The following is a 129643-nucleotide window of genomic DNA, read 5'->3' as shown; positions in this document are numbered from 1 at the left end:
TCTTTTGCAACTAAATAAATCAACATTCTCTTATTTAATATGTCTAACAAAAAAAAAATGTTGTTATTTATTAGGCATATTTTTATTATTTAACTCTATATTTTAGTAAAAAAAAAAAGCTAAACTCGTTTCCACAAAAGAAAGGTACTTTTTGGCGCATATCAAAATATGAACTGTGGGCCGTCAAATCCTCTTCACATAATTGCCGGCATATGGAACTTTGGTGGGGCTTGCGCAGTCAATAACCTGGTTTAATAGGGGGGCAGTTCTTTTCTCTCGTGGAAACGAGTATTAACATAGTACATAACAATAATACTCTAAAAAACCGTTCATAATCTCAAATATTGTGATATAATATAGATCCATGTCCTTGGCACCCCCCATTTCGAATTTCGAGTCTGAACCCGGGGCGATTGATTGTGCTTCGTTAGTGCTTTTTATCCCGTCGTTAGTGCTTTATCCGTTCTGAAGTTATTCGCATTTTGTACAGGGGGGTGCTGGGGACATGCCTGCACCCCCCTTTCGAATTTCAGACCCAAATAAATTTTATTCGTTTGTACTTCGTTAGTGCACGTTAGTGCTTCTTATACAGTCGTTAGTACTCCATCCCTTAAAATTGTATTTGAATTTCCTACAGGGGGGTGCTAAGGATATGCTGATTTAGATTTCGAATTTTGGGTCCAAAAATGTTTTATTCGTTTATGCTTTGTTAGTACTTCACTGTGCTATTCGGCCGGTCGTTAGAGCTCTACTCATTCAAAAGTTATTGACATATCGTATGGGGGGGGGGGGGGGGTGCTAGTGACGTACTAATTCGAGTCCAGCCCCCAAAGTTTTGTCTGAAACTCTTCAACGCATTGAGGTGAAAATGATCCTTGGATGCATTGCAGTTAAATCTCGTAGTTTTTGGATTAAATTACTTAAATCTGAGTTTTATATATTACGTAAAAAAAAATGTTACTAAAATTTCAGATTTATGCTAATTTCTGTCAAAAACTTTAATAGATTTAAGTATATAACTTAAATTTGTCCATGCGTATATGATTTACCGATACGGAACAATATCGTAGACAACTGATCGATATAACTGAATATCTGGTTTTAAAAATTTTCAAAAAACTACGTAGGTACCTATAATTTTATAATTCTTTTGTTGCAAATATTTAATAAGCAATTTGTAAGCAATTTGTTTGAAGTGTTATGCTTGTTTGCAAAAATATGCTTTTAAAATAAATGGTTCACGTTATTTGTAAATATTTAAATGTTATTTGTTAGGTATTTAACCAATTACGATTCTACGACCCAATGCTATATAAATATTATTGCGATACAGAACCAAGATCTTTTATCAATTCTATGTGTTCTAGAACACCAATCCCTGGATTATTCTAGCATTAGGTGAAATATTGTTATTACAATAAGTTTCCAATTGGTATTTTTTGTATATGGTTCGATAATATAAAAATTGAGAGGAAATTGAATACAAATAAGCCTATCGCTAGGACATACATGGTATGTGAATATTGCTCGAAAAAAGGGCATACCATAGATAAATGTTATAAATAGAAAAATGGAGATAGACGTAGTAAAGGAGAAAGCTCCAATTCGGGAAACGGCTATCGACTACAGGAATAAAAGGTCTCTCTGTGGTTAAGGATTAAAGGAAAATATATGATATAAAGCAAATTACGGTCGCCATGGAAAATCAGCACATTAAAAGTAGGTCAGTAAATTGTATAAATGAAACGTTGGAAGTTTTAGTGTAGGTAGCAGCGTAAATATAATTCGTTTATCCAAATTAACGGTGGATACGAAGTTAGTACCAGATGAAACCATTTCCTTAAGAGAAATAAGTAATACGCTAGAAACCACCATAGGTATAGTAGAAATACAATAGAAATAGGTACGGAAATATTTGAAAATATACCATTTTATATAGTAGACCATTTTTCCAGTTACAAAACACTACGATAAATATGCCATATGGATGTAGCGCGCACACGTTAAGATTAGGAAATCATATACGAATACCTCCGTGAGTAGAATATATAATGGAAGTAGGTGTTGACACTGGGACGGTTAGGGATAATGAGGTAATAACTATTCATCAAGGAGAGCTACAAGAACAAGTATTCATGGGAAACGTAATAAACATAGTAAAGGACGGGCACGTGCTACTGAACGTCATACATTTATCTGATGAGGAAAAAATAATACGACCGGTTCGATTAAGTCAATTAAATTACGAAATTTATAAAGAAGAATCGATAATGTATATTAACACTACCGAAAGTGAAACCTTGCAAAATTATTCTGAAAGGGTACAACAATTAAAAAAGGAATTACGTACCGAACACTTAAATTCGGAGGAACGCGAAAGTATTGAGCAAGTGTGTATAGATTTTACGGACATATTTTATTTGGAGGGGAACAAGTTAACCCACACGATGCCCATAGAACATGAGATAAGAACTCCGGAGGGGGGACCACCCATATATCAGAGACAATATAGGCTACCACATAGTCAAAGAAATGAAATAACTAAACAAATAAGACAAATGGAAAGCGATGGTATAATCGAACCAAGCAGTAGTCCTTGAAATAGTCCTATACCATTAGTCCTGAAAAAAAATAGACGTATCAGGAAAGCCAAAATTTCGTTTAGTAGCAGATTTTCAGAAATTAAACAATATTACGGTGGGGGATAAAATGCCACTACCACAAATACAGGACGTGTTAGATCGATTGGGTAGGTCCAAATACTTCTCTATTATCGATTTAGCCCAAGGTTTCCATCAAATTTCGTTAAACAAAGAGTCATGGGTTAAAACAGCCTTTAGTAGCGACATCGGGCATTGGCAATATACGAAACTACCAATGGGTTTAAAAAATAGTCCTCTCACATTTCAACGATAAATGAATAACGTTCTATGTAATTTAATCGGTTTAAAATGTTTAGTATATTATTTAGACGATATTATAGATTTTTCCACTAACTTATATGAGCACGACAAACGAATTAGAGAGGTGTTTACTTGTTTACGAACACACAATATAAAATTACAACCAATAAACTATAAAGTGCGAATTCTTAAGAAAAGAAGTAATATAATTAGGGCATAAATTAACCAAGAAAGGGGTACAGCCCGACGAACGAAAAATTGATTATTATTACGTGTGATGCTAGTAGTTACGCGGTAGGATGCGTACTAAGCCAAGGCGTTATACCGGCCGATCTACCTATCGCATACGCGTCACGTACACTCAATAAAGCCGAAATAAATTGTTCAACAACCGAAAAAGAACTAGTAGCTATTAGTTTGGTGTTAAACAATTCCAACCATACGTTTATGGACGAAAATTTACAATAGTCACCGACCATAAGCCATTAACATGGTTATTTAGTGTCAAAGACCCAGGCAGTAGGTTACTCAGATGGCGAATAAAATTAGATGAGTTCGATTATGAAATTCAATATAAAAGTGGTAAAACTAATTTAAACGCAGATTCATTATGTAGGATAAAAGAAATAAATCTAATCGAAGCTACTACCACGTACGACATATTTTGGGAAGAATTCAACTCCAAAATAATTATAAATAGGTACTCGAATAGAAGAAATAAACGAACAACTAATCTGTTTAGTAACCAAAGAAAAGGAAAACGATGTTCCTACATACGAAAATATATATAATGCACTAATAAAGTCAAGGCAGGTATGAGAAACTAGTAGGATAGATAAACTAACAATGTTCAAAAATGAGGTGAATTATACTAAGGATAAATTGAATTGGTCACAAGTAAGAGCCATATGTAGATACATATTCAAGGGCACGCACGTAAACGTACTAATATATTCCGAAAACATAATGAGTAGTCAGGATAAAATAGATGTAATTAAATTATATCACGACTCACTTTTGGGAGGTCATTTGGGAGTTTCTAAAACATTAAAAAGAATAAGAACGCGAATACAGTTGAAGGGAATGAGAAATGACGTACCAACAGTATAGAAAAATGCAAATCATGTCAAAAATATAAAAGCTCTAGGAAAATTAAGTTACCAATGGCAATTACTACGACGTCAATGAAGCCTTTTCAAAAGATTTAATGAACTACATAGAACTAGCGAGTATAACAATGTCTCCCGAAACACAACCATTACGTATGGGGTCCGCGGGGTTACCATGTGAAGTCGAGTTATTCATGAAACCGACGATAATTCCGAGAACCTGCGCAATAAAATATTTAGAATTATCACGTAGCATTTACCATAAGTTGAAATATCATAATAAATGGATTTATATAATAAACACGTTGGACGATGTAGCTGTCACCTGTGATCAGTGGGACAACGCTAAGAATATACAATTAAGGGGCGTAGGTATAATAACTCTAAGTGAACAATGCAGGGCACACACACCACAAGTAGTATTAACACCTAACCGGCATCTGAAGTCCGTTCAGTATACCGACTTCATTCCTCCGGTGGACTTACCAACCAGTGTGAAGATTCCACTACTACCCAGTGCTAAGTTTGAAAGTTTACTTATCCACCAAAATCCGGTAGTTAAATTAAACGATATTAGTGATTTTTCCAAAACAATCGAGGAGTTAGAGAGCGCGGTACAAGAGGAAAAAGATTAGCGTATACTGAAATCAACCAGTGGTATGCAAACTAAAATAATTATTATATTAAGTATAATATTAGGTTTGATAATAACGTATAAGTTATTCAAAATATATACTAACCATAGATACCATAATCATAGGATAATAGTGCCTAGAGTAGAAGTAACTTCTTTATAAAATATTCTGTAGGAAAACATGGTCACTTTAAGAGAGTTGGTGCAGATCATGGAACAATTAAAAGGAAAGTATGATTTCATTTGTTACATAAAAGCAAGGCTACACGTAGAAAGGATGTACGTGTAGGTACCTTTTATACGCACCTATATAAGAGGGACCCTAACGAAAGGCTCATCACTCTATAGTTGGCAGGCTACTAGTTGACGGTATCCATGCTGATTATTCATGTCTTAAATTATACAAGTTCAATAATTTGAAACTATTCTAAATTGATTTTTGTTTTATATTTAATAAACTTATATTATAAGTTCGAATAAGAGTTATTTGTTCGACTTCGAAGCCTATCAACAGTGTCTCTCATCCGGTTCACAACACACCAAATAGGTATACCTAACCTATAGGTACGTAAAAAATATTAAATTTGTTCCCGGACTTAAAAAAAAATCTATTTATACCATTATACCTACCTATCAACATATGAGTATATATACCTATATTGTACAATAATATAGTTTACTCAATGTTATCATTAATATTATGAAGCAATAAGTACGAACCATATACAAAAAATACCAATTAGAAACTTTTGTAATAACAATATTTCACCTAATGTTAGAATAATCCAGGGATTGTTCTAGAACACATAGAAAAGATAAAAGATACCTATCTTGGTTCTGTATCGCAATAATATTTATATAGTATTGGGTCGTAGAATCGTAATTGGTTAAATACCTAACAAATAACATTTAAATATTCACAAATAACGCAAACCATTTGTTCTAAAAGCATATTTTTTTCAAACAAGCATAACACTTCAAACAAATTGCTTATTAAATATTTGCAACAAAAGAATTATAATATTCGTATGTGGTAGTGTTTTGGTAAGGGGTATTATAGGCGTATATAGGTACCTACGTAGTTTTTTGAAAATTTTTAAAACTAGATATTCAGTTTTATCGATCAGTAGTCTACGATATTATTCCGTATCGGTAAATCATATACGCATGGACAAGTTTAAGTTATATACTTATATCTATTAAAGTTTTTGACAGAAATTAGCATAAATCTGAAATTTTAATAACATTTTTTTTACGTAATATATAAAACTCAGATTTAAGTAATTTAATCCAAAAACTACGAGATTTAACTGCAATCCAAGGATCATTTTCACCTCAATGCGTTGAAGAGTTTCAGACAAAACTTTGGGGGCTGGACTCGAATTAGTACGTCACTAGCACCCCCCCGTACGATATGTCAATAACTTTTGAAGGAGTAGAGCTCTAACGACCGGCCGAATAGCACAGTGAAGTACTAACGAAGCCTAAACAAATAAAACATTTTTGGACCCAAAATTCGAAATCTAAATTAGCACGCCTCAGCACCGCGGATGGAGCACTAACGACGGTATACGAAGCACTAAGGTGCACTAACGAAGCACAAATGAATAAAATTTCTCTGGACCAGAAATTTGAAATGGGGGGTGCAGGCATGTCCCCGGCACCCCCCTGTACGAAATGCGAATAACTTTGGAACGGATAAAGCACTAACGACGGGATAAAAAGCACTAACGAGCAAGTACGAAGCACAAACAGTCGCCCAGGGTTCAGACTCGCAATTCGCAATGGGGGGTGCCAAGGACATGTGTATTATATATTGTGATCTAACAATACACACAATACAATATATTTAACTGTACAATATAATATTGTTCATGGTCATTTGTCATTGGAATTTTAATCTGATAAGGAAATCTAATGAAGTATATAAATTATTATTCAAAAATTCAAAATGAAAGAAAAAAATAATCAATACAATTTAGGTAATAGTTAACCGCAGGGTCGCGCTAAGTATAAAGAAAAGAGTGCCTTAAAATGAAAACCTGTCACCTGTGGTTACCTGTGTGTGTCGGTATAGTACACACCGCCAAAGTGAATACTTAAATGAATATTTAACTTCTAAATAAAAAAAAAGTGAGTAAGTGGATGTCACTCTGCTGTAAAGTAGGTTACAAGTGGGTAACTGTAATGGATAGTGTTAAATTTGAATTCAATGATATAATATCATTGTATAAGAAAAACGATTCTGAGCGAAAATGGTCAGTCAGCCTATGATATAACTAAGTATATTTGATGATATTATTGAGAATAAAGTAATTTATATATTTACCTATTTACGTGGAATCTTGTTTTAAATTTTCAATACTTAGCTACAAAAGTTGAACATTTTATAAATTTTTAATTATAAAATAATTATTAAATTTTAAATTTAAACTCTCATAAAAAAAAATTGTGCCTATGTATTTATAATATTGTTTAAATTATTTTCAAAATGTTATCGTGTATAGAAAATGCTAATATAAACATTCAGTTGGCATTCCAAAATGCCAAAAATAATGCATGAAAATTGTACTTAACTGTAATTCGACCCTCTTCCCCCCTCAAAAAAAATAAAACCTTGGTTACGTGCCTGCTTGCAAGGTCTTACAGGGGTGGACTAGGATGGCGGGATATCGGGAATTTTTCCGATAGGCCGCTGCTCAAATAATTTGTTATTATTATATATTTATAGTTAATTTGGTATAAATATCAATTATAAATATTTTTTATTTTCGTATCATAATGCACGAGTTCAAATAATTGTTTATATTAGGGTGTTTACAATTTTAGATTTCGGTTCAGCTGATCTCAATTTTAGTATCTAACCCCTTCGGCATCAATGCATTACCAGAAATTATTATTTATAACTAAGCTGTGAATTTATGAATTTTCTAAAACATTGCTTCCAAAGTGAAACAATTTTTTCATACATTGACTAATTGAAAAATTAAATTTTTATTCAACATTTTTTTAAAACTATTTAGAGCATTTTTTTGTGGTTTTAGAACATTTTTTTTTGGTTTGAAATCATTTTTCGTACATTTTATAAGAATATAATGTCCATTTCAGAGAACAAATACGATATGACGACGAGTAAAGAGAAGTGGGGAATATAAGAAGAGTTAAACGGGTCCGGAGTCACATAAGAAGTATTTACTTCAAAAAGAAAATAGCGTCTTAAAATACAAACATAGGCAAACTACATAATAAATTGCTGGACCAAAATGATTTACGAAATAAATTTCTTAAGAAAGCCTAGCAAATTTGCAGTAAAATAATGAAGTTGTAAGGTTACCCTTACGGTCGGACACTAAAAGCTTTTTATTGTTGTTGTTGTTGTTATGCGTTGTTCGTCCACCCTAGGACTTCCGGGTGACGGTCCTCATAATATTCCCAGCGGCCCGGCGATACACTATCTGATACCTATGAAAACCAATAAACCAAAAAAAAAAAAAAAAACATTGTAAAACCAATATGTTCCCGAAATAATAAGGTATCAACAAGGTGGAAATAACTAAATCCACCTTGGGTATCAAATAAAAATTAGTGATATCCCAACAAAAACACTTCGCCATTCTCTGTGTAAAAAAACGGCTCTAAAAGTTGTGATATCATTTTTAAGGTAGCTAACACCCTAAGGGCTAGTTCACATGAGAGGCGTTAAACGCGCATTTGGCTAACGCGCGTTTACAATTACTATTAATTGCTATTAACTGTACACATGGTAACGCGCGTTCAACGCAGCGACAACGCAAAAAACCTGTCAACGCGCGTCTGCGCAAGTTGACGCGCATTTGAACATTGTACAGTTTTGCATTGACGTGTTCAGTTGCAACGCGCGTTTTGAAGCGATAGGTTCTTGTTTTCGATATTTTCAGTTGTTTTTTCGAAAAAGTTTTCTCCAAAATCAAAAATGGATAGTGAAGAATTTGATACTGATTTATTCATCGACAAAATTGAAAAAAGACCACCAATGTGGGATATGACAAGTAGTGAATATTCAAATGAAATCAGCAAAAGAATGCCTTGGGAAGAAATTGTTCTCATTTTTAGTGACCAAAGTGACACCGAAGTAAGAAAAAAATTCCATGTTAAGTATTATTAACTATTTTGTATTTTATAATTTAAATTCAATTAAATATATAATATAGACATAATTTATTTTGTTTCATATTGTTTTTTGAAAAAAAATTCTATACATAAATTAATTATTTAAAACTATATTATTTAAAAAAAAAATACATATTGTTTGTTTTCAAAATTAAGTTTAATATACATTGTTGTACATCTATTTACTACTAAAAATTAATATAACTATTAAAATATTTTGTACCTATGTATAAATTTATATCATACGGTTTTGCCATTCGACACTTCCTTCATTAGTAAAATAATCCATAAATTTGGCTCGAACATTATCTGCTACTCGTATAGCGCGTCCAGTTGTAGCTCCAGTTAAACTTGACAGGGGTGCTGTAAAAAATGTATCTTCATAACTGCAGCCATCTCGTGTTCTTACATAATTGTGGAGTACGCAAATTGCTTTCACAATATATTCTGCAAAATCGATGTCCACGTCTAGTGGACGATGTAATATACGCCATTTATTACTAATAATACCAAAAGTACACTCAATGTATCTTCGTGCTAAAGTTAAGCGAAAGTTAAAAATTTTTTTTTCGTACGATAATAACTTTCCACCGTATGGTCTCATTAAGTTCTCCGACATACCGAAAGCTTCATCAGCTACTATGACGTATGGCAATATGGTTTCCTCTGAGTTGTTAATAGGACTTGGATCAGGAATATTCAACGTGTTTTCAGTTAGTTTTGAATATAAAGTGGATTCTTTGAAAATTCCTGAGTCACTATTCTTACTATAAGCACCAATGTCCACCCAAGTAAAACAATAGTTAGCATCGCATAATGCCAATAAAACAAGCGAAAAAAAATGTTTATAATTATAATAAAGCGAACCAGAATTTTGTGGTTGTATACGTATGTGTTTCCCGTCTAGTGCTCCAATGCAGTTTGAAAATTTTGCATTTATTTCAAATCTTTTAGAAATTTCTATCCACTTATCCTTAACGGGTTCCGGCATGACCATATTTTTCAATTTTCTCCAAATCACTTCACAAACTCGACGAATAATACCAGACGCAGTAGACTTTCCAATCTTATATTCATAATGTAACTCACTAATAGAACACTCACTTGCTAAGTATCTGTAAAATCCATAAAATTATTTTTTAAATTTATGATATTTTTATCCATTACAGGGGCAACATTACAAAAAAAATGGAAAAATCTTCGTGATAACTATGTAAGGGAATCAAAGAAATGTAAAACTGTTAAATCAGGATCGGGAGCATCTAAAAAATCTACATATATACATTTTGAGAGATTAAGATTTTTGCAAAAGTCGATTGAAAAAAATATTACTGAAAGTAGTTTCTGCGCAAACGACGAAAATTCAAAAAGATCTGCCGATACAAATGATGAAAATGAGGCTTTCAAATCTCCTAATAACATCCAATATAGAAGCACAAAAAAATTAAAACTTAGCCCAGCTGACGAGCATTTTGCTAATTTATTAGAAAGAAGTATAGCTCAAAAGCAAGTTCCAGAAAAACACGAAGATGATGAAGACAAACTATTTTGTTTGTCCTTATTGAAAAATATCAAAAAAGTACCAGAAACTAAACGTCTGAAACTCAAAATTGATATATATAATTTAATACTACAAAATCAAATAATATCACCACCTAGTAGATATCACTCTCCAATGTTTAATCACCAGTACATGCTAAGTAACATTGTATACCCAAACTATGATACTACTACATCATATGACACACCCGCACGCAGACATCATCAAGATTATACTACTATCGAGAAAAACAATTATCAACATCAATTGACTTCATTATCTTCACCTTCTCCAACACCATCAAATGTCAGTGAAGTTTCTCAAGAATCAATTATGAAATTATTTGAAGAAAATTATTAACAAGTTTGTAGTATAAAGTATTAAATACAATTTTTAATACTAATTAAGTAAGAATCATTAATAAATAAGTTTTCATTTTTAAAAATGTTTTAGTTTCAAAGTATATTTCAAGTTAAAGTAATTTGTAATGTTTGTAAAATAAAAATTAAAGTACATACCTCAGAGTTATTATAAGTTTTTCTTCAGGTGAAATGCAATACCTAATTGCACTTTCATCAGCAGTAAGTTTTCCCTTTATTAGTTCCAACAAGTCATCAAAAGACTGAATTGACATCCTGAAGTAGTTGAAAAATTTAGGTTCATAATTCCTAAGAATCGGATAAAGCGTAATGTACAAACTAGAGGTAAGTCTATTTTGTAAAATAGGATGAACCTAATATTTTCGTGCTTTTTGTCTACGACACTGTCTTCTTCGATACAGTATCCATAAACAAATCGCATCTGCAACATCCATCTTCGACAGAATACAGGACTATACTACGGTATAAGCGCGCGCTTAGCGCGTAAATTCAGTAAACATGTGAACAGCGGTAACAATGTCGACGCGCGTTTAACGCCTCTCATGTGAACGAACCCTAACACGTTCGGGCTACCGGCAACTGTTGTACTTGGATATTCATTCAGTTGATAAGATCACAAAGTTTATAATTTCAACATGTGTATTACATAACATGTGTATAGACATGGACGACCACACAGGGGCGGCTCCAGAAACATGGTTAAGAAGGGGGGGGGGCGCAAGTTATAATTTTCAGAAAATGTCGATGATATTATTTTGTTATTTTGTTTTTAACAGTATAAAATTGTTTAAAAATATAAATTTGGGAGGGGGAGCGGCCTCTAGCCCTCCCACTGGAGCCGCCCCTGCGACCACATTGACATAGATGAAGAAGACAATGGAAGGTTATAGGTTGAGGCTGAAGACAATATGTATGGAACAGACATAGGCACATAGCGCTAAAAAGAAATGGTGAACTTCAACTAGATATTATGAAAAATAACTTACAATACTAATAATATATTATTATGTACCTATACATTTTTTTTTTAATAAGAATAATTCAAGTGATAGTGTAGGAGTAGTAAGTAACAAATTAATAAAATAAGAATAAAAACCATATTTTCTGATAAAACATTTCACAAATAAAATCTAATAAGTTTAAATTAAAAATAATATATGAGATCTAACTTTGTTCAGTTTTTTTACAAATAGTAGTAATAAATATTAAATAACATTAAGACATATTAAAAGATTTATGGTTAAAAAAACTAAAAACCTCAGTCTTGGTTATAAGCCATAAATAATGTATACAATTGTTATATTGTTATATTGTTATATTGTGTATATTGTGTATTTAAATAAAATCTGTTGAAAGTGAAGCTTGACGGACTAATGACTTTAGTATTAGTATAAATGAATAATAACACGACAATATGATTATGTATAAGTATAATATATTATAACGTACAACTGGACAATTTAACTGTGACTATACACACATACAGTATACGCACTGTACGACGGTGCCTACGCAAATGAGTGTTACTTGCCCTATATATATTCACAACCGAGGTCATATTACATCCGTATAGAGAGTGGGTCGTATACTCGTATAACTAGATACTAAATTGTACACACGTGTCAAGGTTGACTACTAATATTAATTGTATATTTCAACACCCTCCCCAAATTAATAATTTCTTTAATTGTAGTTACTCCTATGGCTGACCGTAGTTTCTCGAATCGTTCCAATACCAAAGGCTTGGTTAGGATGTCCGCATTCTGGTCCTCTGTTCCCATGTACTGTAGTTTAAATTGCCCATCTTCATATTTTTCCCGAATGAAATAGTATCGCACGTCTATGTGTTTTGTCATCTTATGAAACTCCGGATTCTGAACTAAACGTTTAGCACTTTGATTATCAATGTATAATACCGGTTGTTTATCACCTGTTGTTGATAAGCTTATTATCAAACGTGGAATCCACATGATCTCTTTGACAGCTTCACTGGCCGAATTACGAGTATATTCAGCCTCTATCGATGACAGTGACACACAATGTTGTCTCTGCGATGTCCATGAAATTATGCTTGATTCATATCTGAACAGATATCCTGACGTCGAACGTCGTGTCTGAATGTCACCTGCGTAATCTGTATCGCTAAATATTTCTAATGACAATTGTGTATTATTATTAAAATACAAGCCATACTTAAATGTTCGTTTGACATATCGTATAACCCGTTTAATCAAGTTCTAATGAGCTTCAGTTGGTTTTTCTAAATAACGTCTAACAAAGCTCACTGTATATGCTATATCTGGTCTTGTTACCTGTGATAAGAACAGTAAGCTTCCTACTGCCTGCCTATAAGGAATATCTTCACTTAATATCGCCGTATCTTCCTTTTGTTCAAGTGTATGTGATTTTTCTATCGGAATTGAAAGTTCCTTGGCGTCCAGCATATTAAATTTATTAATTATGCTACATGCATAATTTGTCTAATGTACAAATAATGACCCAGTTTCCGTTATGTCTACCTGCATACCTAGAAAATATTCTAAATTTCCCTTTTTAACCTCAAAATCTTTTTCCAAGTTCATTAAAAGTTTCACTATTGTATCTTCATTATCTGCAACGATTAAACCATCGTCAACAAATATTGCAAGAATAATTTGGCTGTTATCAGCTTTAAATACACACGCATCCGCTTCGGTAGATTGTAAACCAAATGCATTCAAAAAGTTCTTAAAGCGTATATTCCAACATCTTGGACTTTGTTTCAAGCTATATAAACTTCGATGAAACTTACATACTTTATTCGATCCATCTTCGTCACCTGGTGGTTGTACCATGTATATTTCTTCCTGTAGTTCTCCGTACAGAAATGTTGTCTTGATGTCGAATTATCGTAATATTAATTTTTCCACAGCTGCTACTGCGAATATCGCCCTTATTGATTCGTATCTGACAACGTCAGTTTAATACTTGGTTTAGAATACCCATACATTACGCAATGCAACCTTGTCCTGAGGAAAATTAAGTAGTGACCAGGTGTTGTTTTCGTGTAATGACGTTATTTCATCGTGCATAGCGTGTTACCATTCGTTTTTATGTGGGCCAGTAATAGCTTCGTCACGATTTAGTGGCTGGTCCAAATTGGCGATGAACGACGACACATTGTACCTGATCGGCGCTTTTAACGTGTTCCGATCACGCAATACTATACCATTCCTGTTGTCGACCATCGTCGATTCGACCTTGACTGGATTGTCTTTGATCTGAGTCGGTGTATCTGTGAATTACAATTTGTCTGTAATTATATTTTCAAATTTATTACATTCGTTCTCAAATATGTCTGTAGACACTGAAATTAAAGAAAAAAACTAAAAAAATTGAAAACTGACAATCCCTGTAAACATCTCAAAAAGAGTCAAAATATTTTCAAAATTTTATGGTGTATAGGAAATGAAAATATAAATATTAAGTACATTTTTTATGTATCTATAGTTATTAGTTTTTGAATTACAACAAAATAACAAAATCGTTACATGAGAAATCCAATAAATATCCAATCTTGTAAAAATATGAACTGCAAACGCTCATAAATATTTAATTTGATTTGCTTGTAGGCATTTTTTGTTGTTGTGGATAGACAATGTTATGAGAAATATTTTATTAAATTTTCTAATCTCAAATTTAAATAAAAAATTTTTTATGAATTTATATCTCAAAATAATTTGCACTTTTTCGTGAATTTTACGTATTTTTTTCAATATTTCAACTTTAAATGCTTGTAAAAAAAAAAATTGAGAATGAATTATTAATTTTTTTCTTCTGCCTTTGAAACAATATACTTGGAGCCTTCTATTAAATTTTTAAGACCATTCTCTCGGTGGACGTAGTCGATCAATAACGTAGTTAGACGGGAAGTCTTAGGGAGTAAGAGAGGGTATTTTTCTTTGTACGGTATCTGTGCATGTTTCAAACGACCCCAAACTCTGAGCAACTTATCATCATCCAAGAAAGGTGCCAACTTCCTTAGACGCACTGAACAGGATTTTCCCGTTTCTAAACTGCAGAACTCGTCGTAAAAGGCTACTTGCTGGATCCATCGGACCTGAGCTTTAACAGCCTTTTCAATTTCTGCGGCAGTGGGTGGCGTAGTGAGCATCGAAATACGTTTATTTGACAAATAATTTCGTACACGTAACCAGTAGGCAGTGAGTCGCAAAATCTTAGGGAAGTTATCCGATTGGTACAGTAATGAACATTATTCAGTTTTCACTCGGACCACTAGAGTGATTGGATTTTCTTCTTCTGAGGCCATAAATGTTCAGGTTGTCGTAGAAATTTGGGACCATTCCACCAAAGACTATGGGATGCCAAACGATTTGGGCTTAATCCTCGCGATGCGCAATTTGCGGGGTTGACACTAGTCGGTACGTGCCGCCAATTGCCGACATCGGTATTTTGTTGGATTTTTGCCACGCGATTTGCCACAAAAGTCTTCAATTTGGAGGTCGGAGATCGAATCTATGCTAGGGCTACCGTGGAGTCCGTCCATGCAGTAACATTCGATATGTTCAAAGTTGCAACATTAGGTCGGACGTTCGCCAATAGTCGTGCTAAAAGCCAGGCTCCACACAACTCCAATCTCGGAATGGACAGTTTCGTGGCCGGAGATACCTTTGATTTTCCCATTAACAGCTGACACTGGAACTCAGTGCCTGAATCGACTCGTAGGTATACTGCAGCCGCATAAGCCGCCTCAGAGCTGTCACTGAATCTATGTAACTCATAAGTCGCATTTAATCTGGTCACTCTTTTTGGAATTCGCAATGTGGCAAGAGCTGGTAATTCCTCATGGTATTTTGTCCATAATGAGGCCTGTTCAGGTATAGGTTGATCCAAACCTACCTCGGCTATCCACAGATACTTCATTTGTCGCTTAAGATCCGTTGTAACCGGTGCTAAAAAGCCGAGCGGGTCATAAATTCTGGCGATTTCCGCTAATATGGCTCGCTTACTGAATTTTATCGGGTTAGGTTGATAACTTAATAGGCCTGTTGCTGGTTCCCAATTTAATCCAAGCACTTTGGTATAATCCGAACCCTGTTCATTAAATGACTTTGACGTAGTTTGTTGGTGTTCCTCTGGGATTTTTCCTAGAAACTTCGCAGAATTACTAGCCCACTTGCGTAGCTCAAATTGGCCTTTTGCGAATATTGTGATAAGTTTCTGCTGCAATACGCAGGCTTCTTTTTCTGTATTTGTCCCTGTCGTGACGCCATCTACGTACAAATCACGTTGAATAATTGTTTTTTTTGCTTGGTGAGTTGCAGCTTTGTCCTGTGCAATTGGTGGAATGTACGAATAGCCAGAAACAGAGAAGACTTCTGACCGAAAATAACAATATTCATCTCATATTCTTGGATGGGTTCATTCAGGTTGAATCGGTATAAAAGCCGCTGGTATAGTCGATGAGCTTCAGTGACGATTATCTGTCTAAACATCTGTTTTACATCGGTAGTAAATAGAACTGCATGAAGGAGGAATCTAAGAACGATGCTCGGTAGGTCTTGTTGCAGTTTAGGTCCACAGTGGAGATTATCATTTAATGACTGCAACACACCTCCTCGGCTGTCAAACCCAGTGGCTGTCGATATTTATACCTAACTCTATCCAGTTAAGGAGTAGTTGGTTGGCTATTCCCACTTCACAAACCGGTCCTTAGATCCGGGTTGTTGAATTGGTATAAATAAAGTTTTCTGAGTTATATTTTACAGGTCCTAGAAACTTATGACCTGCGTTCATAAACTAACACAATTAACACGATATAGCAACGAATACAATGTTTTATTCAAAACTAAAATAATTATAGTATTATAACCAATAAAATACACTATCACCTGAGTAACCCTGTTCTTAAGGGTAGTATATTGAAGATAACAGGAGTAGCGGAGTACGAGTTGAACAATACTGAATTATTATAATTTAACTATTAGGTACGTTATTATATACTTAAAGTTAATCAATTAATTATGTTTAATAATATTATAAATATGACTATAGTAGACTGATGTATAGTCTCTATTTCACGGTTCAAAACTCGACTGGCTGCTATGCCAATAATATATATGCTCGTACTCTACGTTCCTGTTTTCTGTTTACCTAAGCAAATTCGCCGAGTGCGACATAAATGACGAGTCAGTAAACTGCGAATCGTTACATGACCTACCCGAAGATGTTATCGCCGATGCATCAAAGACAATACGCATTTTTGTTGTGGAACTTTCAGGACGTATAACTGCTTGATGGGGAATGTAATATGAAGCCAATATAAAATTTTGATAAGAACATGGTAAAGTTGTTCATACTAGGATCATCCGCGGTATCTACTATTAATTCCCATTGAGCACGAAGTTGAGAGTCCAAAATAAATGTAGCAAGATTGGGTCCCATTGATCCACGGAGTAATTTTGGTTTGCGAGCGCTCCAACCGACTCCGTGATCGTGTTCAGCATCTGGCGGATAGATTTAGCATCACCGAACATTGCTTTTGGCATCGTCCAAAGTTGGTTCAAGTGACTCTGTGCAATTATCCGACGGTTTGCATAGCGTTTGTCCAAAACTGTTAGCACTAGAGTGTAGTTATCGTCGCTTAGCATCAAATTGGATATAAACGCTAACGGCTCGCCTTCCAGGTAACTTTTTAAATAGCTGAACTTAAGAACAGGTGGCAGGTTAGTATTGTTGTGAACTGCAATGTCAAACAAATTTCTAAAGCTGGTATATTGTTTCGGATCTCCTCCAAACCTCGGTATTGATAGCTTTTCCAGTGGTATCACATCGCGTCTATCTCGGTTTTGAGATGTACTGATAAAGGTTTCGTCGGCATTCGGATGTTGAAGTAAAACTGGTATATGCTCATCTGCCGCAATCATCACTTCAAAATACACTTCGTCAAACTTATCACAAATGTCCTCAGGTGAACTGATATCTACTTCGGACTTTTGGTCTTTTTCCGGTTTTCCGAGTTGTTTTATTACAATCGAAAGCTGTTCCTCGAATTCCTCCTTAATCCGCGGAACGCTGGCATACATCATTCGAAACTTGGTTTTGTCCGACCTAGTGACCGGTGTCTTGTTTAGCGAATCTCCAGCGTCTCGTAACGCATGATTCGTTTCTGAATGTCCGAGAGGCGAATTTTAGCTTCTTCAAAAACACCCATGACGCTATATTCCCCTCCACAAAAACGTACGCGCAATTCAAGCCAGTAGGTACAACCAAAAATATACCAAAATAACAAAGCAGTTAATATATTTTATTTTTTTTTTGTTATTTGAGATTTGCGTCACCCTGTATATACGGTATATAACTCTCCAGAAATAAGCTACTTTTTAACCTTGACCGAGTTCTTGCGAAGACGACACCTCTTATCTACTACGCTATAACGGTCGTCGCGGCAGCGTCGTACGCCTACCGGTCAAAGTCCAAATTCTATACTATGCAACGCTTCGTTAATTATAATAATGCAAATAACCGACCTTTTATTATATTTACTATAGTACACATAAATCACTGTAATTATATTAATATTTAATTATTGGTGATTTTTCGGTAAAAGACCGCTAGTAATATTTTCATTTAGAATAATATATTATATATATCCTAGGCTCGAAGGACCAATGTTGTGGTGTATAGTGGACTGTAATTGGAATGTACAAATTAGGTTAGGTACTTCTGAGTAGAAGCGTATCAAAGAAAAACAATATGCGAATTGTTATAAATCAAAGCCGGGTTGCGGTCTACTATTTTACAAAAATAACGTAAAGGATAGAGGGCACAATAGGTGCTGGCCAGCTAATGGGAATACTTAAGATAAAACATACAATAATAATAAATAAATAAATAAATACAAAATAGGTATAGATATAAAAATCGTGACGGCGGCTGCAGTCCCGGTTGACGGTTGATGGTGAACAGGTAAAGGTAGAAGGTGAGTAGGTGACGGATGACGGTAGACGGTGACAATAACGGTAGACGGTAGATGGGTGAACGAATTTTCACACATAAAAAGGGTTTCGACTACGACGGAACTCACGCACCAAAAATGACGACGGCGTCCTACGTCGGCAGTTCTGTCACTGAAGAAGAAAACAAAACTGGTCTGTGTGGGTATACGGTGGACACTGGACAGGTCCGCTTATCACCGATAAGGTCCGTCGGGACGGGGGTATCGGTGCATAAATGTAACGGTGGGAAAAATGACGGCAGCTTTTATATAACGATATCTCAAACAGTTGCAACTTATTCATTCTATTAGATGAACTATACTTTTAATTACCATGAGTCTCTTTTAGACTAACATCAAGTCTCTCGTAGCTGATAAATCCCTTGAACCAGTTGTTCCTACCAAATCATATCACCTCCTAATACCTAACCTCCTAGGTAAAACTCACCCCCTCCAACCACTAAACAAAAAATAAAATCCTACCCATTAACGTGGGTAGACCAATTTTTTTAAATAAATCACCTTTATAAACCTTCCATCCACTAGTAGAGGAAAAAGCCTGGCATAGTTAACGGCTCAGCCATCCCTCTCAATGCAAAGCAGATTAGTCAGTCTTCATCAAATCTTCAAACAGTCAACACTTTCAACACACCAAACAGTAACAAGACTCTGAAGACCATCCAAACCACCGACTCCGCAAGCCGAAACCTTGTCACCCTACGGCGTTCAAGCACGAGTAGCAGTGAATATTGACGATCTACGGCGAGCCTACGAAATTCCAGCGACCGGCGGCGACCACCAGCAGTGCGGGTACACGGTAACTAATACCGTGCCGACGCCGATCATCGCCGTACGACGATACTGTTCCACGACAGTAACGGCGCCACGCCGCAACCAGCACGCGCCAACCAGGACTGACCTAGTATATCGGCGAAAATTACCTATCTTTAAATATTAATAAATGTAAGTTCATGCTTTCAAGTATTATTTAATAAAAAATCCTATCCAATTTCAATATTAAGTATTTGATTCTCAAATAGAACTTGTCTCAGACTTTAAATACCAAGGGATAACTTTTGATATCAAATTTAATTTCTCCTTACGCTCAGAAATGATAAGAAATAAGGCTATGCGCAATTTAGGTTTCAAAGCGTACTTGTGTTATTTATTCAAACCATCTCCCAATAAAAATACTTTATTGCTCTCTAGTTCGTTCCAATTTAGAATACTGCTCCTTTGTCTCGTTAAATAATACATAAAACAAAACAGTTTGTTAGAATCAGTTCAAAATAACTTTTTACAATTCATCTCGTTTAAGTTTAATGTCCATGCTCATAGACCATTGTTATACCAGTTTATTTGTATACCTCTTATACCACTTAAAGACCATAGTTTACTGCTGCACTCAAAATATTTGTACAAATTATTAACTGATACTCTCAACTGCCCAGAAATGCTGTATCTGATTTGTTTGAGAATAAATAGCCTTCATATTGCAAACTCCTTACCGTGTTATCCAATTTCTTCAAACAAAAAATATATTTTAGATTCCCCAGCTAACATTTTATTGAACGCAGGAAATACCTGCATTTTTGATTATATTTTATATTTTTATCTTTCACTTTGTTGTATTTAAATTAAGCTAAAACTATTATAATTTTGTTTAGTATTTTTAACTTACACTTTGTTATGTTTTAATTAAGTTAAAAACTATTACAATTGTGTGATCTATATTATAATACTGTTAACTATATTTTGTAACACAACTTCTTTTTTATGTAATAGTCGATATACCTATTAAATAAAATAATATAATAGTAATATACTACGTTGATACGCCATTACCTAGCTAGCGTCAAAATATTCATATTACATACTGTCTAAGTCACATTATTTTATTATGCAATTGATTAGAAAATATCCATGAAATGATTTTATATGGAACATAGGAAGAAATATAATAGAAAGAAATTAACAACACATGTTTATTCCATAAATGTGATGAAAATCATTAATATCTTTGATTAATTGATTGAATTTAAATGTTATTCTTTTAATATACATTTATGTATATAATATAATATATATATGTCCCAGACTACAAGACGCATGTGTTATCGTTAATTTATTGTATAATATCACGGAGTCTCACTATATATAGGTATAATAACCGTTGGGTCTACTAGATTATTGTATGCCGAACTAGTCACGTTTCATCGCTTGTTCCGTGCATTGCTACCAGGTCTTCGGTAAAGTAAATTTTATATTATCATATTATTTATATTTTACTTCAATGTACGATACACAAAGTTTTCATTGTTACCTAAATATACCAACATAAATGGCGGATACACCGGGCAAACAATCTCGATACGTCTCGCACTAGAAGCTGAACAGCATATGGTAGAGAAATAAAGAACCTTTTGAGCATATTATGTTCAACCTTGAAGACTATTCTATTATAAGATTATACTTGTGTTAATTGGCAAAATATAAATTTAAAATATTTACTTATTTTTCTAATCATATTTAGTGTTAATTTATTTTCAGGTGAGGTTATAACTTATGAAAGCATAAAATCTTTAAATATGTCGCTAGCAACTTCCCCTGGGTATTTTCTAAAATGATCCTAGTGCATTGGGTTACACTTCCCTTCACTTTAAAATATTGTTTTACACACGCCAATAACTTTTATTTCTATTATAGTGGGTTTCTACCCACTGCATATTGTATTAAATATATATATATATATTTGACTTCAGTGGTCATAAGGTTAAAGCAAATTATTCAAGCACATCAATGAAACGTAAAAAAAAAAAAAACACTTGTTGTTTTAATATATTAATCCCTTTTATTCGTCGTCGTCACATAAATAATTTAAATAAATACATTTCATAAATACATACATATTATTATAGTTTAATTATTTGATTTACCGATGAAAAACAAAATAATGCGCATATACAGCAGCATACGCCACTTTTACGATATAGGTACACGAGCAGCGCATAATACAAATATGGTCGGCGATCGTCTAAATAATCTTCCGTTATACAATATTATAATAATGTGAAGAAAAAAAAAAATTAAACAAAATACTCAAAATTGAATGTTTAATATTATAAAATATATAATAATATAGTCGCTAGATTGGGTTGTGTAAACGCAAAAATATAATATCATAATAGTAATAATAATAAGACTACTTGGATACTTTAAAGTTCTCAGCTATCTTTATGAGCTGGAGAGGGTGGCAACATAAATAAAAAATAAATATCATATTGGTCCAAACGCGATACAAGTGTCTACGATAAATATTATATAACAACGATACATTACTACTGAAAAATTATACTAGTTAATTATAATAAAAATGAAAAGTGAGTAGTCACAATCGTACTTGAATTCAATAATATATTATCATGTACAATTAGAATATAATAATATTAAATTGGTGGGGCTGGGGAGGGGACAGAGCGTACGCAATAATGAAATCCAAATGGTGTCTATATAGAAGCCAAACGAAGGGATGGGTAAAAGGCAAGAGTACACCAAAATATAAATTATACATAAAAAAAAATATTTTATACTAAAAACAAAAAGTAATAATCTGTTAACAACTGGGACAAAAAAAGATAAAAAAAAAAACGTGGTCATAAGAATAAACAAATAAAAAAAACACGTGAAACTAAAAATTATAAACTACACAATATTAGTATAGAACGTAAAATATGTCGATCACGACGGACGACGTACGATTATTATATTATAGGAGTGTGTGCCGTGTACAACGAAAATATTTCCTATTGGCGAACGGAAAACGAACGCTGAATGGACACGGAACAGAGAGGGAAAATTGTTTATGACGACTGATGTGCAAACTACTTCTTACTCCTTCTCCTTTTGGCTGCACCGGCTGCAGGCTCTGCAGGATCATCGTCCAAGAACTCGAGCCGGGTGCCGCTGTCGAAGAACCGCACAAACGCAGCCGGTGGTGCTTTTGGGCCGTCTCCGGTGCGGTTATCGTTGTAATCGATCGTCATATGTGGTGGTGGACGGTCGGGACTGAACCTTTTGTGGGACCTGATCATGGCAGCGGTCGTCATGCCGTTGCCGATCGCGGGGTCATTAGTACGGTAACGGAATTCGCCACAGTCTTTGAACACAAAAAACGGTTCGATGTCTCCTTCGTCCAAGTCGTCTGGCACGTCCTCTTGGTCGTCGGTGTTGTTGTTGCGCCGCCGCTGGCTGTACACGACCCGCTTACCGTGGAACTCTATGTGTTTGCTCTCACCAATGTCCGTGGGGGGCACGTAAGTCTCTAAAGACGAGTAATCCCCGTTGTTGGGTACCGGTTCGCCGGTCGATCGCAAGAAATGGACACGGGTGTGCTCGGCTAGGTCGACTTCGCCGTGCGTGCGGTACGTGCAGAACCTACACGATCGTTTCCACGACCGCTTTGACGCAGCTCCCGACGAGTTCATCGCCACGTGATGATGCGTGGTGTGTCGATCCAGTTGTGACCGAATATCACACTCGAACGGGCATTGTGCGCACCGGAATAGGGATGTAGTCGTCTCGCCAACTAAATTTCCGGTGGCTCCGTAGGCGGCGTTCAGCTCGTACGCAGTCTGCTGGTCCGATATCTCATTAGTGAAAGTCGTGTCCTGCGGCTGTAGTTTCACAGGTGGCGGTAGGATCAGTTTGGTCTGACGCTGTGGCTTCCTGTCTTCCGCAGTAGGTCGCCGACGAACCCGTTGCGCATTCGACGCCTCCTCCTGTTCCTTGATCATCTTCGCCCTGTCAGCCGCCTGCTCAATGTTCTTCCGGATCTCTGCGTCCTGCGCGTGCTTCCGCTGGTGTTGCACGTAATTAGCCGTGTATCGCACCGCATAGTCACACTTATCACACTGGTACTTGTCCCGGGCTCCATGCAGGGTCAGGTGTACGGCGAACTGGTCACGCTTGTCGAACGCTGACGGGCACTTTGGGCACTTGTACCGCTTAGTTCGGATGACACCGTTTTTTACTGTTGTTGCATAAAAGAAATTCGGGTTGCCCAACATGGCGGACCCGAACTCGGGATCGATCTGAAACTCTTCTTGTCCGTCGTTGTCGTCGGTCGCGTTTTCCGGCTGCGAACCTGATGTTGCTGGCATTGCTGATAAAATTACGGGCAAGGGAATTTTCTTTCCTTTGGCCTTCAACTTTGACAGAGCTCTCAATTTTTTTGATGTCTTAGTTTTAACTTTTTCCCTGGCGGGAAGATCTCGGTGTACGGTTTCATGCCGGACCAAGTTGCCATAAGTGCTCACTGCATAATCACAACGCCTGCATCGGTAACGCCCCGGACCACTATGTAATGTTTTATGGTACTGCAATGCTGTAGATTTGAAGAACTTGCCTGGGCACATAGTGCACATAAATTGCCGTATATAACTTGCTTTAGTATTCTTAACGGGTTTTATGGTGGCATCACTGGTGGCCTTTTGAGTGTCAAGTTTAATGGTGGCTACACTGGTAGTGTTAATTGAATTACCCACTGGGATCTTAGGCGCAGGAAGTAATGGTGGCGGAGTTGACTTTGAATTTGAATTTGTGGTTTTAAGCACAGGTAGTAGTGCTGGTGGTGGTGGCTTTACACTGGCAGTTTTCATGGCAACACCAACAACCATAGAGCGACGTCGTCGTTTACTAGTGTCATCGGCATACTCGATGGGCAGTGGTTGCACTGCGGTGGCGACGTTGGACTCGGAATACCGCATACGTTTGGTCCGCCTTTGACGTTGGCTGTCAGGCTCGGGTGAAAGTGTTTTTGAATCATTATAATTTGGTAATTCAGGTGGAGACTGAAGTTGAGGTGGTGAACCGTCACTCACCGATGCAGGATACTCAGAAGGTTGAGGATATTTAGAGTTAACCGGATATCCAGAAGCGATCAGTTCGGTAGTACGCTGTGCATACTCGTCACAATGAACGATCTCGTGCGCGGCTACATGACTTTTGGCCCGAGCTACAAATGAACAGCAGTCACAAGCGTTTTTCCAACCTCGGAACCTATGGAATCGAATGTGGAACCTAAGGTCGGTGATAAAAAAGTACCGAGCCGGGCAATATGGGCAAAATTTAAGCTCAGGTTCATCAATTTCTGTGTACTTTGTGACGTCTTCTTGACTTTCATTATCGCTAGACGTATCGGATAACACTTCATTACCGGAATGAGATATCCCGCTGTTGATGGCAGTGTTCTTGTCCAGCAGCAAGCTGTGTTCCAGCTCCATCACGTATTCTAGGGCCCGAATCTGAATCGTGTCCACAACGGTGACATCATAAAAGCCTACTGTTGAGCAGCTATAACTGGTTGAGTGTACCTTGACATGTGATGCCAAGACTCCCGCGTTGTTGCATACATAAGTACACCGTTTGCACGGGTGTAGTGGGGATGGTGGAACTGAACAGCCTGATAGACGCTGCTGCATTTGCCTGTGATTCTGATGATCCGGATGGTCAGAGTGCATCCGCTCGTGCTCAACTGTGTTGTGCCGCCGGCGATTAGTGTGAGGACAGTACCGACACTTGAATACTTTCGTAAAAGGCGGGACGTTTTCCTTTCTATAATGCCATACCATAGGCGGTCCGGCGGTGGTCTCTTCTACATCTGTCACAGTGGTTGTCTTGTTTTCCAGTTTGTCATCTGCATTCTTTGCAATCATGTCTCTTTGTCCAGCCCGAACTACGGAATCTTCTGGATATCTAAGTTCTGGTTCTTCGATCACGTGCCCGTGTCGATAATGATGGTACAGAATAGCTGCTTTAGTGACATTGAACACGCATTCTGTACAGTTATATAGCGCTCCCCGTTCGACGTGCAGCTGCCTATGTGCTAGTAAGTCTCTTCTATTGGTTGAATAGTACCAACACTCGTTGCATTCGAACACCTCAATTTCCGTGCGCGATACAGTTGTGGCATCTCCTTCCGACATCGTTGACGCTGTAGGTGCGAGAATTTCCTGCAATTTTAAAAACATTGAGTTACAGATACAATATTAATATTTGTATTGAACTTATTGTTTATTTACGGGTCGAAGGGAGGAGGGAACTAAACTTACTTTGATTATTTTAACTGATGTAGGTTTTGTTACTTCTTCTGCTCTGACTATTATTTCTTCGTCTTCATCCCGTTCTTCACCTCCATCGTATTCGCAACTAACCATATTGTTGACTATTTTTTCATCAGCGGCATTACTACTATAGCTGCTTTTCTCAGAGCTCTTGCTTGGTGTCGATGGTGTTTCAATGGTTGATCCTCCATCGTTATCAACAAAATCAGGTTTGCACTCTACCGCCTCAACCACGACAATGTTTTCGTCAGTGGTATCGAACATCACTTCCATGTTGGTCGTCGTGTTCGTGTCATCACTTCCGTTATCGAACATTGTCATATTAGCTGTCACGTCATCACTACTACCGTTTTCGTCGATTCCATGCATTCCCTCCTCTTCGTCATCGTTAATTGAATTTGAAGCCGATTCATCTCGTTGCTCGGTCCCGTAATTTACATCAGTAGCATTAACATCGGTATTTACACTTCCATCGTCCATTTCGTGCGCAAACATCATATGGTCCAACATAGCTCTATGTTAAAAATGAATAACATTAATATTTATTAAACATTGAAGTTCAGATTTTAAAACCGTAAAAACTCACTTTTTTTCTTCCGACCAAAATGGACAGTACTCACACCTATATTTGGTTTCTTCGGGAATATGGGTGCATTGCATGTGTTCTTTCAGTTGGCCCGGACTAGCAGCTGTCACGTCACATAGCGGACAAGACAAAAAATTTTCATCATCTGAACAAAAAACTTTCATGTTATCAACGTAAACTGCAGTTTATCATGTATAGCATGAATTTTAAAAAAAACGTGATAGTTTAAATAACTTATTTAACTCGACCTAACAAAAAAATAGATAAATAAATATAATACTCACCATAAAGCATTAACGACTTAGGGTTGGTGGACAACAGCAACAACTTGTCGGATGTGGTCCCAGTTGTGGGAATCTTTGTTTTCCTACGGTCGGTGGTCGGAGAATTTTGCTCTGCATTTTCTTTTATTCCTGACGATTTTTTTGTTTGGATCTAAATTATATACAACGGAATTAATTATTAATTTATTATAATGCGACGCTCAAGTCGATCACATCTAAGCACAATAGATAACTTGTCATAAATTATTGATGAGAGTACACTCTGCACATCACATCACATGCATAAATATCGAGTTGAGTGATTGTAATTACTGCACAGTGTTATTATACGCGCAATTAATTCAAATTAATTTTCAGTGGGTGAGCTAGCTAAGAGCATATTATGTATATTAGATAACATATATAATATAATATGAATGATGTATACATATGAAAAAAACACTATCTCCACAGATAAGACCAAAAAATAACCGTTGTTAAGTCTGCAAGTTGTTTGACACTTTAGGATTATGTAATATGTACGTATTTTTTAAATTGTATATTTTACATGAATATTCATCAATCAGATGTTAACAAAAGCGCTGAATCCAAATATTATATCAGTTTTAATGAAGAGTAAAAATCAGCACTTAATTAAAGATATTAAAGGGTTTTAAATTTGAGTTTTCCAATACAAATCTCATTTAATTGTTTTGTTTATCATTTGACACGTTTCAAAGAAAAATAACCAATGAGTGATTGAAATATATTTCAGTTGTTGACAACGTCAAAGAGACAAAATCAGAAAACTAGAAGAAATTAGCCAGGTGATAAGCAGTACAATTAAAAGAAATTTGTTGCACATACATGTATTTATGTATTAAGTTTATTGACTAAAGAAGAGCATACTTGGCTGGAATTTAGATATCACTATACTTTGATAAGCAGACTTTTTTGGGTCTAGGATTTAGCCTTTTTTTCACTGTTAGATTTTATTATAATTAAAAGTGTTATTACATTTTCAACTACAAAATAATTTGTAATTTTCATAACTGTGCAAATTTCTTAGAATTTGATCTCAAACGCTTAAATAAAAATGTTACGATGCATTTACGATATTTTTTAATAGCTGTATGAATGTTTGAGAAACTTTGTAATACATTTTTAATCTTTTTTACTTATAAAATAATTGTATCAATATCATTCGAGAAAAATATGAACATGTCTACGTTTATTCCCTTTTGAATAATATTTTTGACTTTATCACTAGATTAAATTTATTACCAGAAACCACTTTAATTTAAAGATTGAAGCTCCAAACCTGATGAAAGATTTTAATTGATGATAATTATTTTTAAAACTAATACAATCATCGCTCCACTCAGAATCCAAAATACTGGTACAAGACATTTATCATGAGTATTATAAATGTAGTCGATTGAAAAGAAGAGGAAATAAAGAGTTATGTCAATTTACTAAAATGTTGTTCCTTCTATCATTTTCATTAAACGAAACGAAAGAGAAAATATTTTAACGTTATAACGAGTTCGGGTAAGTGTCACAAGCATCAATTTTTTTTATAAACTACTCGTTATCGACGAAAACTTGTAGAGAATCGATTTATTGCCGTTTTGGGAATTCGAGCAGGAATTATTTGATTATGAGAAATAATCCGTTAATTTCTAGGCTTGCGAATTGAAATGGCATTGGTATGCGAACGCTTCAGCTGTGTGAAGTCGAGCGCTGAAAGTTAAACGACTAGAAGAAGGTAAACTTGTCCACAAAACAAAGAACCAGAAATACAGACGAAACGGGTGTATAAATGTATCGCCGAAGTCGGACTAATGGCACCAGAATATACGCGCACAGGGCGGAATGTTATATGAACCTATCCTGCCTATACGGCTTTACATACGTTAATTATATGTGCACTATTAATTATCTTGGTATATAGTATTGGAAAAAAAAAATTCTTTTACAGTTAATAATTTAGCATTACCGATAAAAACAGCTATTCGAAATAAAAATTGTATGCACGGCCCACGTATGCATGTTTTGATACGTGTGATATATTCTACGGAATTTTGGAAAAAAAAACTGGACAAGCGCTCAGCTTATAATACCTACTTTAAGATTAATAAATGTGAATAATAACTTTAAACTCATATTCATTATTCCAATGACGAATTGTACTATCAACTACTAAGTTTAATTATATTTTGACGTCATGTTTAAAAACACTGCAGCTATCAAAAATATAGTACCTATAATTTGTTTCATGAAAAGGGGGTTATCAATTAATATGTTATTATCACGTCGCATGTAATACCGTCTTTTGGCATTGTTATAATATGTATATAATAATTATACAAATTTAAATAAGGTTCGCTTATTGGAGTTTTATTATTTTTTTTTTAATTAAAAATATAACAACCGGCATTAAATTAAATATAATCAAGTTATTATATACACCAGGGTTCGAGACTTCAAATTTACATCATTATCGTCCAATTATGTTATCGTATCATTTTAAGTAATAAATAGTACGATCGTTTCAAGTATAATAATTAATAATATTATCTATCTAGATGGTTGTACCAAATCAGCGTGCCTTGTTCTGATTTTATGATCCGCGAGCAATCACTATAAACCACACGCCGGACACAGATAATATTCATTCACGGAAAATCGTTTTGAATGATTTTCGAGTAGGTAATCTTAAAATAAAATTACCTTAATTATTATTTTACTCAAAAATAAATGTAATTTTTTTTGAGACGAAATTCTTATGTCAAACATTTTGAAAATAGAAGTTTATAATTTTTGTAATCGATGATTTAACTCTAAGATAATTTGAAAATCCACGAAAAAATTATTTTTTGTGAATACAAAAAACGACAAGTATAGACAAACCACTTACGTTGCGCATGGGTCAGAGGGAAAAACAAATAGTGCGCTGAGTTAAGAACGATGAGTTGGAAGGAGGTACGACGTACAGTAATCTATACATTATACGAGTACGAGTAGTATGTCAACTATTACGTCATATTCAAATGGTAAAAATCCAAATGATAATATAACGATTGTTTACGTTAGTAAAAATATTTACAATTTATTTATATAGGGTCTGCAGCATAATGTCAATTGGTTTATTAAAAATAAAAAACTATATACCTATCATTGCTGTAATTTTAATTATGTGGTGACAAGCTTTTTTTATCCGTATAGTCATGTCGGGTTCCAAATATTGTTAAAATATATAACTATGAAATAGTTAACATAAAGTTTAAAAAAAATCTATCAATTCAGACAGTTAGTAGTGTTATCACTTATTAGTTATTAGTTATTACATACTACCTTATACCTAGATTATATCTCAGTTTTCGAAAGAGAACAAATTATTTTTTCTAGGTTCAAGTTGAATAGGTTTTGCCTAATCCAACTCAGTTTATACGATGGTAATAAATATATAATATATTATAGAGACAAATGGGTGTGCTATAAAAAAAATTATATCTAAATCAAATTTTTATTTACGAATAGAATTCAACAGAATAATATAATATGTTATTATTTATGTTTATAATAAATTAATAATTAAAATAACGGTTTGATACAGGCAATTTAATAACATTTTGAGATAAATTAAAATATTAAACCTTAGCATATTAAAATATTAATGTAAAGGAACTTCCAAGTTATTTATATGTCAGTTAATGTAGGTTATCATTGTCGCTTGTAATGTAATTACAAGATTATATAGAACAATTGTTTTGTATGAAAATAGGAACCACTTATAGCTACAGTCATAGACAAGAGCCCAAATGTATACACGATAAGAAGACAATATTTGCTGTGTCTTAGACCTTAGTGTTATTATTTTTATGATTCATAAAAGTAATTAATGTTTTAGAATTCGTTATTAATTTGTATGTTTTTTCAAACTTAAATAACTTTTTTTGTATTGCTGATGTAAAATATACAATATTGTATTCCTGTGTATAAACTCAGTGTTTCAACTGTATAGCCTGAGTAGTAAACATACACAACTTAAGGGTTTAACTACTGTCACTTACATATAATTCGTTGATGGTTGCTGCGTTGGTCGCGTCAATGGCTGTGGAAGCTGCGGCGTCACCGTGTTGCGACGAATTCATTCTGGTGGCACCAGTGTTGCTACCGAACTCTCCTCTCCTGTAGTGCGCCTTGACATGGTTCAAAACGGTCAGCCGATCGCAGTCTCTGTATAACGTGAGACAAAGGAAAAGGAAAAATCAATTATAAAATATAAAACATTTTACTAAATTAATAATCGAAGGGAAGGAAACGGAAGTGGATCGTGGATAATTTCTAGAAACATGTGTAGGGGGGCTATCAGCGCACAAAATAACAGTCAATGGGAGGACGGTTAAACCCCACGACCCATTGACCCCCCCCCCCCCCCCGTAAGTACGACCATTATTGGCATGTACCACGTATCCACAAGTAATCTAACCGATTTAGTGACCGAAAATATAAAAACCTGTATGCGTTTGTAAGAACCTGCAAATGTACGATTCAAAAAAAAAAAAAAAAATGTTAAAAACTAAAATAAAAAATCAGGGTACTCGCACTGCTGTATTGTAGGTTTCAAGTATCATTCAGTAGGTCACTGGAATGGTTGTGCTAAATTTGAATTCCATTATGCAACAATATAATGATGAATAATTGCAAGCGAAAAACGATTATGAATGGAGATGGCAGCCTCTATTAACTATTTGTAAGAATATTTTGTAATTTATTTATAAAAATATTGCATATAAATATACGATAGTTTGAAATATTTTGTATAACAAAATCCCATATGTTATAAAATAATTTAAAATCAACACCTAAGTCAATACCGACGTACAATAGAATGGTAGTACCTATATAGGTTTGTAGAATAAATAACTTAAAATTAGTAGAAATATTTTGTAATTTTCGTTGTGTTTAGTGTGCATAGATTTTATTTTGATAATATTTCAATAGTACCTAATGAGAATGATTCAATTTTCTTCCATTAATATTTATTTAATAATAATAATAATAATAATAATCGTTGGAGAGAATAAATCGTTATTTTCCGTTTGAATATCGAATATCGTCAAAGTTTAAACTTCGAAGTTCAAACACTCATAAAAACGTAATGTACTTAGCTTATTTATACAAAATATTTTTTGAAATTTCTGTAAGAATAACTTATCAGTATACTTATATTAAATTTTCATGTCTCAAGTATAACAATTAAAATGTATAATAATTGTAAATTACACAAATGTCAGTAAATATTCGTGATGTTGACGAGTAATAAGTAGAAAACTATATATTGTTGTTTGAAAATGGTAATAAAAATATTCGGTGAAAATTACCTAGTCCCTACTATTATTTATTTTTGAACTAAAACAAAAAAATCAAAATGTTGGTGACGTGTCAATGTGTAGCAAGTGAATCAATATATTAAGTAACTTTTAATCTGGAGATTTTATCGCCCGTACAAATGAGGGATAGTACACTATTCCTTTCGCCGCTAGGTACATGTAAATGTCAATGAATAATTATGATCACAAATGTCAGGCATCAAAACGATTAAAAATATGGTATTGTCAGAGTCAGACAAAACTGTTGGAATGAAGTATTAAGAATTTTAATATTTTAATCGTTGCATTATGTATAGCATGTATACAAGTTTTATAAATATTAAGTCACTTTGATTAAAAATAGAAAACTTCTTAGTGAATCAAAATCCATTTCATATTAAAAATCCGTCAGAGGCGTTCCGTTTTGTCACGCTATTAGGTTTAAACACTACATTTTTGCTTAATGGCTGGTTCCCTTATATAAGATAATTTGTTTCTCATTTGGTTTATATAATATAAGATACATAAGTACAATTTGTGGGGGGGGGGGATTAGAAAAAAAACTAATTTTGTCCTCTCTTAATAAGTCATATAATGCTCGGAAATTTTTATGCATTTGCATATTTTTATTGGTCGATAATACATTACCTACGTATGCTAGAAGTAATAGTATGAGCACAAATAAAATTCATGAAAGTCAAGTGTGTTCAAAAGTACGAATTATTATTCAGTATACTTAAATATTAAATTTTTTTTAGAGAATATAATATTAAAAATGTTATGCAATATTTGTTATTTTTATGTCATATGATATGTACCTAAATAATATTTTATAAGTGACTAAGAATGTAAAATATCGAAAAAAATAAAAAATAAATATTTTTATAAACACTGAAATTTCAGTAGAAGTAAAGAAGATCAATTCAAAGTCTACTATTACTCAATTCAATTTCATCACCTTCTTTATTGTTTTTCAAAAATTAATACATTTTTAAATACAATTTAAACATTTTACGAGCACATTTTAAAACATATATTTTTTGTGCGGTTTTGGAGCACGTATTTTTAATGACATGCCGTGATTTTTTAGTGTATATTATAAATCTGAACGATTTGTTATAGTTTATAAGAAATAAATTCGTTAATATTATCACATAATAATTTTTAAAATACAATTTACAATATTAATTGTTTAAAATAATCACAAAAGATTTACTGGCTAACCAGCTGGAACCAAATCTACCGTAAACTAAACGTTAAGGCTGGGAATTAACGAGTTAAGAAGTTAAAGTTAAGATAAAAAGTTAAAAAAAATTAACTTTTTAACTTAACTGTTAACTTACTAAATTTCTTTTTTAATTAACGTAAAATTAGCGAATTAATTTTTCATTTTGAGAGGTAAGTTAAGTTAATTTATTTTGTTTTTAATTTAATTATATTTCACTATTTCAGTCTATTTTGTTTTCATTTCAAAAAATATTTACCGTGAATTGTTTTGAGTTAAAATTGTATATCATTCGGATCCAACTTATATGGAGATACTGTATAAAATATACACACTATAGTCTATAATTAAGTTTAGGGTTGGAAAAAAATTAAGTACGCAAACGTTTTATAAACAAATTAACTTTTTTTCAACTTAATAAAAAGTTTAAAAAAAGTGTGTATTAACTTTTAACTTCACTGAGTTATAACCTATAGTTAAATTATTTTTTAACTTTTTGGTATTGGTGCATATTAACTTAACTTAACTGAGTTAAAAATTAACTTGTCCAGCCTTGCTAAACATATTGTGGTTATCCGTTAATTATTTATATTTGGCATTAAAAATGTATAAGATTGATTACCAAATGAAGATATCAGAGGACTTGGTTTCACACTCTAAATCACTCGCAACATAGCAAATTTTCGTTCAGCTGAACCAATCTTGTGTTGTTGGATTTTATAATAGAGTGAATTGAGTTAAATTGACCTATCATTAAACTCCAAGATAAGAACATTATCTGTGTTTATAATATGTGTTTATGACGTTGAGATTTTTTTTATACGGTATTTCAATGTTCATGTAAGTTAAGAGTTGGTAAGACATGACATTTAAAAATGATCATTATATCATGGGATAAAAAAGCCAACGTATATACGCAGATAGTGTGAATTATAATTATTTATAATAGGTCAATTTATTCACTCTTGGCTACAAGATTGGTATATATATAGATTGTATATATAGCCACAAGATTGGTTTGGATGGACGCAAATGTACTATACGACGTGGCACACGGGTTCACAGAGAGAAATATTGTAGTGCGCTGACATCCTCTTTATGCATATAATATTTAATATTTATTTGTGGTATTTGTGGACATTAGTGGTTATATTTTTTTTGGTATTAGCTAGCACTATTTCCTTATCATTTCTATTTTGATGTTGTTGATGTAGGTAAGTGTGTATGGGCTTGCAACCACTACACTTCTTCGCTGGACAGGCTCGAGCCTAATAATGACATTGCTTAGGAAAAATCTCGTAAGACGAAAAAAATTGTTCAACGTAAACTAAAGTTGGCCAGTTTGGCATACATTTATTTAGGCTCCTCCTACGCCCACCCTTCCAAGAATAAACATAAATCCGCACTCATGCAATAAAGTAGAAATTACCCGTAACCTAACCTAACCTAACCTGCACGTGTGGGTATTTTATGTATATTAAAATAATTGTATTTACCTGAAGAAGCATTTTTTGCACTTCCAAACGGTCTTGCTACGTCCGTCACCTCCGGGAGTTGACGGTGGAAGGAGCGTCGTCACCGCGGAGTTATTCTGGTTCTGCTGCTGGTTCAGCTGTTGGTTCCGGATCGCCGCGGCTTTGAACCTTTTCAACTGTCCCGCCGCCGTCGCGGCCTTACCCGGCGACGAAGACATCTGGTGCTGCTTGAGCAGGGGCACGGTCCCATTGTTGTGGGCAAAGGCTGGAGCTCGCCGTTTCCTGGTGATGCCGCCGCCCACGGACTTGCGGACGCCTTTTCCGTCCTCGCACTCGCCACCGGCCGCCTTATCCGCTCCGTCCGATATGTCCATTTCCATCACGGTTAGGTACCGGTTGTACTTGCTGTAGTTTCTGCGACCCGTCTCGTCCGTCATCAGCACCTTGGCGCCCTGATGCGAGTTGTATGCCGCAACTGTCTCCTCGCCGCCACCCCTCTTTGCCGACTTGAGCCGGATATGCTTGGTGATATCCCAGCGCCAGTTGGACCGGTACGCACAGCACGAACACTCGAACGGCTTGCGATTCAGGTGGCCGACGATGTGCACGTGAAACCGAGAAGCGGTGGCCGCCCAAAACGTGCAGTGTGGACACTTGAATACCTGTAGCGGGAAAACGTTGCCGATCAGAACACATGATATAATTTATATTTGTATACCTACTATTTTATGCGCAAATATGCGGAAAAGCCTAAAAATTATTTGAATGAATAGTTTGATTTATACGATAGATACAAATTAACAGAAATTTACCAGTTAGTGTGAAATTATGCGGAGTCAAATAAGCCGGATAATTGGGGTATTGTCCAAATATTTTCCCAGAGAAATTGTGGTATGAAACAGGGAATATGAGCGGGTAAAGCGAGAAAGTACATTAAATGAGCTGAGAGCTAGAACTGTTGGGAAGTCGATTTTATTAGCCAGGACGTTGAGTCGAAAATACTTTAGGAAAAATGTATAGGTTACATACATTTCCAATAAAGTGAATATTTGCCTAGATAATATGTCTAAAATCATCAGACATAATTATTAGATATTATTTAGGGCTTATGATTATAAATAAATATTAATTATTTAGTAACATACACAATTAAACTTATAATTAAAAGATTTAGGACTGACTTAGCCCAAAAGCCCAACAGAATTTTTCAAAAAAAGTTTAACTAAAATCAATGCAAATAACCAAAATAAATATTAGTACCTACAACCGAATTGGTAATATATTATTTGGTAATTATTACTATTACCAGAATAGGCATATGAATATACTAAAATATACACAATACAGTAACCACCAATATATAATATACCTATGGTTTATATATTATATATAGACGATAAATATAGGCATCTAAAAAACTTACTGTTTTGTACATTTTTCCTTCCTTTCTGATTGCGTGCTTCAGTTGTTCCTGATGTTTTAACATCTCAGCTGAGCAGGAGTTAGTATTGTCAGGTGTATCGTTGATGTCGTCCTCCGACTCATCTTCAACCGACGGCGGTTCGACATCGGGCGGCATCACGATTTCCGTCACGGTAACAGAATCTCGTTCTTCACGGTCATCGTCGTCATCGTCGTCTTCGGCGGCATGGTCTTCGCCGGGCGGTGTTGCCACCACGGAGGTGTTCCATACAAAAATCTTGTTCTCCATCGGGTGCTGTTGCATATCTCGGTCTTCGTCGGTAACGGTTTCTTTCACGGCAGCAGGTCGGCTTGCACTATCAATCGCTGCGGCCGCAGTGGTGGTGGCGGCGGCTGTCGTCCCTCGGCAAGTGGCCAAGTGCACAATCAACTCGGTACTGGTCTTGCACCGCTTCCGGCACCGCTGGCACCTGGTCGACTTGAGTTCGGCGGCCGTCACCGGCGGCGGTGGTGGCGGCGGCGGCGTTGATGCCGTACGCTCTTGAGCCGTCGCGGTATGATCTTCTGTCTTGAGGCCGTTGACGTCAACGGCCGCAGTAGAGGCGTCTCCGTCTTCATCGTCGCCGTGAGTACGCTGATGTCGCATGAACTCCGACAGACACTTGGACTCGTAACGGCACACTGAGCAAGTCAGGTCCGCCGTCTCGTCCACTTTGGCTTTGAGCTTGTCGAAAAACGAAGCGGTCTTGCTCTTCGGCGACGTGATGGTGCTGCTGCTGCCGGTGCTGCTGCTACTCCTCCGCCGGTCTGCTGTTGCGACACCACTGGCCGTGGTGTTTGCGAAGGCAGGACCACAGTTGAACGGGCTCGGCGCACAGTCCGTGTCATCGATGATGGACGCAAAATCGCTGAGAGCGCTCTGGCCCGCCGCCAAACTGTAGTAGTCGTCCGCGGTGATGACAGTAGAGTTTTCCGACGGTGGCGGTGGTGTTGTCACGGGCAGTCGCATGCGGATGATCGTGGGCACGCGCCGTGACTGTTGCTGTTGCTGTTCAACGATTGGTATGAGTTTAGGCATAGGCCGACGCCGTGCTGGCTGCTTTTGCTCCGCAGTTTTGGTGCTGCCCTCCGGCGGGCTGGTAACTGAAATAACCTTTATTGGCATTGGTGATAACGAAGTGGTAGTCGTCGTCGTGGTAGTTTTTTTCACAACAGTGCAGGTGCTGCCGATCTTTGACGCCACGGCCTTGGACGTCGAGCCACCACCGCTGCTGGAGGACACTGACGGTGCAGTGCTCTTTGTCTCGGTCATAAACTCAACGACACCGTCTTCTTTTGTCGTCTCGTACGTCACGATCTGTAAAACATAAATAATTCGTTACGTTACGATTTTGTTGCGTGTTTGTTACACCAAATTACTTAAATCTACAGCAAGTATAATGTAAAATACTATAAGGGTTGGAATCAGAATCTTCGACTTGTTTGTAAACATAAAATAACTATTAAAAATCGAAAAACTCGTGTTCTTCACCGGAAGGTTCCTACTAACTTTTTAAAGTTGTATATTTCTTGTGTTTACTCATTTCTATAAAACCAGAAACACAATACTATAGTATGTACCTATACAACTCTTCCTTTACGTGCACGACACTAATAAATAATCAGTACAGTCAAAAATGAAAAAAACAGCAATTGCTAAACAAATGGTTAATTACACCACGAATACAATATCCTAACTGCCAAATTATGGTATAACTATATATTATAGACGCAGTGGTGTGCCCTTGGGGGAGGTTAGGGGTAATATCCCATAAAGCCCCTTATTTGTGTCTTTGGTATTATTACATATTGAAAAGATTGAAAAGATAGGCACGCCACTAACCAGACGAATACGGTAACGAATATAATATGACGTGGTATAGATAATAAATAATAATATTTACATTTTTTTGATCAGAGCGCATATTTTATTTTCATTGGCTTGACCTATTTTGCTTAATTCTAAATCCCGCTTAACTATACATATGTGTACCTATACCTACGTAAGAATAAATATATTTTATAAATTATCGTCTATACTTACCAATATAATTATAATATTGTATATTATGACCAAACCTAAATATTTATTTTTTGTTTCTACACTCGTTTTAATAATGTCCTGATTGCTTGACATCCATACAAGTTAACGTCGGAATTAAAAACGAAAAAGAAAACAATGGTTTCCCCGGGCCACGTTAAAAATGCATATGGGTAATACGCCTGATTGACCACTTGCAGAGAGCAGTCTCCAAAAGTACACATTTTCTGGACCGACGATTGTAATTTATATAGTATAGTATGGGTTGTGATACGTACTGCAGGTTATAATACCATAAATGTATATGCGCGTTACACAGGTGGCCACGTAAACGATATGATATAGAATGACGCAATGAATAAAACTGTAGAAAAAATTAACATCACGCAATTTTTCGTCACATTTTTCTTATTATTTGTGTTTTACGAACAAAAACGGTAAACCTAACACCTAACTTTCAGAACGGTATAGATTTCTGCACGACACAGCAACGACGCAACGTGCGCGCTGTGTATATCACTACGTGGTCGCCTTCTATTATAATATATGCGTAGGAATTGCTCGATTTCAGTAGGTATTAATCAAATACCTTTAATACCTTTAATTATCTATTAAATGTAATTGTCAATATACATACGTAGCGTGAACCATAACCCTTCATATAATCACTGCGAGTGGTGACACAAAGACACGAAACGGAACTACTTTAAATATAATTTACTAATTTGGATGTAATAGTGTATTAATCCGCTAGACACAAACGTTGAAACGAACAACGACCTCGAGTTTCGTCTCGTCGATAAAAGATTCGATAGACAGTGGTATCACCACTCACGCACGGAAACGACTGCAAAGACATTTATATTAAGTTTGTCTAGTCAGCTTGTGATTACACCGCGATATGTGATATCGCAATACAATATATATATATATAACAACCGTGATGGGAGGTATAGGACAAAAAACAATTCGCACAACATATATGCATTATGTACATACGAATTCGACACTGATCATAGCAAACATTGCAATCAGCGTATAAAAATGTGTCGGAATGATCCGCTTACGGAGAAATCAAAGTTTAACGTCCAACGATCTATAGATCCGGTCCGAGGCTCACTATCTAATATCTATACTAACTCTTGGCAATCCATATGTCTCTTATATAATATATAATGTATATGCGACGAAAGTAGGTACATAAATTGTTTTATAAAATGGACGTTTAACGGAGATTAACGTAACGGATCGCGATACAACAAAAAACCTTCCACAAACATCAAAACCATCATGTCTAGGGTTTAGGAACACGTTCGTCAAAGCGTATACGACCGTACAATAGTATGGCTCCACTTTTCCAACCTTCCAGTCACGTTACATTTTCATTTACCGCCAAACTGATTATTTTAATTTTTGTATTTTGAGAACCATCGTTTATAAAAAAAATATGTAGACTATTAATAGGTAGTATTATACATTTAAGTTAATTTTTAATGATATTTTTTTTTTAATTTAAAATATAATTAGGTAAGTAGGTACCTAATACATTTTTCTAAGAAAAAATATTGGATTTAATACTTGTAAAAACATGTTAAAAACCACACGATTCATAAATATATTATTAAAATACCAATCTATATATACATTAATATTGATTTACAGAATGAAAATAAAAAATAAATACATCTTAAGAAAATAATGTTTAAAATCGGTATTAAATAGGTAATTTTTTTTCAATACCTTAATTTATCGAGAATAATTATAATATGTATTAAGTAGGTATACTTACATAATATATGCAAAATAGAATACTCTTAAACTATATGTTTTCATATGATATTTAAAAACTATGATTAATAAAGTTCAATAATTCACCAAAATATAAGATTTTGAACGGAACGTTGAATGTATTAATTTACTGTGGAGATGTGTTTTTATTTTTTATTATTGTGTCTGAAACTCAGATGACACTTCTTTTAGTAGAAAAATGATCTGCAGGTCATCAGCTTCGCAGGATATTTTTAGCAGGAAATTTTACATAGTTGGTACTTTTGGTAGGTTAAAATTAAAAATTCTCAGAATATGTACTTTTTATTATAGGTTAGGTTTAGTATAATACCAAAAAGTAAGTTAGTTTTCGATGTTTTTAGTTTTTTTTACTTAAAATGTCGATAAAATATGTTCGCTAGATCAAAAGGATTAAAAATGTAATACAAGGTTCCTATTATAAGTAGTTCATACTGTAATGCAAAAACATATACCGTAAATTCCCAATAATCATGAAATATACCCAATTAGTAATATAGGCTGAGTAGCTGAGGTAGGCCGTCTTTGCTCAGAATCGTTTTTCGTGTGTAATGATTTAATATTGAATTCAAATTTAACACATACATAACAGTGACTTACTGAATATCCAATTACGAGGTATACTCGACACCTAGCTACTGTACAGCAGAGCGGTTACCTACTTCCCCCTTATTTTATTCTTTTTTCCCGTTAGGTTAGTAGAGTACGCATACAATTTACAGTTACAGTAAGTACATTAATTCTGACATAATAATAAAATATAATAATAATAATTCGTATAATAAGCAAAGAGCTACGAAGATGAGAAAAATTCCATTTTTGTGGAAAATTTAAAAGTATAATATCGTATAAACGGACTTGGCAGTAAACGGCAAGGTCGATTTTGACGGAAAACAGCTACACCCGTAAATATAAAGTGACCGTCGTAATATCACATTATAGAGTATAATGTATAACATATACCTAAATACACACACACACACACACACACACATATATATATATATATACCTATATGAGATGCAAACGACGAGTTTAAGATTATTGCGATTGTTGTTAGACCATACAATATCCTAGTCATTATATGGTAATGCACGTGGCCTAAAAATGCAAAAACACGTTTAGGGCGAAGCGAACAATTCATGCGTACATGCACTCGCATCTTACATCGGTACATTCATACGACGCGAGTGTATATAATATAATATAATGCATAAAAGGCGTTTTTATTTTGTCGTTTCTGTAGAGGGCTGCGACGATTACGAAGACTGTCGGTTTTTTTCCGGATACAAAATATTACGACGTTTTACTATTGGAAAACCACACACCCGCTTAAATAATATATTATATTACACATACACAGCGGGATAGGACATCGCTGTATACAATATACTTAAAACGATTAGATACTGTGATCGAAGTGTCCACTATTAGTTACCATAATGGTCTGTGGTCATAATAATATGTGGTACAGTTTATGGTAAAGGAAACAATTTTTATCAATTCAATATCTGACAATAATGTTGAATCCAATAAATTTCAATACTAATTTTTTTTATTTAATTCTTTCAATACAATTTCCCGTATTGTGTTTTAAAGTCATAATTATATTGAATTATTAGATGATATTATGGTACACCCGTACACCCGCATGAGTTGTCTCCGATCTTATAGACGCGTAATGGCAAATTTTACGTTCTGAATAATCCATTTAACTCTGTTATGTTTAATATTAGAGTGAAGCGACCTATATTATTTTAAATTAAAAACAAATTTTAATTTAATAATATATTTAATTATCTATTGAATCGCCAAAAAGGTTTTTAATTATAAAGCCACTAGCCAGTTATAAACATTTTAAAATTGTGAATTGTATTACAACGCATGGTGGTTTAGCGTTCTCCTATAGTATTATCAGTGGTGATGGGTATACGGTATACCACAACATTAATTACTGTAAACACTTTAGTATAAATGTATAATTACGCTATCACATATCAATACAATGCAAGTCCCATCAATGCATATATTATATTAAATTATCTACCAGCACATGGCCACCTACGTAAATCACACTAAAATTGTAGATTTACACTATTTATATTTTGGGTGATTATAACCGATGGCTGTGTAAACTATATATTATGAATTTTAGAAAATGGATCACTCTTTACTCACGGTTAAAACTTTTCAGTTATATAGGTATTTATTCTGCATAGTTGATTACAAATCAAACATATTATTGCAGAAGTGCATGTTTTGTAACAAAATATTAATACATTATAATATGTATGACATAGGTAATGTGCGAATTTCGAAAAAATTATACAAACTCAATATAATTAAAGCTAGTGAGTGGAATTGTGTAGCTTCCCTCCCATCTCATATATAGTAAACGTAAATGAGACTTGGGTAGTTGGCTGTGAGTTATTTACGTATGTACAACAGCCGATTAACGCAAACGGCAGCTGTTTTCGTGTAGTTGTATGCATTAATAGGACGACGAGTGGAAAAACAGTTGTCGATAACAGTTACTAGGCGTTAAAGGAATCTCGCAGCCTTCAGGTCAACGATATGCAGCCGGTTATCGCGACGCACCAAAGAGAGAGAAATTTGAGCCGTGGAGACGAAGAAGGCGACTAAAGGCCAAACGACTGTATAATACAAAGATAAGGGGAACGGAATGAGAACGACGAGAAAAAAATTGAACTACTCCAGAAAAAATAGTTCTCTTTGTATGTTACTTTGTCTGATTACACGGTCTCAAAGTGCGATGTTCAAACGTTAATGAATAAGCAAATAAAATCTTGTTAAGCTCGCGAGGAAAACCAATATTTAAAATGGTAATACCTATACTACAATCACGTATTTGGTAGGAAAAAACATTGATTAACATATATATAGGTACATTCTGTTTCGACATGGGCAATATTTATAGCTAGCGGTATGTAGTAATCAAATTTTACGAAAAACCCGTGTTGTTTTCAAAAAAAAATGTTTAAGACAAACTATATTCCACAGATTTTTTTCTAATTCAAAAGTTTTTAACTCCACCATATAGATATACCGTCTGGTTCTCTGAGAAAAATTCCTCGGAAAAGAGGCAGGTTAGATAAGAATAAATCCGATATTTTTACGAACATTTTTAATCATAAAATTTAAATGTTACTTCAATAGTTGTTGTCATCGAAAATCTTTGCAAAGACAGACAGAATTTAAATTAGATATAGGTAATATTTCAAAAGATTTTAGTATTAGATGTTTTTATAATATGTATACGTATTGAAATCCCGGTCAAAACAAATCACGCGTGCAAAAAAATATATTTTCGGTTAGAGCTATATTATGCACATTGTACCGTATAAATTGTATCACGGCAAATAAACCTGCAAAATATTCTTACTCCTAAATCTCGTCCACGTGTTTTAATGTCTACAAGGTCATAGTACGCTGATCTGAAGTTAATATTTTATAACCTATAATCTGCCAGAAAAGGTAAATAATATTCGATATCCTCGTATATTGTTGACCCGGATTACGGGCGGTATTTTCGGCGAGAACAAAAACTAGTGGCGCCGGCGCTTTGTGTACCTATACCTAACCTAGTACAAAGACAAACAGAGTGTCGTGTATGTGCGTGCGTACAACAGGGATAACTAATTCGAATAGCGAGTGACACGGAGATATAATGTTTCAAAACTTAAAACACTCGAAGTTTTAGCAAAAAAAATAAAAGTTTCTTTTTAAACTATACAAACGAACAAGTAAAATGTTTTAGTCAAATATCATGAAATATATTAAACGTTAGATATATTTCGTTCAAGGTAAAAGCTAAGAAACAATAATAACTAATAAGTAATACAATTTAATATAATACGTATATAAAGGACGTAAGGTATTACATTTGTTTCGGACGGAAAATAGATAAATCGAAATTTTGTTTTTTTTTTTCAACTAATTTTATAATACAATTGTAGATACTACGTATATAAATATATAAATATGCACTTAAAAAGTATGAACTCTCTAAAAATATTAATTATGTAAAAGTTTCAACATTGAATTCTCTGTAGGTTACATAAGAAGAAAAAACTTAACGGTGAACTAGGTAAAAAAACAAATCCTATAGTCACTAGACCACTGAAAAATAAAAGAAAATACTTACCAAGAAACTCACAGTAATATTTTTTCACTGTAAGCTAGACGACATAAACAACAAAAGCTTTAATTTTAATCGATGCACGTGGCAACCCCAGTTAAGCATCCCTGCAGGTACATAGCAAGTTTTGACACTACTATAGGTACAAAAAAAACGCAGTATACTGCGACGAACAACACGTACAAAATAAAATATTGTGTTATGGCTTTCCAGTGCCCACGACGTGCCCTGGTAAACTGCGCGGTATAAGCGGAGGGATGAGCTGCAAGTCGAAAGACTGACACATATTTTTATTATAGCGTAGCAGTAGCACACAAATTGTCCAACCACTACTTTATTTAAATAATAATACAATACATATTTGTAGTAATTCCTACAAGACCGGAGGCGGGTGAGAACCGTCAGCTAACGCAGAAGATTAGATAACGCGAGGCGGCGTGTTTGTGTAACACATTTCTGGCTGCTGCTGCTGCTGCTCCTGTTGCAGGAGCAATACCAGCACGTGTATATCATGATATTAAACGCAGTATAACGTTGTATGATATATTGTGTTAGTATATAAAATATATTATTTTTTAATGTTACACACATGCGTATAATATGGTACATCACAAAATGCCAGCCACGGAGATCTAAAGGTTATCGTAATTTAGAACTCTGGACGAAAATACTGCCCAACATACAAAGCGAGCGCGCTTAAAATGTGGTTTGTTCAATATTCCGGAGTTAAAATCAGGGGTCACTAACGACGACCTGTTGTAAAAATTTCACTAAATCTACTATTAACTATGATATCCACTCAAACAGTATATTATTTGAAATTAATAAGTTCCTAAAATTATAATATTAAAAACAAAATGTAATATAATAATAGTTATATAGTAGTATAAGATAGCTCACCACAATATTATATTGTGCGGTAAACTTAGATATGACGTGTTAAGTAAATAAATTCTCGAGTTTATGGCGAACGAATTTCATTTCCACTAACTGCAATCGATGGATAGCACTGCAAAATGCAAAATTATGTTTGAACAGTGTATAGATTATACAACGAAACAGTATACTATTTATTTTTCTCGATATTTGGACGAAAACAACAATCTCGAAATCTTGTCGCAGCTGCGGTTATCCGCAATATCAGCACAGGTACCATAAGAATTTCTTGAATCCCTACAATAGCCGGACAAAAAGGTACTTTTTTTCTACAAGAAAACTGTACACGTTTAGCGGAATTTTTCTTTAAAATATCAGGCACATTCAAACGCCCAATGGACGTGCGGAACGGAAGAAAATGAAATCCAATAAACTCGTATAGGCGTACACCGTTTAAGCGGCCGACGTTAAGTACCGGAAAATTGCCTACATTTATAAATTGAATACAATAATAATATTATATAGGTACCTCAACTACATACGCGAATGGTGGCGGAGGCGGCGGCGCTATTGTAATGTCGTTCTAATTAGATTATAATTACGTCCCGTCCAAGTGTTTTCACAACTGTGTTTACCGCGTGTATACGTCTACGGCTAATAACGCACGAACGACTGTTAACGAACTCGCGGCCGCGGTTATACTTCTCGCGCACCGAACGGACTATATTAGTAAGTACCACTACCGCTACTGCTGCTGCTGCTGCAACTATGGTTGTGTTATAATTTTCATGCCTATACCGTATTGCATACAGAACTATATAATAACATCATGTATATACATTGATAAACACTGCTGTACACCAACAGCGCGGCGCGGCGTGGCGGCGTGCGCGCATCGAAATGTGTTTTGCAAGCTGCGACCGTTCGCTGCAAAACCGTTTGCGAAGAACGCGACAACAGTACGTGTAGGCAAATAATATTATATAATAATATATAAACTATTTAAATATGTATAAAAAAAAAAATAGTATGATATACATTGTACTACTATAGTATAGTAGTGGCCATTGAGGCTGAAACTATAGACGTTTTCGCTAGTTCATGCCAAAATATATCAAAATTGTCTTCAACCCAAAAATAAACAATTCGTTGTTTCTTCGTGTTGTGACGATTGAATTCCAAGAATACCAAGTCCGAATGTATAACTCGGTACCTAGCTGATATTTATCCCGCTCGTAAAGATTGAACATTTTAATTTTTTAAACTAACGTTTGTATTATGTTTTAGGTTCTGAGCGGAGCGATGAATTAATTAATTTGTTTCACAGTATGTTTTATTTATTATTATTTTTTTTTGTCTGAATAGTGTTCAATCTTTGATTTTGAGGTTTCTAATAGCAAACTGGATCAAGCTTGGAGGGTCAAAAAAATAAATTTCCAAGTACTTTTCAAAATAATTTGGAAAAAATCATTTAGATTCAAGAAATACAATTTTTAATTTCAAAACTAATAGTTGAAAATTTAATTTTAAGTACCTACTTCATAAGTTTTTTTTACAGTAGCCTATAAAAATATCAAAAATACATGTGCATAATATGTATGAACATTAAAAGTTGAAATTTTGCAAAACTGGAGATTTAAATAAAAAAAAAAAATAATATTCGTAACAGGGGCTTAAACCTTTTCACTATTATTATGTATATTATTTACCAATTTACCATCCACAATTATATTTTCAAAATATTACAGACCACGTCTCTGCACAGAATCGTTTTCCTTAAATTTGACAAATCCATTACAAGTGACCAACTCAATGAGAAGTACACCCTCACCTACCTACTATATACCTTTTTGTCCCTCCTCTGTATTTTTTAATAATATGATGGTAATGATAAGACGTCCTTCGGCATTAGGCGAAGCATTGGCGTGACCGGTAGTTTCACCTATATAATATAGCGACGTTACATGGAAAATACCCACCCACTAACCATCTCCATCGCACACCGCCATTCCGAATTGATAGAAACTAGATTTCGATTACTATATTATTATTATTGTTATATGGATGTAAAGTTTCGTATTTCTTTATATGCCACGACGACTGTATAATATAATGTATACCTATATTTATATGGCGCAAGTCCACGGTGTATAAATGGTAGTTTCCGCTTCGCTGAGGCAGCGAAATATAATCTAAATTTTATCGAGTCGTATATATAATATACAACAATATATATATAACGCACCTCCCCGTCACCAAACCGCGACCCTTCAACGCCGACGGTCTTTGGCACTGCAGCGGGGCCACCACTACAAAGCCCTGCAGAGGATGACCGGGAAATGTCTATAGGTATTATGTATTATTGTATCGACCAGCTGAAACTCGTACGTCATATCCGGGCTTGCTATATAATATAATATAACTGCGGTGAGCCGACTATTGACTGATGTATTATTATATAATTATATTATCATATTGTTTACATATCAACATTTTAATTTCGTTCGACATTTACTGAAAATTACGACACTTTTGTATCCAATATTACAGGACTATGTTATAAAAAGATCATGGTGATTAATGATTACATTACGAATATTTTAATAATAATGAAATTGTTCCTACATAATATGCATAATTTCAATAACATTTTAATCTATATTATATTATTATCTATAACCAATAATAGTCATAATATTAAATACACCATTAATATCTACAAAAACCAAATATAATCAAGTGTACCTAGGGTAACAACTGCAAACCAAATGCATAAAAAAACCTCTTAAGAGGATATCACACCCGCATGTGTTGACTCCGTCTTACACACGTACGACACACTTACGACATAGACAAAACGCGTTTATGCAGTCTGAGTATAATTCGTTCAATTTTGGTTCTAGAGTAAAAATACTTATTATAAAATTGAATTGTGACAATATTTCTGAAGGCATGATGATGCATTTTTTCCATTATTCCCAATATAACGTTCATTATACCATTTAGAAATTGAGAAAATGACATTTTTAAATTACCTTGAACTTTTTGAAATTTTAATTTTTTCAAAAAAAAAAGCTTCCCGAATCATCATCATATTTTAATTTTGTAATAGGTGTTTTTATCCTAACACCAAAATTGAGCGAGTTATACATAGCATAAACGCGTTTTTTCTACGCCTGTGTGAAAAGATAATAAAATTACTGCACGACGACGGCGCAGGTATAACGACAATACATAATAAGCGATTGGAAAGAATTTTTTCGACGGTGCAGTGGTTATACTGAATAACAATAATAATGATGACCGGATGGCAAACGCGCACAATAAATAATACCTAGGTACCTATTAATCGATACAAATATACAATAATGATTATAATATAATATACGTCTAGAAAAACGAATGTTAAGAACAATATTTTTTCTATACAATTGGTATATTAGGTATTAGGTACCAATATAAAAAATTTACCGACATTGTATAGGTAACCTGTAATACCTGCGTCCTGCAGTACTGCGACCTACAATATATTATAATATACTCGGATGGTCTGATAAAATACAAACCGTGAATGTTAACTATTGCTGAATACCTATGTATAATATATCTAATATCTATGCCTGACACACTAGTAGTCGATATTTTTAAGGTTCTATTCCAGACACCCTCTAACATTCCTGATAAACGTCCTAGATTGAAAATTACTTATATCTATATGTATAAATTAAACGCACCGTGGTGCTAAGGTGTGTAATACATAATATATACGATATGCATAAAAGATATACACGCGCGTAACTAAGCGATGTCCTTCACAAATCAAAATAATAATGGCATTGCGAGTATAAAGCATGAGCTATCATGCCTCCCAGACTTGGTATAATAATATGTGACCTGCCAATTTTTTTTAATCTTATCATCGGCCTTTAATGGCTTAACAGTTAATGTTGGGATTGCAAGATCGATAATGTTAATCTGGTAAGGTTAATCTGGTATAATATATAATAATATAATTTAATAACTATATTTATGTGGATAACGGATATTTTAAGGGCTTTGATAATCTCAAAACTGTATAGGCACACTGTCACAGTACTTACAAATAACATTCAATAAATAGATCATTACTCTGCGTTCATAGTATTATATAGATAAAAATAGTAATTTAAAAAATTGAAATCAAAATGTTGTATAGAATAAAACACTTCTGACCAATTGTGGTAAGAATCGTTTTAAAAGGACATAATACCCGCATGTGTTGTCTCTGTCTTATACATACGTATATATACTAAATTTATGTTCAGAAAATCCAATTTTGCGTAGAAAACTGTATTATTTTAGAATGAATTGCCCTATAAACGAACTTAAAGAATATAATCTATGTTTTCTCGTTAGTTTTTTACGAATTTTTGAATTGAAATATTTTACATACTCGTAACATGCTAAAAATTAAAATAATGTAAAAAAACCATGATTAAGTTCTTACCCTTAAGTTTGATAATAAGTAAATTTTATTCATTCTATTATTAGGTTACTATACAACATTTGAACTGCTGTACACCACATTGCTCTTAGGCCCGTTTTACAGCCTTTTGTACGGTAGGTAACACTATCGTATTATACGCGCGATTTTCGAATTACATTATTTAAGTTTGTACGCGCCGACGGCTTGAAGCCATACGCGTTATCGTGTAGTCAGCGAATCTGGATTTTGGTAAACTAAATTCGTATAAAATAAATATAAATATTTAAAACACAACCGATCAAACATAAAATTAAAAGAATATGCACACACATATTACAAGGAAAACTATTTTAGTATATAAACAAATATTATATTATACAGTAGTGAGAACAAATTTCCTGATTTTTTTTTCCTGATTAACCGACAGCAGAGGAGGCTCTGTGTGAACAATACTACTCTTCTGCTCCTCGTTTATTGATGTATACAAATTGGACTAAAATAGCGTAATACATGCTTATATATACCTATACATAAAAGATAGGTACACTTTGGAACTGAAAACTGCATATTATACACTCTCACACTGCACATCAGTACATAATCGAGAGAAATGCACATCGCCCGGCAAGTAATTTAGTTATCTTCTTTAATTCTATTAAATTAGTTCGATATAACAACAATCTTTATTTTATTCTAAATTAGTAAAGGAAGACTCCAAGGTCTTCATCAGAGTAATTCACTTTAACTAAAACTTATAATAAACTAAATTTATTAGCTAAAGAATATTTTTATAAAACTTATGGTAGGTTAAACCTAACCTTAAATTAATTTTGTTTAATAAGTGCTTAATGAAATTTCTACCTAATGAACATTTTGAATTTTAGATATTCTTTACGTTAGAATTAACCGCCATGTGCCTGATATTAAATGCAAAATGTATCTGGTCAGTGAATGCTCTTGAATAGCAATTACAAATATATAAATATAGTTTACTATATTAACTAATACCTAAATACTTTAAAAAAATTTTCTTCTTAAAAAAACTCATTAGGCACCAATAATTTAATAGCATCTCCTATTATGGCTTCCTACAACATTTAATATTTCCATATTTACGGGACATAATTTAATTTTTATTAATTAGTGATTAATAATTGTAATTTAATTAATTTGACACGTTATATTATGCATTGCACAAGAAATCCACGCGTGTAATGTATAACTTTTAAATGCATGTATGGGTATTGAATATTATATTAACGCACTTATACTGGTTTCTAATTCGTTATAAACTATTAAAAAATCAAATATGTAATAGATTCATTTGAAATAAAAAAGAAAAAAAGTGGGCAAGTGGATGTCACTCTGCTGTACAGTAGGCGGGCAAGTGGGTGCACTCTGTTGTACAGTAGGTTACAAGTGGGTCACTGTTATGGTTGGTGTTAAATTTGAATTCAATGATATAATATCATTGTATAAGAAAAACGATTCTGAGCGAAAACGGTCAGTCAGCCAATGATATTACCAAGTATATTTTATTGATGAATAAAGTAATTTATATATAACCTATTTACGTGGAGCCTTGTTGTACACTTTCAATCCTTAGCTATAAAAGTTGAACATTTTATAAATTTTTAACTACAAAATAATTATTACATTTTAAATTTGATGAATGTTGTCAAAATTTGAACTTTAAATGCTTATAAATAAAAATTGTGCGTATGTATTTTTAATATTTTTCAACTGCTATTGTAACAATATGTCAGGAGCCTTGCATTAAATTTTCACGCTTTTTTATCCAACAAATAAAAACTAAACTAAAACTAAAACAAAACTAAAAAAATTGAAAACTGACAATGTCCGTAAACAGCTCAAAAAGAGTGTAATTATTTTCAAAATTGTATCATGTATAGAAAATGCAAATATAAACAACCAGTGAAAATTGCATGTATATACGTTCGTTTGTTTTAGAGTTACCCTAAAAACCAAAAGCGATTTTCTCGAAAACAGATTTTGCGTAAAAATTTCCGTTTTTCCTTAATTTTTCATTTGTTTTTCACGACACTTTTGAAAACTACTGGGAAATTTTTATTTTTGACCCCCCAAAGTACCAACTAGATTCTTTTTCCTATCAGAAAAGATACTGTTGAAGAAAATCTAAGCATTTTTACTGTCCTAAAAGGTGATGACAGACACAAAAATTAAAAAATTTAAAAAAAAATACTATATAATATATATAGTATAATAATGTTTTTTAGTAATACAAATTGCCTTCAATTGGTGGATCACATATGGTGCTCATAAACGTCAAAATCGAATGTGAAATGAGTCATTGCACGTCAATTTATCCGTTATTTTCGTACCTTAATACATTATCTCAATAGTGGCGTTAACGTTACCTGTCTGACAGGGCGTGGATAGATTTTCTTTGTCAGTGCGAGTACATCCTATATACGCAAGAGAGCACTTTGTAAATAGTAAGTAACAATAAACTATAAGGACTAGAAGTATATACAGATATTGAACTTTGACTAACATCTATGACAGAGTAATAAAATATAGGTATCTACTATCTAGGTATGTAGGTATTTTATGAATATTGCAGCGGCAATTGCCGCATACTTAGCTAACCTATTAGATCATATACATTGGATAGAGCTATGATTTATTTTCCTGAAGCATAGTAACTGGGCCCCAATGTTACCACTAAGCATACGTGAAAGTCGATATGAGATTAGTATGACAACATTATCGTCATGGTTAAGAGGACGTGATATCTGCCCGCATGTGTTGTCTCCGTCTTATGAGTGAATAACATAGCATATTTTACGTTCAGCAAAACACGTGTAGCGCCATTAATTTAAAAATTAGAGTAAATTGACCTCTTATAAAATCTAAAGGTAAGATTATTATCTAGACAGCCTTCTGAGCTTTTTATTATATCTCAATTTTTAAGCGAGTTATAAGTACTTTAAATGTACAAACAATTTACAATTTTAAAATACTCATAGCTCGCTTTAAAATTAAAATTTAATAAAAAGCTCATGAGGTTGTCCAGATAATAATCTTACCTTTAGATTTTATAAGATTTCAATTTGCTCTAATTGTTAAACTAACGGAGCTACACGTGTTCTGCTTTGCGTAGAATTTGCTATGTTACGCACTTGTAAGACGGAGACAACACATGCGGGTATCACGTCCTTTTAAGTTAATTCAAAATAATATAATTTTATTGAATTATATTTTTTGTTAAATGTTAAGAAATAAAAATTATGATAAGAAAAAAATTGTACTATCAATTTTCGTGACAGCCTGCCCCACATCCCATCTAACCATGGGCGTGCTTAAGGGTTGGTTAGGGGGTGCAACCCCCCACCCCTCCCCCCATAAACCCCTTACAAATTAAATTATACTTACATATAATTATAATCATTTATTAGGAATAAATCTAGTTTAGCACCCACACGAATTTTTCAATTTTGTTTTTCGGAAATCATTAGTTTTAAGTTATATAGCCATACAAAATTCACAATTGTCGGTGTTATACCCATTCGTACAACGGAATATTTTACCGCACGTTTTTACCCTAACTTTTCTGTTTTACTAAACAACCTTTTTTTTTAATTTTTTTTTTTATTTTAACATACCTATGTAGTTAAACATGCTGAAAACGATGGGGAAGTTTGAATTTGGCGGACAGACTATGTCTATTATTTTAAAGTTATAGCTATATAATTGAAATTTTTCAAGGCGCAATAGAGACTTTGGGGTCAACTACTATGTTTCACGCACCAAATACGCATGATATACGCTATAGCTCTATCCAGTGTAGGTATAATATAATCTAAGCTTTGAACCGAAAAGCGTCAACAATAATATTGTATGAATATAAAGTAACGGGCACTGTAGCTACAGCAGTGCTACACATATATTATACCTACTTATATATATCACATTAAATTACTTCCTAACATTTATTGCATTTTTCCGTTATACTGCATAATATGTAGGTATATACATACCTCTGTTCCGTCAACCGCTGAGCCCGGAGCGTCAGACGCGCCCACCCGGTACCGGCGGCGGTTGGAGCCGTTTGCAGGGAACACGCCACCCACCGGTGGCACGTGGTGGTTCGTCTCGTGTACCGTGAGACTCTGCTTGATGTCGGCTGAGAACGAACAGTGCGAGCACTTGTACGTGCCCGGCGCTATGATGCTGTGGTTGCGGTTGTGCCGGTCCAGGTTCCACTTGTACGGCGTCCGGAAGTCGCAGTCGTCGCACTTGATCATCGGCATCGTGTGGTACTTGACATGCTTGGTGTACCGAGCCCGCATGTGCGTCACGTAGTTGCACTTCATGCACCGGAAGAATTTCTTCTTCAAATGCGCCGACTTCTCGTGCCTGTTGACCAGCGTCCGGCTGTGGCTGCCGAACGGGCACACGGAACACCGGATGAACGTCACGGACGGCTTGTCCAGTTTGTACTTCTTCTGCTGCTGTTGCTGAGGCGGCAGTGACACCGGGGATGGTGGTGTAGGTGATGCTGTCTGTGGCAGCGAGACCACGGGCACACGGTCGTCAGCATCCACTGAACCGTCGCCGTCGTCGTCATCGTCGTCGTCTTGCTCATCATCTTCGTATACTTCCTCTTGTTCTTCTTCTTCTTCTTCGCCGGCCTCTTCATAGTCCAGCTCATCTTCCTCTTCCTCGGCCTCGGCCTCGGCTTCGGCTTCGGCTTCGGCTTCCATCTCGGCTTCGGCTTCTTCGTCGCCCTCTTCCTCAGCACTGACCGGGTGAACCTCCTCGACATCCACGTCCTCCACGATCACCAACTTGGCTACATGCTGGTCCGTAAACTTTTCGAAACGCTGCACACGGATCCGGACAGGTGGCACCAGAAGCGGCTTTCCGGACTCATCGAAACCATGGTGTTTCTTGTTAGCTTTGCTATCCGTCTGGTGGACCATATGCACGTGGCGCTGCAGCTTCTGACTGTGCTTCGATGCGTACAGACAGTGCGAACACTCGTACACTTTGAGTCGTTCGGAGTGTACGTTCTTCTGGTGGTGCAGGAAGCTGCGCGGGTTCTGGGTGTAGTACGGACACTTAGCGCACGCGTAGTTCCGCTTGACCTTACACTGGGGTAGTGGGAGTTTCGGTTCCGGCAACGTCGAAGAGGACGGCGCGGACGAAGACTGCTGCTGAGAATATTTTGGCTTTGGCCCGGGCTTTTGGCGGTGCGGGTTGCCCGAAGACCCGGCCGACGGAGACGGCAAAGCCGTCTTTCCCATTTTAAAGTACCTGCGAATCAAAAAAAAAAACTCATGTATTAATGTTGACGGAATCGTTGTGCAGTCGACACAGTATTACACAATAATTAAAACTCGACAGTAGGTCAGTCGTCGTGCAAGACGTTATCGTATATTTTTCTAATAATAGGAGGTAGTCATCGCACGTAAAAATTCTTCGACCAAATCTCGCTGGTGCATACTGCACGACGCATACACGTGGCATCTGCAGGTTGTCGGATACGACCTAAGCTAGTGACAGAGTAGCGACGGTTATTATTGCCTATACATAAGAGTCGCGCGTACGTCCGACAGCATCTACACGCCACACTGCAATATTTTAAGTTATATCATAAACATTGTATAATAATAATATAATACATATACGACTGTCGTCCGAACGCATTATTGCTAGTATAATAATTATTATTATCAATGTACCGGCGCTGATCGCCGGAAAACATGAAACGGAATCGTATAATGCGCGTACATATTATTATATACGACGCGCCGCCGGCAGAAGCTGTGCGCCGCCGTGCGTGCTATAAATAACACGGCGAAGAAGACTGCCCGCTGCTGTTGGTGCAACGCCGCTCGCGAAAGTCCCCCGACGACTGCGACGCAAATATCGATGTCAAGGAGGCGCGGCTAAGCGCAAAACCTTGGCGTATATACTTGCAGCACCAGTAGCTAGCACCAGCAATACACGATGTACAGCCAACTATATGTATAATATGTATTATATTATTATTATTATTATGTACCTATATGTAGGACATAATAATATTATTATTATTATTATTATTATAGCCACGAGAATACCATACGAGTGCGGCGCGTCTCCTATATCTGCCGATGGTGTTCTCTCGCGCGGACGGAGATGATGCGATGACGCCCGATGACGAAAACTCTGGGACCGTTATTATTATATTAATATATTATATTGTCGTGTCCTGCACCTGTGCGACGTACGCGCAACCTTCGCGGTCCGTTTATTGTAAATAGGTAGGTACTGCTGTATAGGGCGGGAAGGACACGGTATAGGCAGGTATATAGATACTGTTGCGGCGGGAATCCGAGCCAATATCGATTTTTATCGTTCGATTCCCGGTGCTTTTCGAAACGATCACGATAAATAATTGTATTTTTTCATTTATACGCCAGCATAACTACGAAGCGTAACCGGTTAAATCGATAGTTGGTATATTATATTAATATTAAAACGCATCTGCAGCGGGCGGGGACACGCGCTCGGCAATGTTTCGACGTTCGAAAGTCATCATACATTATACAGGCGCATTTACATCATCAAATAAAGTTTACCAGATACAAATTTTGTTCACAATCACACCATTATACGATTTCCCTGCGTAGATTTTTCAAATTACGCGCTGGGATCAATAGCGTAGTGTGGTGAGCACATGTGATATGTTCACAGGAGTCAGGCATGCTGATACATAATATTATCGACGACAGCGAAATTTTTATGCAAGTGAAATAAATACAGTATACAATTAGTTGTGCACAACATAAACTCACACATGGTAGTAATAACAAGATGAGTTAGACAAAGGCAAACTATAGGATCACAATTCTGGGGAGGGGGACTTCATCGCTTGTTAAATTATATTGATGATCCGTAAAGACTGTTTTACAAAAACAAAAAGTTTTAAATGAATAAAATAAAACGTGCAGACAATAAATTACTCGTGATGATAATTATGTCGCTTAAACTAAAATATAGGGTAGCACTTTAGTAACTACTTATTTCACATTTATATCATATTAATTGCATCTGCAGGCACCTCAGAGGTTCGTCGACAGTACCCTCAGGCCGGGTACTGCTAGTTCTAATTCTGAGTGTCTAGTTATAAACCCGGCTTCCCGCTGCACCGTGTCGTGTAGAATATAATATAATATTTTAATTTGTATAGGTATAACGTGTTACCAGCATTTTTACTAATATATGGAACACGACAAGCCACCGTGTATAGTCATCTGGTTTCCGCCTTAAGTAAGATGAAAATCTATATAAGTTGGATATTGAATGTTGGAATTGCCGCAATTATGCACGCGTGCTCTGGTGTACCTAGGTATGTGCGAAGATTTTTGTTTATGCAGAAAAGTATAAAGTTAAAAGTACCTAAATGATCTTCGTGGTTAATTAATATATGAGTATAGGTACGATTCAAGTCTCAAAACTTATATATCATACGCGTATTGAATTTCTAATTATTATATTGATATCATATCAAAAACAAATTGCTTAAACATTTTGGTTGTAGGACTAAGATCTTAATTTGGGGGGGGGGGGGATTAATAGCTGTATCCTTATTGCGCTTACGCAGAACAAATGTCACCGCACCATACTTATAATAATATAAAAATGTCTTATAGTACCCATACAATATATCTAGTCGAATGAATAAAAAACATTAAAAGTATACAATGAATAAAATATGAATTTATTATGTGTTATGAATAGGTTGATTTTATGACTTGTTTTAACTTTTTTTGTACCTACTATAATAGTTGGTATACAGCCGCGTTCCACTAGCTTTGCAACCTTGCATTTCATCTGCTTTTTATCTTTAATGGACTAGAAAGCACCATTCGAGTTGATATTCTATAGGTATTATAATATATTACTAACATATTGTTAGTTTGCGTGAATGTGCTTTTGGTATATTATAATTATATAAAAAATACGTGAAGACGCAATCGTGATATTTATTTTTAATTTTTTTTTTTCAGTAACTTAAATTATTACAATACTAAATTAGATACATATTGCTTTAACTCAGGTATAGTTCATATTTTTTTGTAAATATTAGATTTTTTAGATACTTAGTTATTTCATTTACCACTGAAGAGTGAAGACAGTATTATTTCCTACCTACTTAATGTACGGACAGCGATCAGGAATAAAAAATGATAAAATGTCACATAATTGGGCGTATAATGATATATGAGCAATGAGCATAGTACCCTTGTGCGAGGACCAATGGGCTATACTGTATACGTTATAATTATATTATTCGGGCGTTATCGTTGACAGCGGTCTCGTGTTCGCTTCAATTGCGATTTCCACGTCATTCTCATCAGCGCGAGAAGAAACGACAAGCGCGGCCTACTATACTCTGTCCCAGGAGATATCGTGCCGCACACCGACCAAAACTGGTCCACCCACGCTTCATCCCTGTCACAGGGGAACCAGTTTCGACAGCAGGGTGACGCAGGGGGATGCGCAGAACCGGCATGTTCTCTCGTGGGACAGATAGTATAATAATTAAGTATAGGTATTGCACTGACGCCGTATGTAAATTCCATGAAACAGTGTGGTCCGTATTCCATGTAATCGGTGTGGTCCGTGTACAGAATTTTCATATTATTCGCCAAATTGAATAAAATGATAATCGTAAACGAATTCAATATTCACATTTGAATAAGACCTGCATCCGACCCACAGCGGGGCCGTGTAAAATATTACAACTATTCGGTATAATATATACGGCGATAACGGGGGATTAAACCACACACGATTTTACACGGAATACGGAAACAGCGCAATAGCACCTATTATATTAATATAAAGAGTAATTTACGACATTTTTCTCAGGTGTGCGCGGGCCGCATAACGACGAATTCGGGAAGAAGACAGTGCCGCCGCGAATCCCGGTGGTCGGAGACCCGTCGATAATAATAGCCACAAGCTGCGCGCTTACGGTCGAAAGTTAATCGCACGTGGCGCGTCGCACTTGCAGCAGCAGAGCAGCAGAGAAAGTTAAACAGCATAAATAAAATAAATCGCCGTCGCGGTCCCGTCGCGATGCACATAATATAATATTATTCTACGAGTTATTTGTCGTCGTCAGCTGTACAATGTACATATAGGTAATATAATATACCTGACTATACAGACTGCGTCCGCGATGATGATGATTATTATTATTATTATTATTACGACTGTCGCCGTTTTCGGACTGGCGGACGGCGGAGGTCTCCGTTTTAACGAAGAGACGAATATTTTGCACGAAGAACGAAATAATATTATATCGTTTCTTCGACGGGGGACACGTAAGACCGAAAACAAAAAAAAAAAGAGAAAAGCGATTTTGTCGGGCGTCGGCGTTAAAGCCGACCGTATTCAGGAAAACGGAAACGTCCGAATTCGGGGTACGGTAACGAACAACAGTGACAACTGACAATACTAAACCGGCCGCATGAATATTCTACTGCACCGGCAGCGGCACTGTTTCGCAATGCTGACAAACAATTTACCTGCCTAACTATATGCAGGCATTACAATAGAGTAGTGTACGCCATTGAGGTGTATATAGGAATATTGTGTGCGCGGACAACCGGTGCCGGCGGCCTATAGGTATATTATTTTTTATTTCAAGTGCATGTGCTTTTGGAAACGAAATCCTGCAGCGAGCACGTCGTATATAATATGCGAGACTGGATGCCGACTTTCTCTCGCCGAAAAAAACAATGTGCGGCGGTCGAGGATGTCCAGATGACGGACGATCAACACTCGACCACGCGCGGTGACGAAACAACGCGCATCACTTACGACGACGATATCGATCCACATAGCGTTCTCTGCGTGTCGGTATATATATATATATATATAATATATTCTACAGACCATATTACATTTCTAATAACCAATTACATATTACTATACTACCTATAGCTGTAGTTGTATATAGTTGTAGTGGCGGTGGTGTTGGAGGTGGTGGGGTTGGTAACGGCGGTATTCGACATACTCTTGCAGTAAATAAAAACAGGCGGACGTCTATACGGCTATTGGTTGGATTTAAGTATAATAAAAAGTCAAGGCCCCGTCCGTGTACAACATATTATATATTGTACTAAACAAGTTGAGTGTATTATTTTTAATTCAATAAAACGAAATACTACCAAACGCACGGGCGGCGCATGTAAATATATATACATATATATATAGCTAGGACCCCAATCGCCCCGGTAACGGCGTATATTATTATGCATATATTATATACCTATAGATACGCCATCATATCATTATTATTATTGTTATTATAATATACAACAACAATATATTATACGAAACCAACCGTGAGCCTCTTTCCCCTTTTCCCTCTCCCGCACACAACCCGTTCGTCGGGTTCAATTTATTTCGTTACGATCATCATCGGAGGTAACCCCTCACCATTATGTCGCGGCCTACAAGATTAATAAAAAGAGCAGAATGTAGAGCTGCAGTGCCCATATCATATTAAAACGTCCGGGTAACACACATACGACGAGCATAAACACAGCACACACACACACACACACCGACGTGCGGAGACATAATAATAATAATAATGTAATATAATATATTATTATATGAACGATTATTAAATAGAAAAATATATGTCGAGCGGCGTTCGTGCATAGATAGTGCGTAGTAATAAGTAGTAGCTAGCCGTGTATGTACACACACTATCGTCGTAACGAAATTACCGCCAACGTTCAGAGCCGTGCTGCACACACATGCGAGCTAATAAAACGATGTCGCTATGTCGTATTATTTACACACACTAGTATACATCTACCTACTGTGTGTGTGTGTTTAATAATAATATAACAATTAAATATATCGTACGTAATCGTTATACCTCCACCGTCCCTACACACGGACGCCCTATGCGTAATTGATTTAGACGGCGGTATAATAATATGATATAAAAGTGTTGTAACCGTATACGCGGTTACGCTTAGCAATATTTTCGAGTTATATGACTATATACAATGTGTACCTACATCATCATGATATTGTATAAATTGTGTTTTAATGCTAATATATATAGAGGTTTAATGTTGTAATAATATACAGGTGTAACCGTCGGATGACGTTTACGGGTCACGATTTGACGGCGGTGATGACCCGCCGTTGGCGCGAAAAGAAGACAGTACGAGAAGCTTAATAGAGTATTATTATAGGTACTGCAGCACGGAAAGGAGAACCGGAAGAAGAACGCGGCGGCAGCGGTGGTGTCGTGGACGACGCACGTGGTATGCGCGCGAGAAAGGAAGAGGCGAGTGAACGGGTTTTCTGGAGCGGACGGAAACGGTCATCGGCGGCGGAGACTAAATATAGGTCTTTGACCTCGCCGACGGTGGTATACGCGCCGCGGACCACGGTACAACAGGCTGAGATCGCGCTTGGTCGCCGAAGACGCGACCGACGACGTCTGCAGATACCGTGACATACAGGTGAAAAGCGGCGTACCGGTGTACATCGAGCGGCTACCGCGGTGTCTGTAGCGGGTGGCCACAGTCGACAATAGCCGGTGGCCGCGCGCCATCGTACGGTGGCCGGCGGCCGGGTGTGAGAAACCGGCGGAAGGTCGACGAGACGGACGTTCGTGGTTGATGTGGCTTTTTACGCACGCCAGTCGCGGTCGGCATCGAAACACGATCTGGAGCCGAAGTGTTGGCCGGTACCGTCCTCGTTCCACTTCGCGCGCGAAAGCGGCCGACGTCCACGCGGCGCCGCTTTCCACCGATCGGACAGCCACCGCCCGCCACACACGGCCGGATTACGAAACCTCTACACGACGAACGTTTTCGGTTTTTTTTCATAACAATAATGTACATCTATAATACGATCGCCGCGACCATCGGTTTCCGCGGCGACACGTGTGAGGTGCGTGTATAAGCACAAATTCACTGTATATAATATAATAGTTTATATCTGACGGAGCAAATCGGACACTACGTGGGGGGGAGGAAATAAAGCAGAGCGTCCGTGCGTATACGCGAGCCGCCGCGCAGTGGTTTCGCGCGCTCGGCCCATAATCCCGGCGCTGCGGCGGTTCAGGGTCGAGCGCGCCTTTTGTCTCGTCGTCGTCCGGCGAGCGCGGCGCGGCGGTACCACGTCACCCCGCCGCATGTCACTGGCGGCGGCGGCGGCGGCGGCGGCGCGAATACGACGACGATAATATAATATTATTTAGGTCACACGCGCGCACGCCGTAGTCGTCGTCGTCGTTACGGGTTTGCGAACGCGTATTATGTACACGTCGTCGTTAAATATTTATGGGCAGCGGTGCAGAGGTCTCGAGTTGTTGATCGTCGTCATCGTATACAGTCATCGCGCGGTCGTCTCGGTCTTCGTCGTCATCGCCATAATCGTTATCGGCGAATCCGTCGTCGACCTTGCGCCAAGTTATATATACCGTCAAAAAGCTCCAACTCTCGCGCTGCTCTGGCAGCAGCAGCAATAATAATAATAATAATAATACATGATGGCGTTTTACTACCATCATAAATCACACGTCTCACCCGCTGCGATAAGATTCTGGTGCAGCGTACACTTGCACAGGCCCGGAATGAAGTACACACGTTGGGCAAACGAAATAGGCACGCTGCCGTGGAAGAAATTCTATACATTATCATGGTACACGTATCACGAGAGAGAGAGAGAGAGAGCGAGAAAATTCTTCCATACGGTCGCCGAGTTTTATAATATATTTTTCGCGACCGACGGCGACGTTCACGCGGTTTGCGCGACGATATGGAAGAAACGTGATACGGATCGCGTATATACCAGAGCTGCTAGGTACAACATAAAACCGCAACGATCGATACTTTATTAATACAAGCAAAGTATACTTTGCTGTGTATATAGGTAATACGCATTATTATACAGTCGACTGTCGGTCGGTAACTCGAACTTTGATAGTCGACATCTCGAGTATAAAAAATTTTAACCATTACGCTTAATTGGGTTTTGATATCTCGAAATTGTTATAATAACTTGAATGTTGTTTTTCCCCTTGAACTTCGAGTTCCGCGCGTGCGTTGCGGCGTCGGCCGTGTCGAAATATTAGATTATATATTATTATTATGGTTTAATTCTCGCTTGCGATCGCGAAACACGTGTTGAAAACTGTAGTGGGCAACGCATTCGGAAATCAAACAGACGCGCAGAATAACATCTGTAAACCGCGAGCCGCTCTGTATATAAGAACATTTATATTACTCGACGTGGCGGCTCCGTCATCATTGAAACAATGGGCAAGACTATATATTTTTCTCCGAAAATGAAATACCGTTTTCTCCAAAAAAGAAACGTACTTTCCATTTTTCTCCACAAATTTTTTGGTCTAAAATCATGCTTATTGATAAATAATGATATTATGTTTATTTTCATCCAATAATATACATTATACTTTTAAGTTCTAACATTATAGAATTATACTCGGCACCGACAGCCTTAACTGTTGTGTACTGCAGCAGTTCAATGTAGTACCTACTACGGTCGAAAATCTCGTAACTTTGAATACGTTTATAATATATTTGTATCAACTTTAATGTAATAAAAGTATTAAACACCGAAATTTTTCTGAAAATCAAGTTTTCAAAACAACTATTGAATAATTATTTAAAATAAAATAATATTATGTTTGGTAGCATATTAAACAAAAGATGTTTTATAATTATTTGATTTGTATTCTTATACATACAAATATAATATCTAAATATATAATTTGAAAAATGTCGATAATTTAAATAATGCAGTAGGTATCTACTATCTGGTAGGTGTTTATTAAAAAAAATTAATATTTTCATCATAATGATATTTAATTTAAATTTATTGCGTAAAAAAATTGGAGAAGAATAATCTTGGCCAGAATATGAAAATGACGGTTGCCTACTACCTACCTATTCAAATCAATGAGAAGGTGACCGGATCTTAATTTGATTATGGATGAATATGGACATACCTATCTCATTTTTAGAGAAAAATACGGTCGAAACCATACACCCTGCAGCGGAGCGTATTAGGTGTCTCGTGTCCCTCACCCGTCCCACCCACAGTAGAACGCTCGGAAATAGATCGTCGTCTACCTGGCGATGGGCATAACGACGACGACGACGAGAACGGTCTCCGCGGCACAGTTCTTGCCAAATGGCGGCGGCGGCACACTTGGCCGCGGCGAAGATAAATATTTCGAGCTCGTCGTGTCCGCGGCTCGACCGTGCCATAAGAATCTACCGGCGAGGAGAGTGGCGGTCGTAGGTACTACATATATATCACGTTAATAATGACAATACGTAATAACATAATATTATATTATACGGCGATACGACGACGACGACCTTGACAAACAATTTTCGTAACGTTTCTTACCGTAGGTACATAATATTATTATACTCGACGTCGTCGGTGTCGTCGCCGTTTATCACGTGCAATAATAGGTAATATCGTATCGACATTAAAATGGTATATTATATTGTAGCGGACAGGAAAATAAAAGCCAAGGCGAAACACAATAACCGCCGCACGACTATACTACCTATATGCTTAAACATAATGTACTATACCTACAGCTAGTTTCTGTGTCTATATATATATATATATGTGTTATGTTTACAAAATAGTTTATGTTAAAAAATGCGTTTGCGTTGAATTTTGCGAATCACCACGAAAGAAATCGCGTAATAAATAATAATATTCAATTGTCGTTACACTTTTTCGAACTCCACCGTGTAATCGGTGGTTGAGTACGGTTTTGTACCGCTTGTGACGGGTGACCGGAACTATACCTTTGGGAATAACACCTCCCCGCCGAACTTCATAAGCCAGTTACAGTAGGAGAAACCTGGGCAAGAAGGGACACCTAACTTTAATTTTATTTAAGAGGGTTAATATTTTATTTTATTAAAAAAACAAAGATAAGTCTTTATCCTTTATTTATTATGTAAAACTATATGTAGTCACCTACTAAATTTCTAATCAGTTATATAATGTTACTATTAATTATAGGTATATACATTTTTACTAATCATATAAAAACTGATTATTGTCCCATCATGGACCACAGCTGAGGTAACAAATGTAATTAACTTCAGATCATATATAGGTGATCAAATATTATTCAAGCTTAAAATCTTTGTTTTATTTATTGTATAAATACATTTACCACATATGATCGATATACATTTATCAGAGAAATGCAAGCGAAAATGATATTTATATAGTTAAGTTTAATATCTAATGTCTAAAATATAATAGGTACCTATAGTTATATTTGATTATTTATTTATTTATTCAGCCAAAACAATTACAATTAAATAATTATAATAAAATAAATTAATAATAGCTGATACAAATACCAACTGATTATAACACATTTTCTTTAGTATACTAGGTAAATTCATACATAACAGATTAAACATAAAGCCGAAATTAAAACTTTAAAAAAGTAATAATAATAATATGGGATATGGTTCATCTTACCGAATTATATTTTTCCCGTCTTACTCCAAACATTAATGTTTTAATTTAACGTGTTTAGGTATTATTCTTAAAATAAGGATAAATTCTACTAAAGTCGTATTAATCGAAAACTAACAAGTTATATAAGAGTAATTAAGAATAAGCAATTATTTAATTACTTTTTCATCATTTGATGTTCGCCAAATAATACATCACATATTGCCATTCAATTCAATAAAGCACCTGTGCACCGTATTTCTATTTTTTGATATTAAATTATTATATTGTGACCACCAAACTATTTTTTTGTCGAAACATTTTTTTTCAAAAAACTCTATTTTCGAGATACAACGATGTGCCATCTTACCTCTATAGTCTTACCTATTTCCCTACATGCGGATCCTGCACGATCGGACCCACGAACTCCATGGTTATAAAACGATTTTCTCATAGGGAGATGCCGGATGCGATAGCAATACCATCATGAGAAATTACCGAGGCTTTTCCCACATTTCCCCTAACACATTTCTGAAAAATAATTTTCATTTTTCCCATCATATAAAAAACATAATAATATAGTTATTAAAATACGTAAGCACAATTTATTGAACTGCATATTTTTGTGATTGCTGTTTTATTTATATACGACCCTAAGAATGCGGGTTTGGAGTCAAGGCATGTATGTATGTATTACTAGGTGCTAAACGACACCACATAAGACATCACATGACGTGTATATCTTTATCGCACGATGTTCAATATCTATTATATTATAATATTACTATTATGTTACGATGCTTACGGATACAAAGTCACGGCGATACGACGATTATTCCCGGCCGACCGAACCTTGGTGCGCGCGCGCTCTTTATAATCGCTTAACGCTTCAACCGTTGTAACACTGGCATCGCACCGGTGGATGGGGAGTCGGGTGGGTGGTGTTGGTGGGTAGAGGAAAGAGAGGAAGCAGAGGAAGAGAGACGGATATGTGCATTGCTACATTTTCGTCATCGACCAAGACACGACGGAAAAGGAGCGGCGGCGGCGGCGGTGGTCTTCTCGTCATCGTCGTCGTACGCGCCTAACTTACTACTATATACACATAATAATATAAGTGTAATGTATATTATTACTATTGTATACCGCACGCGAGGACGACCGCCGACGCCGACGCTGCATTTTAAAAGCTAAGGCTCGGAATTGACTGAATACAAGAAGCGTCGTCCCGAGAATAACGTGTGACCGGATAATAGACCAAATGTATCAAACGTTATATAGTTTAGGTAAAATATTATGTCGTAGTTGATCGTAATTAGGTCTAGGTTCCGGCATATAGGCGTACTGCCGTCAGGTCGAAATATCACGTGCCTGAAAATTCTACTTTCGGTACATTTTTGTCGACCTTCCGCGGTGTATAATATGTTACTATATTATAATATAGTATCAAATCGTGAAATCACCGTAACTGGAGTGCTTTGAGCAATAGCCAATATTATTATATAACGTTACGGCGGCGCGGCGCTCGCACAATCTGTACTTTTAGGATCTACAAATATTATTAATATTTTTGTATACGCACAGTGACGACACATTCTGTTGGTTTTCGCGCGAACGAAGATAAAAGTACACGATTATCATTATAATACGTGCAGGCGGGCAAGTGGTGGGGGGCTCTAGAACCAAACTAATTTCGTACGAAAGTCGTTTAGGCGTTAGCCTGGTAAACGGTATACGTCGTCCGCTCATGTGCGATGCAGTATACGCCGCCAAACAAACACACACAAACACACACACACACACACACACACACACACACACACACACGCACACACACGCACATATTATACGCACGCGTGTTTAATTGTCGTCGTCGTGTCACGCTTCATTAGCTTTATTATTAGCGTTGCTTCGTGTATATATTATTATTATTACTATTATTATTATTATTATTATAATGAATCGAGAAGGAAGACGATACGAACTACTCTGTGCCAAGGCCGCTGCCGCCAAAACGCAACTCGTCGGCAGATTATATTATTATAATAGACAACAACGATCCGACCATAGTAATATATTATTGTACCTACCGCACCAAATGGACCGTAGACCACTGGAAAGAAAAACCCGTCCGCGCCCCCGATTGGCTGCTGATATTCGATTTTACGTTTCGTTGCAAAGACTATAACAACGTACGAAGAGTATATAAAAAAAACAGAAATGCGCAGTCGGAGTGGATTTGGTAAATAACGCGAGATGATGGACAGGCGGCGTCCAAACGGAATCGATTTCACTTTTTTTTTGGTTTTATTTGAAAATGCGTAGATTGTAGTCAAGAGAGGCTTTTAGAACAAGACAAAACTTACTAACTGAATTTTATATGTTAACGATGATCGAGGAAAATCTTACCGAAAAGTTACAATAAGCTACCACCAACTACTGGAAAATAAGGACGTGTTTCGTCATCGGGCTTGAGCACGCAAATGGCATTGTAGCTGATTATTACAAAATATCACCTACGCAAATATACTCTCGTTCAGTCGATGGCTGTATATATAATATATTATGAGTGCATGTTGGAATGATATAATATGTGGCATATGTCAAATGTCAGTATAGTAATTAGAAACGCGGAAAAAACTGTTCAATAAACGTCGAGCAAGTAACAATATACAGCGCACGAGATTTTCCACAAATAAATTACGCGCCACCAATGGGTTTTATACTCATTAGGGCTGTGAATTTGTAGGAAAGTGAATTTTTTTTGGATGATTGTGAAAGGTAACTTTTTAAGTACATAATTTGAACTATGTACCTACAACTACGAATCCATTTATGAAACTTTTATTTTGCATTTTTTGAGGTTTTTAATTTTTTAGGTTATTGTTTTGCATTTTTAGGCCATATTTTTCGGTATTTTTAATCAAATTCCGTCAATTGACATGTTCGAAAAACATTTTTTTGTTTTTGTACAAAGGTTATATATGCGTCGATAAAATAAGGCAATTCCTGGATAACTAGATAAGGGATTTGTGGCAGATCGTATATCAGTCACGAATTTCCAGATAAAGTTGGTTGATTAATAATTTTAGTAGGTAGGTAATTTTTATTAATTTTATTTTATTAAATAAATAAACACATTTTTATGCATGTAAAATGTAATGTAATACTGTATATCATATCCTATATAATATCAATATAAATATAATAATTAAATTAAAAACCATTTTAAGTGAATTTTATACAATGATTTTTGGCATTTTGTATTGTATTTATTGCAAGTTTTTTAGTGCATTAAATTCACAGGCCTGCTTATATACATTGCATGACCAACGACAATCCTTCTCCTTCTCCTCCTCCTCCTGTTCGTCGGCTCTCGGTCCACTGCGATACTATGCACGCATGCGTCACTCGGAAGTCTCTCTGACCGAGACCACTCCCATGTCCGGGTCCGAATGCGTAGTACAAAAGATATATAGATGGGTCTGTATGTATTATAGTCTTTGAAGACCCTATCCGTTGCCTATTGTAGTTTTGCGTGACGGAAGTTTAGCCGTGGGGAGTGGACAATTATTGTGTACGTCGGTCGGGTTTTCGACTATGGGGGTAAACGGCGGGAGGATAAATTTTGAAAGCGATGCTGGACGGTTTGGTTAGTATGGCCGCCACTCGTGCCACACGACGAGCATTTGGCCGGCGGTCGGGAGGTTATTATTACACGGACGTATTTTACGAACGAGCGCGGCCGTTGTATAGCCTCAAGAGGGTGTCGCGCGGCGGGGGTTTAAAAATAACCAGTGGGCCGCCGCCGCCGCCGCGACGTCGAGCGCGCGAAACGCAATAATATATAATAATATACGCACACGACTGGCGGATGAACGCGAGCGCGAAACACACGCGCTTGCGGACGGCGTTTCCGGTGCAGTGCAGTTCTCGACCGCCGCAGTCGACGTGTATAAATGAACACCGTATATTATAATATTGCGACAAGAGTACCTACGCGATAACATGTAATTTGCGAATAATTACACGACCGCCACCGCCGCAAACAATGACGACTGATTGCGACCAAAAACACTGCGTGCGGGTCGATAGTAATTCTACGGCTAGAACGGGCTGCGGACCGGCAGGAATTTCTGGTGCGAAAAAAAACTTGACCCGAAAGATCGACTTGCCCCATTAGCGTCGTCGAGCGTGCACCTCGAACACTTCCACGTCCCCGAAGACGAGTATATAATATCATATATACGTGTTAGGACCGGAAGTCCCGTCGTCACGAGGGGTTTCTACGCACGTATGGCTGACCTTATTGTTATTTCCGGACGTCAGTAAATGTACATAGTCGTCGGACAGACGGAAGACATATAAAGGCCGGAGGTAGTCATGACGTTTCTCGGGATTGGAGTGAACGAGCCATATTATTATGTACTGATGCAGGAAAGTCGTAAAGGAAAAACGAGTCGAGAGGGTCCTTAAGTGCAGGAACTTAGTGTCCTGTCGATGTGTACGCTGCCGGGCAGTTCGTATATCCCTTATGCGCGAGTCCTCAAAATAAGTGGCACGACGATGACGATGGAGGTAATGGTGGCGGCGGTTTGAGCAATAGTGGCGGCGGCGGCGGCGTGTAGTGCTGCTGCTGCTGGCACGTTGTAGTGTATTATTATGGTGGAGGGCTTGTCGTCGTCGTCGGGTTTATCGATTCCCCAGCTCTGGCGCTCGCGATGGTTACACAACGCGCGGCTACGGCGGCGGGCGGGCAAACAGAGGGGTTTCCCACCGTCGCTCGCAACGAAATTCGGTGACGGCCGGCGGTGTATATCATAGCGCGGGCGCCGAGGTGGCCACCGATCGTTACATACCGTCGTCGCCGGAGCGCGATGTGAAAAAGAAGCGCGTGACAAAAACAAAACCGGTAAGGTGTACGGCAGGGTAACCACCAAGTACATGTCACGCACACGTCTGCAGCAGAGTCGGCCTAAGTAGCAGCAACAGCAGCTATCAGCATGTAGGGGTTACAGTGACAGGGACAGGTGGTGTCGGTGGCTACCGGAAAAACCACCGGCGTTTGATGTATTATAATATTACCAATAGGCAATATTGTGTAATATTGTTTTATAATATTTTATTAGTTGTACACACTTCCAATACACGCAAATACTATACGCTATAATATTAGATAGGCAGTACAATAATATTATTATAATATACAAGATAATATATTATATAATTATTATAATAACAACAATATACTATAATACTATATACTGTTATATACTATAATATATTATTATCTTATTGTGTGTGAGACGTATTGTAGTCGTAAGATAGTGGGCGATGAGTAAAAGGGTACTTACGGGAATTATTATAATATTCGTTACATCCACGGCTTATGCGAAGAACACGCCGGCATACATCGTATCATTAATATTATTATTATTGTTGTTATTAATTGCGCGCGCGCACACACTGACAATACACGCGGTCGCGGCAGCAGCTGTCGTGCCGGTGTGCTGCTGGCTATCGAGTCTCGTTCTGTTCCGTCGGCCGGCGCACTACAGACTAACCGACCGCACGAGGCGGGCAGGCAGGCAGGCGGCGCGGCGGCGGCCGTTACGAAGGTTGCACGGCTACCACCACCACACCACCGCCACCGCCACCACCGACCGCCGTTTCCAACGTCGCCGCCGCCGCCGCCAACGACGCTGCTGCCGTCGCCGCACCGCTCTTGGTATATAGCGTACCATCGTCGTCGACCAGACACGGGCACACCACGCACGCATGCACGGCGCGCATGCAGCAAGCCATCGACACTCTAGTGAGCGGTCCCACTCGAACGCGCGCGCACGTACAAGCGCCGGCACCCGCACACCCGCACGCACACGAGAGCGTCGTCCCTACTTTTACAGCGGCCGCGGTTCACAATCACTTGGGGGGGAAAAGAATCCCGCGAGAGTTTACAGAACCCACCGCTTACTAGACAGAACTATAGAGACCTAGCCGGAAGCGGCGACGTCGACGGCGGTGGCCCGTTTTGTTCGAACACGTGGGAACGCCAACCGCAGACGGCGCGGAGGAAATTCTCGGACGACGAAAGACGTGTGTGCCGAAGATATCGAAACCGACTTTACAATATTGCCATTACGATAGTGTGTATATTATTATAATATTATATTGTGTACGGTTCCTCCGCCGCCTTCGTCGTCGCACCGCCGTCCAAGAAGAGAGATATTTGCATATTGTACAGGCGTCGCGCGTGCGCCATGTATGTCAAGGTGACCGAATCGGCGACGCAGTTTAAGTCGACGCAATACTTGGCTGCGGCGTAATATTGTTAGCACCGAAACGGTACCCACATAATAATAAGCGTACATTAATAATTGTAATGCGTACATATTACGTCCATCCGACCGTTTCTGTTTTTCTGTGCACCGGTTCCTAGAGGGAGCACCGAGAAACCGGCCGGCGCGAAGGGTGCCTGACGACGACGACGACGACGGCGGCGGCGGTGCGGAAACCGGTTCGCCGGGTGGTTGTGAAATGCCGGCCAACAGTGCGACACACTGGACCACGGCCGCGTCGTATAATATAGCCGGCGGCGGGTTTCGCTTCGCCGCGGGAGCAGCAGCAGCAGCTGTGCAGTGCGCGCAAAGGGTTATGACACGCAGACAACAAAGTACGACGGTACACTTATAGCCGCCATCGCCGTTCCCGGATCTCGCGCGCGCGAGACAAAAGCGTCATCGGCGGTTACGGGCATATGTGGCGGCGGCTGCTGCGTCGGTAGCGGCGCGTGCACAGTAGAGTTCCTCCCACCGCTTGTTGTGCCGCCATTCCTCTGCCCGTATACGGCTTTTCGTCTGTTACGCGCAAGCGGCCGCCACATGGCCCTCCGAGTTGACGGACCCCAAATTCCTGAACGTCTGGTCATCGTCACCGCGCTGTCGGGTGCGGCGTATCGGCGATGGGGTGGTGGGGTGAGAGTTTGTCAAGTCGCCGCAGTTGCCGAAAGACTGTTATTATTCGACGGTGCACGTCACATTATTGTTTATCGAATAAAAAGTATGTTCGCAACTGTGTAATATTATTAAAGACGTTCTATATGACACGGATTCGAACAACATTGACCGTCGTCGACTACCAGTGGCGATTAAGTAACAACCACATCACGTCGAGCATATGGGTAAGTACCAGGTACCTACTTCTATAATACGATAATAATATTATATTATGCTGCGCGAATGCTGTACTATCACGAAATCAAAACGAAGTAAAAACAGGTTCCAAGCGATCTGTACCGTAAGCTGGTTAAAGTCGTCGGGAATAAAATATGATATATTATTCCTATAGCACACTCTACGAAGATATTATAATATCTAATATACGTTATCTGTAAAGAGAGAGACTCGGAGGACAACTACGAGAACAGGCACGCGAAGATAATCAGGGCCGGGATCTAGACAGGCGACGGATTAGCAAACCAAATCATAGTACGTTTTTACGTTTTCATTATTGTGAAACCGAAATGAGTACTACAAATTATAGATTTCAATCTAAAATAGGTAGGTGCCGGTGCCTAATCAAAATTACGTTTTCAAAAAAAGTTAAAACTGTATTCCGTAATTACGTATGATAAATAATAATAATTTATTTTGCAACAATGCTAATCATGCAATTCTTTTTTAAACATGATACAAAATTTACAATATTGCAGCACCCCCAATAAGCAGAGCTTGTGCTGGGGCAGCAGTTCTTAAAAATAAAAATAAATTCAAATATACCTAAGTATAAGCATCAATGAAATATTATAACTAAAAAAAAAAATTAATTTTACTAGGCATAATAATATCATAATATATAAATAATATATTTGTCAAATAATATAATAAATATTTTATAACTTAACGATAAGGACATACAGGTTGTATTAAATTATCGGATTTACATTAAAAATTACAAGTCAGCAAATTTAAAAAAATCTCTTAAAATATCAAAACGATTTTTACGACCTATATTTATATAAATAATTTTTGCACAAGAAATTATGTAGTTTATAAGATTTTATTGGAATATTTTCTGTATAACCACTATGCACTGCTCAGTACTCATAGGTACTCGAATATAAAACTGAGATCGAATTAATATTCCATTTTAAGGGTGCCTGTATCTCATGTTGTAATGGAATGTGCAAATAAAAATCGCAGTTACTAAACTTATTTCAATGAAAATGGGCGCATATTCCATCATTGTCCCCCGCACGTGTTAGAATTCTTAGATACGGTGGCGCCGCAAATATATACGCAAACGATTCGACAATTATATTCGTATAGCGCGCGTGTTCGGCGATGATTATTACACAGCGACCGCGACGTTTGTTCCGCCGTCGAATATTGCTTTATCGCGAGAAAGAAAATACGCGGACGAGCGCGCACGCCACAGCAATAATTATTATTATTGTATTATTGTACACATACGGAGTGTACAATAATACAACAACGATAACAATATTTTATCGTTTATGACGACATTATAATATTATATTGTTATGATGTGTGTACGAACATAACAACTGCGGGCGAGACAACGCCGGCGACGAGAGCACACGGAGTCGAGGAATGTACAACTATATGACGTGCAGCATAAAATGTAATACGAATAAGCACTCTGAAAAGCCATCGATCCGGGTGTATATCGGTCAATGTTTGATTAGTGTGTACAAAGGTCACACGATATATCAACAGCATGCGTATATAATATGCGAGCGTTATATTTTATAGGTTTAACGACGACGTCCGCCACACACCGACAAAACGAAATCGAAACGACCGTTTATTATTTTGCTCCCGAAAATATCGTATAACACCCATTAATGTTTCGAGTGTTCTGTACGCGGTCTTGTGTTTTGGACCGCGATTGACTTTGTCAGCACCTAATCCAATTAACTTATAACACGGCGTCGTCCACGATGGGCGGCCACACGACACGTCTCCCGGTAGACTATAAATATATAGAGTCAAAAACGAACGACTCGTAGGTCATTAATATTTTATTGTAGGGAGGGGGGAGATAAAAACGTTTTTTGGATAAAACTAAAACTATATGGGTAATATGAGCGCGATTTCAATCGATTTCAATGTCCGGCAGTTGTTCTTTGATTCGGATAGATAATATAGTTCCACGGCACAAATGAGAGTGATTTTAAAATTTACGGATTAGCTTCAGTATTTTATAGCTTTTAATTTATATTACCCACGTTTACCGTGTATCATATTATTTACAATTAGTACAATGTGTAAATCCGTACAATTCGTTTTTGTAGTTTAAACATTTCAATTGTTGTTACAGCTTCTTTTGTTCATAAGTACTGACATTCATAATGGAAGTGAAAAAGGTAATATTTAGTTACATGAAAAAGGGGGCAATTGATGATGAATACAAGTATTGATTAATTAGAACTCTTAAATAAATATTAGCTTTTATTAACAACAGTTTTATCAAAAAAGTATTTAAAACGATTTATGTTTATAAAATAAATACAGATAATATGGGTGAAGGAAATTATTAACCTGTTATTTATTTATTCCTTTACAAAACATCATAGTCTTACACGAATTGGCAAAATCAACGCTAAAATGACCTATGATAATTCAAAGGAAAGAATATAGTAACCGCACTTAAATATGCTAAGACAGTAAGCTCAAATGACCTATGGTAATAGGTTATATAATTATATTACTCAAATAACAGTAAACTGATGATAAATAAAAATATTTTAAGCATAACTTAAAAGTATAGGACCTACGTCTAGTTTTAGATTGGTCGGCGTTTATCGTAGTGGCACCCAAATGAGTTACCAAGTAGTTCAACTTGATTCAAACATGCGCTCTCGAGAGGGGATGGATGTAAATCTTCGATGTCACAGGGAAGGTTATGTGAATTATAATAAATAATTTCTGTGGACTATAGAAGGTATGTGGAGTGAATTATTAAAATATTTAATCACTAATATATGAAATGTGTATAGGCCACAACATTTAAGTACCTACGTCTTACATATTATAAATTTGTAATATATTTGGAGTTTTTGGTACCTATTATTGTCAATTTAATGAAAAATGGGATGATTGATAATAATATTATATTTGTTTTTAATCTAAATATAAGAATAACTGCTAGGTAGTGATTATGAAAAATTAAAATACCTATATCTTTTATATATTTAAAAGTAAATTCACCACCACGCCGCCACAGGGCTCTGAGAATTATACACACCACCACTATATCGACTACCTATATCATATATAAATATACCAAGCATAAGAGCCAACCGTAAAAAGTCAGTTGTCTGTATACCTATAGGGACTAGATAATCAATAATTTATAAACTTCAATTTAAAATGTTTAAAATAAAATATGTTATGTGCATAGAATCATCATAAATGTGACAGCTATCGAAAAAAGGGTATGGGTGGGATGATACTTTTGTTAACTGCCTGTGTACCACACTACTTCTTCGATTTTTATTCACAATATTCATATTTTCTTTTAACAAAACGCCCACAAATAACCAACATACATAGTTGTTTGGTGAAGGAAACGATTGAGTTGTATTGTAAATTTGTAACGGAATCTCGGTTAAAAGTCTTCAGCCGAAAAATATCCTCAACCATAGTCAATATTAATTGTTATAAATGTAACAAAAAAACGTACGAAAATTCGGTGTGTAAATACGACATTTCGATACTGGTTTGTTAGCATCAATAGTGCCATTATACAGTGGAAGCTCTGTTAAATTAAGATTTTAACAAATATCACGAGCAAAGAAAATCGATTTGAATCGAATTAAGAATATTTATAAAAAACAATCCACGTTATAAACCTGCAGTTTATAAATAATAAACAATTTTCTGGTCGTCGGGACCATGAATATTATAGGTGGTATGTCATGAGTTCAACTCAGAACTGTTCAATTAGTGTATCAAGCGCATCAGAGTTTTCGAAAACTTCGTAGCGTCGCTTCCAAAATCCGCAACAGCGCACGATGACTTCAGGTAGGTGACACGAAAATATACGAATAAAATTCGTCGTTTACTAATGTGAAAACTATGTAAGTGAGCCAAAAAAAAAAAAAACGTAAATTCTTTATTCACGGACTGTATTCATTGAAGTTTGTCGCCGCCGTCATCATATTTTCATAAATAATAATTATTGCAATAATGTAAAAAAGTACGTAACATCGATGAATTTTGTGAGACAAGTGCAGAAGAACAAAACTAATATTGAGAGACACAACTAAAGGAAGGTATATTTCAATACTATAGTAGTAATACATCATTTAATCATTTGAAAGCAATATGCCAATAATATACATTATATAGTATATACTATTCGTGTTCGATGGAAATTCAAAACAAAATAACAATTTCTACCCTTCCCTGCCTGCCCACATCAAACAATGTAATAATATTTTATTTTATTGTCAATTGATGCAACGAAATAATAATAATGCATACTATTTAGCCAAAGTCGGACATGGGTCGCACGAACTACGTTGACAACAATAACTCGTAGGTAAGTACGATAAGTCGACTGTCGTTGTACAAGTTTACAACTAATGCAATATTGCAATATATTTTACGACTACCTATTTTTCGTTTCTCCGTTGTTATCGCGGCTGTAGATATCTAAGTAAGTATATTATATACACAATACACGTACAGCTGGAGTCGTAATACAATTCATATTTTATTTAACAAAATAATTATTATATTGATAGTAATGAATTAATATACCTTCTATCTATATTCGATGATATTATCGACAGTTAATTATTGGGCATTTAGGCCACAAATCACAATAATAATGTAAATAACAATAGATTGAATTTTAACTCGTGTAGTCGTCGTTTTTATTATTTTGAATACCTAGTTATAATAACTACAGTTTTTATTATTAGCGATTGGTTTAAATTTGTAAAATTAATCACTTCAAAGAAATGTTTGATATTTGAATACAACGGACGACGGTAGGTCTACTACACACAGTATTTAAATATCTTAAAAGACTAGGCCGAACGTTAGATACCTACTTTTAGTTTTAACACAATAATGTTGGTATTCATCGATTTTTTACTAAAAAAATAGTAAAAAGGTGGACAACAAAGGTAGGTAGTACAGTCTATAATCTACAGACATACAGTACCTAGTTGTCGAGTATGTCTTTGTAATGTCTTAGATTTGAATTCAATGATAAATAATTGTATACGAAAAACGATTCTAAGATGATATCGTGTCATCCAAGAATACATATTTAAAATATAAATAATCAAATTTAAAAATTAACAACGTTGGATATCAAATATCATAAGAAATTTTAAATCAAAGGTTCATAAAAAATTAGTGATTTTTTTTTTTTTATAGAGGTAGAAAAACTTGTTGGGAATCTTCTATTCAAAAATGTCAGCTATAAAATATATATATTTTATAAATTCCAACTGAAAAATAATTTTAAAATGTTCGGGATTTGAATTAATATTGTAAAACTTTTAACTTTAAATGCATATAAAAAAATCATCATATCTATGTATATTCAATATTTTTGAACTGTTATTAAAGCCACTTATGAGGACCCTTGCATTACATTTTAAAGCTTTTTTACTAAGTGAAAAAGTTTTTATCTACAATAATTTTAAAAAAAATTACAAAATTCAATAAATGTCTTAAGGCTATAAATAGTTCAAAAAGAACACAACGTATCATTATTTTTGACCAATCAATTTTCCATCAGATTTCATTAATATCATGATTAATTTTAATGAACAATAATTGTATAAAATAGGTACCAATATGCTAACTTATATAACTAATAATTAATTAATTGTAATTTTTTTTCTCTAGTCTAAAAATTCTGGACATGACTATAATGTATGTATTCTACTGTTAGGTATAATGTTTTTTAATTGATCTGCTAAGATTTGACATAAACTTATAGCAATAAATATAATATTCAAAACATATAAATATCCGTTGAATTTTTTTTCGGAGGACACAAAGTTCAAACAGCGTGTGTATGCATCACTTTGATTTCTAAAAAAAAACACTATAACGCAGCACAGAACTAATTAAGATACTCATAAATGTTGTCGTACTCAAATACGAATGCATTAAAAATGTAGAAGTGAGAGTCGATACTAATAGATTGTATTTTAATTGTTTAGCTGTCAAATTTAATTATCAGAAATATAATTGTTGTTACTGGTTTGATTAAATACAACTCATCATGAACATTTAATTACCAGTAAAGCAGAATATTTAGTGTACCCATACAGTATACACTGTACACCTATATACACTATACATCTTGTGTATTTGCTATTTTCTACATATAGACCCCCCACACCTGCAGGTTGTAATGGTTTTGTTTATATCAATGCTAATATTCTGGCTAATATCGTTTTGGTATTCTAAACAACAAATCCGAACAACGTAATGAAATAATATGGAAATCTACGCAACAACTTTAGAAGTGAATAAATTATCTACAGACACTCTTGAAACTCATGTGTTGGTTTTTATGAATAGCATATATTCCATTTTAACTTAAATTTCCAGTTACACGAGTAATATAATTAATTTTTTAATTACAAAAATATTGTTTATAAACGTATAAATTTGATTAAATGTACATACAAAATAAAAACATACTATACGTTAAACATGCGTCTGTGTAGCTGACAATTTTTCGTTAACGCCCCCACTCATACAGATAAACGAATAATATCAAATGTTCAAAATAATTCAATTGCGTATAAGCATATAGCATTTATAGCCCATAGAGGTAACTTACAGTGGAGTTTTCCACCGGATCACATACGACAACTAGAAAAACCCGACACGGTTTACTTGATGAATTTGTATACGAAATCACGTATCGGTTTATACGGTTAATAAAATATACCAGTTACACGTAGGTATCTCAATAAACTCGTGTACTCATCCATTGTCGTTACTGATAAATGCGTGGTAATGTATAGGTATTATAGGTATTATAGGTATTATTATTTGTATCGTATTCTATCATCACGCGAATAATACCGGTATTATTTCCAATCATTTAATAATAATATTTGTATACATATATTTGTATCTACAGTACTAACGTACTCAATAACGGAGGCAGGGCCCAAAGGGTACTTAACCCTCATAATATAGTCAGCTTATCTTATAGAAAAACTTAAATTTTAAATAAACCGCTTCATCCAATTCTACTTACATCAAAATTGTCGATGATAAAATAATTTCAAATCATATATAATATATATGACTATATTATAAAGTAAGGCTCGGATTTCGTAGAAATGCATTTTTGGCGGGGAGTGTGATAAAAAGATAAGCCTTACCTTTATAATAGATAGTTTATATAGATTCGTTTCGTATCATTGTGATTGTAATGAAGTAAACTTTATTTTGTTTTCATTTGCTGTTTCCCCCTAGATGTGCTTTTTCCACAAAATGTACTTTTTGTAATAATTATCACAATTGTATAATATTAGCTAGGGTACCACCACTATATTATAGCCAGAGATAAATTTATTAATATTCTTATTGTAACGTCATAGAAATTATTTCGTTTATTATCGGGGTACCTATACCTAATATATTAAATAGATAATATATAATTATCGAAACACAGGTTATTATGTAGTTTTATCAAAGTGTCCGTTTTAACTTTTAGAAGTTTTATTAATGTAATATTTCCTAAATAGTATTTTTCATGAATAGAATTATTTTTGTGTGTTATCCTAACAGTTATTTTGACAATAGTAGGAACCTTTTACATTAAATTGTATTTGAACTAAAAGATGGGATAATAACTCGTGTTGTGTAAATATCTGTAATATCTGCATCTACCTAATCTTTGTAGACATGTTTATTATTGCAGATATCGTGTTGTTATATACATAAAATATTAAATAGTAACGTGTAAATTTCAAGCAAAACATACATTTTTATCTATCCTAAGATAATCTAAGACAAAAAGTCGGAGTTTAGCCAAAAACAAAATGGTTGGATTTCCAAATCAGCCGAGACCTAGTGACCTACAATGACATGGACTTCTTGTGGGCAGACGGTCAGAGGCTCATAATAGTGCCTTGTGAAAATTCTGTACAGAAAAATACTATTTGGCAAAATATTCAACCATTATTAAAATTAATGGTTGAATATTATTAATGTACTTAATCGTTGAATCCATTCGATATCAAACGCAACTGACCTTAAAAATAACACTCAAAAAGTTACCTAAAGTTGAGGGGCCGTGTATGGTAAATATCTTGTTTATTTCTAAATAAACGAGAAAAAACAGGCTACCTCTACCCACATCATATTATTATATGCTTTGAACATAATATGGGCCCCGGAGCTTGTTTTGAGGTATATACACACTCAAACTATAATCGTGAAAAACTAAAATTGATTTATTTATTGCGAGAAAAAATGGATCAACTCTCATAGACCATAGTCATAGCCATAAATACAGGGTTTAAAATGTATTTTTAATTATGATTTGATTGTGCAGCAGTAGAGAGGGGTTTTAAAGTTCAGTTTGATATATGAGCACATAGAGATCGAATAATTTGTCTAATTATAGTTATTTTCATAGGCGCGCCTCATTGTTGTTTTACTGACTTGTATGTCAGATTAAAATTAATGTACGCATTTGACGTGTACAGAGGCTGGTCCACAGCGTTTTTAATATTCATCGGTTTACCTAATCACTTTTGGAAAAGGCACTGTAATCCAGACTAAAATATTTTTTCAATAACTATTTCTTTATTTATGAAATAAAAACTAAAATTTGTCGGTTGAATTATCTACCGCACATATTATTGTTACGTCTAGTTACGACGACGTTATTTTATAGGTATTGCTTTCGCTTTTTATTCGTACAATTATTAGGTATAGATATCTCAACAAGCGAGGTGTCTAGACGTTTATATAGAAACTTCAACCCTGCAGCAGATTCACAACAATAAAGGCGGTACCGAATAAAATCGGCTATGATACCCATTTGGCTCGTACATAAAAGAGGTGTAGTTAAATATGTGTTGTTGTTTTTTGAATTGTAGTAATACTTTAAATTAAATTTTGTGGTCGAAATACTGGAGCTGTTTGGGAATTTACGTAGGTATTCGTGAAACTTTTTTTCGACGGGCGCCATTTGGGAGACAAAATAGACAAAGACAAAGACAAAATATGAGAGCCATATGGGTAGCACCGATAAAATCTGATGAACCTCGTGAAGGGTTTGAAGTTTGAATTAAATTATTGATATGCGATGACGGTAGCTATATTGGTACCTATCCAGTATACGATGCATTGAGAAAATGCACAAATATAAAGAGCTAAATGTATTTTTGTAATATATTAGAAGCAGATGACAAATGTTTGTATTATAACAAAAATTCACTTAATCATAGTTTTACAAGTAAGTAACTAAAAACATATTAAAATTACTCAGGAGTTTTACTATACAGAGGTCGTATACTCTCCGCCCCCAGCCAACCCACAACTCACGGAACACAAGGAAAAGTCATCAACATTTCCGTTGATTTTTCCTATAAAATATATAATTATATTTACTAAATTATTAATAGGTACTCCTGGTATTGTGGAAGAATATAAGCGTCAAGAAAATGTTAACAATTTATTTATTTAGACACAATATTCATGCAACTATTAAATATTATGTAAATAATTATTTTTTTATATACCTGTTACTATTTAAGAATCGTAATACGGAAGTTCACTCGTATTTATGGTTTTATACAGGTGAATCTGTTTTTGCCGAAAATCGACCTTTTGGTTTTCGCCCAAATGACTTTTTTTACCCAAATACAAAAAAGAGTGATTTGGTTTTCGCCCAAAGACACATAATTCATAGTAAACGAAAAAACGTATTTGTTCAACAAAGATATACACGACTAATGGAATAGTAACGAGAGCACAAAATGTTTTTTCGTTAACTATGAATAATATTCCTTTGGGCAAAAACCAAATTCGCCTTAAAATGTCGTTTTTGGGCGAAACCATGTACGGCGTTTGATACTCACTGCAAGGCGTAAATTAGCCTATGCACACATTGCACATTCACCCACGGGTGTTGGTGGTGCAAAATTACCTTTCTACTCCACCAGAAAATCTAAAATATATATTTTTTAAATTCATGAAGCTTATAGGAAAACATAAAAGTGATTTAATTTACCAAACTTGATTATATAACGACCATTAGTTTATAATAGGTATTGACGTATTATACCTATTATCGTTGTAATATAATCATGGGGAACTGCAATTTTGAACACAATTAAGATGCCACCTACTATTAACCAGCACAATAAACTCATTACTGTTATTACTTATTAACTGTATCAGTGTGAGAATTGTATTTATAATATAATTAATAGATTAAGTAGGAAGAAGGATAAAAATATTTAAAAAAATCTGTTCTCAGACATGAATAATTGGGGAGGATTGATTGTATTAAGAAAAGAAAATTATATAAACATTCCTCTGCATCACCAGGAATTAAGTTCAATTTACTCAACTGTGCGTCTGTATCTGAAAACAGTTCCGACCGTGTACACATTTTATAGACACATCGTCACCGCCTGTATGTGTATATACCTGCATCATACTTTATGGCGGTCTAATAATTCCGAAAGACGTCTGTTAAATTATATATTTTTATACACACCATAGGTACGGCAGAAAGATATGGTATTTTACAACAACTGCAGGTACAACGTCTACAAATCCAACGGATCAAAGTCAAAAGATAAAACACCAGTATGGGTACTCGACTCTGGCCTCTGACACCGCCACGTAATAGAGTAGCTGTTGCTGGGTATTTTATATACACAGAGCATAAAAACTCTGTCCGTATCTCAAGATTACCAGACCGAACCATTATAAACTATACAAACTATATATTATGTACCTATTACCTACTCGGTATTATATAGTACGTCGTATGTAGAATAACGACCATGTGATGTACGCGTATTATATAAGTACTATTTCATCTACTGATGCAGGACAATATTATAATTCCGTAATGTATAACATTATACGGATTACGGTCTGAATACGAGACCCAAAGGCCATTGTGATTACGAACAACTGTTATTATCATCAACTTCAAATAACAGGCCAATTTCTGGATGTAGCCGCACGTATAACCTACCTAAATATATTGTATTTTTGTTCAAGAATTAACGCACCATAAATATACGGAACCAGATTTCAAATAACAGCGATTTGTCGTAGGTACAAACTGCCATAATATAATAGTTTATAAGCGACCGCGACGGTTTCGAAAAATTAACTAAAATAATAAACATACGTATCAAACTAGAAAATATATGTTAATAATAACAAAAAAATAAGTTAGTGATCACGATTATATTTCAAAACCATTTTTACGAGCACTGCGAAAATATAGCCGTCAGAAGTTTTACGGCGGTTGGCGTCGATAAGGATAATAATATGACGACAGTGAGTAAATTAAGCACTTCGTCTTAACAATATTGAAAACGGCAAGCTAATCGAAAAAGTTTTTACAAAAATACGATTTTGGCCGTTAATAATATTTATGTTATATACCTATATATGCAATAAATGTTCGGTAAATTGTATTGTTAACGCGTTAGGTAGTCATTATAATACAAAGTATAAATTTATAATCATAATATAATATAATGACAGTGACGAGGTAATTGGACGGAGGGCGTTATGATAATATTTTCAGTTGTCACTATAATATGACGTATTTTATCGGCGAATGCCACACTTGCGGAATATCTGCAATCATTAAATCACGTTGTTTTAAATAAATCTACCGGTCATCGGTACTAGAGAGGAATTTCGGAATAGGTAAATCCGATATATTAGTCCAATATTGGTCCCAACATGTTAATATTTAGATTGCTAATAACACGATCAATATATTATTATTGTATTTTACGTAGCAAAAATATTTGAATTATCATTGCGATTGATTAAATTACTTCCCACTCATATTGATTTATCTACATTATATTATAATATTTATATTATAAACAATTATCAAATATATTCATAATGTTACGTGCCAATCAGTATATTCAGTATATTTAGTATAATCAGTATATTCGATCAGTTGTATGACTTAATTTAATAGTTTTAAACCAAATAACAATTATATTATTTTGTAAGTCACTATTTTAAGACAGTGAGTGCGGTGTTGCGACCAAACTCTGAAAGTGAATTATTTGCTATACCTAACCGCAGGCATCTATCCGTTTGCTAACCTTTGATTAAAATCTTCTGATGAGCTCCTTCGATAGACTCCCTTATATAATGTCTCATCAAAAGAGTATTGACTACATGATTATGCTAGATGGGTCCTCGAATTGATATTCAAGTGCCCTGCCTTTTGATGGCCCCGAAATCCGTTTTTCTTTCTTTGTAATACGTGAGATCTGTCTAAATGGTCGTATTATTAAAATATTTAACAATGAGAAAAGTAAGCTTCGGTTTCTATATACTGTGTGTTCGAATATTGCAAACGGCCTAATTATTAACAAAGTGTCATAATAGTTTCCTTTAAATATTAATTGTTATTTCATATACAGGGTACGGAACGGTAATATACTTAGGTGAGGATAAGAAATTCTAGTTACAAGCCTTGATTTCTTAAGAAACATGATGAAATCCCCGATCCTGTTTTGTACAACATTTAATTTTAATTACACAGTGTACTTATTATTATGTTTGATCTTTGATGAATTTATTTTTGTGTCATCTGATCAAGAAATATAAAATCACTCAGCCGCAAAAACTGCGGTTCGTGAAAGACGAATGAACGATCAACCGGCGGCGGCGGCGGCACATACATTACACACTTTTGCACACGGAAAAGGAACCTGCAACGGGTAATTCAATATTACCTATGCAGAAACATTTGAAACGATTTAGTCGATACTCGGCGACAACGGCGGCGGCGTACACAATGCACGACGGACAGAGTTCACAAAAGGTTGGGCGACGGGGTCGGGAAAAAATATGTAAATATTTAATAACGACGACGACGATGTGTAAACGGCGTACCTACGACCGAAAACGTTTTTTACACCTCGTCGCCACCGTGCAGCGTTTTTCGATTTATTTCTCTGCTAAATATTAAACTGTAAAAAGTATCCACCTGAGTGCGGACGTGAAAGATAAAAAGTGTTGCCGCCACAATTGGCGAGTGGTTTCTATTTTCAATCTTTAAGTCGGACTTTATATATAGGGCGCGCGCCAGTGCTAAAACCCAATCACTAACCGACTGACAATAAAAATATATTTCCCAACGTTTTAGATACATTTTAGGTATACAATTTTACGGATATTTTCGTTAACACGTCATCGCACGGTTTTTATAAAAAGAAAAAATTCAACTCTTCAAAGGTTTGTACTTTGGTTTTAAAAGACCACTCTACTGTGATGAGCTACGCGTCACTATATAACGTACTAACCTCTATACAGTGTAGAAGTATACACTTAACAGTGAATTGTTTGCAGCCATTGTAGACCCGTCAACGGAGCTTTATCGCACAACGGGCGTTGATTCGCGCTCGAAGTAGTAAATATTATAGATATAAAAAAAAACATGTGGCACTTATTGCAATAATGCAATGTATTATATTGAATTCATATACGAGTTGCGTGGAATGGAAACGACCATTAAAAAGTTCAAAACCGCCGAAGAGCTGTGCTGAGCTACGCCGTTAACAAATATCATACAAACACTTTGACCTTTCCGTAGATAGTTTAATATTATATGTACATAATTTTTCATATTTATTCATAGAAAATATTTAATTTCTTTTGGATATATTGTCGTTCATTTTAAAATATTTCTAATTTTTTAAAAGTATAATAGAACAGGGATTCATATTTTCGGTAGCAGTAATACCGGCAAAGATCCACAAGAATGACCAAACAACGAAAATATGTTAAAATATTTAATATTACTTATAAATTATAATGTATGCAACATGCATTATGTAAACATTTCTATGGAATTTTTCTGTTTGAAAGACATAAACAGACCCGCTAGCATCATATATACGGTATGCGCCTAATACAATAAAAATGGGTTGACGGATCGTGCGTGCTCGTCATAGTTGTTATCTGCATACGAAAATATCTTGTAATAAATAAATAAACCTAACGCATAATTAATATGAATAATTTCGTAGTGGTCACTTCCCGGTTTTAATAAGTTATATAGAGTTACACGTGCACAGACAATAATCGAGGAAAAATATGTTTAAAAAAACTCCTCAGATAATGTATTTTATTGTACGGTTAGTCCTACCCAGACTAGGACCATTATCACCGGAAGTTGACGGAAACCATTGTCGGATGCAAACAGTTGGACAATACATTTTAATGCCATCGGCGCAGATAATAAAGTGACACGGCACCAGACATTGTATTGCTGCGCTAATATTATAATAAAACAACGTTATATAGGTCCGTTCGTTTTCAGACAAAAGCTCGAAGACTGGTGCAAAACACGAAACGGGAAAACGCGGCGGCGTCGGTGGGTGAATGGGCGAAGCCCCCTTCTTTATCGAGCTATACGCCGTCGAGAGATGAAAAAAAAAACCGTAATCCGGACAAATGATGTGAGACGTAACTTCCATTAAATTCCCGAGATCGACACCGAGGACGGGCTTTTCACGAGTAAGCGCGCAGTACGGGCCAGAGCGCTTGCGGTTCCCGATAACCTTATACCTCGCAGAATGCAACACGATTCATCATCGGTACCTACACAAATTACACGATTTTCCATTTTTCATATTAGAATAAAAAGGCACGTGATAGCGATATTAGTATTCGTACAATAAGTTTATTCGTTTTAACTAAAAGTTCACTACACATTCGGGCAAAAATAATAACAATAAATAATGCTGTACCAATAGTGTTTGTTTTAAAATAGTGTGGTTGTGCACACTTTGCTTTTTAAAAAAGTGTTATTTTGGTGCATACGGATGGAAGTGCAGGTGTTACATTGGCTTTTCAGTGTAAGACCCAGGTGTTAGCGGCAAACCTAACTTAACCGTAAAAAATCCAAGAAAAAAAGCTAGAAAAAACAATTTAAAAAATATATTATCATATTGGCGTATACCAATGTTAACCATGCGATTAGCTGATATTTCCTAATCGATATAAATGTCTGTTTTGAAACGGCACACATTACACTTACTCTACTACAATACACTATTATGGTGCATAAATGATTTTTTTTTAAAACGGATAAACCTATATTATATTGTTACCTACTATTACGACGATGTTTTCGTCATAGACCGCGAACCGATTACGACGAGACCTCTGCGCGATTAAGGTACTACAATGTACATCCATATAATATCGCTGATTAATTTACCCAATCCTTCTGGTCGACGTTTCCGAGAACTGTGAGCTCACGGTCGAATATCGCAAAAAAAACCGATAACAACCGTCATCCGCACAAATACTATAATATAATAATACGTACGTATAACATAATATTATTATAGCATTTTTTTAAATCGCGTGAATGCGTGCGTGCTTGCAGTGTGTATTAACTATATGAAGTATAATAATATTATAGTATTTACGAGTTGGCCACCTGTTGGCGGCTGACCTATTGACTCCGCAGCGTTGACGACACGCACAAATGTGCATAGATAGTTGTAATATTATAAAACATTTCCTCCTGACCAATATATTTTGGGACGATATTATAACAATACGTAGTTATTCATTATTTATTTTCTCTAATATTTATTATGGCATTATTATTATGTTGTGTAATACGACTCACTCAAAATTAAAGCAGTCCTCAATGATTCTCTGGTGCCGCCGCATTACGATAGTGGCGGTAGTGGTGGCGTCGAGGAGAGTAGCGCCGACTTTAACGGGAGCCGGAGCTGGCAACCCTGCAGGTCTCCTCCTCGGCGACGCGTAAGCGCCTGGCGCCGCCAATGCCATGCCGTCGTCTCGGAACGAGTCGACAAAAATATTATGTACAGTATTATAATAATATAATAATTAATAGTACACCAAATGCTTTCGCGCCCATGGAATTCTGGAAAACAACGCTACCTCGTGACAACGTTGCACAAACCGTTTGGCGCGTTCGAGAGTATGTCGGATGAGGGGGGAGGTGGTCGAAAACTCCGCGATGACCGTATACAGACTACGGTTGGACGTCCGAACGTCCGATTCGATTAAATACACGACGAACAGACGCACGGTGCCGATGGCGCGCGGTTACCGTGAGTGAACTGATCGAATGCAATAATCTAAAAACCGAACACCATGCGTCCTCGTGTTTGTCGGTGGGCAGTGAAGAAACGACAAGGAGGAGTAAAAGGCAAGGTGGCAAGGTGGCACACCATTATATAGGTACGACTGAAAATAAAACCAAACACACGACGACCTTGACCAAAATTGCGGCAGAGGCTTCACGAAACACCCGAAATCGAACAGACGTAAACCGTCGTCGTCAATAATAACGACGAAAGAATTCCTACACAATTGTCTGCCGGTCGACCGTCACGTATTATACATTTTACACTCTATGCGGGCTTTGCAGGGCAGCAAAGGTCAGTTCACTGAAGTCTACAGCCGCAGACATATTCGAGAGCGATATTTTTATAATAGGTACTTACCCATGTTGTTTGTTTACAGTACCATTGTAAGCCTATATAATAGGTACCCCTGCACATCAGTGGAAACCACTTTTTGAATTTATACCATAAAACACATTATAATAGGCCATTTCCTGCGGCGCAACAATTCCGGGTTCTTACATATTATACTTGTTGTGGTTTTTATAACACCTTAAATTGTAAATGCTCGAATAAAAAACACTATCGTCGATGTGAAACGTAACGTATTTTATTTCGGAGAACGAAAGAATAGCTACACAACAAGAAACTTGGGTTCGTTAAAGTGTATAAAAAACAGTATAGTGTAACTATATTATAGTGACCAATGCGTCCCTACGCTTCTACGCCGACATGCTGGTAGGTAACAATTTAAAAGTAACGTCAATAACGAAGAGATTGTATATAGAGAGAGTAACGCGTGCAACCGTGCGCTCGGCAGAAAAATAGCCTTAATCCGGCGGTTGTCCTATACACACCACCGTCCACCGCCATACGTCATTTCCGTCGTAGTTGTAAATTAACTGAGCTGCGTGTCGTCCACATCAGTCAGTGGCGGCCGATTTATTATAAAAGGGTTCCCTCCCCGCGGCCTTTTTGTGTGCGCGTCGCGTATATTATTATTAAAAGACCGATGTGGCGGCGCGGTCAATTTAATTGGGATGAGAATATTGTGAAAGGGTTTCAACACGCGCATTAAACCACCAGGGATGCCCAACTCAAAATTACTAATACGTCGATTTTTCAAAACAAAATAGACATCATCTCATGTACAGTCCACAATTTTTTTTCAACTACATTACAATCTGAAATTAATTCATTACAATATTTTATACAAAATTACACTATTGCAATAACCTACTAAATTAAAAACCTATAAAAAAAACAATAGGTATAACAATATAAATAATTACAGCTTTATATGTCTTTTTTGAAAGATGATTTTTAGGAATTGACGTAACCTTTTGTAATGTTAATTTTAATCGAATTTCAAAAACCTTGAATATCCAGAATTGTAAATTACGTTTAAAATTATAATAACTAAATAGTTGCAGGCAAAACAGATATTATAAAATGTGTTAAAATTGTTTAGCTAATATATTTATTAGTTTTATTAATGTAATTTTAAAATGTGTTGTTGGGATTTACAAAGATTTTAGTACTTAAAACGTTTAACTCAAGTACTTAAGTTACATCTAAAAATAAAGTCCTGATACTGTTTGATTATTAATTATAAACACCTAACATTTTTATTAGTATATAAAAAACGAAACCTATGGCTTAGAATTATTTTTAAATACAACGAACGAGAGCATCTATTATTGCTTTAAGGTAATAAGTTATTATCTATCTTTCACTATAGACCTTAACTCAGACGAGAAAAATAAATGGAACAAATTGTACTAAGTCGGACAAAAGTCAAAAATACACGGTGAACCGAAAAGTGTCTTATAAATTAGTGGTTGATGCATACAAGTTGGGTCTTATATTATACTATGTAGAATTATGCTTAGGCTCAAGTATATGCTGCTGTATACTCGTAAATACTATTTATTACATTGTTAAAAAAAGACAATATTATTGTACACGATTTACTACATAATAATAATATATAGTCTCAACCTACTTGAGACTTGAGGCCAGCTAGTTAACACGTACGACGTCGGATACACATATTATTTACATATACTATATTTACATAATATGCGGATACGACAGTAGACAGCGGCGCCGATGAATAAAAAAAAGTTTAATTTGGTATTTTCGCGCGATATGCATTTATATCTTGAAATGAATATAGAAAGCGAAAGACTACAACGAAAACACACAAAGATACCCAGTAAAGTAGTAAAGCGTCTTCAAAACACTTAAAGCTAGGGTTTCCAATAATTACCATAATATATTTCATATAACTAAAACCTGCAAGACAAGAAAATAATAATTCTTAATCAAGAAAGTGTAAAGTCCGCCCCACTAACTAGCCCATCTGAATATCTGATTTTTTATGAATACCAATACGCAAACACATCTGGACATTGAACAAAACGGTTGTTAACTAGGTTTGTAAGGTTAAGTTATACATATACCTATACCGATAACATATCCGCCGCCGAAACGTTACCTAATAATAGTTATGACTTATTAGTTATTATTATGGTGTACGGGTATAGACAGTAAAATATTTAAACGACAAGTATATAAATACTGTATGGTGTATACTACTACTATTATTGGCACTTACTAGATATTATTATATATGACGATATGTTATACATAGGTACCACGTAGGTATGTGCATTATGCATGGACGTAATACATTATTTTTTAGAAATCTCCCTGCACGAATTTATGCTATGAAATTTCAACATCAAAAATGTATAATAAAACTCTTGATTTTTCTAGGGCCTCGTCGAGAGTTGTGCTGCATTGCATCGTCGGCACATTTTACGGCACTGCACGCGAGATTTTTTGTCGCCAATGCGACGGCAATATAACCTACTGAAACGCGTTATACACGAGGGTAAATTATCACTGACGGCGAGAGCATCAAAGGGGCAGTAGTTTTTGAGAGAGAGAGAGAGAGAGAGAGAGAGAGAGGATATTTATCCGTTATAATAATATGATCATGTTATAGACCTTTCTTTTTTCTGATTAAAAAAACACTTAAAAAACGAATTGTTGTCAGTCGCCGCGATATCGACCTGCTCTCCTCCGCCTGACCACTATTCATACAATGTAAATTGATTATTATTAAGTTTAAAGTTTAAATTAAATCAACAGAGATTCAACGAGTCGTTTACAAATCGTTTATAAATTATAAGTTTATAATTTATAACCCCCGTTATTACAATAGAAAAACACGGCTTGAAACCCATAAAATCCCGGTAAATCGATTTACATCTACACCTAATATGCCCAACATACAGCCAAATGTCTAAATAGGATTAACCAACTGAATGAAATCCATTTTATATAAAAAAAAAAGGTATTTTTTAATCTTTACAATACCTATGCGAGTATGCATAATATAGTTTTTGAATGCAAATTCAAATATCAAATATAAACAGTAGTTTCTAAGACATTTAATCCCTAAAACGTATCATAATACAAAATTAATTAAAATATTATGGGTTGTTTACTTGTATAATGATTTAGCATGTGATAATTTACACCCATTTGTTTATGATATATTATGCCAAGTCGCTGTAGTACTAAATTATCTTATTCCCAAGTAACTTGTTCATAATTTTATAATAAAAATCAATAGATATTTATTAACAGGCTTACGGCAAAACGGCCAATACAATATACTGCAAACATTTGATTAATATTAAATTAAGTCATTAATATTAAGTCAAATATCTAACGCGTTGTCATCGACATTGAAAACGTTATAATATAGTTATTAATTATAGTAACAAACCTATTGTAGGCATTATAGTTTTTGTAGTTATAAATTAGTTTAGTGGTGGATATCGAGCCGAGTGTATATGACACACTGTCCCTGATTTAACTTGGAGTATTGTCTTATGGATTATTCTGCAATAATGCGACGTCACGACAGCCAAAATATTATTAGACTGCATACGATTGAGTGATGAAACCGTGATGATAGATTTCTACATCTGTTGTAATAATAATAATTAATACAATCCGTAAAATCGTATGTCAGGCTAATTTCGCTAATGTGCTCTTTGAAGTTGAGCCAAAAACCGTCGCTGCATTATATAGTATTATCTTTGCGTGGACATTCCCAATGTCTTTAGAATTACATCGTGTTTTGGTTTAATACAGTAAGTTGTCGTACAAAGGTCTAATAAAGAATATAAAAGAAAATTCCATCCCGAGTCCTGACGCACACGAACACGTGTAACTAATGACAGTATAATATATTATATTATATACTATATAGCGTTGTTGTTTAATAATATTATTGCCATTGCCGATACACATTGTGGACTAATAACACTAATTACCAATTACTAATTAGTAATTACGTTGTGATATCAAATACAATATTTCAGTATTGTATATTACATAAATATCTATGATTGGAAATAAACATACTTCACTTATAAGTTTTAATCGTCGTTGTCTAATATTATGGGGTTTAAATATTAAATCAATAATATCACGATACTATGTAGTTTTAGAGTAATGACGTGATTTAAAACGTTTGTTGTTTATACAATTAAATACTTATAACTGATAATATATAATCTATTAAGATGAAAATCATTAGGTACATAATATTAAATACCACGTAATATGTAAACAACAAAATCCAAACTAAGAATACGCTTTATTCCAGTTACAAATGTTATTAATTATAAACCGTTGAACTAGAATACTAGATAGGTATAATATTATCTAATATAATATTATAACGTACGAGTACCTAAGTGACACAATTTATTAAACTATTTGATTTATTAAAAGGACGGAGTGTTATAAAAATTGATTTGAAATTAAATAAGATAAGGTAATTACACTAATAACTGATATGTAATAACTAATAAGATAAAAAAAAATGTATATATAATTATTATATAATAATAGTAAAATAATACGCTGCAAAAAGTAAAGAGAAGTGAACTCAGTATAAATAATAACTCTTAAAAATAAAATGTAGCTTAAGATTCAAAATATAAACTCTCAAGCTTGTGCATTATGCCAGTGTTACATTGATTCGGTCACAATTAATACCGATAGACAAAATGTCTGTTAATATCAATAGAAAGTATTTGTCGATCGGCCGAGGCGGAACCAGTATACCGGTTTAAGGTTTAAAATGCCAAAAAAGTCAAAACAAATGTTATTCCTTAGAATTTGTTTTAAAAGAAATAGATTTGTATAAATAATTAACCATTGAAATGATAAATTTTTTAAAAAAAAACCTTTCCCTCGAAATCCCCCCCTCGCACATACGGAGATATCGTGGTGGCGGCAACCGAACGATATCATTCCATATTGTGTTGAAATCAATCACCCACGCCCCACATCCAACATACATGCGTTTTAAGAAAACTTTACGATTAAGTTATGTATGAATTGATTTAAATTAAATTAATTCTATTCATACTTATTATGCTGAATACTATAGAAACATAACTTATGTGGGGTCTTTTTTTGAAAATTGTCGATTACAGAAAATTATATACTGTAATATTTGTATAATGAAATTACGTACCTACAATAAACGTAAAAATTACGTAAAATAAAAATTCCCTGTATAATAATACCTAACAGATAAACTATGATATTTTTTAATTATTAATTTTAAAATTTTGCTCTAATATTCTTTTCTTACTAATTTTTCTATTAAAAAGTAATTGTTTACTGTCGATGGTAATTTGGTATTACGAATATAAAATTATTTTAGCTGACTGGTTTATTATGTTTATTAAACTGATAACCTGATTATATGCAATTATGCCATTAAATTAATATTATAATAATAATAAATCGGTAATGACGTATAGAATACATAATTAAGTTATAAGAAAAAATGTTTAATCTATTTTGTTATTAATAGATAGTTAAATAGATATTAATATTCTTAAAATATACAATTCTGTTTTTAGCACTTGCTGTAGAATCAATAATTACAAATAATGTGATTGAATTTGATTAGTCCATTATCATATTATTATTTTTACAAAATACGGAGGATAAAATTCCAAATTCAAATATTGATCGGGTTAGACGTAAGCCAAAGGTTAGAGCTTATGAAAACTGTATCCAATAGAATAGAAGCTGCTCCTATTTAAAATTGAAAATACTATAAATACATACGTGGAAATTATTGTCCTGAATTATTCAATAGTATTTTATTTATTACATGTATCTTTTGAAATAATTCTGAAGCCGTGCGAACACAAAAAATATTTTAATTTAGGTACCGAGATCATTAAATTAAAGAAATCATTTTTTTCCTAATAAAACTTATATTATTATCAAAGAGTTTTAAAGATAACGAAACAGATCAAAGTAAATAAAACACAATTTTTTGTTTGAATAACAAAACGTAGGTATTCAAAACTTGTATTAAGAGGGAGGACCCCACACCATTTTACGTCTCCGTCTTACAATATTGCGTAACATAGCAAATGTACGTTTAGCAGTTCACGTTTAGTATTGTTAATTTTAAATAGTTTTAATAGTAGAGTGAATTTAGTGACACATTATCAAAAAAGACTGAAGTGATATCCCTCATTGTACTACCTATCTCCGTCTGACGGATTCTTTAGAACTTTAAACTGTCCATGCTGTGGGTTTGTAAGACTGAGTCAACACATGCGGGTATAAACGTACCTAGTTTTCTTATAATTTAGGTAACAACATTTTCTGTGTTGGTCTTATTTGTATGAATAAAATATGTAAAAGAGAATAATGAGGATATAAAATATTGAAATTCAAAAGTGCTCAAAACTGACTTACTTCACAATTTAAATATTTTTTCTAAAAAACCTACGTACAAACACAGATTATGTTCTTACTTTTACGTTTGATAAAAACACTTACATTAAAATCAACGAAGCTAAACGTGAACTGCTAAACTTAAATTTGCTGTCATGCACTCGTAAGACGGATGCATTGCGGTTGTACGTCCTCTTAACACAATACGACATGGGATATTACAAAATATTATAAACGTTTACTATGTCTAAATTGACCTTTGCCGGTGGAAAATACCCGAAGCCGTGTCGAGATAGCGTTCGTAATATTATACTATTATCGCGGTAGTTAATAATTGTTATTATCGTTGCACGGCGATAAACGACGAATGCGAGAGAAGGCACTTAGATTTCCTACAAAAAGCGCTCAGCAGTCCACTACGGTTGCAGGCCACAACTTGCAATATTGTGTATATTGTTATATTTATTGTCATATTGCTATTTCCACAAACTTATCAATAATATTAACACTACTATAATAATATTTTGCCAGGTAAGTAGTATACAAAACCGTAGGTACTATTGCGTTAACAAATAGTATAAAATAAGTTTAATCGAGTTTCTTCGATGGCCAAAAGTCGATTGTGTCGATTATCAACGAAAAAACATAATAATATTATTATAACACAATATCGCGATGTTTTCAACAACTTATTGTTATTGTTACTTATTATAAAATATTATTTATAACAATAGTATTAGTATTTAGTGGTACAACTATAGTATTGAGCGCCCTCTCCGCCACCCGAATGACCATCACGGCTGACTTCGCCCAAATGTAAACGTATGTTGTAACTGCTCTCATTTGGCGGGTAACGAAAAACGCAATAACACCCACCTGTAATGTACAGGCGATAATTATGGGTGTAGTGTCACATATCAACCAAAATATGCGCGAAAACCACAGAAGAGCAAAACGAGTGCACAAAAGACACGACACCAAACGGTGCAGAAAAACGGTCGTGGCGGTTGGCGCGCATTCGTAACACGGTAAATACTACAATAACAGGTACGGCGCGCGTACGATGGTCACGTCATTATTGTCACATTGTGAAACACGTGACTAGCGCACGGCGACGTTTCCGATTCGACGCGACGGTTCGCAGAAACGCACAGCACAGCAACGTTGCACACTTGCACACAATATTATTATACACAATGTGACGATGTGTGCGAGTAGTTTTTGCGGAGTGTAACAAAAAAAAAAAAAACAATAATATATATTATTATTATTATTGTGTTGTAGTACAGATGCGCCTACACACGCATTAGCGCAAACTTGACGGAAATCGCGGTTTTAGCGTTCGCCATGCGTGCCGCCCGACGACGGTTTGGATAAAAATATCCATCGGTGCGGATGGAAATAATCGAATTAGGTACCCGTCGTTCTTTTTCGGTATTCGTTTTTATTTTTAACCGAATTGCATAATAATATTATTATCAAGTGTAATAATGTTATTATTTATACACATCCGCCTATCGGATTCAATACTATTATGTAATAGCTGCAGCAGTCCATCGAAAATAAGAATATTATATTATAAATAGTAGGATAACAAATTAGACGCCTGCACGTCCGGTAGACGATTGACGACGATGATAATAATAATAACAATAATAATAATTACGGAGCAATGATCCTCCCTCCGCGATAACATCGAATTATTGTAAAATATTATTTACCTATATCTCTCGTCCCATAAATATAAAAATATGGTTCTTAATATTGATAGTTATATAAAAATATGGTTCTCAATATGGATTGAGTTATATAAAAAAAATATGTAAAAATGTACCGTAGGTACGGTCTTACCTGTAATCGAATTTCGGTAGAGGCTACTGGTGCTGCTGCATCGGAGGCGCGGCGCGCACACACACACACACACACACACACAATCAAACACACGTGTAACAGAAGACCGAACCGAGTTGGATGCTGAAACGACGAGGTTGACTGGTGCAGACGGACGTCGTCGTGCTCAAAGGCGCAGCAGGGGTGGCAACGACTGAACGCGAACGGTCGTCGTGGCGGAATGACTGAATGAGCCGCCCGCCGTACTGGTGCCTGTGCTGCCGCTGCTCCTCTGTTGGTGATGTCGCCGGTTGGCGCGATGCTGCTGCCCTGCTGGTGCTACGACGCACTGCTGACGCGGTGGCGGCCGGCGAACACGTGTTGAACGCCGCCCGCCGACGACGAGTGTTGGGAAATAATGCGGCTTTCTGCTCCTCGCGCTGCGGCACTGATGCTGCAATATCACAACATCACGGTGTGAAAATGATTTTCAGAGTCTATTATTAGACAGTATTGTATTTTATAGGTATCTATAATATCGATGATCAGTGCCTGCCGGAAAACGGTTTTTTTTTTTCAATTGAAGACAATATTATATATTATTGTTATTATTATTATCAAACAATATTTCCACGGACACGGCGGCGCCAACTAGGAGAAAAACAGCTATCGCTTCGTCATGAAATAAAACCACTGATAACTTACTACGCTACGACTAGTAATTATTACGAACCTAGTGCCGGCATTTGCAAGCGTGAAATATAAAAATATGTCGTACTCGAGCCCGGTCGGCAGAATATCGTAGGTGTAATATTATTATTATTATTATTATTATTATTATTATTATTATTATTATTATTATTATTATTATTATTGTTATTATTACTGTTGTTGTTGTTGTAACGTCGTGCACGGACGGTAACTGCTGGCGGCGGATGCGGATGGCCCTCGGCGGCGCACAGAAAAAAACCAACGATAAGCTCCACACACACACACGCACACAACGGCGGCGCGGCGCAATGTTGCCAACGTGTGCAAAAGTTCGGCCGACCCGAGTGCAAACGTACAACAGCCGCGCAGCAAAAGTGTCACGGTCGTAGTCGGTGCGCGCGCGAGGAACGACTATCGCGGTGCGGTGCAGTGGTCGCCGCCGTTGTTGGTGCTGCTGCCTCTGCTTCTGGCCCCTATGTCAGCTGCCCCACCGCCGATGACGATGACGTTGACGCATTGTTGTTGTTGTAGTTATCGCGTCCCTTCCGGGCCGGCCGCCGACACCCGTCACCGGATGAACACGCGCGCACGAAAGACATAAACCGTCCGAGCGCGCGACATCGGGGGGCACCCGGCTGATGGTCATGACGTGTGCGTGTGACGGACGGCCGGCCAAATTCGTCACCCGCTCCGCCGCGACGGATCTCCGCAATATAGTGTTGTACGGCTGCCGCCCAAACGATCCGCTGCGATGCGCACTTCACAACACTCGTCGTAGTTTTTGCACAGTCGTCGACCGTCACGAGGGTTTTATTATGTAACGATGTGTTACATACGCAGAGCACGGCAACACAGTACGCACTACCTACTGCAACGAGAGCGGCGGTTTCGCAATAATGTTGTTTTTCCGATCCCGAAAGAAAAACGTCGCCACACCGGAAATGCGCCTTTCCTGCTGTTGAGCGACGTCGACCGCAATCGCCTTGTTTACGAATTCCTTCGACCCCCTCACCCACATCCCCACCCACACTGATCCACACGTGATACAGACGTCAGACACACATCCGCCGCCATCGGTGGTCTTGTCCCACGTCTCGAGACATTTATCCCGACCACTTAATAACAATGAGACCATGGTATTTGTCGTTCGTATAATTCAGACGGCCAAAAACAGTTCAGGACATTCTCTGTCGGTGGTGGTTTTTTTTTTTATGTTTCGAAAATCTTTGACCTACGAAACCTATATAATACCTATTGACGTTCGCGATTTCTTCGCGTTTGTATATTTTAACACGAGTTTTACTTGTTTGACACCTGCTGTGTAATAAAATGTTATATGTGAAGACGAATTACATCATGATATTATCACTAGTCCATCAACTGGTGGCCGCCGATTTATCCCCGTATACATTATACATAGGTACCTACATATATTATTATTAAATTCAAAATTGTATGTTGGATAAACAAGCAGATCAGCAACGTAACGCGAAAATTTTCCATCTCCCCCCACCCCCGCTCAATAATGAAAAAAAATTGACCACTAAAATGGTTTTCTATGATGCTATTGCACAAAAGTTTCGCGATGCTGTAGAAACCACTTAATCCCATGCAGCCACGAAAGTACAATATAATATAAGTATATACTATAGTATATTATAGGTATACCCGTTACATAACCGAACTTAGAAACAGTGTTTTTACTTTTGATTTTATAGGAAACCGGTAGATAAATATAATTATTAGTAAATAGTTCATTACTATTAATATACTATTCAGACACGATAAGATAAACCTCAATAATTGTAAACGCATACAATTCAATTTGAAATAAGTTAATCCTTAAATATATTTTTTTGCTCTATATAGGCTCAATTTAATTCTGGGGTATTGCAAAATGTACACGTCTTGCCCTCTTCAGTTACACGACTTGAGCAGATGCCGAGGTGCCCGTGGGCGATAAAGTTTTCCAGGTTATTCTTCAGTCCAAGACGATAGGTAAACGAAAGCTTAACACGACGGTTGCCGAGTGGTCGTGCGAGTGCCAAAAATGCGAGATGATGTCGACACGCCTACTCATTATGATGTGTGTGGAGAATATCGCGCCGTCTATGTACACACATGGTTGTATAATCTTAATATTATAATATTATCTTTAGTCGGTTGGTCGAAGAAGCACGTTACTGCAATGTGAAAGCACACTGGATCTTTTTTTAACATCGTAGACATAATATTATTATTATTATTGCTGTTTATGTTTTTTTTTTTTTTCACAATTTAGTTACTACTTACTAACATCCACCGGTGACTATACTATTAAAACCGGAACGACAAGGTGAATAAGTGTTGTAAGCCCGAGGGTTCTATACTTACGCATTCTCCAATTATTTTATTTCAAAACGGCCTGCAATTGACAGCGTAGTTATATAAATGCAAAAATAATTTCTAAGAAATGCTTACAAATAATAATTGTTTTTTTTTACTTTGAAAATACGTAGCCATTAAAGTCTAAGCTGTACGTCCTACGTGCTATGCGTCTACACGATTAATAATGAACTTTGTACCAATATGATTATATACGAATACCTATTGTTTATTCAGTTCAAGTTAATTTCAAATCTCGAAATCAGTTCATTATCGTCATGAAAAAAATACTTTACAAATTACACTTTTATATGGTTTTCGAATAACCTAAGCCGGTTCTAGGTTCCCGTTTTTTTTGGGGAAAAAATACATCTATATGCGTTCCAACGTATTACTGACATGAGTTTTGTTCCGATTATAAATTTTAATAAATTTTAATACCTATATGAAGTTATTATGATGTATGTTTCGAATCTATTGACAGCGAGCGGGGTAAGCGTTACGCACTTCCATGCAAGTGTCATAAAACGAATAAAATCGAAATTATTTCACGTCGAAATGTTGTCAGACTTAAACGAGTTCCAACATACATATTGACTTTTACACCGATAGTAATTTTGAAAACAGATTTTATTTTGTTATTAAGTCAAGTCAACTTTGGAGCCTTTGAGACACAATTTTGATTCATTTATTCTAAAAACAAAAAATTCCCCTTGAAATGTAGAAAAAATCTCGTAATTTCAGAAACTAATTTTAAAAAAAAGACCATTTTTTATTTTTTTTATTTTAATTCTGACAAGTAATTCAAAACAGACTTCATCAAAAATTCAAAATGTTCAACATTATATTATCGAAGTAACACTCAAGTCAGTAAGCTGGAAAACACATAGGATTATTTTGCTCCAAAAACTGTATTTGTAAATCCCCTTAGATAAGAATAATTTAACTACATGTAATTGATAATACCACTAACAAGGCAAACTGATCAATAGTAGTGCGGCGTCCCTGCAATAAACCCCTGCAAACTTTTAAAAATTAAATTAAAAAATGAACCATTATAATAGCTTATCAAAATTTCTCAAATTAGGAAATTTAGGTATTTCAGCGAATATCGATTTTGATATCTTAGAAATATACGATTGTACCAACTTTATATTTCATAAAATAAAAAGTATAAGCAACTCGAAAAATAAAAATCCGCGAATGAAGGTAAGTTTACCGTTTTGCGATAGAAGTAATACGAGATGCGCTACGCAGTTGCAGTTCTATAACTAAACATTTTTATTTTAGTTGTTCATTATAAGCATTGTATAAATAAAATTGTACATTCACGTTTGTAGCTAACATAGCTACTACTTTTTAAGGTAATGAAACAATTTTGAAATGCTGATACTTTCAAATCCGGTTCTTATTTATAATGTTTATAACTTCAGAAGTACCTATAAGATTGAACAATATACACTAGCTGTATGTATTATTTTTAATTAAATCGATTTTTTTGAATAATTATATTCAATATTAGGTAATTTAAGAATTTTGAATTTTGAAAATTTAACATATTGTTATAAACAAATGAAAATTACTCAAAAGTCTTACTCGTTAAATAAATAGGTATGCACCTATAATTAACAGTATAATATAGGTGTGTTTTATCTGTTAAGAATTGACGTTTGCAAATACAAGGGCTTGCCACATAATTTGTACGCCAACAAATTGGCAGCACATTTACAGGAAAACAATAACAGAGTTCACTCGCGTATATTTCACTGAACGAAAAAATACTCAATAGAAAATACTAATTTGTAAGCTTTTAGACAGACGTCGGAAATCGACCCGTGACGGTGAAAATAAAAAACGCAATTGAGACAGAATGGAGTTTTTCCATTGTTCATTATGTTTTCATTTCTTATCCAATCTGATAATATAGGTAACCTACCTAAATAAAATAATATAAAGTCCCAGAGACCTGCACGGTCCAAAGAGATTACTCGTCAGTCGTCAATAATCATTAACCGCACTACCTCGACAGTCCGCAATTATTGCGTAGAGTTCCACTCCAAAATAATATGTCATCAGTTATCAAAAGAGCAATATCGATCAATGGGTTGTATCTACTATTCAAAATTAAAATAGTAAATATTTTACAATATTATTTACTCATGTTATTTTTATCTTGAAATGTAGGTATGTATTTTTCATTTGTGGATGGTTTTAAATTAAAATATAATGCGCACCGTGTAACAACAATGTTAGAAGGAATAAAGAAACTGCGAACTTCGTTGCCACTTGCTGTTAAAATGATACTAAGTGAAGGCACAATTAACAAATAAAATTAACGCTGAGCAATATGTATTATCAAGTGTACCTACATATAGGTTTATCATTATTTATTAAGTACATTTTTGTTTTAGTTTTACAATGTCCTACTTTGTAAAGTGTAACTATACTAAATGCTGATCTTATATTCTTGTAACATTCCGACATAAATGAAAACTGCTTAACTGCTCGTAAAATTTGAAATCAATATATTAACGGAAACAGGTGCAGCCGAATGTACTTCAGTTTTATTCAACTTGAATTTATTACTTCAAGATTTTAAACCGTACATGGTACGCGCTTTTTTTTCTTGTGGTACCTATAAGATTACAAAGTAAGATATCAAACATTTAAAAAAAAAACTCATTAAAATATAAGGACTAACCAAATATACAAGTTCAAATGTTTTTTAAACTAGTAAATACCTAAATAAAATATTTATTATATTTATTTTGATAAAATAAAACACAACACCACCTATAGTTATAATACAGCCATATACCTACTATTAAATACCATAAGCAGTAAGTATAGGTGTTATTATTATACTTAATATACTTTTAATACGTGTAAATTTATATTTCTAGCCCTCTCCCAGATTTACACCACTGTACTATTGTACCGTCCATAGTATTATTTATATATAAAAATCCAAATTATTTTTTAAATGAATATTTAAATAATTTAAAAATATCTACTACATTATACGAGTATACGAACAGTAATATATGAATATATGATTTTAAAATTATTTCTAAGTCAATAATTTTTCTATGAATTATTGTTGTATACTTGTATCATTATAACTTAATATAGCTACCACCTTACAGTTATGCTTACCACCTTAAGTTAAGTATCAGGGTCTACATTTGAAAAAAAATTCCGTTTATCGTTATTTAGAATTAAAACGTTACACAAGGTTTGTGTATATCGTTATTCAGAATTAAAATGTCATACAAGTTTTGTGTTTTTTGTTATATAATAAATTTTAATTATTAAACTTTTTTACTGAATAAATATTTTTCTTTTTATCTGATTTTTAAATTAAGTGTTAGGTTGACCAATGCTTATACAGTTATACTTCATACAGAACTAATTTCGCACAATTGTCTCCTAAAAAATCTTAAATTGTCGTTTATTTCATGTTTTTTTTATACATTTTTAAATTTCATAAGCAATATACAACTATGTATTAACCACTTAAAAAAACTGTAAGACACCAGATAGAATTCATTTGAAAAACATACAACATTAAAGTGTTTAGCCTATTTAATCGTAATATTTAATTTGTTTTGTATGAGGAATGATCAGGTTCTTTTATAAATTATAATGCAATAATTAAAATATATCGATAAAGTAAATGAATAGTGCATTCCTATTATCCTACTAATAATAATATTTTATATCTTATTCCATTCCAATTCTAATATTTAATATTTAATAGTTTGTGTTACAAATGTACAGTCTAAAAGTCCAATATCTAGAGGTGATAATAAAAGTATATTGTTAATACCTAGTTAATAGAACATCTATGGTTTATCCATGTTTGAATGTTTCTATTGAAACTGTGGATATCATAATTATTTACTAGGAAAGTATGAACTAGGTACATTTTAATTTTGATGGTTGATTCCACTGATCATACATTATTAATGATATTATGTTGTGAGAGTAATTAGTATATTGCATAACAATTTAAAACAAGTGGAATTTATCAATTTATATTAAACATTTTAACAAAATATTACAATTGAGTTTGAGTAATATCTTGAATGAACCAATGTCCCATTATTGGCGTGATCACGTGGTTCTCGACGCACCAATCGAATCATTCGACATGCGCGAAAGTGGTATAATCTCTTTTGAAAAGGAGTATAGTAAGTAAATCTTTATTATCAAAAAGAGTGGTATATATTTTGTTTATAAAGTGCTTAGGTATCTAAATATTTGATATAAAATGAATATTGAACATCTCTACGATTATTCCTTTCTGTCTAAAATTACAATCCACGTACTTTCGAAATATGTGACAAGTGGAGTTAAAATATCTTCGTTTTCAATGTAATACTCGCTCTCCAACAATACTTCAAAATAGTTTGCCATGCGGTAAAATCTCTCAAGTCTGGTTTATGTCCAAAGTCGTTTACGACAGAATTTGAAAAAGCAGCAATGAATTCTATCAAATATCAATTTCCAAGTACAGATAATATACATTGCTGATTTTTTCATTTTAGTCAAGAGATTTGGCGAAAAATTCAGGATTATGGATTGACAACAAAATATTATATAGAAAATGTAAATTTTGCATTACAAGTTCGAAAATTGATAGTTCTTGCTTTTATACCTGTTAACAATCTAGTAAACTATTTTAAAGTATTGTCGGCAAGCGACTTTTACATTTAAAACCAAGATATTTTAACTCCACTTATCACATATTTCGAAAGTACGTGGATTGGAAATTTGGACAGAAGAGGTCAACGTCGACAACCACAATATTCTATCGAAATATGGAACTGTTCAGAACGTCTTCAAAATGATCTACCGAGGACCAATAACAGTATTGAGGGCTGGCATAATGCATTTTCGGCATTAGTAAAAAACCAGTTATATGGAAATTTATAAGTGCATTGCAAAGAGATGTAATCTTAACAAAAGTAACTAAAGAACTATTAATTTCTGGGTTTGCATCAACCAAAGTACAAAGATTCATCAAAAAGATTATTTCAAATAATATGTACTAATTCAAGTAACTTCTCAACGGATGAAGTGCCAAGGTATTGCACACAATTTAAAATTTTATAAATAGTAAGAGTATTATTTTATACTTTATATTATTATACATTCCAAGTAGTAAAATAAATAACACTTGAAACCTAATTTATTTTCAATTTGTAATTATTTTTGTTTTGCGTCAAAATTGACTTGCGCCAAAAGCGGTGGCATGAACAAGGAGGAGATCTTTTCCCCGTTGACTTTTTATAAACTCCAAAGGCATTTTTTTATTATATTTTTAAATTCGTACGATTTGCTGTGCTAAAGCACACTAACTAACTAGGTATAATTCCGTAAACCGTAGGTAATAAAGATAATGATAAAATGTGTACCATTTAGTCATTTAGATATAACATGTGACCATAATATATATAGATGAACTATGATATACAGCTATACAGATACCAGGTTTTTACGTTGAAATTGACTGATACGTATATTATATATATATTTGTTTTGCGTCAAAATTGACTGGCGCCTAAAAGTGGTGACGTTAAAATGGCATGTGTCGAAATGACGCATGCGCCTAATTTGTCGTTCGTCCAAATGACCGCGTTCATTTGACGTGCGTCGAAATTACCACGTCAAAATGACGGGACACCTTTTCCAATTATTAAAAAAGGTAGTGGTATTTTTAGCTACTCGAAGAACCAACAATATTATATTTTTACCAGAGACTACCCTTAGTGTTGATTAATTGGAGACAAATTACTGATCCAAAGCGTGAACAGTCACATACGAGTTTTTTTTTTAAAAAATCATTATTGTTAAACCAGTACATTCATTTGCTCCGATCTGAATCTCAAAGCATACCTCTGTATAAATAATTGTGTTTGGACAATTTTCCCATGTAAGTATTTCAATACTATAAATAGTAAATGCGACCAAACGTAATTTCTCCTTTGATCTTTGCTCTTTGAACTTATCAAAAATGTTCCACGTCTTTACAGAGTTACACTATTTTTTTTATTTTTTTTTAACTACAAGCTTAAACCTTGAAGTCTTGGTTTGGAAACATTCATACTCTATAGTCTATGTTGTCTATAAAAAGTAAAAATCGGTTCCGATAACATTATTCAATATACACACAGTACTATAATAGGTATAACAAGTAACAACATCTATATAGCATATACATATTAGTAAATTGCATAGGTAGGTATACATATTATATTTTGCTACCCACGTACGTAGAAATGTCGGATGTTTTTTGTCAGGAGTATAACCATCGGATGTCGGGATGTGTCATTGTAAAATCTGTAAGCCAACACTATGCTGATACCATTGTTAACTGTAACCTCGTTACATCTCTTTTCGCTATTGTTTAAATGTTTGTGCTTGGTTTCTTTATCGCTCAGAAGCTCAGTACGAGTGAAAACCACGGGCATGCGTTATATGTTGGCCTAAAAGTGTATGTTTATAGTGAAGATAGGAAGTAGTATTCATATATGTTTAATATGAATGGGATCAACATTCAAATTATGTATACAATATACCTTATAAGTCAACAAATATAGGCAAGACTTAATCTCGACTACTTTTTAAATATACGTTCTCACGCGTATACATATTTTGTTAAGCATATATGCAGGCCTAAAATTATTTCGTTGTTAAATGTCGATGAAGAATAAAAAAAGGATATTACCGGTTCTTGCCTAACAACCTGACCATAAAATTTAATTAGGTTAGATTATGTACTACGCAGCAAAGCAACAATTCATTCATATAGAATATTTTTGGATACTTATTCCTTTATGTAAATTAAAACAGACTTAAATTATTCGTAATTACTGAAATAGTATATATGTGCTTTAAATTTTAATGGACCGTACTGAAGGTTGACGACAGTTTTAAAAGTTATTGGTTTTTGTATACGTATATATTATGTGCAGGTATACGGTATACTTACCTATATATTATAATGTGGAACTTACGTATTATTTACATGGAACAATACTGCAAGATATTGGTATTATCCGGTTAGCTTACCAGGATACTGGATAGTTGTTTCGTTTTTCAATAAAGTATAAATTACTCTTTGTGTGATTTATTTTAAAATCGAACTAGGTATGCAATTTGTTTGCTAATAAATTGGTGTTTGATACTTTAGTCAATGTAAAATCTCGGTACCCTGTGCTGTTTCTGTTTAATATTATTTTTCTTCGAGCTCAAATCACCGGCTGAACGTCCTATCATATTATTATACCTAATATACCTTAGTTCATCTTTGTCATTATTTATTACTTACTAAACATTTTATAGCATAAAAAATAGAGCTTCAAAACTTTATTTATAACGTTATAACGGAAAATAATGAAAAATATATAAACGAAGAACGAAAATTATAATTCAATATCATTAAACATAATTAATTAATTAATCATAGTTAATGATTAAAAATAAACAATAAACGTAACATAAAAAATTGCAAATAATGTTATTCGAAATAACGTTTATGCTTTTTTTTACGTTGAACTTAACATTACTATAATTATTGTTTTTAAATCTTGTAGTCTATATAAGTATGAATCTTGTAAGTTATAACTATGAACAATTAGTTCGCAAACCTATGTTAACAGTAATTTATATTTTTTAAATACCTTATCCTTGTTTGATTTATAAATATTGAATTTAATAGAATATTGGTTTATTTCTGTAATTCAAATTTCAATAAGATACAAAACTACAAGCGCGTGGTTTGGTACCTACCTACTACAGCTACTACCTACCTATTAAATACTGATATAACATTAACATTATTATGCCATTTCAAGTTGTATTATTTTTATACATTTTTTTTTTAATAAAATCTATTATTATTATCTAAGCAATATTTGACACCTAGACTGACACTAACTTACCAGTTATAGCTACTTACTAAAAATTCTAGGATGATTGAAAATAATCTATCCTAGACAACCAATTTTACTAATTTGATAGTTCTTACAATCTTACGCCAAAGTGTGATTAATTACCTCTCTATACCAAAAATAACAAGATAATTTCTAAAAAAAATTAAATGTTAACAGAAAACTAAAAATTAAAATAACATTTAAAAATATGAAAACGATAAACGTAAAAAATCAAATAACGATAAATATTAAAATTGTATGACGTTTAAATCCGAAAGCGTAAAAACGAAAAATTTATCGTAAAAATTTAAACCCTGATAAAAACTTAAAAAAATCAACAAATTTAATTTCATAAAATTAAATAAATAATAGTCTTAAAGGCTGGATTTCATAACTGAAAATAATTTTTTTTTAAACGGGCCTATCTATGAGAATAAAAAAGGAATATATTTTGAATAATATTGTGTAATAATATGTATAGTGTATATACTAATGTTGATAAAAGCTTATACATAATAGTATAATACTGCTAAATTACTATATTAAATTATATGCAATTTTGTATTTTAGTAAAATATGTGATAGGAACTATATTATATATTATGTTTCTGAGAATAAGTGCATTCGGCAAAAGATTAAAGCTAATATCAATAATGCATATTTTTTTCAATGAACATATAAATAAAACAATTAATTTAATTTCAACTTAAGTTTAAAAGCTATTTCCAACAATTTAAAAATACCAATATGTAATATTCTGATACACCCAGTGTTTTTATATGGCTCAGTAATATGGCCTTTAAGTTAGAAGAAACAAAGTTGGAAGTTTTCGAAAGAAAGTCCTTAAAATGATTTTTGAAGCATGCCAAGATATTATTAAACTAGGAACTCCAGGATTTGTTTCAATGATTTAGTATAACCAAAGAAAGATGATGGTGGGGGGGGGGGGTGTCATACTAGCATTCATGGAGGAAAAAGAGATCGATAATAAGTGCTGTAGGTGTAATTCAGATAATCGTTATTATCTGTATGAAATCATATTTTTTGTGAGTAATTTATACTTCTTTTGGTTAAATCATTTTTACCTTTACCCTCGAAAGACCTTATAATTGAAATGTGTTAATTTTTTAAATACATAGGTACCTACCTGCTAATTATTTTTAATTTTTTACTTTTATAATAGCTTATCAAATTTATAAAATAAATCTTCTGTATTTAGTATTATGATTGAATTGCTTAAAATAATGATTGAGTATATAGTTTATCTAAACGGATATTCGTATTCCCAAATAATTTACTCAAAATAATTTAATCGTGTTTATTTAATTTAAATGTTTTGTGTAAATAAAGTATACCTAGGGATATAAGTCTACTAAAAATTTATCGGGTTGGTCATTACTCATTACTATATCGTTAACCACACAGTGCGTATATTTATAATGTACCTATAAATTATAATATATGTATAGCTATATAATATTATATATAGTTCGCATTCGATATAAACGAAAAAAAAAAAAACCACTACTTTCGTCCTTATATACTATCCATTATAATCGATAAACACCGACACAACGTTTTGCGGCAGTGTATACATATCAACTATTCGCATCAGCGGGTACTCGGAGCGAATCGTTTATAATGGTACTTGGCTTGCAATAAGGCGATTGAGAACAGCCACAATGGTATGTCATGCGGAACCAATTCCGGATTAAGACATTTATTTGCAAAAATCGTTTTTTTTTTTTCTTTACCGTTGCACCTAAAATAAGGGCGATACCAATTAGTTTTCTCTCGCAGACGTGTATATATATTGTCGGAGGTCAGAGATCTTTAAGCGTTACTATCATTATTAAAGGTACATAATGACTTTCGAAGGATGATTGGCGGTAGCCGGTATATTATAATCATAATAATATTATTATAAGAGTAAACTCTTGAAAACAAACAATTTAAAAACAACACTTACATATATAGTATAGGTATTTCAGCTTGAACTACCATATAAAGTCGTATTTCGTGTACCTATATATACGTTAAACGTAGAGTTTTAAACTATAGGTTAGGACTACTAAAATATGCATGTAGGTAAACATATTATATCGATATATATATGTTGACTGTTATTAGTTAGTTGATTTATTTAACCTAAAACGATACAAAATGCCTCGTTCGTGTTAATATTTAATGTTTTGCTATACGACGTATCACGTATGTCGGGGACTTGAATTTTTTTAAACAGAGCGAACCTCTTGGGCACTTTTAACAGTCAATGGTCATACCCATCAGGCGGATACGTCATACACGTATCATAATATATTATAATATACGACGTATTAATAAGGATTTCGACCCGAACACGGTTTCTCGTGTTTGTTGTACAATCGTTACTGTAATTACATCATATTATATATCACATTGGTTACGACTTACGGCGGTAAATCGATGTTTCCCATATAATATATTGATACGTACTATACAACAACGGTACCAAACATTACACGTCTTGTGTAGATAATAATAATATTATGACGATACTCGTAACGCGTTGGCACCTGCAGAACGACCGCTATAGACGTTAATCGATAAATAAGTAATCATATGCCATAACAATATTTTATATACCTACCTACGATCGTAGACATCGTTGTACACGTGTATATTATTATAGACGTTATAATATTTTATACGGACTTACAGCGTATATAGATAGTTTTTACGGCGAATCCAAGTGTTCATAATATTGTAAAATATATTATAGCGACTAAACACCGCTGTCGTCGACTTTTTTGGTTATTGAAATCGCTCTGAACGTTTTATAATATATATATACGTTAAGCCCCGCCACGTTTACGCTTTTAATGCTCAGATTCGGGATTCCTGACACTATAAATTATGAAATTTCGCGTTCCTTTTTCAATGGTCTAATTTCTATGTCGCTTTGTATTTCGCTTATTACATTTTAAGATATTTTTTTTGGAAAATCTGCGTAGACGTCGGATTTGACTAGAATTTTAAAAGAGGTCACAGGCCACAACCTTCAGCACTCGTATTATATGCCACCCTCGCCGACGAGACGCCGGTACACAATGCAAAGTATTTCCAAAGCGTCTGTTTTCGTCGTCGTCGTCGTCGACGTTTGACCTTTCACTTTAAAAATGTACGAAATATAATCAGTCGCCGAGGTAAAGAAATAAACCACTAAAATTATCATTTATTTTATAATATCATATTATATTATATTATATTATACAATAACGCGTATCATTTTAAATGTTTACTTATAATACTATAATTATTTCACTATACGACATCGATAATTGTCAGAAAATACATCGCATGAATTTATCAAAAAAACTGTCCGTTTAACGGCGATAACGACCGCAGTCTCATTCGTACATACATACATACATACCTAATAATAATTAAAAACAATCGTGGGTTCTAAACTAGCCGATAAAGTCCTCTCTACACCATATAATAGCCATAGGCCAGCTTAACTTTCGGTTGAATCAAACTCAGATGGACATTGTAATACCTAAATCTATCAGTGTCGTCTGCACTTAAATTCGCTATAGTCTTCATCGATCAGCAAACGCGCGGTACAAATCTCCACGGACCGTAAGTCCCGTTGTATATTTACTCAATGACGTTTGTAGGTCCGAACAAGGTCAGTGCGTAAATATGTACCATATATATTTTGTTTATAATATATAACACGATCCGTGTAGATCGTCCATGCAGTTGTAGTGGTAACCAATTATAACACACAGGTAGGTATACAAAATATATAAAATATACCTATGTACATTATTAGTCGTACAGACGCGATCCCATCACGATACGTCACGAATAACGCGACGAGTCGGTATAACGCTGTTGTCTTGTGTAAATGTGAAATGTGTACCTAAAGATACTGTTTATAGTTCACATATACAGTGTACTACATTAATTACTACAAACTGAACGACTATATAAGCGTCGTATGGCCAAGCACGGCATTTCGGATGTATGTATGTAGCTGATAAAAAAAAACGTGCAAACGTTTCTTGTGTTGGGATTTGGAATGGTTTGCGGATTGATTAATGTATAGGTATTGTAATCCTGACCTAATATACACTGGCCCCACATTCAAATGCAATAATTTTAATACCTACACACATTTATAAAAATGCATTTTTATTAATAAATATAATATACACCTATAGGAGATAATCTATATTATAATATATATAGCGTTACGCATTCCTTACAGGTCGCTTACAGTCGTGATGTAGGTAATGTTGTTTACACGATGGTCGCGGGATCTAAAAAACCTCCATTGACATGTGTTAAGTTAGCCCCCCCCCCCCACAGTATTTTAAGCTATATACCCGAAAAATTATAAGTTGTTGACCTCAGGTAATTCGTAAGTAAGTATAATTGTAGGTTAACTGTATGGTCTAATTTGGACTAAGCGGTGGGCTTGTGAAGTTATAAAGCTATCCAGTTTAGGTTGGCTGTATGTAATATTATCGTCTTATCGACAAACTTACATAATATACTCAAGTCCGGATTAAAGGTGGGGGGCAAAGGGGGCACGGTCCCGGGGCCCATATTTATCCTCAAAATATATATGTTTTAAACGCGTCCAATACAGTTTTAAAAAAAAAGTTATGTAAGTAGGTAGGTATGTGGGTAAATTATTATTAATAATTATAAAATAAAATTGTTCTCAATTTTGTATCACGATAAATTACTATAAATAATGAACTATAATGTTTACCAACAATTTTGTTTGTTTTTTTTTTTTTTAGCATTTTAGATTACTGATTTAATTATTTAAGTATATAAAAAGGTAGTTATTTAGCTCTTGTAAATTAGGTATTTCAGTTAAAAGAATATATGCATATTGTACTAAAATTTAGAGGACCATAGTTAATAACATAGTTAACCAAAATTGATCATTTTACTGTCAAAATGTTCAGAAAAAAAGCTTTACCAGAATCCATCAAAAATATGGTGGTTACCATTTGAAAAAATAAAGTCGATTTTATTATTGGTACAGCTGTGTGTTTAAAATTGTTGAATATGTTATAAAAAATTGTCTATTAAAAATAGAGAAACATGTCTTTTTTTGTTTTGATGAAATTCCATATCATCGATTCATAGTTGTTAAAAAAAAAGCCGCGTATACAATTATATAAGATATATCCCGTATATTTTTTGTATAGTAAAAAATTATACAATAATATAAAGTCATTAATATGTAATGATACAATTATTTTGAAGTTAAAGTTTAAAGGGGGCCCACTAATTGTATGGTGTCCCGGGGCCCAATTGATCCTTAATCCGGGCTTGAATATACTAAAAGTTATCTTACGATTACTAACAAATTTAGCTCAAGAGTTTATAATTTGTCTGGCGTAGTTTGGAAAAAATACTGGCAGGGATGGGTTAACTTAGCACACATTCTAACCTGAAATGAGAATTAATTAATTAATTAGCTGCGCATAAAATTATTATTATTGCAGTGTAGGGATTTTTTGATGATTGGAACTTAGAAATGTATGATGTATATATAATAATCAAATACCCGCAATGTGTAGCTATTATATCGTGATAATAATTATATAGGTATAGGTATAATGTATTATCTACCTATATAATATTATGTATTACTTGTCACATAGCTCCTATGTCAAAAAAAAAAGGTTTCTAAAAAATTATAATTTTTGTAATTTAATTAACTTTACCGTTGTACTGTTGATATAGGGAGGTACCTATTTTAAATTATATTCTCTGCCCCTGTAATCTAACATTTTAATAATTATGCATTATAATTAATAAATCTTAACGGGTAGTTATTATCTATAGATAGTGTGTACAGCTAATTACCGTACATCGCAACATTTACCAAAAAAATTATCTTTGACGATTTAAAATTAAAATTCTATTTGATGAATTATAAATACTGAACCTACCTTATCAATATGAAATCATTTCTTAAACAAAAATACACCATTATTATATATTATGTCACGTATATTATATTACAAAACCATTGATCCATTGCCCACTTGTATACGGAGCGCCGTTTATATAAAGTTTTCAACACTCCAGACAAAAATATGTTTTCATAGCCGTTAAAAAAAGTAAAGAAAAAAACATATTTTGCTATATTCGTGCACGTATATAAATAAAATATTACTCAATACTTAAATTTCCCGGGCTCCATCATAGTCCACTCACATTACTATATGCTTGAATTCTTACAAACAACCTTGCATGACGTATCTCTGGTGAGATTAAAAAAAATTATTATTTGTATGACATAATATATAGTTGTGACTTGTGGTATTATTCGAAACAGAATCAATATTACACTTTATGAGGATATGATGAGTTTGCCATTCCTGCTTAAAGTCCACAAAAAAGGAAATTTACGATCTGAATAATGTGGATATAATTTTTTTATTTTTTTTTATTATTCGGCAATTGAATGAAAGTATAAAAACTGTATCGATTACTCGAAAAGTAATACTTTCATAATATGTCTTGTGTAGGTAGTGCGTATGTAAGTGGAGATACATCATTAGACAAAGATCATAATATATCAATGTCTTAAATTTCAATTTTTCACCTGTATTTCATTTAACTTGTTTAAACTTTTGTAATGTATTATAAGTTATAACAAAATAATATATAGTAGTGTTATAATATGTACTTATATGAACATAAAAATACATAATGATAAATCATTGTAACCTCTGTAAATTATATGAACGTGGGTTCATATAATTTACAGAGGTATATGAAAAAACAACACTAGCTTATTTAATCGATTATAGGACAATAACCATACAAATTACAAATATAAAATAAATATTCGTAGAACTTGGCAAATACATGACGGGACTTTGCCCCTTGATTTGTTAAGAATACTTAAAATGTAAATATAAAATTACACTATTTATTATAAAGACAGCATCATTATTTTTCCACCAGACCAAATAATATGTTCGGTGTATGCATTACCTGGGAATTATATTTATTTATTCAAATATACATTATGTTTGACCAAGCATGCTCACCGATTTTTCTTCAAAAATGAAGTTACGTGAAACCGAAATATTAGTATTTTGAAATAAAGGTAGTTAAAGATAAATACCAAGAATTAGAAAATATATAGTTCTTGATATTTATTGTACTACTTAAGAGTTAAGAGGAGTGAGGACGCAAAACTGGCATTTGTCGTCGTCTTCTTAGAACAGTGCATTTAGCAAATTAGCAAATTTACGCTCAGCTGATCACGTATATAGTTTCGTTAATTTAAAAATTAGAGTGAATCGACCTCTTATATGAAACTTGATGACAAGAACATTATCTGTGTTTGTTTGTGGTTTTTTTTACGATAGTTAATTTTTTAAGTGATATATGAGCATTTAATTCACGCTATATTATATAAAACTTGCTAAAAAATTAAACCATCGTAAAAAACCCACATACAAATACTGATAATGTTCTTACCATCAAGTTTTATAATAGGTCGATTCACACTAATTTTTAAACTAACAAAGCTAAACGTGATCGGCAGAGCGTTCATCCGTAAGACGGAGACAACAAATGCCAGTGTTACGTCCTTTTAAGGAATGTTCTGTAGAAATACAAACTATTTTTTTTTTCAAATGAGTATTTCCCTTTACCATTGTAAATTATTTGGCGGATAATTTTTCTGTAAAGATTGGAAAAACGTAATTCTCTAAATCAAAATTTGAACGAGTAGTTTTTGAGTTATTTATATTTGTGTACTAGCCAATAAGAAACTGTCGATAATACTGGGTTTGGAATATATGGGGGCTATATATGATGATTTTAAAGTTGTAACAGTTTAAATTAACCTATAAAAATGTATGATTAATAAAAATGGTCCAATATTACATTTATTTTATATTTTTGTAAAACCATTTTAAGGAATATTGTCCGTACTAGTACGAACATTTTAATCGCTGAGAAACTACTCGTTCGAATTTTCAATTAGATATCTAAACAATAATTTTCAAAAAAATTGGAATATTATAATATGATTGGTTGTATGAATGCATATAGCGTAGTTAAGAATATCGGTAGGTAAGTACCTATTAAGTAATGAACGACTTACGACGACCTATTAATGATTGCTAGAATTTTATCAAAATTATTGGGTACTACCGCTTGATCTTTTACCGTCCATAGTCTGTACTTACTGCTATACTTTAATTAGTAGGTAATTAATGATATAATCATTGGATATTTTTTAACTATACTAACTCAATAACAGTTATATACTATATAGTATCTAGTCACAATATTTTTCCAACTTTAAATTTTAAAGAACAATTTAAATATGATATTATACACAAAATAATAGGTAGGTAGGTCATCTATAAATATATGTATAATATATATATATATGAATTTCAAGATGAATAACAAAAGTACAACTATATTATAATAACTCGCTGTCTTTATATGAATGTTCGATTAATCGAATATCCATTACATTTTTAATCACCAGAGTACTAGTTAATTTAAATTATTTGTAATTACATTTTTATAATTGAGGTTATTTTAAATTGACTGTAGTACTGTACAGAATATGTATAATAGTTAAAGCTTAACTTGATCGCATATTGGGACGTAACAAAAACGATAACCCGTTATCAACTGGTAATATTATGCAGTAGGTATAAATTGACAAATACGTAGGCAAATCAATGAACATTATTATTATGTTTGTATAATTAGACAATAGACATTATTATTATTATTGTAGATTCTAAGCAAAGAGATGAATGTATTACATTTATAACGATGTGTGTTTTTTTTTTATTTATTTATATTATTTTTATTTCTGTGTAGGTACATGATAAGTAGATAGTCAAAATAATGTTTCGATTTTCAACTTCAATATCTTTTCCAGTTGAAAAGAGAATCTGGTTGGTGCATTCGGGAGGTCAAATTCTCAGAAATTTTCAAAAGCGCCGAAAAAAATAAAAATAGCGGGGAAGTGGATGTTGCTCTGCTGTACGATAGGTTACAAGTGGGTCACTATAGTAATGGATGGTATACAATTTAAATTCAATAATATGATACATTGTATACGAAAAACGATTCTGAGCGGAGACTGTTTGTCATTTTACTATTTTAGAATATTTTATATTATATTTATATTGTTATTACTTATTAGTTATTATTATACGGTAGCCGGAAAGTTGAATTAATATAAAAAAATTACAAAAAAATAACTAAAATCGTTAGTCTGGGTTACTTAAAATGTCATTTCATCCAAATTTGAACTTAAAATAAATATAAAAAAACCTGTGTTTAAGTATAGTTTTTAGATTTTTTGGTTACAAAATTAACTACTTAGTACTTACGTAGTTACATGCAACATTGTTTTAAATTTTTAATCCTTAACTGTATAAAAGTTGAATATTTTATAAATTTTTAACAGTAAAATAATTTATACATTTTCAATTTGAACCAAGTCAAAATTTGAACTTTAAAAGCTTATAAAAAAATCTTGCCTATGTATTTTTAATATTTTTAAGTTGATATTTAACAATGTGTTAGGAGTTTTGTATTAAATTTAAAAACATTTTGAATCAACAAATTCAATTTTATTGACATTTATAGAACAAAAACTAACAAAATTGGAAACTGAAAATGTTTGTAAACAACTCAAAACAAGTCAAAATATTTTTAAAAGTTTATGGTGTACAGAAAGTGCTAATATAAACATTCAGTGAAAATTTCATGTATTTACTGTAATTTTAAATTTGGACCTCCCCAATGCACCAATTAGATAAACTTTCCCGTCGAACAAGATACTGAAATTCGAAGCATTATTTCGAAGCACTATAACAAAGACACATATAAAAATATTTAAAAAAATAAAATAACACACTGCATTGTAAAATCAATACATTCTCACTCAACTCAGAATCTAAAATGTTCTTATTTTTATTGCATGACAAATTACTAAATGATAATAAATATTAAATTGATATTCTAATACCTAAGTGATAACAATATGATGAATTTTATAAAATGGGAGTTGTTATAACTACATTGTGTGCATAGATATTATCTATATTAAATTTAGTATCTATGGTTTTATGTGGTATAATATACAAAATTATACAATTGTATAAAACCATAAAAATGTAGCTATACAACTTTTTTGAAGTTAAAGTTTAAATGGTGCCCCTAGATATATGCTATTGTAGGTGCCCACTAAGTGTATGGTGACTCGGGGCCCAACCGATCCTTAATTCGAGCTTGACTGTAGATACAACTGACAAAAATGAATAAAAATGTAGGTACTAAATTAACTAGACATCAGTGTCCGCGCGTGAACCTAATAATTGGTGAGGAAAATATTTTAAACTCTCTGGGAGACAAAAATATTCTGAATATTACAAACATGATTAAAAAAAACTCATACTTCTTTATAATCTTGACTAAAAAAATACATTATCATAATATTGAGAACGCTAAATGTATAATAAAGATCTACACCGATTTTCATTTGGGGAAATTTCGTCGTATTATAGGTAGTATTGGTAACAACTAATGGAATAATTCACTTATACCTCTGTGTTAGTTTTTTTTCTGTATAATTAGTAATTTGATAACATATTTTCGGCTTCCCTCACTATAGTATATATTTATGGTCGATTGAGGACAGATATTTTTCACCTTTCTCGTGGTGGTGCGTGTGAATAATGATGGGTCGTAACTTGTAACAGCGTCACAGTTGTTTTTTAATCATATATTTTATAATTTTTTGGGATAATGTATTGATTAAATTAACAAAAAAAAATACTAAGTATAATTAAAGTAACTTTAAAATGGTATCTGTAAATAATCGAATAACATTATTTATAACTATATTTTGTTTTATAAAATATATATAATAATAGAGTAATAAACAGTTTAAAATCACAATTATCTACCTAGGTACTCATAAAATAGTATAATATATTATATTTTAAAAATCCAATCATATTCTTACTATTTTGACAACACCGTTTCATATAAAGTATATTCTTTATAATATGTTTTTAGACATTTTTGACAAAATTGTTAAAAAATTAAAATGTATTTAATTTTACTAAAAACTGTAAAATACTAACCTGAAAGACAATATAAATTAAAAATTAAGAACTAGTTTTAAGTATAGTTGAACGATTTCAAATATCGAAAATATATACATAAAAAACATATTACATCAATGTAATATAGTATGTATTCTATATTATAATACAATTTTCAGAGATAAGCCTCTGAAAAATCATATTTTTTTAATATTAACTGATTGATGTAACGCCAAAACATATATTGTCACGCAGAAATCGTTTTTAAGAAATTAAATTAAAACTAATTTCATCGACAACTGAAATATACATAGGTAATGTGTTTTTTGTTTGTACATCAATATTTAATTAATATTATATTGATAAAAGTAGAATTTACTTATAAAATATACATACATAAGTAAAATAATATACTCTTCCTGAGAACAATAATTTCCGTATATTTCTAATTTATTCAATCAACGGTTAATCAAGATAATACTTAAATGGTTATAGAAACCATTTTAAATTCAAATTCTTGATAATATTATATTTTACACAGTTTTATTGATAAAAAGCCAAGGTTAGATTAAGAAATGCATTGCATACACCATAATATTGTAATCAATACTTCGTTTTGATGTGCATACTTGTAGTAGATATCTATAATTAAGTGTGTAACTGCAATGATATAGACATACATAATTTGTATATAACATAACATACAATATACATATACATTTTAACGAATAATGTATTTATTACGATAATAATAGAAAAAATTGTATATTATATTTTACAATTTACAAATATATACAAATAAAATAACGTGGATAAGAGGGTAACGCTCTGCTGCACATTGTGTCTAAAAACTCAATGTAATGGATGTGTTAAATTTGAGTTCAATTATATAAAACCATTGTACACGAAAAACGATTCTGAGCGAAAACGTTCTGTCAGCCTATAATATTATTACTAACTAGGTATATTTTATGATATTATTGTGATTAAAGTAATTTATTTTACTGTTAGACTGATTAGTATACTACAGTTGGTGAGAATAATTTTTCTCGAAAGAATTGCATTTGAAAATGTCATCGTGTGTATAAAATATAATAATATTATACTTAATCTAAATGTTTCAAATACCCACGAATAATATTTTTGGTTTTAATATAATATTATGTAATTTCATCCAAATTTGAACTCAGTATTACTAACTTAGTAATACTATCCATATTAATAAATAATAGTATAAATATAATATAAAAGATCCTAGGCTGACAAACCGTCTCCGCTCAGAATCGTCTTTCGTATACAATGATATTATATCATCGTATTCAAATTTAGCACCATCCATTACAGTCACCCAATTTGGAACCTATACTGCAATACAGCAGAGCAACTTCCGCTTACCCACTTTTTTATTTTATAATTACAACTTACTAAAATAATTTTATTATTTTCAAAACTGTTTTGAACGAATTAAAAAAAAAATAATTCGAGGATAAAGATGGGCCCCTGAAACTAATGGTCCCTGGGGCCTCCCGTGTCTTCCTGCCTCCTTCCCCCTTAATCCGTGCTTGGCTGCAGTAAGTACCTACATGATAGTAGTACACTAGTTTAACTAGTTCTACATAGTGTTTATTTTATAATATGTATAATTATGTTCAAGATCTAATCAACTATCACATAGTCACATAGGTAGTTTATAAGTTTTCTACTTCGTTTTTTTGACTGATATTTAAAAATATACACAAGATTTCTTTATTATATATTTTTTAATTTCAAAAAATTAAGCAACGACTGATATAATGATTTAATGATTGTTTAATTTTAATTAGATAGTTCCATCAAATGTTAAATACATACATACAACTTATTAAATATACATTATTTTAATAATAATTAAGCGACTCAATAAAATCATTGATTTAAAATCGGACTTATAATTTTTTTTTTATAAAAACTAACGAATAATAATTGATTATATAGGTACACATAATATTATATAACCCGACTGGGAAATTAAACCATAAAGGGCACATAAATTAATTTAATATTTTAATTACAGTTATAAAAAAATTTAAAAAAAAGTAAGCATACTTTTTACAAACTGATATATTTTCAACTATCCTATGATTGACAATAATTTATGCGTTTCTACAGAGGAATAGCGATAAAGAACGTACGTTAAGGAATATGTCTTGTATACACATTGCACACTCCCATACGAACTGAACATATAGATAATAATAATATTCACAAACACATAACGAGCAGTAATTATATTTCCAATAACGATGTCAGTACATACCGCATAACTATATTACGACGACGATCGAAGAAAAAAAAAATGACATAATGACAAATAAAATGCCCAACAAACGACTATAGAAAACATGTGAAGTAAAATAAGATTATATTAGCATAACATATATATCCCCAAGGTCGGTGTTCTGGTTTCAGTGTCTCTGGCAAAACTGCTTCTCTGAAACCTACTAAGTGAAGATCATATTATTTATTTCATCGGCCCGTACATAATACAATTATTATCATAACGTAGATAATAATTACAGTCATAATATTTTCAGTTAATTTCCGATCTCATATTATGGCCACAATAAATAGTATTCATATACTGCATTAGTGCGCATTGTATATAAGCGTTCGATCGCAAAAGCGGTGCAGCGACGGTACACCACCTCGTCGAGCTTTCTACGTGTCACCAGCTGTATATAAATTATATATCTGTTTTTGAGAAATCTCTGTAAGCACAATAGTGTAAAACTGTATACAGGAAGAGGCCACTGTGTTCCCCGTTTTTATTTTAGGTCTAACACGGGAAAATTAGAAACAGCGCGGTGGCTCATCCTGTAAACAGAATGTTGCTGTAACGATTTACTTCATATATAATGTATAATATATATATATATATATTTTGTACACCAATAATATACTTATGTGCCACTCCAAGGGTCTCATTAACACATCTCCAACGCGTTGTACTTATATTGATTTACGGATTCTGAACGCGCTGTGCCTGCTGGGATTGATGATTTATTTTTTTTTCACAACATTTCGTTTTTCAAAGACTTGCCGGCTAAAATATATAATCCATACATCCGAGACGTAAACAATATTTATTCTTTTTCAGCCACTAGTCACGTATCTCGAAAAAAATTCAAAGCATTTATAATAATTTTAGGAATGCGTGTTAAACGTGTTCCGATCCACGCGAAGAGGAATATACCTATATAATATTATTTTACACATAGTTACCGCGGTAACGGTGACGGGGCCTCTATGTGTCACTAGCAAGACATCGTTGATTGGTTAAATTAAATTAATTGTCATCCTTATTTAATTAAATACGATAGGTGTTATAGTTTATTTATTTTTCGTTCAAGTACGGGTAGTTTGACGAGTAAAACTAATTTCTGTAAAACGGCACAAATTGAGTAGTTATAACTACAACTGTCTACAACAGTCTGCACCGCTAGTGCAGCTGCAGCAGATCTATAAATCTAACTGAAACACGATTAAATCGTCAAGATTTAAGCGATTTTCATCGCGCACAATATCATAGATATTATACCTATGCCATGTACACGTGCTTACTGCGATTGAGCTCTTAACACGATCCCCCTTTTTTTTTTTAATTGCAACCAACAACATTTAATTCCACACCATCTGCATTTAAAATAAAAAATAAATGCATGAATATTTTTGCTCGTATTTTATCTAATTGCCTAGTGCAGTGTGCTTATACCTATATTTACATAATCCGACGTAATTGTCTGTACCTTCAGGCTTCAATTAAACAAACGCTTTGCTTGCGTATAATTTAAACGATGTTGAGATTTTTCACATGAATCATCTGTAATTCTGCTGATTCAACGAAAGTTTTCTTTACACACATATTATATTATGTATATATATAATTGTGCTGACCAATTGTATTTAGGGAGATACTATATACACCACTCCCCTGCCCCCCCCCCCCCCCAACCACGTCAATGTGAAATTTCACGACGTTTTCAAATGTCGTCACCGACGTTTTCTTGGAGCAGGAAAAAATTAATCATTATATTATCTGCTTTTTGTCGGTATGTTATATTAAATTTATATTTAATATTTATATAATACAAATAGTATACAATGCATTGGTTCTCACTTACCATTCAAATTATGTTATCCATAAATACACATAGGAATTAACTATTGGGTTTATTTAATAACAATTATTATAACCGTATATGTCTCTGACGTGTAAAAAATATATTTATTTGTCCAATGTATTATCCTATTATAACGAGATTCTCATAGTATAAATAATAATAATATCATGAGCTGTAAAATTAATATTTGTTTAATATAGTTGTTCCCATAATATTATCAGGTCGTTTCAATATATTATTATAAATTATAATATTAGGTATAGTTTATACAGTACGCGCACGGAAAATGAGTCGGTGATTCATTACTCAAATAGGTAGGTAGTTAAATGTTAGTTATACGCACACGAAACGTCGGAGAAATTATATGTGATGAAATTATGTTTATGTTTGAGACGAACAGACATGAATAAGATTTATTAAAGTCGTTTAATATCATATTATAATACGAGTGTACAGAAAATGATTAAGCGTGCATACACCAAAATATTGGTTACAATTATACACATATATTATTATATATTATTATATTATATTATTATTATTATTATTATTATTATTATATATTATTTAATTATTGTATGGGCGATCGGGCGATGTATACAAAGGCGCAAATAGCTGGTGCCTATAAGGTTGCTTAGTCCGCCGAACTTTAAATAATCAACCTCAGCTTGACGTACTTTTAACGGGAAAAAATTATTTTTAATGTTTGATCTACTAAATGTTTGATACTACTAAATTAATAATAGAAACAATTTGTAACTAAGAAAATAATAGAAATATGTGATCGCTGACCAGTAAAAATATTATACAGTGCCTTAAATTGTATTAATCGTTATTAGATGATATTATTTTCAATGTGAATGTATTAAGTAATGCTGTCATTAGAGTATAATATTTGACATATTTCAAGATTTATTTAAATTAATGAAAATGTTGGTAGCTAAAATTAATTGTGCACCAAAAAAAAAAAAAAATTAGAAATTGGATTTTCTATAAACAAACTATTTCTGAGTAGTTATGTATATATTATATCCAAATCGCTATGGTTTATTTAAAGTTGCTATCGTATTATTTGATACCTATATAATCTTTCCGGCAAAAGAAGTTTTACTGCCATGCGCAGAATATAAACTTCACAAGATATTTATATTGAAAATAGTTTAATTAAATTTGCTGACAAAGTTATTAAAATATTTTTTTTAATATATAGAAAAACTTTTTATACTGTAAATAATTAGATTAAATATTCACAAACAGCCAAGAGTATATTATATTAGTAAAATGTTTTGTGAACTATCGGTTTCGGCTTATGGCATCTTGAGGTTAAACAAATATTAATTTATATAGATATAAATAGGCAAAAAAAAACATAATATACTAAGTAAAATATATTGAACACTAAAATTAATAATTTGATTATTATTATTATTATAATCTGTGTTGAGTGACTGATTCATAATAAACGCAGAGCAAAACCTATTAGAGCTATATATTTAAAGTTTTTAGGGTAGATTAATATTGTAATTTTACCGTGCACCAAGAAAGGTTTTTGCAAAATTTCGATTTTAATGTGTTAAAATTGGCAAAAAACAAAATTGTACATGTAAATTGTATACTTATACCTATGTTCTATACATTATACGTAATGGTTGCTACCTATTGGTTATAGCCTATAGGAGAAATAATTAGTAGAAATTAGTATTTACTTATTTTTGGTTGCCATTGGTTATATTTGGGCAGATGAGGTACAAGCTTGTATCAAATCAAATTTTTGAACATTGCCTACCAAAGTGGATGAGTTTCCTTTTGTCCGCTATCCGACGTAGTGAGATTGCCTACCAGGGGGACTGAGTTGCAATTACTTCTGCGAGTTACACCCAAAAGGAGTTGAACAATCATAATTTTTTTAAGGGTTGCCATTTTTTACGGGGTCAGCTAGTGTGTATAAAGTATGTAGAAAAATGTTTAGCCCGGTACTCATAGTCATCAATAATTTGCACTTATAATAATTATTCACACTATGCTTTTATTATCTTTTTACAACAAAAAAAAAATACTAAACTTTCCGTTTCAGATTTAATTTTTACGAGTTACAAAAAAGTACACAATTGTCGCAACGGCTGCGGCTGTGTACTTACATAAATCTTAATAAATGAAGAATAAATTGCCGCCCATCTCATTAATATATTTTCCAAGCTCTTTACTTGTATACCCTCCATAAAGGTCAATATATTTAAGTTAATTCCGCTATGGTCCATTATATGGTTCATCCGTCTTCAATCCACATTTGTATATTTTTCTTAAATGATGTTCACTCGACAAATCATTTAAGATGACTCAGCACAAGGTCACCCGCTCGCTACGACGTCCACTTATACTGTTTAATGGCTTCACGTTTCAATTTGCAATCCATTCCTTCGTGTTATATACCATCTTGTAAACGGTTATAATATACCTATTACGTGTCATTTACTGTAAATACCGTATAATATAGTACGAAAGTATAAGACAGAAAAATATATTTGATATATTGCGTTTAATTCGATAATTCAAAAATAATAAATGCGTAAATAATAATCGGTGTTCTTCAATTTTGTTATATAAGTGGTTAGTAATGTCAGCGCCTATATTATTTACTTAAATTACCTATCTTCTTATATTGGGACATTGGTCACCATATATTTAAAAACACTGAAACCTTTAACAATACGTAAATATTGTCGAGCTATATATACTATATGTCTATATAGCAATATATAGGTATCTATATAAAACTGTACTTTTGCAGTTAGTGATTTCGGCCGTTAAAGTTTTTATTCGCCGATCAATATTATTAAAAACCATAAAAACCTGTACCTGCATGGGTATAAAATATATTTAATACATTTTTTTTATTGTCACATTGGTTATTGTTATAACATAATATAATATGAGATATGTATAAATATAGATAGTGACCACTGACCATAGTTATTTATTTCGTTAAATATTAGTAATTCTGATACCTGTCAAAATTGTTTAATTATGAAATTAGTTAAGCTACAATTCCATATATGACAGGTAACGATCTGGTTAAAATAGGTATATACAAACAAACTTCATATCTGAACAAAATATTATAAGCGCAAATGTATCTGACAAGTAGGTACTTAAATTCAATTTATTTGGCGAGGATATAATATTATATATGACTCAAAACGAATATCTCACGTATTATAGTCGGGAGAATGAAAAGTGGTCTCTAGCGATATGATAGCAACCTTTAATTTTCTTCGAAAAACAGGGGTTCTAAAACTCGTGAATGATACAACATCATTTTAATACATTCATTTTAAGTAATTATATCTATATCTAATATTTCAAAATGCACGCAATTTATTTTTCGAAACCATCATAAAATGCGGAAACTTTTCATTCTCCTGACTATAGTTTTTTTTTCCATTTTAGATTCTAAGCGCATTTATGAATCTCCTATATTAGTTATACACAATGTGTTTTTGTCTAAATAATATTTGTGTCTAACCTCATCTCCAGGAACAGTAAAAATGCATTAATACTGAGGGGGGTTTTAAAATTGCAAATTAGATCTAGTCGCGGTACTTTTTAAGGGGAAGAGGCTCTAAAGTAAAAAATTCCTGGTACTTTTCAAAACGATTTTTGTGAATTGAAATTTTGAATTGTGTTCAACGTTAAACATTTTAATCATTTGAGCGTAAGCAAGCTAATTATTATATGAGCGATTGAAATTCAAATTTTGACGACATTATTACGGATATTCACATGTAATATAACAATTTCTATTCTTAAATGATTTTTGTTCACGATGAAATTTTGAAAATATTTAGACTAACTACCTACCTTAAGCTACTTCTACCACGAACCTATTCAAATCGTTGTACGGTATACGTCAGTATCAACTTAAAATTATTAATGGATAATATTATTAGGTATATGAAATAATATTGTAATAATCGCTATGTATACGATTTGATTCTGGCAAAAATTAGTTCAAACTAACGCTTTACTTGTAGCAATAAAAATATACAATAAAATAAGGACCCTAAGAAATATAGGGCAGTCAGTATCGTTTTTCGTATGCAAAGGTTTTATAAATATTTAATTCAAATTTAACTTACTCATGTGACCTCAGTGACCTATTCAATGATAAGTTACACACGACAACTACGCTATACAGCAGAGTGACTTCCCTGGTTTTTTTCTGCGTAGGTTTAAATAAAAAATTAATTTCTTATAATCATGTATATCAATATAGGTCTGTGAAACCTATATTTAGACCAGTGAAATTAAAATTAGTATATGGCTTAATAATTGAAATATTTTACAAATTATATAGACGAATAATTATGACAATATTACGTCATTAATGATAAAATGTTCATTATAAATTTATAAATAATAGCCTCAATGTTATTATATTTTATCACACTAATAGGTAATAACAATAGTATCTGAACATTATCTTCGTATAGTTGCACTCATAAACGTAAATCATTCAACGAGACTCAAGAGAAATACTTGAAAAGTTATTATTTACAACAATAATAGTTTGATTTATATTTATAAGAAAGCGGTTTAATCAGACGTTAGATGTTGTGTGGCCGCGGACGACGGCACATAGGAAAAATTCCATTACCTTTTTCTCGTATCTCCCTGTATAAACTCGAGTGGATTTGTTAAATTTTATTTCAGGGCCAATAAACAGTTGTGTTGCATACACTAGGCGGGGATCTGATGGAGGACACTCGACCCCACGGAAAGGAAAGAAACCGTTTGAAATTAAATTTTATTAGTATACATTTGGTTAGTTAATAATAAATTCGTTTGAGGATTTAACTCCTCCCATAGGACAAAAAAGAAACGTTTGAAAGGACGTCGTCAATGCGGTAGAAATTTGGTGCTTCTCCCTGAGATAGGTACTAAATAAGATTATCTTATAAAGATTTATAGTACTAACCGCCTAAAAAACATTATACATTTGATGGGGCAAATAGAGATATTCGAGTAGTTCCGTTCCACCTACGTGTGTCTTTTATTTGTATAGGTACCATTGTCCAACAATAATGTCTTGTGGTGTTTTTTGTTTTTTGTTGTTGTTATTTTCGTCCCCGTCCCATTTGCATATCAAAGTTATTCGTTTTGGTAAGTTGCATAATATGTCATTATAATAAATGTAAATATCGTAGATCTTATCATGATATTGTATACTATTTAAAACATCGAGTCGAATAGAGTGCCATAATATATCGTGAACAAAAGTTACTGATCGTCACATTATATTATCTGAACTTGAAACGACGCAAATCAACTCGTCGGATTAACATTTCTTTAGAGAAGTGCACAATACAGAAAATAAGTTTACTTGTATTTTAAGTAGGTACGTTCAATATTCTTAGATAATTGATAAAAGTGACATGGTTTCATTTTCATTATTCAAAGAGATGACTGTATAGTGTATTGAAAATTGAAAATAGCCGTCAGCTGACGTCATTGGGCCGATCCTATACATAATATATTATACTTACAAATAGCTGAAAAATGTAAGGTTTTTGATTTTTTTTTTCTTTAACTTATCTGGTGTAGGTCTTAAAGACGTTGGTGCAACTATAATTTATTTAAATGCAGTAGGTAAATAATAAATTGTATATATACTATTTTCATTAATACTACCTACTACATTTTGGTGATTGACAAATTTCATGAAAAAAAATTCAAAATTCTTCTTTTTTCGATATTTTTAATTATTTAATTTTAAATAATTAAAAATATTTATATTTATATTACATTTTAAAACAATTTTTTTTTGCTAATAAAGTTAAACACTATTTGATAACTGAAAATATCTCAATAAATATTTCAACAAACCCAAAACAGTTTGACAATATTATACCATGGTAAATTATATCTAGGAAATCTAGAATATAAGCATTTGTTGATTTTAAATTTAATTTTATAATTTCTTTCCGAGTTATAACAAAAGGACAAAATCAATTTTGTCAAAAATTAGCTTAAATATACCAATTTTTCACTGTCTTTGTACTTTTTACCGACTGTAAGGAAAACTATATAGTGATGTACTGGACATTTCTGATTTTTGACCAATTCGAATACAAAAAAATAGTGAAATATACTACCAGAAACTATTCTCAAAGTAGCAAATGTATGCAAATCTTCTGGTCCAAAACGCGATGATAAAGTAGGTATGTATTTATTGTACTTACACATGA

At 34.1% G+C, this 129643-nt stretch overlaps 2 protein-coding genes across 9 annotated transcripts; one reads left to right on the top strand and one right to left on the bottom strand.

Annotated features, from left to right (window-relative positions):
• The first annotated feature begins 8598 nt into the window (after positions 1-8598).
• Positions 8599-10811, top strand: LOC132940846 (uncharacterized). Its single transcript, XM_061008638.1, has 3 exons — positions 8599-8768; positions 9963-10645; positions 10789-10811. Exons 1-3 carry the CDS (start codon positions 8599-8601, stop codon positions 10809-10811), a joined length of 876 nt encoding a protein of 291 aa, XP_060864621.1.
• A 10749-nt stretch (positions 10812-21560) lies between these two features.
• LOC132937533 (uncharacterized) lies at positions 21561-98181 on the bottom strand. 8 transcript variants are annotated; one of them, XM_061004356.1, is made up of 10 exons: positions 97990-98181; positions 97125-97557; positions 53590-54868; positions 36183-37538; positions 34781-35421; positions 30758-30923; positions 26703-26853; positions 26419-26563; positions 25821-26346; positions 21561-25721 (listed from the first exon to the last, which is right to left on the bottom strand). In XM_061004356.1, the coding sequence occupies exons 3-10, from the start codon at positions 54856-54858 to the stop codon at positions 22593-22595; spliced, it is 7383 nt and encodes a 2460-aa protein (XP_060860339.1). In that variant the 5' UTR covers positions 54859-54868; positions 97125-97557; positions 97990-98181; the 3' UTR covers positions 21561-22592. The 8 variants fall into 8 exon arrangements, with proteins under 8 accessions (XP_060860339.1, XP_060860338.1, XP_060860336.1 ...); XM_061004355.1 differs by lacking the exon at positions 97990-98181 and having other exon boundaries at positions 97125-97688; XM_061004353.1 differs by lacking the exons at positions 97125-97557; positions 97990-98181 and adding an exon at positions 88007-88414.
• Between the last annotated feature and the right edge of the window lie 31462 nt (positions 98182-129643).

This window comes from Metopolophium dirhodum, chromosome 1 (assembly GCF_019925205.1).
Source record: "Metopolophium dirhodum isolate CAU chromosome 1, ASM1992520v1, whole genome shotgun sequence".
Taxonomy (NCBI): Eukaryota; Metazoa; Arthropoda; class Insecta; order Hemiptera; family Aphididae; genus Metopolophium; species Metopolophium dirhodum.
This window is presented reverse-complemented; position numbering and strand designations above follow the sequence as displayed.

Coding starts and splice junctions, on each gene's coding strand:
- LOC132940846 (XM_061008638.1), top strand. CDS start 8,599: ATGGATAGTGAAGAATTTGATACTGATTTATTCATCGACAAAATTGAA. Junction 8,769..9,962: donor GACACCGAAGTAAGAAAAAA/ATTCCATGTTAA, acceptor TTTATCCATTAC/AGGGGCAACATTACAAAAAA. Junction 10,646..10,788: donor TCCAACACCATCAAATGTCA/GTGAAGTTTCTC, acceptor AAAATGTTTTAG/TTTCAAAGTATATTTCAAGT.
- LOC132937533 (XM_061004353.1), bottom strand. CDS start 88,173: ATGGCATTGGCGGCGCCAGGCGCTTACGCGTCGCCGAGGAGGAGACCT. Junction 54,869..88,006: donor GAGGACTGCTTTAATTTTGA/GTGAGTCGTATT, acceptor TTTGATTCGCAG/GTACTTTAAAATGGGAAAGA. Junction 26,564..26,702: donor TAAGTCGTTAATGCTTTATG/GTGAGTATTATA, acceptor TTTTTTGTTCAG/ATGATGAAAATTTTTTGTCT.